This window comes from Ylistrum balloti, unplaced genomic scaffold (assembly GCF_031769215.1).
Source record: "Ylistrum balloti isolate Yb309-2 unplaced genomic scaffold, AGI_CSIRO_Ybal_v1 Utg370082, whole genome shotgun sequence".
Classification (NCBI taxonomy): Eukaryota; Metazoa; Mollusca; class Bivalvia; order Pectinida; family Pectinidae; genus Ylistrum; species Ylistrum balloti.
In genome coordinates, this window is record NW_026782118.1 from 68,669 (window position 1) to 190,697 (window position 122,029).

At 34.2% G+C, this 122,029-nt stretch overlaps 4 protein-coding genes across 4 annotated transcripts; 3 read left to right on the forward strand and 1 right to left on the reverse strand.

The window, feature by feature from the left end:
- Nucleotides 1-11,804: 11,804 nt before the first annotated feature.
- On the forward strand, nucleotides 11,805-39,000 carry LOC132549869 (cationic amino acid transporter 2-like). The gene is made up of 7 exons (XM_060213836.1): nucleotides 11,805-11,922; nucleotides 18,475-18,594; nucleotides 20,712-20,907; nucleotides 25,302-25,416; nucleotides 25,780-25,917; nucleotides 35,516-36,680; nucleotides 38,897-39,000. Exons 1-7 carry the CDS (start codon nucleotides 11,805-11,807, stop codon nucleotides 38,998-39,000), a joined length of 1,956 nt encoding a protein of 651 aa, XP_060069819.1.
- Nucleotides 39,001-55,307: 16,307 nt separating this feature from the next.
- On the forward strand, nucleotides 55,308-65,112 carry LOC132549873 (protein SCO1 homolog, mitochondrial-like). The gene is made up of 7 exons (XM_060213841.1): nucleotides 55,308-55,499; nucleotides 56,917-57,042; nucleotides 57,610-57,703; nucleotides 59,770-59,967; nucleotides 62,485-62,577; nucleotides 63,228-63,343; nucleotides 64,404-65,112. Exons 1-7 carry the CDS (start codon nucleotides 55,410-55,412, stop codon nucleotides 64,536-64,538), a joined length of 852 nt encoding a protein of 283 aa, XP_060069824.1. The 5' UTR covers nucleotides 55,308-55,409; the 3' UTR covers nucleotides 64,539-65,112.
- A 19,220-nt stretch (nucleotides 65,113-84,332) lies between these two features.
- On the forward strand, nucleotides 84,333-84,794 carry LOC132549871 (uncharacterized). Its single transcript, XM_060213838.1, has one exon. The coding sequence runs from the start codon at nucleotides 84,333-84,335 to the stop codon at nucleotides 84,792-84,794; it is 462 nt and encodes a 153-aa protein (XP_060069821.1).
- A 516-nt stretch (nucleotides 84,795-85,310) lies between these two features.
- LOC132549872 (uncharacterized) lies at nucleotides 85,311-121,632 on the reverse strand (the record flags this gene model as incomplete). Its single annotated transcript, XM_060213840.1, has 41 exons — nucleotides 85,311-85,474; nucleotides 86,822-86,940; nucleotides 87,534-87,637; nucleotides 88,057-88,242; nucleotides 88,730-88,822; nucleotides 89,875-90,144; nucleotides 91,908-92,072; nucleotides 92,772-92,882; nucleotides 93,543-93,614; nucleotides 94,782-94,958; nucleotides 95,370-95,462; nucleotides 96,369-96,530; nucleotides 97,064-97,130; nucleotides 97,678-97,879; nucleotides 98,430-98,547; nucleotides 98,978-99,125; nucleotides 99,606-99,700; nucleotides 100,702-100,800; nucleotides 101,155-101,319; nucleotides 101,669-101,815; nucleotides 101,949-102,036; nucleotides 103,063-103,169; nucleotides 103,771-103,860; nucleotides 104,186-104,332; nucleotides 104,906-105,080; nucleotides 105,494-105,659; nucleotides 107,023-107,205; nucleotides 107,847-107,982; nucleotides 108,200-108,931; nucleotides 109,353-109,463; nucleotides 110,132-110,197; nucleotides 110,905-111,029; nucleotides 112,662-112,847; nucleotides 113,701-113,821; nucleotides 114,281-114,360; nucleotides 115,273-115,443; nucleotides 116,269-116,356; nucleotides 117,305-117,617; nucleotides 118,830-119,050; nucleotides 120,989-121,121; nucleotides 121,598-121,632. Coding segments are annotated over 41 exons (6,231 nt in total), but the record flags the coding sequence as incomplete, so codon positions are not given.
- Nucleotides 121,633-122,029: the final 397 nt, after the last annotated feature.

Consider the following 122,029-nt stretch of genomic DNA (forward strand, 5'->3'; position numbering starts at 1 on the left):
AACTATGGTATAAATATGAGAAGTATGAAATTCTCAAGAGATGACATGTATTCTAAACTGCCCGCGACATAAAGAGACGAACGGAATTGAGTTAGAATTTAATCTTAAATGACTTAAGTTACTGATCAGAAATAAAGTCCAAGCAATTATCACATCCGATGTAGCGCCGATTTTCCCTTCATAATGTATATGCTGAAAAAAAGTCAACGTAAACATAATAAAAACTCAAATTCAATAACACAAGGGCAAAACATTAACAAAAGAAAAATGCAAACGGAAATCCCTGAAAAGGTACAAAGAGAATAAGAGTACGCATCTTTTACTTAATCGATGATAACAGCAATGTAATGGCTTGGTCAATCAAAGTAAGTAATGTCACGTTCTTAAACGAGAATAAGGTATACAACAACGGCACCAACAGGCAAATAGCGAGCATCAGTCAGGCCCCGCTCCAAATCGTACAAAGAAATATCTCTCAATGAGATCAATATTCCAACCGTAAAACTTCCCTTTAAATTCCATCAACCTGCATCTTTTGAAACCTTGTGTTACAAGTTTGTCCCTCAGCTGACAACTTGCTACAAAAAAAATGTGACAATGGGAACAGGCCCTTATATATCGATTCAACTGCACAAAGTCAATACAATCGACTTGAGACGCCGTGTTGTTGCTATTCAGAAAGTGAAAATTCACGATAGGGAAATTGAAATTATCACGGTCACACCTATCATATAGCTTAGTGGAAAGCTGCCATGTTGATGATGTTTTAGGAGAAAATCGAGATAACCGGCTATGTAGAAGCTCCTTCCGTGTCTTTGATTTCAAATGATGATAGGTTTATAGGACGGACGTGGTCAATAATTTGTTCTTGCTATTCTAAGACAAGACGTCATCAATACACCTGAAAGTGAAATTAAACCACTTTACAAGATCATTGTGGACTGTTTTGATAAGCTCTTTGAGAAATACCGCCTCGAAGGAAAACAAAACCAAGCCAATTAAAAGATGGGCACAGTTAGTCCCCGTAGGTATGTCAATAGCCTGCTGGAAGACTTCACACCAAACTCCAGCATTTGTATGCTTTCGTCCTACGTATATTTTTTTAACGTACATCTTTAATGAAATCCGCTTCAGTAAAGTCCAAATATTTGTCCCGCCGCTCGTCTTCTTGGAAATTACTTTTTTCATAAGAAGGCAACAGATGCGTTCTTCCAAATTAGAATGGCGAACGGTGGTGTGCAGAAGGGCAAATCAGATTTCCTTATAGAAATTCTTTCTATAATATGATGATTTTGATTTGTCAAAAGCTCCATAAAGTTCTTTAAAATCCACATACTATTGATTTAATATCGCAATAAGACTGTAACCAAGATTTGATTATGTTTAGAACGGTCTGAAGTAGTTTTGACAAAGGTTTTATTGAACAGCCAGACAAACAAGCAATATGTTTAAGAATCCAAAAGAAATGGGGGAGGTCCGTGTCCTTATCATCAAAAGGCAATCTAAATAGTTGTAATACGAAACATTTATGAGCCTGTGTTTCCTCTTTGGAGAGATTACATAATGTATAGGTGGGGTTTCCTTCGTTATCAAGCAAGCCTTGTATTACGTCTGTATACAGGAAATGTAATAATGCTACAGACAAGGAATACTATATGTTGAGCGGAACAAATACAAAGGTGCCAATCAAAAGGTCGGAAACTACCACTGTTACGACACAACCCAAACAAGATTAAAAAAAACTTATTAAAAACTCATGGAAAGCATTTGCTACTCTTGCCTCTCCCATGATACTACAAAATCATTATATGTATAAGGTAAATAACTACAGTGCTAACTAAGAAAAAGTCAGCAATATATTCTAATCAAACGTTTTGACTGTCTATTTAATGGGAAATTAAAAACTTTGCTAAACCTGTTCCCCAATCTATTTAACCAAAATCGCGATCATTTAGACTTCTAAATGTAATTAACTGGGAAATAAAATACCGTCTTGGTCGTATGTGTTACAAAGGTTATAATCAAGCTGTCTTTTAAAGATATATTTAGGATTTCAACCGGAAATACAGAAAAGGAAACAATTAACCAAAATAGCCCGCTGCATGATCACGTTTTCTATTTCAGCTCTTCGAGGAAATGGCTTCACAGAAATTGATGAGCTTAAGGTTGAATATTTTTAATTTTGATTGTAATTTACAGTTTACAAAAAAGAAAGAGTTTCATCAGTTGTGCCGCCAATGCCATTAGTTGCATTTGTTTTTTATCCAGAAAATTTTAACGCCAATTCTAGCTGAAAAGGTCCAAAACACAATACATAAGCAGCAATGCTATCGGCTATAAGCGCATGGTGATACGATAAAAATTAGGTAATATATTAAATGCTTGTGAAGAAAATACTATACAAGTCAGCATAACTTCTTAAACATTACTATACATTATGGTTGCTTATGGATTTACACCTTATTACTGCTCTACGCCTTCTTGCTATTGTAAAACTAAAAAATATTGAGCAGCAAGTAGATTATTTTTATCGGGAAGTATTTTGCTCGAAAATGTGCCGATGGAGTTTGTAATCGCTTCTTATATGAGCAGTATTACGCAAAATCAATAACAGTAATCGTATAATCTTTGTGCTGTTGCCGAGCTTTTTCATGCAATATCCATTTTATAATTGTTCAATTGTGCAAATTATTGATTGCATAATAATAAATCCAAAATATCTTGAATTAAATGTTTAAAGTTATAAATATTCTTAATGATTGAGCTGAAGCGTCTTATATCCGAGTGATTAAGTTGGTCATAAGCCTTCAATAGCTCTCGAAAAGATTAAAAATTCAATCATGATACGGAAGTAATGGAGACTCTTTCATGTGTGCCTATTCTACCAAATTAGAATTTAGTGGCAATAATTCTGCGTGGAAAATATAACAATACAACTTCAAATCATTTAAAAATATAACTTACATAACTCAATTAGAATTAATCTCGCATCTCGACATTTTTTGTACAGTATTAATCGCAACAGAATATTGGATATCGTTCAAAAACTTACTTTATGAAATATACACTTTTCGCAGTAAAACTGTTTAACAACATCTATCACTAAGAAATTAATTATTAATACAAAAAAGAAGCAAACAACCTTATTAGTTTTTCTCACGAGGCCTTCTTACGAACGTAAACTGAGAATGTAACAAGTGATTTAAGTGTTTATTCATTCTCTCGAACACGCTCCGAGAAGCAGCAGGTGTTAGTACTATGGTAATAGTTGACATACCAGTAATTGAAGCCAATGTTTATGGTCAATGAGCGGTTCTTATTTTTGTAATCGCAGAAAGAAAGGACCGCTGGGTACATAAAATTAAATTGCACTGAGCTTATAAATTCACTCTTGAAACTAATTATTACAAATGGAGTAGTTCTCTTTACTTTTGTGCTCAGCTTTAGCCTTATTTCAATATTCATTGTTCTGCCAAGTAATTGATCTGTCGATTTTAGAAATGATAACATGCAACCCATTAGAATATGTTTACATTTCTCCATCCAGACTTTTTTTCTCTTTATATGGCTTAAGAGCCACAAGTAATATGCTGATGTCATTGGAATTGTGCTGATGTTGGGAATTATACGTCCTTCAAAATTTGAACAATTACAGAGACAACTTTTTCAAATTCAATACAACTTAATGAACTCAATTTCAATAAAAATTGCTTTCTTTATTTCGGTTTGGTCTCTCTCATCATCCAAATTGATCAGGTGCAAAAAGAAGAAATAACCGTCTGCTTCATTAGGCATATCATTTTCGGCTGGACGGCTCATTATGCAATTGCAAGCAATCAAAAATTGGAAAAAATATGCTAATGTTCCAAATACGGTAAATATGCAAAAGGAAAATTAAAGCTTGGTAAAATTTTCATAATGAGTATCTCCTAGATCTGATTATAGTAGTACTGACATAAAAGGTATGACAAATGATGCTTATTTAATTTATCATTAAAATAATGTTGAGCAAATTTTGCTGAAGGATTAAGATATCGTCTTAATCTATATGGTTTTGCAGCAAAAGATGTTTGCAGGAATTAAGAAATTCAAACGCATCAGACTGTTATGTGGATAATACTATATAACTCGTGTATTTGCTAACACATATATCCTCGTCTGAAGTAATTGAAATTTAAAATTTCATAACTGCTGTTGGAATGGATGTAAGTTAATTTGATGTAAACTGTAATTTTGGTAGCGAGAGAAATGTAAACTTTAGCTGTTTTACGCAATGGTGTTTAAACATGGTTATGAAAAATACAATTACCACGTGTAAGTATACTTAATAAATATAATAACTCTTCGTGGCTAAAGATGCACGGTGAACATTGAAACGCTGTAGGATCAAAATGCTATTTGAATTGCATTACATGTTGTACCTGTAACAGTTTTTATACTAATATATAAGTATGTTTTCACTTTACACGTAGTGTCAACTATAATGTCAACACCTGCACTTAGTATATAGATAAAAATTGCCAAATTGTACTTGTTAACACCAGAAATGATGGATTATCTCATGCAAAATTCATAACAAACACAGATCAAAACAAGAGCAATTTACTAATATAATTCCGGGATAGATTTGTTAAAACGATATTGATCAAAACTAACCATATTAATTAAGTGTAAACATACTCGTTGACTTGCTGATTAATACGAACAAAGGAACCCTAAAGGCATAAATCAATGGAGATGTTCATTTATTTATAACGTGTAAGAACACAGTACGATGTTCACGTATATACCAGGTAGTCTCGTGTATCAACATCTACAACCCAGACCGTGTGATTGAGAACTAATGTTTGCAGTATGCCAGCGAACACAGATGTCAATATAACCCCTACTGACAGAAAGTCGTCGTGTCCCGAAACCAATATCACAGTATGTATTAACCAATAAGGACCACACGATTTGTTACATGAAATAATATTATCAAATCACGTGCCCTATAAGATATGTATCAGCACAGTATAATCAATCGTGTGACCCATTTATGTATAAACCAGTACAGCATAGACAACAGTGTGCCTGATTCATTTTTTAACCAGTACAGCAGGGTAAAACCATGTGTCCCAGACATACTGAAATGAGTATGACATTGTCAAACTATTTGTTCCAGCTATAAATGAAACAGTATGAAAAGACCTTATGTCCCAGAGATCCATGAACCAGTGCGATGTGATATAACAGCGTATCCCAGTACAGTACAGCCAAATGTGAACAACACAGTACGTTATGACAGAATCGGGTGTTCGAGACACGTGATACAAAGACATTTTCACGGAACCTTTTTCTTCTTAACAACCTTACATCAGTATTGTATAAACAATTCACTTTTCGCGGACAAACATGAACGATTGCAGTGCAGTCAGACCGTGCGTCATAGACATGCATGAACCAACGCCGTATACTTTTTACCGACATACACTTAGTATACTTCGGAAATTGGTATGCTATGGTAGACGGGTGACAATTACTATAGACACATGAAGTTATACTGCTTGAAAAAAACTGGTATTTTCAGTATCCAATTATCGGATATATATATAGAATGATATATCATTAAAAATTACAATAGAAGACACACAATGTTAATAAAAAGGTTTAAAGTTATAGAATCTATACATTTTAAGAATGTCAAAAATGATTATAAGTGGCAATGAAATTTATTGTAGATATCCAGGTGATGACGTTAATTTCTACTTTTCTTTAAACAGAAATGTAATTTTAAGTGCCTGCGGGAAATCTGTAACCAAACATCTGCAGTATTTCGTTCCTACAATAGAATTGCTAGATCTGGATCCGTTTATAATTGAAATACTCTTACTTTAACAACCTGTTTCTTCTTTGACTTAGTGCGCCAACACAATTTTTAAGCTATCACACGTATTTCTTAAACTATTGCACTAGCTAATTTCTTTAATTGAACAACAGTACGAGCATGCTTCATTAACATACCATCAACACCATTGTTTCTTAAAATGCTGCAGAAAGTAGTTTCCAACTTCTATTATATAACTACAACTCTAATACATTTCTTTAACTAATCTTCAACACCACCAGCAACCTATTGCGCACCTTCTGTAAATCAGGCGCTGCAGCAACTTCTAGTAGTTTCCATAACCGCACAATATTGCAAACTTATTTCTAAAGCCAAACTTAAACATCGGCTTGTTTCTGTTTCTAATACTGAACCACTGCACTAATTAGACCGTCATTAGGATGCGTTGCTGATTTCTGCGTGAAATCGATTCTATTGACTTAATGTCACGACATAAAATATATGGCTTATGTAGATGGAATACATGCATGTGCATGTCGAAGTCCTGTATCAAAACATGCATCCAGCATGTATACCTTTTGGGGATAATTAGGTGGTGAATGAAATATCACGTGATCACGTAGCTGAAAGACAAACACGCAACAGCCAACGGAGAATATTGTTATTCTATCTACCTTTCAGTACAGTGGTCACTCTGATATACCATGATCTCCATACAAAGATATGAGATTGTAAACTACTGGTGCTGGAAGCAAAGGTAAGTCATTTTTGCAATGTTGTCATGGCGCGTCGTAAAGAGTCGTCTTCGTGTCATACTGCGCATAAAAATACGCTTGTATCGAAAGTGTGAGATTGTAAAATTTCAAAATACAATATTTTATTATAATATAGCATAGATTCAACATTCTTGTGACGTCATAACTACTTAATGGCACAATGATTTTGGCGTTCATTTTATACCATAGATGCATCACAGAAGTACATTCAGAAAATCACTTCCTTATTTTCTGCTTACGCGCTTCTATATTTCATGACATACCTTCAGTTAAGTACACTGATAATGTCGCGCTTAGTGCTTCCTTTTTTACAGACAGTAACGTGTTCTTTTGTTTGTTTTGAAAAATGTACAATACATACTTCGCCACAAGTAAGAGACCACCATGATCTTAAATTAGTCTTGGTTTCGTTTGCTCTATTTTAGAAAACAATATTCAATGGCAATCCAAAAGGATATGTAGGAAATTATTTTAGGCATATAACGAAACTTTGCACAGTCAATAGTAAAAGAAATTGACAGAACTTGAAGTTTATCATTTTAAAAATCTAGAAAAAAAGGTTTTACTTCAATTGTCTTTTGTTAAAAGATTTGTCATCAAACCACCAAAACTTGTTATTTGGTCAAGAAGATAAGCTAGTACACGAGGTCTATTGACTATGATATATATCAATATCGGGTACAGCCATCCCACTTGTACATTTTATGTTTCCGCTGTCTCATTGACCAAATGATGAATACTGTTCAGAGGAAACCTCTGCTACTCATGCACTAATATAGTCCGTAACTCTTCAGTAATTTAGCATTTACACCGACGTTTTGTCCGAAGTTGTCCCACACATGCTCAGTTGGGTTGTCAACTGATAGGCATCGAAATGTGGCACAACTAAAGGACGAAGGATCTGGCATCGGTTCTTCTGTCAATGTTAAATGAAAGTTGCACGAGAAAGGCATTCTGAAGGTATGCCATATTTCTTAGTGTCCAAACACGGACCCTGCCGTCTGACTAAGGAACAAGCGTCTTTATCAGACCAGTGGACTCTACGCCAAGATCCTATAACACATGTCCATTGCAGTCTTGCTTATTTGTGCCTTACAGTCAACAGAAGACGTTTTACTGGTCTTCGAGAATAAAGCCGCCTACTGTTCAACGTCTTTTGACGTTATGCTGACTTACGCGAACATTGACTTTCTACTGTCCTCTTACCATTTTGACAGTGGTGAATGGGGTTCTCCCTAATGTCTACACAAAAGTCAATATTCTCTCCCTGTAGTGTTTCGGAGTCTGTCATATCTACGACGCTCGCCAATGTGCCCGGTTTAGTTCAGAAGCTGCATTAACCGCGAAATAACAGAATGGCTGACATAAACATGTGCAGTTTATTGCCTGTATGTCATGAAACCTTGAAAGGTGGTATAATTCACAATGTGATATTTTTTAATGTGCCTTTTTCAAATACTGTATGAGAACATGTATGATTTACAAGTAAAAGCTGATTTAGGAGGCAAAGTGTATCTCATGGTTGCATACAGCACCAAACACAGACGGCGACACTGCAAGGAGCACACAATCTTTATTTTTATAAAAAGGAAAACTCAGTTTTGTTAAAAACCATTCATACTAATATTGATGGTCACTAGCTTGTTACAAAGTATATACTGTGGTGTCCTTAGTGATATTGACCATTCCTTATATTGAATCAAAATTCCGTTAAAACATTGCTCGACTTAAATGAAAATAAAGGCATTCTACATGTCCCCGACAAAATGTTACGCCAATTAATCTTATACACGAAATAAATGGTCTGTGTCCTGAATGTTCATCATCTGATTTGATTGTGTATTTAATTCTTACCCCGTCGTGTATTTTCTTAATTCTCATGCAATATATTGAAATTTCGTTAGGTTTTCGTTTTTTGGTCTGTTCAGATAGATGCTTATTTCGTCTTGTTTTTTTTAGATTATAATTAGGTGATACTACTGTCCCTCTCCCAAGTTTATATATATGTACGTGAAACGGTCTTTCACTATTTTCCTTTCGCAGCGTAATTGACTTTAAATTTTGTTTGTTCAATCGTAGCCGTTCCGCACAGTTGAAAATTGATTGCATGCTCTTTTCGTTTGACCTCACAATTGCTACAAAGCCAGTACAAAGATAAAGCCCCCAGCGTTACTTTTATATATGGTACACACTTGAAAACCTTTAATGTCGAACCTAATTTAATGTGTTCGTCCATGTTGTCTACGGTTGATAATGGTTATTTTTTTATCGTGGCTACAATTTTTCGTTCCATTTCAGTTTTTTGTTGTCGCCGTATCTTGGTTGCGAGTGATATTGATTTTGTAACCCGTTATCATTTCCTGCTGTCATAGTTCCTTGTTTGTAATACAAGATATATGTTAGATCGTATTCATTCAACGGTCGGTACATTGTATGTATATAATAGATAGATATCAGTCTGGATTTTCTTATTGCGCGTGGACATTGAATTGAATTATCTCTTGTTTACGCGGGCATCGCACCATCAACAACGATAACATGAAAGGCGGTTGACGGGTCACTTATTAATCTTTAATATAATGTATATACTTGTTTTGAATAAATGCCAATTTATATTAAATCAAAATGTTAAGTACATATCAAGTTTGTTTGCATTATTTCGCTGCTATCGTTTTTTGAGCCCGGTGCTTTGCTTACGATATAGCTAAGAAAGGATTATTTTTTCGGTCTATGGAAAAGTACATTCCTGTAAACCAAGTCACAAAAGAGCATCCGTAAGAATGGGAAAAATATTGGCTGACGCTACGTAGTTCAAATGAATCAGATATTTGGATGGTATGCGTATAAACGTGGTCTCGCGACCAATATCGGCTTTCACTGCGTATGCATTTGTTATATAAAAGTACAGACGATCTTTAAACCTACTTCTTGAAATCGTGATGGGTAGAACTTAACATAACCTGACGTTTAAATTATTCTATTAAAAAATCGGATATTGGTGTAAAATCTCATTGCAGGAGTAAAGCCATTGCACCTTAAAATAAGTTCATCATTAGTTGAAGAATTAATTTATACTGACATAATTGCACATTGTGTTGTAGTGATGACTGACTAGGACAAATAACATTTTAGTTCGCACCGATTTAATATCAGTTTGTGTTTAGGAATACATCAGAGGTAAAAATCGAGTTAAAATCATAATTGTTCTTTGGACAAAAATCGGGAAAGTGTTCAGCACAGAATGGAAGGGACCTATAACAAGGTTGTTCACAAAAGTAGATTAGGAAGGTGACCGTATTTCTGCTTGGCGACACAAACACCTTCAATACGAACATTAGGGAGAATTTTAACAAAATAAAGAAATAAACAAAAAAAACCCAGTCAAACGTTTCAGTCATTGGTTTTCTTGCTACGAAAGGCAATAGAGCTTGCCCACATAAAAACCCTAAATGTCAGCGATCTTACTATTTATTACCTGCAAGTGTATTCCAAATAAGTCCTCACCTGTAGAAAACCGGCACGGGCTTTACTTCAAAGACCAGACAAATTAACAATATTCATCAAAACGTCTGTTATATTTACAAAATCAATTGCCCCTGCACGTAATGTGCTATAATTGAAAAGTTCACATTCCTGTTTACTAAAAATTCACAAAAAGAACATCTATTCCCTCGCTGTAAACGCTATTACCTCACGTGAAAATTATATTGCTCGAGAAAAATAAATAATTAACAGTATATTGATTGGTGATGACACAAGACTAGGCTTTTCTACCTTACGACATATATCATCACGTGTTTTTCTCTCTGCAACATTCCGCAAAATGTCATAATGATACGAATCAGATTTGATAACGACGAATCTAGCTGAGTCGGCTGAATTCAGACAGACCAATCAATGTAGGTTATGTAACCCTTGTCCCAGGTGAATGAATCGACATTAATGTCTGCGTCACGTGACTACAGTCAATGATTTATCACGTGATGCAAAATGATAGAGGATTCTGTAAGGTAAGCAATTATTGTGATTTCATTACCCGCAGGGGATTGTTGCGGGGGTCATCGCTGTGCGACTTGTCATTAAGAGTGAAATCTTCGATATGTCAGGTCAATTCGTCACATCTTCATCTATACCAATACTTTGGAACAGAATTTTCTTGGATTGATATTACGTTCGTCTGATAATGCAATCAAGATTAGTGTAAATCGAAATTTGAGGCGTATCGTCAAATGAAAACGCGATGTTCGAATATTATTCACACATCAGTAAGGATTATAGTTAATGTTTTGGCAACGTATAAATCAACCTTGACTAAATGAATAAATTAATCAATTACCAATACAGATTGTATTACAAAGTTGTAGATAGTGAGCCAACATCACCAGTCTTTATTAGATCACTTTCGGTTGTTGTCTCTATTTCCCCCTAGCTACTCATTAACCCATTTATGGAATGCAAGGTTGTTGCATGTTACGTGTGAGCGAGCCGTATTCTGGGACCTGTGTTCCACTAATCATTAATATTAAGGGCTTGTGTCGGCTCACTTTGTCTACCGCACGCATTAATAATTTTTTTGCGTTGAGTTGCATATCTGCAACGCAACGACTTTGATACAAATGTAGTTTTTGCCTGTTAACTTTGGATTCACAAATTGATCACAAAAAGGTGATCGGTTGTACATGATCGATACCTGTGTCTGTTTGTATGGTCTTTCCGTCAGTCTTGTGCTGTCTTTGTAACCGTACTATTGTATTAGAAGGTCGTAGTCATACCAACATCATTTCATAATTTTATACGCTTTTTATTACGACGACATAGCATATGCATTTCCCAAAAAACACGTTGAAGTTCTGTATGTTTAACTCGGCACTATGAGGATTTCATAGTTGATAAACCGCCTATGGTCATCATACGTTGAAACTTCATTTCTAGACTGTGTTAATTGCCAAACAAGACAATAATGACATTGGCTATAGAGGTAATTCACAACTGGATACATAATCTAACGAAACACATCCAAGATGTCGTATGTTTTCAATGCAGCGATGCATCACTTTACCATCATAAATCTCGTATAAATGCAATTTATGCATACCGTAGTTTTAAGAACATTTGTTCCTTTTTTTCTGAGTGGCATTATCTCAACTACAGCGAGACTTTAAATATTAACTAGAAATACTGTTTTTGTCTTCACAGGTAACATGGAGACGCTAGGCCGGTTTTGTCGTGCTATTGCAAGGAAGAAAACAATTGATAACAAGACATTAAAGGACTCCCAACTCAAAAGGGGACTCAACATCTTTGATCTGGTCGGAATAGGTCAGTATTGCATTCTTTAAATCTAGTTTTAGAGTTACCATGACAAACTACGAAAATAGATTTTCTTTCATGGGTAAAACGGTTGGTGACTTTCGCCCAACTTGCCTTTCTTATATCATATGGATCAGTCCTGAAGCAAGACTATGAATTGTAGAATATTATTATTACTGTTATTACAGTCTTAATGGCTCGTTAACACATAAAAAGGTCGTAAGGGCCATCAACTGGTAAAAACATACAGCGATCCAAAAACGAAACAACATAAAAAAAGGCAAACAACAAATGCTAAACATTTTAAAAAGTTTGTATTATCACGAAAGATTAAAATTGTAGAAAAGTTGGTTAAACGATTTTATGCATTGGATACAACGTCAAACGATTGGTGACGTCAGGTTGACATTTACCATACACTAACTGGCAATAGTGTTAATATCCCGAATAACGATTTGGTGCCGTGTTAATGGTGAATTCAATATGTCCCGTGCAGCGACTTTAGTAGTGTAAAAGGCCATGTTGGCATATACCGCTTGATATACTGTGAATGGTGAGGTCGGCATGTCCCGTATCACGAATTGTACAGTGCGTTGAAGTTGGTATATTCTGCACAGCGACTTGGTGTGCAACGGGTTGATGTTATGTTAATTATAAGGTTGTCGTGACCCATACAACGTTTTGTTAGTGCTGTGCTTGTCGGAATGACCCGCACAGCAACTTTATTCATTGTTAATTGTAATGTAGTCATGCACCGTATAATGCAATTCTACAATGCCGTGAGACCGGAATGTTCCACACAGCGACTTGTGGTGTTTGCGGTGAGGTCGACATATACAGTAAAACAACAGTTTTGTCAGTTTGACATATCGGGTACAACGTACAACTTGCAAAAGTGCAAGTCAAGTGAAAATGCATTAAGTTGTGAACAATCAAATCAACATGTCACGTGTTCTACAGTTTATGGTCAGACTTGTATTATTACTCTAACTATTCGTCAACATTAGCACGTGAACGGCGTGTTCTGTAAATACTTTTTTTGTTTTTTAAACAAACGTCAAATACCAAAGTAACTGTCACTAATCCAAACACTGTCATCTCATATTAACCTTTCTGGCCAAGTTTGAATTAATAGAAATTACGCTCAGAACAATAGTTTTTCCCGTAACGATTGGTACTTTTCTCCCTGCCATGGAAGAGATCCGAGTCCCCGATGTCATTAAATGAATACTCTTAGTGACGCAATACAAATACTTCAATGTGGAGTATTTAATTTTACCATAAATGGATCTTGAGAAGATTTTTGAAATCTGTAATTTGAGTTAATCCGATCTCTTTTGGGTCAGGATGTGCATACCACCAACCGATATAATATGCTAATTCCAAATGAGTTTGTCATATTTCTATTAGAAATCAAATGCAAATTTTCTTGTATATACCTTGATAAACTAAACACTCCCCACGACAAAAAGGGGTACCCGCGGTTCATGAATTTCATAGCTGCGATAAAGCATTTGATACTACCATACCTAGGTGTTAATAAAGTTTTATTTTGAAATTCAAATCATCAGCCCTGGTATCAACAAATATTGGATGCATACCATCACTTCACTATCGTATACTTATTATTCTTATCAAATTTGAAAGGAAACAGATTTTAAACAAAATATAATCGACATCAAATATTCACCTCTCATGGAATACTGCGATCCTGAAATTCACACTTCGTTGAACTACTGAGTGACCCTTACATTTATTCAAATAATATTTGATTCTACCACATCCGGGTATTGAAAATATTTTGTTCAATTCTACCTTGTTTGGTTCCACCCTTTAGCCCCAGTGGCTCACTCTGAATTATTTTGTGCATAACATTGCGCTGACATCCCATTTACACAACCAGAGCCATGTTTGAAATATTTACAATTGTAATTGAACAAGTAATTATTAAGAATTAAATTTCCAATATTAACTATAGTAACTTTTCCCTCTCGGGGTAATGTTAGACCTTTGGTCCATGAAATTTACAATTTGTATGAAGGATGTCAATACTCTTCCTTCCTTTTGTGATTTTGTGTTGCAACCATACATGGATGTTGAGAGAAACATTGGTTAAGTTTGATCTCCTACCCTTATCAAATTATTCACAAATTTGTTTTACGTTTGTCAAAGAAAGGTTTCTGAAAGTTGCATTGACATTGGTCCATGAGACAAAGTCTCAGGTGACCTACAATGATCAAATAATCACGGACACTTTACGCGATAAATGCCCTGGCACATAACACAAAACCAAACTCGGATGACAATATCGAATAATTACACCCCGCGAAAGTGCTTTTGATCACGAATTTTATTAAAAAGATAATATGCCCGCCATCGAAAGTCATACTCAAAATTTCTAGACAAAAAAAAAAAAATATAAATCTTGCAAAGAACGAGCCTAGAATGGCTCCTTAAAATCTACTTTAAGTTGTAGGTCAGCTGATATATACAGACGATAAACTAACTTAATGTAACCTTAATGGTCTTGCGGATGTGAAACAACTATTCCTAACGCACTAAAGGTCCCGCACTAATTGAGTTACGAGTTTTCCGTAAGCTGAAGGCACAAAACGAAGACTAAAGCTCGGTCAGTATAACAAATGAACATAATCATTGCTAACACGACATATGTCTTTTGATAATCGTCTCTGGCCAGGGACTAGGTATATATAACACTTACCAAACTGAAACACAATTTTCAGAATGGCTGGAAATGCGTCTATGACAACAGGTTTCAAAGTAAGGCTTTTGTGTAAAGGGTAGTAGATATTTTAAAACAATGTTCGGCAGGTTTACCGACAAATGACATTGCAAGAGTGGCTATATTTTCCCATATATCTCGTTAGCGCAGGTCAAGGTCGTGAAAGAGAACACGTTATGATCGGAATCATGTCTCCTCTGAGACGTAAGGCAAACACATAAAGGACAGCAGTTCATGTATGAAGTTAATGAAACTGCTGATACCTGCAAATGGAGCAACGTCTAGATCTCGATTTGATGTTCATACAACACAGACCTGTCCATGTAATTGTTTTAGTGATGGTATTCCACACTGCATGTGATTATCATGTGACTTTTGCTGCACGTGCTGGGTGACGTTAGCTAATTAGGTAGTGATAATGTAATTACATGTGCCATGCCGCACGATTGTTGTAATTTGAAATTCACAATAATCAAATTTAGATTTTGCTCCCTTGGGTAATTTAATTAAACGACCGAATTGCAGAGATGCTTGTAATTAGTTTTAGATGTTTGTTTTCGGTCTATTATGTGTTTGTCGAAGTAATATATATAGCGGATATTTATCACTGTCTGGTAACACATCCTGTCAGCACAACTCCCAGGGGCTTAACGATAACATGTTTCTATGATTGTCAAGAAAGGTCTCTCATGTTGACAGATGAGGGCTATTCCACAAAAAATGAAGACTGTTTGCTTTAGAGCTTCAACGTCGTTTGTTCTACATACTATTATTTTTTTCGCTTAATTCCGCTTCATTAGTTTGTTCACCAATTTATTCGTGTTGTTTTAACACATAGTTTCATATTATTAATCACCCTATTGTCATGTAACGCCTCATTATGTTTGTAAGGTTAGGGCATATGTCAAGTGCATATGTTTATGGCAGGATGCAATGCTGAAGTAAGTCTCCTTGTGATAGTCTTAACTGAAGCCTTCTTTGTAGTGCTATCATACTGAAGTACACTGCCGAAGGTCCCCGGTAAGACAATCCGCTCGATCACATAATACGGACACTCAGTTGGCATACCATTACAAATTCACCCTATTGTCACGTAAGGCCTCACCATGTTTGTAATGTTTGGTCATATGTCAAGTGAATGTGTTTATGGCAGAATGCAATGTTTGAGTAAGCCTCCTTGAATTGAAGCCTGCTCTACATTGTTTTAACTAGGAGGAGTGGCTACTTATTCAATTCGTTTCACACATTTCATTCATAATACATTAACACTATATCATGAATTTCCTGGGCACATGGGTATACGAGGCAATGAAACAGCAGATCGCGCTGCAATGGCAGCTTTATCGCTACCACCTGTTGTTTTTAAACTTCATTTTACTGATATTAAACCATTTATCAAACAATTTTTAACATCTCAGTGGCAGTAGGAATGGAATCAATATACCGATGTAAATTTCATTGCGTAAAACCTATCATCGGTGAATAGTATCCATGCTACAAAGCCAACCATCGCGACGAACTTGTCCTTGCCCGTTTTCAGATAGGCCATACATACCTTACACATTAATATATGTTGAAAGGCGAAGATAACCCTCGGTGCATGGGATATGATGCGCCATTCAAAGTTAAACATTTCATTGGACTGCATAGACCTTGTCTTTTTTTATTGTAATGTTACAAGTCTAAAGACCCTTTTTGAAACTGTTGAGATTTATAGAATTCAAGGTCATTTGAAAGATGTTGGTCTATATTAAAGAATATGACTTACCATTTTAGAGTATGGCTTCCCAGTTTAATCTTTTGTGATAATAACCATTTAGATAACCCTATAGATTTTTAGCATTTGCATTTTACCTTTTCCTTCGTTTTATGTTTTCGGCTCGCTGTGGCTTCTACCGGTTGAAAGCCCTAGTGACCTTTTGACGGGCCATTATAATGATAATGATAAATTCAGGATTTCTCCTGTTAACGATTCAATATTTTGTTCCTCATCGTTTATATTTTATTCAACTTATGATGGTGGGCTCTTCATGGCTGCCGTCCGTCTCGCCATACGACCGGACACAACTAGTGGCGTGCACTTTCGTTCATTCAACTTGTAGGTTTAATGATAAACTTTTAGGTATACAAGAAATTTCAACTACACTTCGTTGCTTACAAGAGATTTCTGTAAAAACAAACCCATTTAATGCAATCCACACGCACGCTAAGTACGGAATAAACGGGGAATACAAGACCCAAACACACTTGAACGAGTCTGTCCGTCTGTAAACCATTCTTTTCATCACTTACCTTCGAGAAGTACAGGGAGAATCTTTCACATTTGCATATAGATGTTCCTATTGATCGATAAGTTTGATTGTCGAAATAGATAAGGACAACTGTTGCCAGGCGCCAATCTTGAATTTTGACATGTACCTTTGTAATCGCTTTATCTTGTAGGCTCTAGATTATGTCCTTGATGTTGGGCCTGATCAGAAATATGCTGACAAACAATCAAATATCAAAAATATTATTTCCTTATTTGGAAAGGATTTTTTTATATCTCAAATAATAAAGAGTGAAAAAAGTAAAAAGGGGATGTATCGAACTTTAAGAACAAACGAAGACTAAACAATGGTTTGTGTTAATATCCCTCTAGGATATATTGTCATGTAAGAATTGTCTGTGATTAATGAATAAACTTCTGATCAATAGTTATTGCCGAATGTTAATCCTCATTCATTTCTTTCGTCATCCGAGCAACTGTTATATATGTAAACCGCTTACTGTTTCAGTATTATATTTGGTAGCAAGGTATTCCTTGATAAATCAACGGGAAAAAACATGTAAAGCTAGAGGTAATTGGTTTATTCCATTCCATAAATTCACGTTTTCGTCTCTTGCCAACTGATTGTCTGGGTCCATTTCGTCTCGCCGCTCCAAAATGCGATTGCTTAGTGACAACATCGTGTGATTTGACGTATCCAATAAGAATTGCGATTATCATTTTTTTTTTTTTTTTTTTTCATTTTTTTTATGAAATATTCTCATGCCACGAAACGTAAAAGTTGGAATGAAAAAATGGTCAAGAATTAATTACCTGATCAACTTTGCGTTCATGATATCATATGTTCCATACTGCATTGATTAAACCAGACGAGAAATACTCCTTTTAACGAGGTCACGTTGAACCAATATACTCATTTCTGAACGAGTTTCAACAAGCTCATGTGGAATCAGGAACGCTTTTATCATATAACAAAAGTTTTTTACCTTTCCATAAGAAAGCTGTTTTCGCAGAATCTTCATTTTAGCTGTTGCACTGTTACTTCGGTTATTGATCGATTTTGACAAAGCGTTTTATGACTAAGGATTTGATAAATTGCTAGTCTATGGAGATTTGCACTTACTCCAACGTGTACACAATAAACATTTCAGAAAGGTGGTGTAAATCAATACTAAGTAAATCGAGTAAGACATGAAAAGAGGTGTAATTTTTGTTACCCATAATTAATCTGAATAGATATACAAAATACAAATTGATTTGTATAACATGGAGCCTGATATCGATATACATTAACATAAATGCTTATGTATTTGTGCATTCAATGCATTGACTGAACGACTTCAAAATTTTATTTAAATTTAGACACTGAGCTAGCCATCTGTGTTTTTCGTCTGCACATGGCAACCAAAATGAATTTTTATTCGGCCAAAGATTAAAACAAAGATACAACAAATATAATAATGTGGTTGAAGAAAAGTGTCGTTCGTAAACGCACTTAATTGACTGATGACGCTACCATTTTAATCCGGTACATTCTTATTGGTTGAAGGTGTTGGTGGATCTCTAGGCATTGGTGTTTATGTGATCATCACCCACGTGGTTAAGCATCAGACTGGTCCTTCTACTGTGCTGTCCGTCTTGTTTTCTGGTGTAGCAGCTCTGTTATCAGGTAATGATACGTCTTAAGTCCAGTCCTACGTGATTCAACCATATCAATTATATACCCCACGCAAAATAAGCAGCGACGTCATTGCTACGATTCTGTGATAAGCTTGTCTATTTATTTAAGAATACACAAAAGAAAAAGTTTGTTAATCAAAGTTTTAAAAACTTTGTTGATTGTAAGCAATATTAAACTATACCATGTTATAACGTGTCGAACTACACGGAAATAAGTGTACTGCCTGTCAGCCACGACCACAGAATGGTCTATATGAAAAGTAATTATTGCTTTTGCATAAAACGAACACGAAGTGTTCGTCCTTAAATAGCACAACGTATCAAAGGAGATGCAGGTACAGGATCATTTTTATTATATTGCCATCTTTCTCTATTCTATTATATCACTCAAGGTATAAGCTCATCAAAACAGAAATAACATAAAAATACCAACATGTCAACATAATTATAATACGAAATCAAATTAATCTACGTAAAAATAGGAACGAAAGAAAGATTTAAATGCCTACTTCTGCCAAATTACAAGGAGAATAAGACCATATGTTCTGGGAAAGTTAGCGTTTTCTGCTTTATTGCCGACATTAGCCTTGTATACAACAATATTATTGAAGCCACAGTAGGCGCACAAATGGGTAAAACATCGAGCAAATTAAATGACGAGAAAACTCCCACATGTAAAGCTTCAAAACGTTTAAGGTGAAAACGTGAATAAAAGCCTAATATTTTATGATATGAGAGAACTTTCGTTCACTTCAATAGTGTTCATATACAGATTGTATTTGACACTGCCGCTTCAGTTTGCTTCGGTTTGTCAATAATTGTTTTATGAGTAATGGTCATGTTATCATCATACAATAATACCGCGATTAAAACTATTAATGTGTATTTTATTGTCCAATAATACGAGATTTTCTTCATAAACAGCTTCATAGGACATAAATCAGGCATCATATGTACAAATGGATTCATTCAGCTGAAACACTACCGTTTGTAATGCTGTTAATGTGTGAGCCATTTGTTTAATTGAAATATCGGAAGTCTTAGCTTTTGGTGATGAAGCTGAGGTGTAATCATTTTCCTGACTATACACTCGTGTATTTTGTTGTATCAGAGACATAGATTTATTCGTTTTGAATTACTCAAATATTCTATATTGTTGTAACATTTTTTTGAGGAACGAAACATTCTCTCATTCAGGAAATATTGGATTTTGCTGAGGGAAACTACATCAGGTCAGAACTACAACTTATATAGTTCTTCTTCGCAAATAAAAACAAAGGATATTTTAGGAAAGTTTCAGTATTATACAATATAACGAGTTAATGTGTGTGCTGTTAACATTCGATTAAAAGTATAGACGCTAGAGATCTCATCATCCATCGCCCGGAACCTACCAATCTGCTTCTAAACATTATGTCTTGCGGACCAAGTTTACCATATTGTAGTGGATAAGATATACAAAATGCAAACTGAAAAAAAGTTTCTATATAAATCAGCGGGAGAGCCATGGCTCAAAGAGCAATACAACTGCTGTAGATATATATGGTCGCAATATGGTGTCTTAAGTCAATTCAGTAAACGCAGCGAAGGAATGGAGAGGGAGGGGCAATAACGACAGAAAATAATTTGGTGCCACTGCAGATAATGTAAAAACCTGTACTTATCCTTCGGTTGTGATGCCGTAATAATCGGCCAGCGAAAAGTTACCTAACATATACATTTACATATGCATTTCTCATCAAAAGAGAAAAAAGAATGCAACGCGGTGCTTAGAACTGGAATTCGATGAACTGCATTGTACTGTGTACATATCTAACATGTTAATTGTCGAATATTCGAGAGAGGTTTATCCAGCGAGCAGATAAATATGTCTGGCATTCGATGTGATTTTCAATGAAGGAAGTATTGAAAACCATATTTTAAATCGCATCAGAAAAAAAATAAATAAAAATAAAAAGGGATATGTTAAAAAACGATATGGAAAACAACCTTTCCAATGTACTCCAAAATGGCGGAAATCATTTCATATTTGAAAAAAGAGTATATATATCGTATCATAGACATCTTTGAAAATATAAACATTTTTTGCTTCTTTAAACATTTCAGCCATATGTTATGCCGAGTTCGCCATGCGTCTTCCACGTGCAGGCGGGTCTTACCTATATACCTACGCCGTGCTCGGAGAATTGTGTGCCTTCACTGTAGGATGGACAATGGTACTAGAGCACATCATAGGAGCAGCAGCAGCGGCCAAGGCGTGGAGCCAATACTTAAACGTACTGATGAACGGGACGGTCGATAGGTAGGCAAAAACACGAATTAATAGGTATATGGACTTATTTACTTATTACGATACATTAACACGGCATTGAAATATGGTCCTGATTATTTTAGTGAAATGTTCAAAATCTCATCATAAAGCCATATATGATGTTATCGACCATGCTATTGGCTTACAGAAGAGGTGCTCGTTTAAAGTCGGGAAACCCGAATGTTAAGTTTGACCGCGGACTTGAATGGAAATGTAAGGACATAAATGTTGGCTTCTGCGTTAGAAACAAAATTGGAACTTTTTTTTTTAATATGAATTACAATCGCAAATAAATCACACACAACAAAATTATTATAGAAGCTAGTAACATAGTAACTCCTTTTGTAAATATCAGTATTTTTGTAGGATCTTTTCAGGCGAGTCCGGAACACATTTTACTATACTAAGATATATAGGTGGTCCTTAAAATTTGGGTGAATCTCATGAGTTCAGGACTCAAATATCTGAGTCTCAAAAATAATTGGGTATTGCAATGTACATGTAAGTAATCGTCATATCATTGTATTTTCATTTCATTAAAACAGACGTCGGCATCTTATAATGTAAAGTATCTGGCGAACTAACCTAAAAATGAAAATGAAAGCGACTCTTCACATATGATGTAATAAGGGTGAACTATGAACTAAAGAAAGGTTTACACGAAGAAGAAAGACATTGTTAGTGGTCTGTGTTACAGTGCCATGGGATTCTTCTATATGAAATTACCTAACATTCATCTCTTGAAACGCATGATCGCTTCGACGTCACAATCCGCGGAATGATATGCGTGACAATGTCACATAAGCCATAGAAGACCCAAAGATTAACCACGAACGTCAAATTACACATAACTGTTTAACCTTTGTGTAACATGCGTATCGTTATTGGTGTCCATTCCAGCAAATCCCAATAGGCACATCAAAACGTGTTGTGTCAGCGTTTGTAACGACAAGACTGACAAATTTGTCTCTGGACCTATAACACATGATCAAAGGTTATCCACAACTTTGTGGTTCACGCAAGGGACGAAATTTTCTGTGAAATCCAACTTATGTCAATCGCGAATCTGAATACAGGTCATTAACGATGTATGAAACCTAAGTTTTTAAATACTATGTTATTTATAGTTTTGCTTAAAAGCTTTAAAGGGAACTTGATATGTGACTTTTTGTAGAAATGTGTGTAAAATAAATAACAGCGTGGTTGACGTCATGATTCGAATGATAACTTTGTTAGTCTGGTTTCCCAATAAAAACACAAAGTCTTTTAAGGTTTAATTGAAAATTATCGTCAAATAAAAACTTAAATTTCATATCTGAAAAAAAAACTCAGTTTTGGTTTGCATTTTTGAACTCGTAAATACGAATGCATTTTACATTACATATTTCTAATCAGTCAATCAAAACTGTACAAATGAATGATATACAGAGGCAGTCATACTTCAGTCCGTGGTATACGTAAATTCAAATGGAAATCCGAGGTACGTGGCAGTTTGTTTGTCGGGAAGGTGAGAAAAGGATCTGTCTCTGTAGTCTAATTGCACTAGTTGGCATGAAACGGCTTCTTGTATGTGGTTCAGTGAGGTACGTTTAGCCAGGGGCCATAACATGGAAACATTCGCACACAAAATGACCAAGGTCGCTCATGTGGCGATGAACGCAGCAATCATGTTAATGAAATGGATTGTTTGTTAAAGAAGGCATCGAATTCCCGATAAAGTCATAAATATTACATTTGATCAGTGGTCTGAAACTTGCATCGAAAAAAATGCATCAACGTATCATTTGATCGTTTTCAATTACCCTCTATAAATTAACATTTCTTGAAATCGATTGAATTAACCGAACATTTTCCGAAATTTTTGCAATGTACATCATCAAAATAAAGTGCTTTGTTAGATAAATTATCTCAAATTGCATTTTAAAATCAAGAGTTTCACTCAGTTTTGTCTCTCAGTAATAATATACGACGAATAATTCATCGTTCATCAATTTTCTTTTGCCATTTCCTTATATACAATTCAATCAGAATAATTCATTTCTTAATGTAATTGTCACATGTTGCAAGGAAAATTTGTTTAATTGGAATTTATAAAATTAATTATTTAAATAAGCGTGTTTCAAGACAAAGAACGTAGTTTCAACATTGTTTTAATTATAATTGAAATACGCATATTCGAGAGATGAATCATGAAAATGCGCATGTTTACCAAACATTTAAAATTAAAAAACAAAGAACAAATGGTCTGATACTGTTCTTAAGACACATAAATGAAAAAAAACAGCTCTTTACACAAGATATTTAAAAATGCACATTTAAAAGCAAATTTAGATACAGTTAAGCCAAACAAAGAGGCTTCAACACAGCTGATTCGTTGACAGTGTTAGAGGTCTAAATATAAAACTACAGAGGGTAAATGGAAAATCCAATCCGATCGAAAGAAATAATACTTAGATGGAGAGGTGTACTAGTCACATCATGCAAAAAATGCATAAGTTATATCTAAAAGATTGTCAGGTGTATATATGTATCTCTATATCATATGTACATCAAATGATGGCACAAAACCTATAGAAAAATCCATTTTCTTATTGCTATTAGAACAGCTTTACAAATATGCAAGAAGGAAATTACATCCGTTGGAAACTAGAGTCATGTTATTCCGAACAGACAAGACTGTGATGATGGAAACTGCCGCCCGTTGTAACAATGTAGACGGTAATAATTCTTTTTCCGGTGATTTAAGATACAAGAAACGTGATAATTTGACTTACGATGGATTCACAGCTAAGACCTTTAATAATTGAAAACAATTGGGGTTTTGTCTGGTGTTACTCTGCCATTGATCTATCCCGAGCTTTTCCGTATACAAGTATCTTAACGTTGTTTCCTTCACATAATCTGAATCAAACGCAGCAACAGGGAATCAAGACATAATTCGAGACAACTTCTACAATCATGGAAGTTCATACTGAATTAAATGTCAAGTACGCTGATTACACTGTCGCATTTCCATATTCTATTGTCTTTATTCGCAGCCGAATCAATTCCACTTGAATTATTTCGTGCTATCACATAAGTACCAGTGTATTCTTTTTAAACTTGATTTTGTGGCGATTGAGGAACATCTAAATTGATTGGAAAGAAATGTCAAAATCTAAAATTGGGGTTGAGGGTTACACTTGATCCGATATCAATACTTTTTCGGAATGTCAATACATATGATTATTTGAAAGGACATAACGCACGTGTATATTATGACCCGCGCCCCTATTCGAATAAATTGAAACGCGGTATGTGGGTTTCGACAAACCTCGCGGACAGCAAGTTTGATGACAAAAAAGACATAAAGATTTACAATTATCCCTTAGATTATAAGTAAGTTCTTTTAACTTCCATGTTGCTATGGAAGTTCAGCGGTTACACGTACATTTAGCATTACGCAAGGCTTCATGGCCAATATAGATGTAACAGCTGCTGCACTGAACTTTCATAACACCATGAACGTTTTACAAAAAGTTTAATCTATAATGTTATATCACTTTTTTCACTTAGAAATTCTAAGCAAGCGACAAGCAGTACAGAAAAATAAAGCTTTCAGCAATAACAAGCTTGATGTCATTTGGTGTTTGTCAACAATAAAAAAAATATAGACCGGTTGAGAAAATTTAGATTTATAGTTTTTTTAATTGTTTCTTTTGGATAGTTTGTACTTTCTTATTGGGTACAATAACAGATAAACATATTTGTAATAAAAACGTTAAAAATAATCCCCGATCATCAGTTTCATTCACACTGTTCAATGGCACGGTTGATACTGCTATGATACGGCTCCGCCAGCCGGCTGTAACCTGTTTGAACGTGTGTGTCAACTGCGATCTGAAGTCAAAGCTACATCCATGAACTCGTTATTTGTCAGAATTCCAACGTTTGTGTTAATTGCCCAACAATATATCATCATCTGAAATTATTTCACCCTCACCGAGTCCATTCTAAACCAAGACAGGTGTGAGGGATCCTCAAAGTACCGTTTTCTGTTATTGGCTTGTCTGCTTTGTCCGTCACGATCTATGTTCAGGCCAAAGACAGACGTGACGATATTTTGTTGTTCTTATAAATAAAGACAGAAAAACTTTTTTCTGTAACTTCATACACTTTCTTTTTTTAGCATTTTGAAAACATTTAATTTTTGTATTATTTCTCGGTTAGGCGAATGACATTTTTTCTGTCATGCATTATTTATGGGGTGACAGCGCAAATGTAAATATATGTGTATGAACATCATTTCTATGAAATTTCTAAAAATTGATTTTCGCTCCGATTATGTGTTTCAGAAATTGTTATTGGAAAGTTATTAATTACTCCATTTTTGTCTGTCTCTATAGATACTTCGAAGAACAGCTTCACTGGTCGTTAGGTCCCGGTGCGTCAGACAGCCCAGATATTGTCGCTTGTGCTCTCGTAATTGTTGCCTTGGGTATTGTCATTCTTGATGTCAAGGTAAACACATTCATATTTCTGCTAATTGGATAGACATATTAGAATACGCCATAACATAAACAGCCTCGTTTCACAACAGCATTTCCGTTTCTTGTAACAGTTAACATGATGGTTTCATTGATATGATTGAAGCAACCCGAATAAACTCATACTGGAGGGAAAGTAAGAAATAGAGAAAAAAAACTTTCATAAGAAGAGAGAAATGAGTTTTTCGTGTTAAACCATTGTACTGAAGTACTGAACAGTAAGATCGAATATTATTTTAGTTACTAGAATCAAGATATTTAAAAATGTTGCTGTGGGTTTTAACAATTGCGTGGTACTTCATGCTTATTCAGAGTATTTTATCTGTTTGATGTGCAGGTTTCTGCAGTAATAAGCTGTATATTTACCTTTATCAACGGACTCGTGATCCTATGTTTGATGTGTGTTGGCTTTTTCCACGTTCGACACGAGAACTGGACGGACCCGCCGGGTTTCTTTCCCTATGGCTTTACAGGGGTAAGTAAATGTTATCATTGTCCTGCATGTGTTTGAGAAGGACCAGTGTTTCCAATATTCCCCAGCACAGCAATATACAAATAGTATATCATGGTAACTGTATCTTATATAAACCATTAACGTCACATGATAATTCATTATCTACGTTGAAATACATACTTCACCATTATGTGCACTTGATATGGTTTAATAGGGGTCAATCATACAGTTTTAACATTTATATAATAAGTATACCAAATCACATATTGTAGAGTCAACATCTTATAAATAACTAATTAAGTTTCAATCTCTTTAGTCCTTGAAAATCATAAACTAACTTTCGTGTCCTTAATTTCGAAACTGAAATCGATGAAGCCAATTGCATCAGAAAGAAACCGACATCTTGTGATCTCTTATGTATTACAGACTAGGTAGGGACAAATTAGGTGTTGCTACAGTTATATAGTCGAATCAATAAATTACAACAAAGCTTAATTTTAAGCGACGACAAATATAACTCTTCGATAATTTCCTACTACAGAGTCACTGGTTTACGATGGAATAACTAGCTCTCAAAATCATCGCAGACTCTTTGATACAACACTATAATCAAGTATAATCAAGCTTGCGCAATCAGCGATGTATTATAATAATATATCGTTTTCTTTCTGCAATTATATCTAAATCAATGACTAATAGATTACGTACCTTTTCAAAAAAACAGCTGAGAAAGATAAATCTAATTTACGATATTTTCGATAGAACCGAGAATAAATCGTGATATGAATGGTAATTTTTATGCAAATTATCCCCATACCGACGACAATGCGGTAGGGGCAAGTACGGATGTACAGCACCAAAGGCAATGAGGTGCGGCTGGTTATTCTACCTACGCCGTCTCTCACAATGACTTCATTTAAATCAGGATTGATCGATCTTCCATTCGATCGCAAAGACTGGTTTATCTGATTGATGCCAGACACGTTTTATTCTGTAGAACTAACGAAACGCACTAATGAAAGTTCAATGAAACTAACGAAAATAATGAAAAGACAAATTGATAGAACTAATGAAAATCATGTTATCATGGAGAGAAAGGGAAACCCGACGAAACTCCGGAAGGGTTTTCCGGGCCCGGGCTTAATGTAATGTAACAGTTGTCAAGTCTTCCGCTTAATAAATAAATAAATATGCATGATCTTCTTATATAGTTATATATATTACGTGTCTGTTAACAGCTTTGTTCAAGTTTACAAGGGGACTAAAACTTCAAGAAATACACTAAAACCGCTTATGTCTTGAATAGAACTTACCAAGAGATTTCAAATACTTCCAAATTATAAATAAGTATGATGACACGTATTGTACTTGTATCTAGTCTTTCTTGGCCATTGCATATTATTGTATACAACGACGATATTTAACGAGAGGTTCGGAGCGTCAAAAATAACTGATGCATATTTAAGTGGTAATCTTATTCTATTCTTCTTTTTAATTATGTCTATATATTGATGTAATACTTTGTGTTAAAGCATTGTTGTGACACTTGTGTAGTAAAATACATTTTGATAAACTGTCACGCTTACGTCAAAAAAAGTTACAGAATCCATCTATGTTAACAAAACTATGAGGGCAGTAATTATAATACTTAAACGTCGAGTAATTCCAAAGTTTGTCGGGTTTAACGTATGTTTGAAAGTAAATTGAGCTCGTAAGAAACACGTGATTTTCAAGAAATATGCTACTATCCCCTTAATGTATATTTATTATGGATATTCTGCCAAGCACGCAATATTGTCTCTCTGATCATCCAGGTTGTGAAATAAAACTGTTTAATCCAACAATTAACTCAGATTAAAACAATTTATCATATGTTATTGAATTTTATTTTATTTAAGAGCCCTAAAAGCGATAAGCGGTCTCGAGACCTGATTTTAACATATATCGAGGGTTATATATTTATATGCAGCGCTAGAATTGGTAAGTCCTAAAATTGTTTTATTGAATTTTGAATTTCTTCAGGCACAGAAGAATTACACAATATGCACCTGAGCGAATGCCTTTCTTGCAACCATTGTTGACAAATCTGGTTCTGTACTGTCAGAGTTGTACATGGACCAATATTATATAGATTTTCCCATAACGAAATAAATCTCATTTCCTCTTGGATGTGCTTTAACTAATTGAAAGCAGTTTAAAATCGAGAAGTGAATGCAATGACGCTCAATTTCGCTCTTAAATTATTCTAATAGATCCCATCACTTTCCAGTCAGAATTTAAAGTATTAACTGCATTCCTTACAATATATCTGTTGTCAAATGACCGACACGTCCCAAGCTATATTCGCGATAAATAGCTACTCTATAAACCTTAAAAGATATATTTTATTTTGTTGTTTAATTAGATACAGTAATATTCCAAATAAAGAAATCATGCATTAGGCATGCTTGATGGTATTGTTTGATTAATGAAATTTTCAAATGTTCGATCTTGGATGAGATCCGCTTTCAAACTGCGCTGGATTTTAAGTACAAATAAACCCAATGAGTCGGTATTATGCGTGTGCATTCAATAGTGGTGGTACAGCTTTATGTCTCTTGATGCTAGCTGACAATGCTGACCAACCTACAATAATGAAAAGAGTTGTCGATCTCTGTCAAATCCTACAATGAATGGCGCCACGGTGGACTGTTTGATGATGAAAACAGCTATAGAAATGTCCCTAACCTCCACTACATCCTGGCAATAAACTTGATCGAGCTAACATTTGCTGTTAATTAAAGAAATTGAAATAGATCAATTCAAAATAGAAGTTGTCCACTAGACTTTGTTGAAGGTGCACTCCAACCGTTACTTGAAACTGGCGAACAAGACAAATAGTAGGTCAGCAACACGGGTTACGATAGCACAACCAAATCAATGCAATTTTCTGGTATATTCGGCTAACTTATTTAGGATTTAGGGGAGGGGTTCCATTGAGTGTAATAGCGGTGACGCATGTGGATGTGTAATTAGTGACAATTTATTGAAACAAACCCAAGGTTTATGTGCCATGTGCTACGACATTTAAAAGAGTTGACAAGTGTAATGCTATTTTAATGATGATTAAGTAATCACTAAGGGCTATTTATAATGATAAATCAGAGTTGCATTGACCCCAGAGCAGTGGAGTAAGGCGGGACACAGGCCTGAGAGTATTAGCACAAGTATATGTTAAACAAAAACTTCTTTCTTTAGTGGTAAATGACACTTAACTAGAATGGTAAGCTGATAAACAAACTGATATCAATTACAACGACGCAGTTATTTTGTTCTTGGGAGATCTGAAACGACAAAATTTAATCAAAACCATCGTAACTACAACAAAATCCAACAAAAGACGTCAGTACTGACAAAGCAGCCCGATATCCTATAAAATCCATAACTATAAAATAAAAGTCAACACCGTCCAATAGTAGCTAAAGAAACAACAATTTCGTCCAATGAAATCCGTAATAACAACACAATCCTATAAAATCTATGGTAAAAAGACACCATGCTGTTAAATCAATCGTAACAAAACCATCCTTTAAAAGCCTAAATCACAACGCCATAGTCCTTCAAATGGCGTAGTAACAGCGACAAAATTCTATAAAAATCAATAGTAAAAACGATTTTATCAGAAAGTAGCCAGATAAGCAACGACATAAACACTTGATAACAATGACATAAAATAATCCCATAAAATCCCTGATTACAATGACAAAATCCAAAAATGCCATAGTAAAAACGACCAATCCTGATGAAAACCATGCTAACATCGTCATAATACAATAATGGATATACCCAAGGCTGCAAAAATAGTGGTTACTTCTCTGCTTAACATTCAGAAAGACTGGTTCGCATGTTGAGAAGATGACAGCATTCGGTAGTATACTTAAGTGAAGTAGCACTTAATAAAGTTGGCTTCGTTTCTTCACTATCACAGGAGGCTGATATGAACACATCGCAGTGTGTCGAAGTCATGCAGTTGCCAGAGTCGCAGGCGTAAGAAATGTACCAACAGCACCATTTCTTCACCGTTAAAGACGACTTAACTTGGAATCTGTATTTTTTTTTCTTTTTTTCCAAAGATCCTTATCCTCCCTATTATCTCCCTTCACATGTTTAGAAATGAGTTGAGTATTTTCCCCTGTGATGAAGACTCTTTCCACAAAGACGTAGTGCTTAACGTTCAGCATAATGTTAGTGTAACGACAGGTTCATCCGTTGTCAGTATAACGTGACCTGGTGGGCTGTCTTGATCAAGGCCTACGGTAGTATACTGTACCTTAGAGTGGTAGCATTATCAATATCCAAATATGACCAAAGGTTATTATTATTTATATCATTATTATCATCATTATTATTACATTCTTAACGGCATGTCAACACATAAAAGGTCATTAGGGCCATCAAACGGTAAAAGACACAACGATCTAAAAGGAAACATTAAACAAGCCAAAAGGTAAAAGACAAATGTTAAAATTCTTTAATCGGTATGTATACACAAAAGATTAAAATGCTACGTCATTGTCTATTATATAGAACAACATCTTTCAGGAAATGTAGAATTTAACAAATCTCAAAAGTTTGAAAAAGGGATTTTAGACATTTAATGTTAGGATCAAAATAATCTCGAGTAGAAAGAAGGTTAATGCAGTCCAATAAAAATGTTTAAGGGTGAATGGCTCATCACATCCTATTCACCAAGGATTATTTTCGCCTTTCAACATATATGAATGTGTAAGGTATTTATGACCCATCCGAAGACGGGCAAGGACAACTTAGTCATGGTGGTTGTCTCTCTGACCATTCACCGATAACAGGTTTAACGGAGTGCAATTTGTTTGATATAGGTATTCCAATCCTCTTGCCACTGAGCTTTTGAAATTTGTTTAATAAATGGTTTAAAATCAGTAGGTGGTAGCGATAAAACTTCCGTTGCGGCACGATCTGTTTTTTCATTGCCTGGTATTATCATGTGCCAAGGAACCCAGCAAAAAGCAAAATGAAAGTTAAAAGCAAGTTCATGATATAGCATTAAGGTATTACGAATGAAAATATTTTAGATATTTCTATTGCTAAGACTGTGCAGTACAGAAAGAGAGTCTGAATGGACAACTCTCAGCACTTTGTTTCTTTGAGTATATTTAAGAGCGAGGTAGATAGCTCTCGCTCCTGCCGAGAATATTGAGGCGTTGTTCGGTAGCCGGCACCATAAGTTTCATCTTGTGTAACCATGGCCGCAGCAACCTTATTATCTTTTGAACCATGAGTATATGAATGTAAAAATGTTTCATATTTTAACTGCGATTTCGAGAAGGATGAACGAAAAGTGTAACTGTCTGTGTATGATTCATTAAGTGAAAAGTCAACTTCTGATGAATTCATAAGCCAGAGTGGAATTTCTATCGTTCCAAATGACTGGAATTGGATTAACATCAATATTTGTGTTTTGTAAAAGAGCAGAAATTCGATTACCAAATGATGGAATAGTTTTTGGTTTGCCTTGAAACAAGGTTTTGTATTTTAGGTCAAATACAGGGAAAAAGCAGGATTTGAAGGATTTGACCTTAGCTGAATGGTGTATTACAAAGCCATTTTATTTCGACGGCTATATAGTAATGATTCTTTAGCCTCTACAGAGAGGCTTGCTGTAGGTGTGGTATTTAAAGCTCCGAGAGCGAGCCTGAGACCTTGGTAATGAACAGATTCCAATAATTTTAAATATGAAAGTCTAGCAGATCCATGCACGATGGAACCAAAGTCCAATTTTGGTCTAATAAGGGCTCTATAGAGTCTTAGCAAAACTTTTCTATCAGCTCCCCAATCAGTGTGGGACACAAACTTTAGAATATTCAGTGCCTTAAGATATTTGGCTTTAAGGTATTTTATGTGTGAAAGGAACGATAATTTCCTGTCGAATATTACACCTAAGACCAAAGGTGTTGAAAGGACATTAGATATAAGACCAAACCAGTTCAACCCAAACCAGTAATAACAGATAGTGATATGACCGTGACATTTACGCGTCAATGCAATATAAGCATAACAACGGTACAAGTGTTCTGATTCCATATGGAAATATAATTTAAATTAACTAGCGATTCCGTATTCGAATATATGCAAATAAAGACACAGAATATCGTTGCTACAAGAACGCTTTCAAAAGCTGTGACAATTTTTTCACTAAAATCCCAATGACATCATCATGTCCAAGGACTATTGTATGCGATCAAAGTAAAACCGAGTCCAAAGTAAAAAAAATAAAGTGGAGGCTGTACAGATATGGTGCATCGAAAATAAAACTAAGCTTTTATTATTATTAGTCTTAACGGCCCGTCAACACATGAAAGGTCAATAGGGCTATCAACCGCTGAAACACACTGTGATCCAAAAAGAAAAAAAAAACATCAAACAAACTACAAAAGGTAAAAGACAAATGCTAAAAATCTTAAATGGTTATATTATCACAAAAGATTAAAATGGTAAGTCATAGTATATTATATAGACCAACATCTTTCAGGTTATGTAGAATTTTATCAATCTCAACAGTTTCAAAAAGGGTCTTAAGACTTGTAACGTTATGATAAAAAGTTCTCGAGTTGACAGAAGGTTAATGCAGTCAACTAAAAAATGTTTTACGGTGAATGGTTTATCACATCCTGAATTATCCTGGATCGTGGATTGTCTTCTCCTTTAACACATAAGAATGTGTAAAGTATGTATGGCCTATCCGAAGACGAGCATGGACAACTTCGTATCGGTGGTTGTCTCTTTAGCAAGGAGACCATTCACCGATGATAGGTTTTACGGAGTTTATTGATTCCATTCCTCCTGCCACTGAGCAGCTAAATCAGTAAAATAAAGTTTAAAACAATAGGTGGTAGCGATAAAGATTCCTGTGCGGCACGATCTGCTTCTTCATTGCCTGATATTCCCATGTGCCCAGATCTTAATAAAAATGGAACTACATTTAAACAAAAGATAATAACGTTAAGCAAATATTATACTGAAGAGATTATGAAAAATATTACAAGAAGTGTGAATACGACATGATTATTTCAACTCAACATTTTGTTTTTGCTACACATTGTTCCAACAAAAGGAGAAAAATAACCTTTCGATACGTTTAATGATATATAAAATCAAAGGGTTTCCTAAGTGTACATTGTATATTCATCAACTAGATGTATCTTTTTGTGTCAGCAATCTTGTATCGTCAAAAAGGAAGTTTCATATCAATTTAAAAATATAAAACCATACCCTCGCGTGACTTGTTATGGCAGTGTCCGGTTGTGTTTCGACAACTGTCATATTGAAAGCAAATCATAATCACTGATCAACATTTATTAGGCCGCATGTCGTTATTCAGTCATAACTACACGAGTTTTCCGTTTAATTTTCCATCTGTAATATTGTAATGTGCGATCCTATCGCAGTTGTGCGCTAGATAGTGTATCGTGCGTGTGTGCGGATAAAGTATGCACGATGTGCGGACGATACACGATTTGCACAAGAATGTTTGTTGTGTGCTGTGTGATAACAACATGATATATAATAAAAAGGAAAAGCAAACACTTATCAATCATTGAAGTTTGATAAATCCAAACAGGTATTCCCTTGTAGCATTTACAAATAAAGATGCAAATTGTATTCATGCATCATACCAAACACTTCAATGATGAAAAAGAACCGAAACATGTTTAAATGGGAAACGGTGTTAGTTAGAAAGGAACATTACCTTTAATGTAATATGCCATCGGGGAATTAGTATTGGTTCGTGATTTTTTGTCAGCTGTAACACAGTCCATTAGAAGACATAATAATGTAATTCTAGTTACTCCAAGGAACGGATGACAGGGGTAGTTCCGTTGATGCGTTCAAGTGAAACAAGAGCAAAACGTTTCTGGATGCATCGATCGAAATCGATCAAAATCTTAATTATGATTTTTATGGTGTGACACAACGTCACTAACCTGACGTTCAACTCGATCCAAATCTTAATAAGAAGATTAATTTGAAAAGAATCATTTCCATTAGTCTTTAGATTACAGGAAACATGTTGATCCCTTTTCTACTTCGTTAAAACTTCAAAGCAATTTTCTGACAGGAAATACAGAAATATTCGAGACTCGTTAATACATCCACACGTACTTTTTGATTTTATAAAGATTTTACATGATAAACATAAAAGAAAAAGCAACATCTATTCACATTAGAAAGTTATTAAACCATCATCATCCATAACTGTCATTTACATGTATCCTCGTTATCCTAGTGTCTAACCACAATAACAAATCTGGTTACATCATAATTAAGATATCGCGTACTTGGATATCTCAATGTGTAGCCACAACTAACTTGATTTGTAGACAATCTAAACACATTTAACTTGATTATCAGACAATGTTAGCCAAGTTATCAACTAAGCAGGTTAACCCATGAGTTAGAGTATGTTGGTCATATGATAAGGCTAAGTTATCATTAACATGATGTCTCACATTATCTACACATGCATTTACCGTTTACCCATTATTACCACTATCTAGCTATCACAAATGCTATTACCACACAATAGTTCATCTAACGATCCATTTTATAATTGTTCATCCAACCTGCTACCACTTGCCTGGTAAGTGATTAAAAGGACAGGTTAAATAACTGAATTGTCTTTCTTTAAATCCCAGGTTATTTTCAAGGAAGGAAAACACTAAAACAAAATATAACTGGGGAATTTAAATGTCATAAATATCTGAAGAACTAACGATAAATACGCCGACATGTACCTATACATCAAAGGGAGTCTATAAAAGACGATGTCACTACACATTAAGAAATGCTCTTACAGCTGTGTAATATGTTATTCATTTACGCCAGCAAAAAACTTCCACCTGCGAATTTACTATCCTGATAAAGCAGGATCTAATATTCTAAAAATAAACAACACAAACATTAACTCGGGAGAAAGATACGTTGTTACTGCCGTGAGGACACTCAATTTCTGCCATATATCTGGCGCGGTGACGCTAACACGTAAGGTTATTTTTTAAATTGAATTTATTCATGTCTATATGACACTATCGAGACAAGAAGAGTAACTGATCTCGTGCTTTACAAACAGACAACGGCACAGAACAGCGGCTCACTAAAGCATCGATAACAAAACTTACAGAAACAAGTTTTTCCTGTGTTGGCATCTGCGCGTGCACGGTCTAATTTGAGCAAAACTGCGTTTTGATTATTTAGCCTTTCTATATCTGACTGCTCCAGTACATTGTGATTTGTCTGATAAATTGTTTAGAAAAATGAGTTTGATGTGAAAAGAGTGCAATTTGTACTAGCATATACATTTACTTTTTCTAACTACATTTGACAATACATGTATCTATATGGTGTATGTATAATTCTGCAATTGGGTATATAACATCATTAAAAGATGCACCATCGGCCTAGCTATCTCTACTGTCATGATTACGACGCCACACTTATTTTTCGAGTTCAATCGCTCTCATATTGTTTTGGAAGCATGCTGTGATCGTGAAAAATAAGTGTTTCTAGCATATTAAAGTGCTTCAATGTGACATTTCTATTCCAGGTTGTTAGTGGTGCTGGTACGCTTTTCGTGGCCTTTTCGGGTGTCGAAGTGGTGGCAAGCAGTACAGAAGACACAAAGGAACCTCTGAAGGTCACGGTCAGCGCCATATTTACCACAATGGCAGTCTGTTTCGCCACTTACTTTGGCGTAACTTGCGCCCTAACTCTGGCCTACCCATGGAGCAAACTCACGGACGAAGTTGCTCTACCATTAGCTTTTGAGGCAAGGAACATTGACGGATCGAAATACGTGATTGGGATAGGAGGAATATGTGGATTGATTGCGTCTACACTCGGATGTATATTTGCCGTTCCTAGAATATTATATGCAATGTCAAACGACAAAGTTATATCCAAATGCCTTGGCCATAATCCTGTTTGTAAAAATAAATCGGGCATATCGTGTTTTGGTGTGGTGTTTGGAGGAATTGTGTCGGCAGCGTTTGCTATGTGTTTCTGTCTAGAAGTTCTGATCGAAATGATGGCTATCGGAACCCTTTTATCATTCTCGATGGTGTCTCTGTGTGTGTTGTGTCAGCGGTATCAGCCAACCCATATCGGCTTGTACCAGGAGTATGATTCAATGGACGATAGTCGGTATATGCAATGTACAGAATTTGTTTATGATTTACCATACAGTTCCGGAAGTTATTCCACAGATATACCACCTAGGCTTAAAAGTCGTTCGCACCAAAACATGTGTGATGGAACGGAATCTCAGCCACTCACTAGTGGTGTGCAAAGAGGTATGACGTATCAGAAAATGGACAGCGTTGTCAAGACAACATCTTCCGGAAGTATCAGCAGTCTATTTCAAGTTCCCAATGACATTCCACTAGAACCTACAAGTAGAACGTTACGTACAGCTTCCATAGCTCTTGTTGTGTATATAGTCTCGTGTCTAGTGCTAGCCTTGTTTGTCAAGCTTGCCGGATGTTACGTCACAAACGTGTCGTGGTGGGCTTTAGTTGTAATACTTTGTTGTGCGGTATCCTTGGTTACAACGACAATATTAATAACCAAACAGCCACAAAATCAGACCCGACTGATATATCGTGCTCCTTATGTTCCTTTTGTGCCATTGACATCCTTACTGCTGAATATTTTCATGATGACGTCATTATCTTATACCGTGTGGCTGCGGTTTTCCCTATGGTTACTTGTAGGTAAGTAAAACAAGTCAGTTTTAATCGTTACATTCCATTTTCGTTTATCCAGATACCACTGATCCACATAGGAATAGCATTGTATGTAAACTCTTACAGTCGTCTTTGCTTTGAACGACTTGGATTTTCTTCTTTAGTATGGGATAAATCGTCCTAGTTGCGACCAGTCATTTGTAAAGGGGGTCTAGAGGGACACAAGCCCAATACGGAAAGGAATATTAAAGACGATTTATTTAATTTTTTTGATAAATTAATGTTATGAGCAATTATAAATCCACACATTTTGCAAATAATTGTATGCAAAAATATTGGTGACCTCAGTGTTATCATCAAACAGCTTTTAAATATTTTGCAATTCCATCAAATGTAAAACATCATTTGAATAGCCATTAGCAGTCTCTCCAAAGTACAGTAAAGTAACAACTGTATGTAACCGTGGGTCATGTACCAGTTTGTTACGAGTCCAAACCTATGAAAGGTTGTAAAAACATTTTGGAAGAATGTACACACATCACATTTTTGATTATTTTATGATTGAACTAAACATATTTAGTTCCGTCCCGCTTACGGACCATAGTAGCTTTAATGTTTTAATAACATTTGCAGGTGAGTTTAGATTGAATATACACATATTTTAACTAATTTAACAAAAGGGTTACATGTCGTTTTCCTTTTGTTCTTCATTCAGCTGAGACACAATGGGCTATTTTGGGCATGTCTGATATCTCATTATTCAGTCTCTTTCATATGAATTTCAATGACATGTACATTAGTGCGAGTACATTTATTTTTAACGGTCATCATATTGATTTCCTATTTAGGTCGAGTTACCGCTGCAGCTAAGACAACAGGCTTACGTATGTCTAGAAGTACTCGTAACATATCTCTTCAACTGCCTAACGTCATAAAACCACGATCAATAACTGCTTGAAAGACAGCTTAATTGCACATATCACAAGTCACATATCACAAGTCGCAACTTAAAACTGACGTTAATTCGATCTGCTTTGGAATGCGCAGGCTGTTACTCATTATCGTTACTAGTTGATGTAAGGCTTTCTTCGAGGGTTTTATTTTTGAGCATGAAATAAAGTTGAGAAAAACTTTTTTAAAAAGTGTCATAAAGACAACAATAGTCCATATCATGTTTTCTGTTAAAAACACATTCCTTTTACGTCAAGCGTTTGGTATAATCGTTAAACATGTAAAAAAAATATTACACCACGTGAAGATTATCATTATATCAAGTACAAGTATCGTCAATGTGTGTTATTAGCATTAACGTGTTATTTGGCATCACATAACATTTTAAATATCAAATGACTTGTGTATTACACCTTCCATTAAAGCATTGTTATGGACGTATAATTTTTATCTGTCTGATACACATATTGCACTGACCGCATTTTCGATCATTTGCGATCGTTGCAAAATGGGGGGGATATTTTAAAAAGAAATAAATCCAAGACATTAGTGATCATTTTTTTCCTAACTTCGGAAAAGGGAAATTACCCTCCCCGAAATAAATCCATAAATGAATATCACAGCTTACAACTTATAATTGAATCTAATCTTAGTAATGTAGGAAATAGTTAAAATTTGTTAGGTCTGACATGTGGTAATTGCTGTGGTTTTGCATTTATTCCGCAATATCTGAAATGAAAATCGTAAATGTATCGGCGACTCATGTATTCCAAAATGGTCGTCTAACAGTGAACAGATACTCAGGAGACACTTGTATATGAGAATTGCGTTTGTTACTACAGCTATATCAAAATGGTTAATTGATACGCATTTACTGATCAGAATAAGCAGCGCAATATATACTGCACAGCTGTTTAGGTGGATATGTATATATACACCATTTCGATATTCATCAAATACGTGTAATCATAACAACTGGTTTCATTAGCCCGAGAAGATTGTACAAAAGACAAACAAGAGAATTGCACCTTTTGATAATTTGGAATTAAATGCAGTAGAGCCAAACGATGAATTAAACTGCATCATACTGCTATTTCGTCCAAGGATTCGCCAGGGACGTTGAGGGCCTAAATTTGAAGCCTAGGAAGCGACTAAGGAAAATCTAAAGAGATCAAAAGAAAAGTCAAAATCGAGACAGGGAGGTGCAGCAGCCCAATAATTAAATAAATAAGATAATTAATTTATATATACAGTGTGGTTGATATATATATATATATATTTATATATTTCAGGTTTGCTTCTGTACTTTGTTCATGGAATTCACTCCAGCGCGGAAAGCAACGTTGACGAACAAGAAGTGGTGTTATATGCAATAGGAGAACAAGATGAAAATTAAAACATGGGATCAACCACAGACTACAAGTGACTTTTGCCAACTAGACTTCATGTTAAAAAAACCAATGGTTTTCTCTCTGTATACGTATCCATATCCATTAGAAGTATCGTCACGTAATGTGTAATCTCTGAAAGAAAATCAATAACTGTTCCCGTGTCTGGATTCAGTGTAATAGCCGATTTCTTTGAATCTTCAGGTTTTTTATATGAAATATTTAAAAGGCATACGATATAATATAGCGAGAGCTGAATCATGAATTTGAAAAAGACAACTTTTTATGTCAGTCATACCAATTACATAATATACAACACTGGGGTGTTCAAACATATTTCTATTCAAGATTGCAATTACGCATGTCTGCTTTTCATAAATAAGTGCTGGATTTTGTTTGAAGAAATTATTTTCCTAATTAAGATACTTCCATAACATTCTTTGTGCTGTGCTGAAATCGTTTCCTATCGATTTTACAGTTAAGTTTGTATATTTATGTATAATTTGTTACTTAATAAGTGGTGATAAAATTAACACAAGTTAACTTCTTTGTGCCAAATAAGAATATGATCTAATCAATAGTATGTCTCCAACGTATCCGACTCCCTAGCCTATGCTTGCTAGTTCGAGAATGATCATATACTACATTTTAAATAAACTGGTGAATACAATTTCAACATTTTCACAACCTTTAACTTAAGAGATATCAAAATTAAACGTGCATTTTAAACGAGCAGTATGTAATGTGATATAACTGATTCATTCTTAAATTCATATCTTAACCCGTACGTTAAATAGAAACCGTTTCCATCTACAGTGATCAGAAAGGGTTATGATGTCAATATTGCGAGCTTTTGTTTAGGTGCGAGTCAATTAATGCCGATTTCACTCGCAAATATTTATATTTAAATTCAGTTTTACAACTTCTTATTAACCATCCGGATTAAAAAGGTTTCATTTCATGCTAAAATTGTGCGTTGTATGACAAATGTTTTATTTATCGGTCGTTTGACAGCTTTTCAATCCTTAAGAAACAAAATACTTGCAGAGGCAACAGACATATATGTATAGATTTTTTTCTCGTACATTTGTTAGATACCACTGGATGTTTTGAATTTGTGGTATAAAAATTTGTATATACAAAGATATATTTTTGTATGTAAAGAAACCATTCATTGTCGCAAAGGTAATACATTTTTCCCCATTATTCATATCGAATTAATGTTGAACAAAACAGACAATCTGTTTTAAATATTCATTTCCCGACAATTTTGATAAGATAAACTGTTTGCGATATTTGGATCTTGGATATTTAATAAATTTTTAATTGAACACGTTATTACTTTTGTGACATTGATTTTTACACATGTAAATAGCTATGTACTTGTAATTAACATTCGTATACTGTCTGTAATCTACATGCATGTTAGACTCTACATCAGCCGCTTATCTCAATCTTTTCCTACAACGAAACCTCCAAAGTGCAAGATAAATGTGATGTCCTACCCATTTCTGGATAGCAACATACCTGCATCCCGAGCCTATGGTGTCTACATTCCGCAGTTGATTCAAGAGTCTTATCTTACAACATCTTTCAGATAATTTAGAATTCTATAAATCTGATGAATTTTAAAAGGGGTCTTTAGGCTTGTAACATTACGGTGAAATACGTTTCGAGTAGACAGAAGGTCAAAAAAAATATTAAGCGGTGAATGGCTAATCCGCATCCGCTGGATGTGTTTAATGACGATTGACAGTCTTTATCACTCACTATCAATCTACCTCTGGGCTGCGTGTTCGGGGCACACGTGAGACATTCACCGGCTACTGGTGTTTTTTTCTCAGAGAATTCAGGCTTTCCTCCACCTTTCCAACCAGGCATGTCCTTAAATCACATTAGCTGTTTACAGGTCAAAAAAGACAATGAAGTAAATCAAACCGCATAATAATAAGCCACATCTAAAACAAAGCTACCCTTATTTCATTAATCATAATCAGACCATATTTATTTCACGAGTGATTGAACATAATATACAGCTGATTACAATTCAATGTATCAATGTAACATTTTCTTTGATCGGATGTTTATATGGCCTAGTGGAGTAATTAGATCACGATTCCAATTTTTTCCGTTGTGACGTCAAAATTTAAAGGCTTCATATTCATGAGAACGTCATCAAAGAAAGAATAAGCTACTTTACACTTTACAGCTCTTCCGCAACTTTTAATCTAAGTAATGAAGTAAACATACTGCTTTCGATGAAAAAATAGATTGTATTCATTTCCCAACAATTGCGAATCAAGTTTGTCTAACATATTAATCACTCTTATTCCATTTTATCATATTAAAATCTTATTTTTTCCTTCTACTATAGTAGAAGATGTATGAAGGGAGATCACTCCGATTCAATGTCGTCCTCGTGTCGCAGGTGGTGGCATTCGCTATTTCTTATTGAGTATTCGTGCTAGTGTAAAAGGGGACAAGGGTTAAAAACAAAGTACAGAAAGGAAAGGCCGACAGCATGCATGTATTTTTCGGGTTAATTCAATTCATTATAATCAAGGTAATCATGTATTAACTTGACACTTCAAAATGCCTTCCATAGCCTTATCCTGCAACAATCAGGAAACAAATTACACCAACGTGATAATAACTGTTACTGACCCAATTGGACGCGCGTGCCGAGATTTATTATGGGAGAAAAACGTAATATTTTGAGAAAATAAGGTGGTCAAAATTGTGAAGAAAGAGGTGACGTCACTAATTTATTTGATGTAAATGTTTTAATAGAAATGGAATCACATATATTTAATTATTAACTTTATTTTGAACGCATTGTAATTCCGGTTGTTTTTCAATAGATCTTTATGGTGTAAGGAAGACACACTAGAAATTAACACATTTCCTAGCAGATTTTGAGTTAGTAAATAGGGTTGAATAATAAATTACGCTGAAACATAAAAGTCCTTCATGGGCACGTCAGTGATGCTAAGGGCCTAAATTGTTGAAATGATATCCAGGATAATTTAGCTAATACTAATTGTTTTACCTTGAATAGCGTTCGAGTTGATACTAATGGTGTTGGATTAACTATGGAGATGTCCCAGTCCTGCTTTACACATTGTTTATATGTTCATTCCAATTGTCCATTACTATTGAATAAAACCATTATCTGATGATAGCAATAATATGGTGTTTCGTGTTTGTCTTAAATTCCGTAAAACACATGCAAAACACTGGAACCTGGATAATCCAAACAGGGCACTGAGGGAAGCGAACAAAGAGCACATGGAAGTAACTTAGGTCAACACATAAAAGGACATAAGGCCCATCAACCAGTGAAAGACACATTTATTCAAAAGGAAATAAAAACAAACTAAAAGGTAAAAGACAAATGCTAAAAATCTTAAATGGTTATATTATCACAAAATGGCAAGTCATTCGATGATTTTATTAAACGTGTTAAATGTGTAACGGTGAATGGCCCATCACATCCTATGCACCGAAGATTATCTTCACCTTTCCACATATATGTGTAAGGTATGTATGGCCCATCCGATGAGTGGCAAGGACAATTTCCTCTCTGTGAATATCTCTGATAGTTTAAAATCAGTAAGATGAAGTTTAAAAACAGCAGGTGGTAGCTATAAAGCTTCCTTTCCAGCATGATCTGTTTTTTCATTGCCTGGTATTCCCATGTGCCCATGAACCCAGAAAAAAAATTAGGAAAGTTTGAGGCAAGTTCATGACATAGAATTCATGTATTAAGAATAAAAATATTTTCGATATTTCTATTGCTAAGACTGTACAGTACAAAAAGAGAGTCTGAATGGATAACAACTCTCATTTCTTTGTTTGAATACATTCCAGAGCGAGGTAGATAGCTCGCGCTTCCGCCGAGAATATTGAGGCGTTGTTCGGTATCCGGAATCCATAGGCTTCACCTTGTGTAACCATGGCCGCGGCAACTTTATCATTATCTTTTGAACCATCAGCATATAGTCGTAGAAATGTTTTATATTTTAACTGCAATTTCGAGAAGGATGAACGAAAGGTGCAAACGTCAGTGTCTGATTTAACCATTTCATTAAGTGAAAAGTCAACTTCAGGTGAATTCAAGAGCCAGGGTGGAATTTCTATCGTTCCAAATGACTGAATTTGGCCAACATCAATATGTGTTGTGCTTTGCAAAAGAGCGGAAACCTGAATACCGAATGGTACAATGGTATTTGGTTTATATTGAAAGATGTTTTTTTTTATATATATATTTTGGATCAAATACAAGTGAAAAAGCAGGATTTGAAGGATTCGACTTTAGCTGAATGGTGTATTGCAAAGCCACTCTATATCGAATGCTATACACTGATGGTTCGTCAGCATCTATATAGAGGCTTGCTGTAGGTGTGGTCGTAATAGCTCCCAGAGCGAGCCTGAGGCCCTGGTGATGAACAGTGTCTATTAATTTTAGATATGAAGGTCTTGCAGATCCATACACAATGGAACCGTAGTGGAATTTTTATCTAATAAGAGCTCTATAATCTAAGCAAAACTTTTCTTTCAGCTCCCCAACCAGTATGGGACACAACCTTTAGAATATTTAGTGCATTAAGGCATTTGGCTTTAAGGTATTTTATATGTGGAAGAAACAATTTCCTGTCGAATATTACACCTCAGAATTTGGTTTGCTCAACAACCGGAATGGGTACACCACATCTTCTCAAGGTAATAATATGATCATGTAAGATTTAAATGTTGTGCTATTACGTATTTTGTATCATTTTTACCATTTTAAATCAATCTCAAAAGAGAAACGTTCTGAGCATTGCATCGTACAACAAAATCACATTTCATTTTTCAACAATATGGGGGATTATAGTTGGCGTAAGGGCTTGACTTTTGGTCCTGTACAACCTGGCCATTAACTGGGTATTTGAATTAAAGCAGGAAAATTTCATCAAACTTTGGGGAAATATTTTTGTACACGGCATTACAGATTATCAGGAAAATCGCAAAAAGAAAAATATATATATATATATATATATATATATATTACTAATACATGAATGAACAATAATATCGTCCTTGAAGGCATTTCACATAAGCTTGTGTCGAGATAAAAAAAAAAAGTGGCAATTGTGCAATGAAAACATACAGAATTTTGTGATTATGTTTAGCAAAACTTGAAAGTTTTGAATGAATCTTAATAAATAATTCTGACAAATCCCCAAGCTGATGTCATAGAGATGCAGTTGACTGCTCCTGACCGATGATATTGATTTATTGAGTTTTATTAACTCAATAACTTGACGACCTTTATAGAAATGTATAGTAATTATAGTTTCAACTTGCTTTCGTCACATATACGGTATTGTCGAGATGCCGGCTGCCGAAGGAATAAAAAAACAGCAGAGGACTTTTACGAAATTCATTGTAGATAGTTTGGTAATGAAGATACACGGAAAGGAAAATAGCAGAATACAATGGTAAAACCGAAACCTTTTTTTGGAATTATGGAAACTCGGAAAGAAACAATTTTAGGAATTGTGGAAACTCGGAAAGAAAAATGAAAATTCCAGACGTAATAACCGGAGCACAGACTTGAGCACAAACACAAAAGCTGAGTTTGAGCATTAGAACGGCTTCGTGAATACTCCTCTTTGAATGACCGTTGAAAATACTCGCAGTGACGCGGCAAGATATTTGTTCTTTTGCGTTGAAGGTAGGCCGTAAAATTGTATCTCTTGTGGCACTGTTAAATGATAGTTTACCGTTAGAAGCGACTAAATTTGAGATCCTTGTGTTTATTTTCCTTTGCCCTGCAGATAGGGCATAAGAATTGTACCTGTTGTCCTCTTTGAATGATAGTTGACCGTTAGAGGCGACTAAATTTGAGATCCTCGTGTTTATTTTCCTTTGCCCTGCAGGTAGGGCATAAGAATTGTACCTGTTGCCCTCTTTGAATGAAAGTTGACTGTAAAAGGCGACTTAACATGGGGTCTTCATGTTTTCGGTGTTTTTTGTAAACAAAAGCAATTAAACTCGCAGTGACACGGTAAGATTTTTGTTCTTTTGCTTCGAAGGTAGGCGGTAAAATTGTGCCTCTTGCGGTACTGTTGCATGATAGTTGAGAGCGCCATGTTTGTTGTGTAACCCAGGAAAACAGTATTTGACTTATGGACAACGATAGACTGATGAATCATCAGAGAGTCCAGTGAAAGCAAATGGAAACACTATAGGATTTCACGACTCCTAGTATAAGATTTAGAGGTCATCAAGTTTTTGGCCAGTGCTTATATATATTGCATACTTATAACGGGGAATTGTCTTAAAAAACACAAAAATAATTGTGTGATGTGAAGGGATGAACCCCCGAAAGTAGAACATTTTTCATGCTAGTACATACACAACACGCTATTGCTAACGGTACTTCACAGGCAACACCACCAGCTCTCGAAAGTCGCGCTGAGTTACTATTTTAAGATATTTTGCGGCAAGGATTCTCTTTGGTTGGATGACATTAAATCTAATTTTTAAACCAAAAGCCGGAAAGGCGGAAGCATGAAATCTCGGACGCAAGAACAATATTTCGGACACCTTGGCACTAAATGGCGAACACTTAAAAACATGACGTCTGACACATCTTAGATGAAGTACAATACGTTCCTTAAAGACATTTAGATTGATTGGTCCAACTTATAACAGATATATATATATAGGATTTTACTTTACCTTTTTCGCTAAACATTGACGAATTTCTAAATTCACATGTCAAAAAAGGTAAGTTATACATGCGTCCCTGCTCAAAACAAAACAAACTTTTTAAAAATATCCCTTTTGTCATACGTTCAATTGCCCAGGCAAATATTGAAGGAACGGACACTTCCGCATAATATTTGAAGTCATTTTGATACATTATCTGCGGTGTTCATTGTTACGTCATAATGGAATTTTATATCTTATCCGATTTTAATTTGATAATAGGTCGTGATATATTTTTACTGCAATAACTTTTAATTGTAATAGCTGGCTATTATTTGTTTATCTTATACCTTTTGAAATATATAGGTAATCATTTTATGCTTTCATAATGCATGGACCATATCGAATATGATTGATATTGCAAATGCTTTAGGATCTGCTTTTTCCAAACATTCGTCTGCAAATAATCATTAAAAAAAAATTCAGAAATTTAAGACAACGCGTGAAAAAACTAAATTGAAATTCTTTTCCGAAAACAATGAAATTTACAATCAACTTTTTTCAATGTTAGAACTTGAAAAGGCACATGACTCTACAACAGGACCTGATGATATTCACTAAAAGTTCCTAAAACATCTACCAGAGACATCATAAGAAAAACTTCCTGATATTTTTATCTATAATTTTAAATCGGGAAATGTCCCAAAGTCATGGAAAATGGCAACTGTGACCCCTGTCCCCAAACAGGGTAAAGATACAGCAGATCCCTCCAGTTACCGCCCAATATCGTTCACGAGTTGTGTTTGTGAAACTCTAGCGCGGATGATAAATTCAAGATTAATTTGGTATCTGGAATCCAATCACATGATATCACCCCTACAAAGCAGTTTTAGATCTAAGCGAGGAACCAACGATCATTTGGTTAGACTTAAAATATTTATGCGTTAGTTTTTTTTTTAAGAAGGAGCACTGGGTTGCTGTTTTCTTCGATTTGGAAAAGGCTAACGACACAACGTGGAAAAACGGTAAAATTGTGTAAATATGGCGGGTGTTGGATAAATATTAGTGATATTCCACTCGTGGTATAGCCTTCCGGATACATGATTTGTGAACTTCTAGCCCAAAGTAATAAATTTCTTTAATTATTTCGGATGTCGGAATGGGGCATACATAGGCCTAGATTAAATTGCTTGTTATTTATGCAGTTCATATTCAGAGTTTAGATTTATGTCTGTTTTTTTTATATATATATAACCAGGTCTGATGAACAAGTCTGGGAGTAACAATAACGGAAAAAGACTGACAAACCATAGTGCCAGGTAGTACCTTGTACAAAAACTCAATGACAAAGGATTACCCCCAAATCAGATTATGCAGATACAAACTATTTTCACATTGAAATATTTCAACTTGATCATTAGGGCCTATAATCGTTACGAGTAAAGGAACACTTGTTTAAAGAAAATAAATTCCAAACAGTTAAACATTAATATAAATTTATAAAAATAACTAGATCTCTACTTCCATTGGTCCTATAAAACGTTGCCTAATTATGTAATTATCTGCATCCTCCAGATTTCCGGGCACAAGGATATCCAGAGCATCAACAGTTACTCAACTTTAAACAGAAACCAGCACCGGACGATTTCAAGAGCGATATCGTCATGCTTGGATCATGTTGGTGACAGACCTTTCACATATACTTTCTGCTAGTCGTCGTCTCGACCTAGAATTTCCGTTCGGTGAGGCTATCTCGGTTGAAGTCTTTTTTTGTAACTCTTCATATCTTCTTTGTACTGTTTACAGACCCAATGAATGTGTAAATCCTTTTTGGGACCAGTTTAAAAACTCCGTAGAAAAAGCACTAGATGAAAATCCTCATGTAATCATTGTTGGTCATTTAAACGTTGACTTACTTGTCGAAACTCGACATAGACTGAATGACCTTATTAGCTCGTATCAACTTCTAATGTGATCCACGAACCTACACGTGTAAGTCATATCCGAGCCTCGCTCTTGGATATTGTATTAGTGAGCGAGATCAGTATGGTTAGCTTCTCAGATGTCATTAAACTGGACAGAGCCATTTCCGACCATGACGCTACTGTAGTTGAAATTAAGAATGCATATCTAACTAAAAAATTTAAAAGAATGATTTGGCGTTATAACAATGCAGATTTTCCGAAAGTTAACAGATTATTAGAACAGACGGACTGGCAGGACCTATTCAATAACGCTACTTCATGTGATGAGATGTGCTTGATATTTACCAAAAAATACATTGAATTTGCCCCAACTGTATCCCCACTAAATATATTACTATTAGACCTAGTGACAAACCATGGTTTACAACTGAACTCAGACGGGAAATAAGAATTAGGGACAGGCTGCACAAAAAAAATGAAAAGATTTTTTTCTGTAGGTAATTTAGATAATTTTTTTTAAAAAAGCCAGAGAAACCATGTAAATAATCTTAAACGCAGGACTAAGGAACTTTTCTATGCTGACATAAATGGACTTCTTGACAAGTATGTAAAAACTAATCAGACGAATTTTTGGAAACTAATACGTAGACTTCTTAAAACCGCAGACACGTCTAACATCATTCCGCCCCTATTAAATCCTATTTCTAACTCGGTTGAGGTAGACGACGAGCAGAAAGCCAATATTTTAAACGATTATTTTGCATCCATTTCTTCCATAGATGATACCGGTGTACCTCTCCCTCAAGTTAATCTTAGAACTCAAAGTCGTTTAGATGATATACCATTTACACAGTCCGATATCGTAGATATACTTAAAGCATTAAATGTAGGTAAAGCAGTAGGACACGATAAGATTAGCCATCGAATGCTTAAAAATACTGCTCTTACTGTCGCATCCCCCTTATATCTTCTATTCAGAAAATCTCTTGACCTAGGTAAATATCCAAGTTCATGGAAAAAGGCGCTGGTTATGCCCATTTTTAAAAAAGGGGATACAAATTTACCCTGTAACTATAGACCCATAGCCTTGTTGAGCACTGTGGGCAAAGTTTTTGAAAAAATTATAACCAAGTTTCTTCATAATTATTTAGTTGACAATTCACTGTTGTATGAATACCAGTCTGGTTTTCAACCAGGACACTCTACTGTACACCAGCTTATTGAAATTTATCATAACGTGTGCAAAAATCTTGAAAGTCGTAAACATACATGTCTTGTTTTCTGCGATATTTCTAAAGCTTTCGACCGAGTATGGCATATTGGTCTGGTACATAAATTAAAAGGCTATGGCATTTCTGGAAATATCTTGAATTGGCTGTCAGATTATTGTCATCAACAAGTCTTTATTCATAATGTAATGTCTTCTGTTAAATCAACAAATGCTGGTGTACCCCAAGGGTCTGTCCTAGGTCCAGTACTTTTTTTTATTATATATAAATGATATAACTGATAACCTTGCAAGACTTCCCTTTCTATATCAGCTTCCTCTGCCATTGAACTTGAAACCACGACCAACAGTGATTTAGAAAAAATCCAAACATGGGCAAATGACTGGCTTGTAAATTTTAATCCTACGAAAACAGAAGCACTCCTCATTTCAAATACTAATACCGAACTCGATATAGAACTAATTTTTAATAATGTCAGAATAGATTTTACTGAACATCATAGACATCTTGGCATATTTTTAGATGCAAATTGTAAATGGACATACCACATTGATAACATTTGTAAAAATGCTATAAAACAAATAGGTATCCTTCGGAAATTAAAGTATATTCTTAATCGCAAAACTTTAATTAGAATTTATCTCGCTTTTATACTCTCTCTGCTTGAATACTGCTGCGAAGTTTGGGATGGTTGTACTATTGGCGATGCAAATAAACTTGAAAAAAATCAGCTCAGCTTGAAGCAGCCCGTATTGTAACAGGTTTGCCAGTTTTTGCTAGTAGAGAGTCTCTTTATTTTGAAACTGGATGGGAATCATTGTCCCAACGACGTACCCGTCGCAAACTGCAACTGTTCTACAAAATCCACAATAATATAGCCCCATCTTATCTAAATGACATTCTCCCGCCTCTAGTTTCCACCATTACTCCATATAATTTAAGAAATAATGATGAATACTCCATTCCACATACTCGTCTACAAACTTTTAAAAATTCTTTTATACCCTCTACTATAAGACTATGGAACGAACTTGATCCTAACATTCGAAGTAAACCCACTTTCAACAGCTTTAGAGAACGTCTTCGTATAAAAAATGAGCCAATCAGAGCACCTGATTTTTATTTGTCTGGTGATCGAAAAACAAATATCTTGTTAACTAGACTCCGTCATAATTGTAGTGCATTAAATGCCGATCTATTTAATGCCAACCTAATTGATTCTCCAAACTGTGCATGCGGCTTTGGTTATGAAAACTCTCATCATTTCTTTTTCATCTGCAATAGATTTACTCAACAACGATTACGAATGTTCAGCAACCTCCGTACATTTTTATCACTTAGTTTAGATAAATTATTATTTGGTAACGAGGATTATTCGTACAATGAACATGAAGAATTATTCCTTAATGCTCAGTCAAAGCCCTTGTGTCTCATCTTCATCAGTAAGTCTGGTCCCTTCTGCCAAAGCTGTTAAATTACACCATTATGTTTGTTATATTGCTACTTTATGTTTTAGTAGAGTGAGTCTGAGTAGAGTGTCGTCTGCTGGAATGGTTTTGTATGAGAGCGAATTTGTATGTATGATCCCTTCGTAAATAGTTATTAAATTATGTGTTGCATACAGTCTCAGTCGGCACGGTGGAAACGGAAATTCTAAGAATGCAAGGAAACAAAAGCAGAACGCCACTTTAGTGATGAACATTTGAACAGCTGAGGGAATTGAATAGCGTACAGTGTATCACTGTGCTGACTGTACTGTATGCAACTAGTCACATACATGTATATAGATCTAGTGGTGTTAGTGTGTGTATGCAAATCATTTCAACTATTTATTATTATTATTAGTAGTAGTATTACTATTCAAAGAGATGAAGCTCTCTCTCTCTCTCTCTCTCTCTCTCTCTCTCTCTCTCTCTCTCTCTCTCTCTCTCTCAATATAAATTATCATGTTATCTTGTAATTTTATCTGCCATCTTATGATGTCGTGTACATATGTATGTGTTTAATAATTAGGAGCGGGCGATTATAAGTTCTTGGAACTTGTGCCCAATCCTCTTGCAATATTTTGGCAATAAAATATGTTTAAACAAACAAACAAGACCTTTCACTAGAGCTAATAGCACATCTAGTGCAAGCGAAGTCATCGTCAGAACTCCAAATCCTGAATCAAATGTGTCTGCCCATCCCACCGGTGCCCTTATTTCAGTATTTGCAGGTCCTTTTCACAGTGGTTCACAATAATCATTAACAATATAAACGCCCCAGACAAAGGGTGCTGTACTCTGATTCTGACAGTGATTGAGTTTGAAGTTTCCGGCGGGAACCAGATGACACCACTATATGTGTCTGTATAAAAGCGCGCCTGATATAATCCGCGATTTTCTACGATTATATAGACAGTTCAAGTTTATAAGACAACTAATCGTCATTGTGTTATTATGTGTAAACTTTAAAATTTTGAAAATAATAAAGAAATAAATTATTTATCACCATATATATTTTTGAATATTAATTGGAGCCTTTCCACTCCGAGTGATATCTCTACACCACATTTGCATATGTCAGCAAATTTCAAATCCTGCTTTTTCACTTGTATTTGATCCAAAATATAAAACCTTGTTTCAAAACAAACCAAAACCCATTCCAACATTCGGTATTCGAACTTCCACACTTTTACAAAACACAAACATTGATATTGACCCAATTCAGTCATTTGGAATGATAGAAATTCCACCCTGGTTCTTGAATTCACCTGAAGTTGACTTTTAACTTCATGAAATGGTCAAATCAGACACAGACAGTTACACCTTTCGTTCATCCTCCTCGAAATTGCAGTTAAAATATAAAACATTTCTACGACTATATACTGATGGTTCAAAAAATAATGATAAGAGTGCCGTGGTCATGGTTACAAATGATGAAGCGTATGCATGCCGGCTACCGAGCAACGCCACAATATCCTCAGCGGAAGCGCGAGCTATCTACCTCGCCCTTGAATATATTCAGAGAAACAAAGTAATTAAAGCTGTTATCCATTCAGACTCTCTCTCTCTCTCTCTCTCTCTCTGTTCTACAAAGTCTTAGCAATAGAAATATCGAAAAGATTTTCATTCGTAATACCTTAATACTATAATATGAACTTGCCTTGAAATTTCGTGTTGCTTTTTGCTGGGTTCCTGAGCACATGGGAATACCAGGCGACGAAAAAGAATATCGTGCCGCAAAGGAAGCTTTATCGCTACCACCTGTTGTTTTTAACTTCATTTTACCGATTTTAAACCATTTGTTAAACAATTTTTAACATCTCAGTGGCAGTAGGAATGGAATACATATACCAATAATGAATTGCATTCCGTTAAACCTGTTATCGGTGAATGGTCTCCAGGCTATAGAGACAACCACCCAGCCGACGTTGTCCATGCCCGTCTTCGGATGGGTCATACTTACCTTACACATTCATATATGTTAAAAGGCGAAGATAATCCTCGAAGCATAGGATGTGATGAGCCATTCGCCGTTAAACATTTTTTATTTGACTGCATTGGCCTCCTGTCTACTCGAGAACGTTTTTATAGTAGCATTACATGTCTAAAAACCTCTTTTGAAACTTATGAGATTTGTAAAATTCTACATTACCTGAAAGATGTTGGTCTATATAATATACTATGACGTACCATCTTAATTTTTAGTGTTAACATACCCAATTAAGATTTTTAGCATTTGTCCTTTACCTTTTAGTATGTTTAATGTTTTTTCCTTTTGGATCGTTGTGTGTTTTACCGGTTATTGGCCCTTGTGGCCTTTTTTGTGATGACGGGCCTTTAAGAATGTCATAATAATAATGATAATAATAATGATAATAATAATAAAACTGACATTGTAACATATTATGCTGAAATTCGTACACATCATGGTAACTGTAACCCGAGATTGTGAAGCACTAAATCAGTATATTTCAGCATAACTCTTACACCTACCCAACGTTTTACCTATAATTACCTTGCTTACTTTGAATAACTACTACCGGCGGCTGTAGTAACTGTTGGCTTCTGTTGAGGGACATCGAGACATTGAAAAGGTCGGTAAATGGATGGTGATCCCTTATAAAACGCCTGGTGACATTCTGTAAAGAGACAATGTCTTTTTATTTCAAGAAATTAACAATTTTCTTATCGTTTCATAACTGATGTGCCTATTATATAATCAAATGAATAGGATACATAGAGGTTACACAGCAAGTGGTCGTTGGATATGATATTTATTTCTCTCGAGTTAGTTATATTTGAAAAGTTACAAAAGACACTAGCTTTACCAAGTAAAAGCTCTTGTCTTGTAACTTTTAAAAAAATAACTAACGATGATGATGATGATGATGATGGTGGTGGTGGTGGTGGTGGTGGGGTAGTGGTTAAGAAGATGGTGATGATGATGATGGTGGTGGTGGTGGTGGTGATGGTGGTGGTGATGATGATGATGATGAGGATGATGATGATGATGATGGCAAAGAAGAAAAATTAGAAAAGTAATGTGAATGTTTGAGTATGGATGATGTGTGATGGTGTGAGTGGGTGTGTATGAATAATGTATATGTATATATGTCCTAAAATCTTAATAATAAAACAATTACAAAAAAAATAATAACTAACAATAATGAAATAAATACCATCGCCAACGGTCAAGAATGGTGTGATCTGTTTCTTCCATAATGATAAACAGCAGTGAAATTACGGACTTTGTTCCTGCATTATCACATACAGCTAGTGCGACAACAATGTCATCTTCTTCCCGCCAGTTAAATATGCCATTACATTTGTGTTGTAGAAAAGCATGATTCGATATCACGAGTAGTGCGTTTCTTTGAAATATTCCCAGGTTAGGGTTATTCTTTTCTACACAAATATAATGCCATATTTAACTTGTCAATTATTGACATGATATCACATGCTAAAGTTTATTTCCCCAATTATTAGAAGTTGTCGGACGGGGTATGCACTGCAAAAAAAGGAACAGGATGCTTCGAAGGTTTCAGTTGTAATGCACTTTTCAGATATCAATAAAATGATTTTATGAACATTTCATTGTTACTTGTCTTATTTCTTCATAATTTACGACAATATAAATTAAAATGTTTCGTTGATAATAATCAGGAACAAGAGTAATTAGTGATACAAATTAATTAAGAAGTTATCGTTTGTAACTTTTCAATGTCGATATTTCAGCATATACTGGATGGATTAGGGCTATTTTTCCGCCTAGGATATCTTAAAACGCCGCCATCTACTGTAACTTGAATATAAATAAATTCGATATCGGAGAGCGAAAAAAAATCGATTTTTTTTTTTTACCCCGAAAAGTAGTAAAAAGTCATATAATTTGTAAGTGATGTAACTTGTTTTATCCTGCAACTGACACCTGCCACATATATTTTGCTGTATTCGGCAGTGACAGAAAATGGCTGTATTTTTGCACGTGCGGTAATTCGACAGATTTACTCTCTGAATTTAATTAGATATTACGTTTAGAATACAAATAGTTGTTGAAATAAGTGATTTCACATATTGCAATGAACAAGTTGCTTTATGAAAATCCATAAAATCGCTGTTATATCAGATGACGTTTGAAACTATATTTCCGTTCGGCGTCCTTCATAAGGCAAAATTCAGTGTAAAGTCAACATTTGGTGAACACATGTACAGATTTGAACATCAAAACTGTTTAAGTTTCAATAGTCAGATTTTCAATCAGTTTTGCGGGATGAATGAAATACATGGTCACTGTCTTAAAATATTAGCCGTTTTTTGTCGGTGGCAGGATAAAGCTACATATTGCATACATTTTTACATTATTATTAATTCAAGGCCGTGTTAATGTGAAGAATTCTGCTGCTTTTTAATGAGATTATTTTTCTTATAAAAAGGTATAATGTAGATTTAAAGATATTTTCTGTTACGTTTTTACTTCTGTTTTCGTTTCAAATGTCAATGATTGTTGGGAGATTTGAAACAGTTGAAATGCACGTTCCATCATGTTTTGTTCTGATAAGGAAAGGGACAAAATTATAACTCATAGATAATTAGTATAAAAAGCATGCATCTGTGAGAAACTTAAAAGAGTGCAATAACATAAACTAATATAAGCTATTTGTATAGGTAATGATCTACTGATAATTGTACATTTCAAGTGTTTTGACGGAAAACGCAACTTTAGTTAATATATTTTATTTTTTCAATGAGACTGATATATCACCAATGCACTGGCGGAGGTCACAAGAACGCTTGTCGTCAAGTCAAATTCTCGTGTCTAGCTTGACGAATCATATTTCAAGAGATGAATTATTTTGAATGTGTAAGGTATATGGTTTCAAATACATCATTAATACTTTGTGTTTTTAGCTTATAATCAACCGACCTAAAGTGTATTCGTCGCTTACTTGAGAGTGACGTCCCCTGATTAAAGATGGCTGCGCCCGGACGAAATGCATAGCCTCCTTGACCTGTTAAGTAATTGTGTCAGTGTAGAACCTTGGTTTTGTTGACACGTGCTACAACATAAAAAAATATCAACATGGAAAGGATTTTAGCGCGTAAAGCATGCAAACTATGGAGTCCATGTGTGCTTTCATGCAGCAGAAACATGTCCAGTGTTCATGGTTGCGTAAGTTTCATCAGCATGAGAGCTGTTCTTACATTTCTTCAGTGTTTATACTTTACTCGGTTTAGAACCATGAAAATAGGCAATGAACGGTAAAAACATAAATATAATAGCTGATAACTGTGTCGCTTCTGAAATAGGATTTATATACTGAAAATTATGAACCCTGTCTCTCCAGTGTTTATCCAGACTGTATATGGCACTGACCAAAGAGCACCGGCAAATCTGACTATATAAATGCAGAGAAGGTTACCTGTATCGGGTACTGACAATGGAGCACCGGCAAATCTGACTATATAGACAAGTTTTGCTATATATTAACAAATGCATGACTTAGTTACTGTCGGTCAAATGCAGGACCAATACACATACTCTATTCAGGAACGTGCATGCCTTGAGAAGTAATCTCGAAGGCAGAAATTATATTTCAAAGTAAACACTAGCCACAAAATATCACTAGGCTAGAGTGAACTTCTCTTTAGCTCGATCAGTTGAGCATCAGACTAATAAGCCAGAGGTCTTTGGTTGAATTTATAGCAGAAACATTGAATTGAATAATGACCTCTGTTACATTGACGCCCATGTATGAACTCGGGGAATAATACTTAGCACTACACTTTCACAAGTATGCTTGTAACTCCTGGACACTCGAGGACGAGTTATTTCCTAGATGGGGAGTATGTAACCCTTGTGAAACACTAGCCGCAAAATATTGCTCGGCTCAAGAGCTCTGTTACATACTCATTAACTTTTAAGTTATAGAGACATCAAAAAGATCTAGGTATGTTGTGAATATGACTGAAATGAATTGATATAACAAGTCTCAATTTGATATATGGAAAGAATAGAGTTATTATGAGTGTATGTTGTATACAAATAGCATAGGATATTGAGAATTGTCTTCAGACACTATTTCCACAAACATTCAATATACCAGTGTAATTGCAATAAGTATTTTTATTGTGGATATTACCCCACAAGCTTAATTGCCGATGTGATATGATAAAGTAACATCTTGTTTATGTTGATAAGTGTTAATATAGATGTGTATAGAAATTTAGTTAAAGTGATGATGCTCTGAAATGACAAACAGCCCAAATAATTCTGATATTCTATCAACATTTTCATATCTGTGTGGAGTTCATCCACTCCAGACCTATATTAAAAAGTGGATAGAATGTCAGAATTATTAGAATAAATCCAGTAGTTGATGTAGATGAATTACAATCATTGTTAAAGGTTTTTGATCTTTCTTAACTATGATATATACATTATATGTATTCAAATATGTATACATCTATTATATAAAGTTTAAACATAGCTCAGGCTGTCGATGTGTGCTGCAGATATATTACATATATAAACAGTCCTCGGAGATCTTTCTAAGCTTATCATATATTGGTATGATCTGATTTTGTAGATTCGCTACAAGCCGTCACAACCGCAACAAACAATATACCCTCAGAATTCTGGCTTGCTTCAGAGGAATCTCCAGAAAAACTCCACTATGATCTTGAGATGTTTCGAACAAGAGAAGAAGAAGGAGGTAAATTAATTAAAAATGTATTGGAAGTGAAAAATAGAATTAGAATAAATTAATCTGAAATAACACATTCATGTGCCTTAGTGTAAGTTGTTTTTATTAGATTTTAATTGTTGAAATTCTGTTATTAAATATCAACCTGCAAAGACCTAGCATAATTATCAAACAATCACAAGATGTTTTCATTTTGTGATGATGAAGTCGGCCATAGCTTTTGTAATCATTATTGTTACATTGCACTTATTTGGATCATGACTAAATTTATCTCTGCAGAAAACACTGAGTTGGAAAGCCTTGAAGGACTTGTAATCATTATTGTTACATTGCATTTGTACAGGGAAGAATTATTTTGATGATGACTAAATTTATCTCTGCAGAAAACACTGAGTTGGAAAGCCTTGAAAGACTTGTAATCATTATTGTTACATTGCATTTGTACAGGGAAAACTTACTTGGATCATGACTAAATTTATCTCTGCAGAAAACACTGAGTTGGAAAGCCTTGAAGGACTTGTAATCATTATTGTTACATTGCACTTATTTGGATGATGACTAAATTTCTCTCTGCAGAAAACAATGAGTTGGAAAGCCTTCGGCGTGATGACACTGTGTTGTTGTGGATTGTATGCTATATATGAATATTTTGAACAAGAACGGAAGAAAGGTGAGCACAAAACTTTTAAACAAATCAACAAGAAATTCCTCAGAGAATAAATGTAAAACTGACATACGATCATCCTATGATCAATAATAAGCCCACCTTCCTCTTTGTCACTCACCCACCGCCCCCTCACCCGCCCCTTCCAAACAAAAACACAAAAGAAAAAGATTGATAATGTAGTTAGCTGTCTACTCTCATCATAATATTAGATATAATAAAATAGATACAAATTTCCGAAACCGTTCATTAACCATGAGGTAAACGGGGAATGGAAACTTACCTACCTTCTTTACTGTAATTTAAGGTTTCTTACCTTATGTATTTAACAGGTTTTGTGTCTTTTGTTATGGCAATCTTGCCTTTCAATTGAAAAGCTTATCTTTTGTGTAGGATATTTTTACCTTATACATGAGTCGTTTTCCATTAAATGTTTCCCAGTCTCCTTCACAACATTTTACACTATCAGATAATATAGATTTGAGCTTGACATTCTTTGGGGATTCGTGAATGATTGAAATTGTGAATTTAGAATTTTTTATCTAAACTATTTTTATGCTTGTATTGAATTATAAGTAAACTCCACAAATACGATTATTAATGTTTTATTTCTTTTTTCAAAAATGGAGCATATAATGGTATTGTTTTAACTGCCTATTGAAAACATTTAATGTCCTGAGATCTTTTCCCTCAGTTTTCAACCAATCACTTCCACACTTGGTAGGTTTTTATCACCATGACTTGAAGTTTTGTTTTTTTCTTTATTGGCAGTTTTTTATACCATATTTGAAAGAGTTATTGTCCCTTGTTGTTTTCATCATGTTCATCTTGTCTGGTGATTTCATCTTTTAGTTTCAACACATGTCTTACAAACTTGGTAGGTATATAACAGTGTCAGGTAGTAGTGTTTTCTATAATGGTAGTTTGATTGGACCAAAATAGGAAGAGTTACTGCCCCTTTCTTCTCAGTTTTTTATTTATTTCTTTCTAACATGATATTGTTTTCTTGACCGGCAGTTAATTCAAAAAATTTTGGAAAGAGTTATTTCTTTTTGATTTTTTAAGTAACCTGAGATGAAATCTCAAGTGACCTATAGCAATTGCCTTTTTTCTGGCATCATCCATAATGCATTGTAAACAGTTGACATTTTTTACTTCTTCTTAATAACAAAAAGGCCCAAGAGTGCTGATATTGAGCTTGTAGGATGCTGGGATGAAAGAATATTATGTTTGTTTAAAAAAATGACATTGGTCATTTAAAGTCACCGGGATCAGATATGCTAAACTACAACAACAGAGTGTTATCATTTCTGTTTAATTGATAAGCCTTTAAACTTAGAAACAATAAAAACTTTGTAAGTATGCATATACCAGTTCTTTTCTGTCTGCCCCAATGCTGGGACTGATGGACAAAGTCTAACAAGGTCTAAAACTGTCCAAAGACCTGAAGAACTCGGGTGATTGTTAAGGTCCATGGGCCTCTCGTTATATCTTGCATGAGAATCTCACTCAGTTATTCAACTGGTTTCAGTGAATCATGTTTTTCAATATTGTGGTTTTACATTTTTTTAAGAGTTTTTAAACCTTCAATTTTTTCAGTATTTTAATCTTTTTGACTGTCTCCTCCCTCAATTTCTGACTATCATCTTTGAAATTTTCCTTGGCTTTTACACCACAGCATAACCATGAAACAATATTTTTGTGAGATTCTGCCATTTTTGTCAGTATATAATTTCTTTTTAAAACTTGACATACTTTGATTAATCTTCAAACCATATAGCAGTGTTTTCTATTTTGGGATATTCACAGAATATTGCCATTGTTTTCATTTTACCTAAATCAGCCATGATACCCTTTCTATATTTGTACTCATTTTAAATGAGTCATGAATAATTCTGTGGTATAAATTGTTTACTCCTTCTTCATTCCAGTGATAATATGATTTATGACGCTATATGATATTTACATAATATGTTTTGAATACAAAAATATAAAAAAAAAACTTTTCTTTAATTCACTATTGCAGGATTAAAGCCTTAAGAGACATAATTTTTGCCCATACTGTTTTGTAGAGAAGATGAAGGCTGCCTATAAAAATGTGGGATCTCCCCAGATTGGTGGATCATGGATATTAACAGACCATAATGGAATTCAAAGATCAAGCAAAGAATTCAAAGGGACCTGGTTACTCATTTATTTTGGCTTCACCCACTGTCCAGATGTATGTCCGGACGAATTAGAAAAAATAGCTGCAGTAGTGAAACATTTTAGTAAGTATAAAGAAATGGAACTCTTTGTACATGTGTAGATAAATTGCTGGAAAATTGCTGAAATATTTTATCTAGCAATAAATCCATACTGGATCAGAAGCCACATTACCAATGTATTTACCAGTCATTATTTTGCCTTTGGTACATATCTGTTTGATACTATTTCGTGAAATATCTTACACCGATTTCCATTTCAAACGAGAGTTATGAAACATATACTTGTATTGAATGTGTGTTTTACAGGGATTCTTTCATTTGTAACAGAGTACATATATGTAATCGTGATGGTCTTGTTTTTTAAATGACTACAAGGTCACGGGGGTTGAGTACGATATTTATTTCCAACATGATCAGGACATCTTAAAAAGCTCTGTAACAAATAATATAAAACGGACTTAACTACACATTCAAGCTAACCATACTTTCTTAACTTTCACACACAAAGGGAAATAACTCTCACAGCACTAATAAAATCATTATTTATCAATCATATACTATTACGATTTACAAATGAGACGTTTACATTTATTATTATAACTTTTATATCGATACTATTTATATTGATCAAATAAATATATATAGTAACAATGCAAAGATGCTTTTATCTTTACAAGTTATATTTAGTTAAAAGTTACAATATAATCATACATATGCAGAAATACAGATATACATATATACCTGAATGATGGCTCAAAGCCCATGTCCTAAAATTGACCATGGAGCTGCAACAAATCCACTAGAGGTCTAGTTCAAGATATATATATATATGTTCAGGCTTCTTGAACACGTCCTGTCTGGTCAAAGGAACGCCTCAGTCTGACAAGACAAAAGCCTAAACAAAGAAATATCCCGCCAAATCGCCCAATAAAAACAACCAATGAAACAACAGGAACTATATGACATAACACCACAAAGACTGACCACTTGGACATTACAATAACTGGTACAATACAGACGAAACGAAATGGTACTAAATACAGATACATAACTATATGATACACACGATACTGTGTTACGGACGCGACAATACAATACTCTAGACGATTGGAGAATAATATTAAAATAATGCCAAAAATACAATAATACATATTTAATGAAACAACTTAAAAATACACGAAATAATGTCCCTGCTACATATATATGTGAAATTTGTATGTTAATGTAACACATTCTCTCCCGTACAACTAATATTTAATCCAATCTTGTAGTTGTGCCTCATCGTCATGATCACTTTTCATAGTTTTATTGCTGACAATGTAACTTGTAGATGATGTTATGATGAATGGGCTGTAATACCTCAGTCAAAAGATTTAACAACTTCTGGTGAATATCTTGGGTGTGTGGTTCCATCCCTATCAGGGTATTGTTTTTAACAAACTGATGAGATCATGAAATTATAAATTAAATATTGTTTGTTTTTATGGTAACATTGTACAGCTATCAAGCTGGTGTTCTAGTAGTGCTTTTGCTTTGGTGACATTTTCCATTTGAATACTTTTCTGTTACCGTGGAAACAGAAAGGCCAAATTACAAATTTTCGTTTTTTAAAGACTGGAGCTCTGAAACCTTTTAAGATCAATCTAATCAAAATTTCAATTTTTATATATAGTGAATCTTCTATTTGTCCATGGGACCTAACAGGGAAATTATTTAAGAAATAACCTGTCATATTGAAATTCTTTGTTAAGTGACATTGAATAGCTGAATTAGTCGGGTAAGTGATGCAGACCCCATGGACCTCTTGTTTATAATTGTTTTGGTACCATGGAAATAATCAAAACTACAAATTTTGCTTTTTCCAGAGTAAAATGTCAAAATTCTTTAATTTGTTTGCATTTACACAAGGATCGAATGAAACTTGCTGCAAACATTGATCATACTAAGACAGTGTGTCGTGTACCAATGTCACATAATTACAGTTATTGCCATTTGTTCAAATTTTCATGCCCAGACCTTAACTTTGATAACATTTAATTTAGGATAATGAAAGTTGATTTTATACATCAGTAAAACTTTGTCGGCTCATGTACCACTGTCCACAATATGAAATCTGTCAGCTAACATACTACTGTCCACAATATGTAAACATTTGTCAGTTAACATCCTGCTGCCATCAATATATAAAACTTTGTCAACTCACATAGGGCTGTCCACAATATGTAAAACTTTGTCAGTTTACGTAATTAATTGTCCCTAATATGCCAAACATTTTTTAGCCCACATATTTAATTGTCTCTGATATGTAATACTTTGTCAGCTAATGTAATATATTGTCCTTGATATATGAAAAGTAGGCTCATATACTACTCTCCACAATATGATTGTGTTAATGGCAATGTTGGGAAAGTCGGGGGAGGGGAGTGTTCTGGTTACCTCCCTTGGTGAAAGGACTTGTTTTCAAGTGAATTTTGATATATAAGATCTAAACTTCAACAAACTGTCATGAAAATAATAATGATGTATAAATGTTCATATTTTCTGTTTCATAATTAGAATTTTCTTTTCTTTTTTTTCCAGATTCAAAACCCGCAGGTCCCAAAATCAAGCCATTATTTGTAACAATAGACCCTGAACGAGACACTAAAGAAATTATGAAGAAATATTGCGAAGGTGTGTTCTGAAATCTGACATGTTTTTCATATAAATATTATTATATATCCTGTGACCTCTCATTGCTTAACACTTACTGTGTTTTTAATTTGTAGACTGTGTATTTAAGTCAGTTGTTTGGTCTATATTTCTTCCTTAGAAGTATTTTTTCATGCTTGATAAGGGAAAGAGTCTTCTAGAAAATTCTTTTACTGGTCGAGATTTTGTGTTGTTAACATAAACCGCCCTTGAGAACTGTAATGATAAATAATTACATTGTATAAAGTATAGGCCCTCTTATGTCTGAAATATGGGCTGCGTTATTTAAGTTGGTAGAGTGTTAAGTGGCGTTACCTCAGGTGAAGATCCAGTTGGTTTTGACGTTCCTGACCTATGAGAGTTTGTGATTCTCTGGAAGCTGAGAAACAGGCCTATCTAGGCTGTCAGTGTTGTGAACTTGGACAAGACACATTACCATAATTGCTCTGGATGTCATGTTAGGGGCCTTCCATATGTTGTTCAGTGTGGTAGCCACCAGCTACATGAAGGAGACCACATCACAAGATGCTGTTTATTGATTGATAAACCCAGCAAACAAACAAACAAAAATTTGTATTAGATGCACCTTAACCTGCCTTTTGTCTCATAAAATACACAATTTTTTGTTGTAGAATTTACACCGGAACTCTTGGGACTAACAGGAACCAAAGAAGAGTTACAAGATATATATAGTAAATTCCGTGTCTACTTCAGATATGGAGAGCCTGATAATACAGGAGACTACTTAGTAAGTACTTAGTCATGCGAATCGAACTTTCCCTATATATATTTACTAAATGAATAAAGTTCAGACAAAAAGGAAAATTTATTATGAAAATTGTAGAGGGGTACATGAGTATTCAAATGATCTGTCTGAACAAATTTATATATTCATAAGATCACTCAATTTGGTCCTTACGTAAAGCAGAGTTATCTGCTCTTGTGAGCAGGTATTGGTTGTTACATCACCATTATGGCTAGTTTGCATGAGAAAAATATGCCATTTTTTTCACATTTATGATGTGATTCTCACAAATGAAGGATATAACAATCAAATACTCCTGCTTTACTTAAAGACAGAAAACTGTGGCTGATGAGGTGTTTCTGTGGAACCCTTACTAAAATAAGATAGATTTATAATCCAATTTTTTTTTAATCACTAGAATCAAATAAATGAAAAGGATTATATATTTATAGGTGATATAAACTCTGTTACATTTATTTTGGTGAAGTCCTGTGGTCGTATAATAGGTTCCAGACTAGGCTATTTATAGCTCCACTGGCTCTACTATTCCCTCTTTATTTCATGACATTTTCTAAGGGAGATAACTACAGTGTCCTTCAGGTAGACTATGTCTGGTAATTAACCCATCTGTAGAATGGTTATAAGCTGAAAATTTACCATAAAAGTGATTATAAACTTTTTAGGTTAATGGTACACTAGCACAAGGGTAAAATTTGATTATTTTAACAGGTGGATCATACGCTTGTGACTTTTGATTCATTTTTGTACAGCTGGATCATACCCTTGTGTCTTTTGATTGTATTTTTGTACAGCTGGATCATATGCTTGTGTCTTTTGATTGTATTTTTTGTACAGCTGGATCATACCCTTGTGTCTTTTGATTGTATTTTTGTACAGCTGGATCATATGCTTGTGTCTTTTGATTGTATTTTTGTACAGCTGGATCATATGCTTGTGTCTTTTGATTGTGTTTTTTGTACAGCTGGATCATACCCTTGTGTCTTTTGATTGTATTTTTTGTACAGCTGGATCATACCTTATGACTTTTGATTATTTTTAACAGGTGGATCATACACTTGTGACTTACCTCATGACACCTGATGGAATCTACTCTGACCATTTTGGTAAAAAGTCAACATTAGATCTCATTAAAGAAAACATTACCTTGAGAATGGAAAAATATTCCTCTAAATCTTAATGGATGCGTTCATGACTAAAACATCTTACCAGAGACATTGGAACTAGTACCATGAGAGAGGGAGGCATACAACACTTAAGTTAGTACTATAAGTGTTGATTGTTTGGTGGCAGAAATAATCATGACAACTATTCCGATTCATTCAAGCATGGATTTAACTGAAAATGGAATATTCATTATATTTCTAAATTTACCGTTCTTGCTATTTGCTGACTTCATGTAAATTGTTATCAGTGACTTTCAACAACTGACTCAGAATTATTATATTTTAAGTTGGTAAGAAATAATAATATTTCTGGAAAATGATACAGAAGTTATTTTATTTGCTGTATTCTTTTCTGATGCCTCACATTCCCGTGGACCAATGCTTTTGGCTTGAAACATTGAATCCAAGGTTTTTCTTGCTGTGACTGTCTCATGTCCAAAGTGGAGGTCAGCATCAGCTGCGGGCAGTGTTGCCTTTATTTCACCACAAATCGTTTCAGCTGTTTGTTTTATAGTATTGCTTGAATATTTTTGCAAGTTGTGATTTCTTATTTATAAAATAAATTACATTCATTTTGATACAAAACAGCCTCCAATGTCTTAGTTATTTCTGAGATTTTTATCCCTCTGGTCTAGACCTGTTAATAAGCATTTCATATATGTTATTGGTCCCCTGTATAACTAACAAATGGAATATCATAAAACATAATGAATTTTTCATTTGATCACTGTTACCAACCTCTAGCTATCTTATATATGGATATTACCTCTTCAATATCAAGACTGAAGGGTTGTATTAAAGTGTCATCAAGGAAAAGTTCTTTATAATAAGTTCTACTGTGTAACATAAAATGTTTCATATATCAGAGGTAAAGCCAACGCCACTGCTCCTATATAGGTAGTGAATCAATCGGTCCTACGCCTTTCTCTTAGATACCTGAGGGTATGCAGGGGATTGATTACAAGGGGTGAGCTTAAATGAGGAAGGATCAATCTCAACAGGCTAGAGGCGGGTCCCCAATCTTGAATTAGGTAGTATATTTACTGGTTTTGCCCATTATGTCCAGCTTCTTCAGGAAGAACAACCCTGTTTGCTACTCCATACTTTATTAAACTACAGTAAATTAATCGTGGCAAAAGCAGAAGAAAAGTCTTTATAACTATAGTTTGCCAGGTAGAAGACAAACATGCTTTTATCCACATGGCACGAATTCCAAACCTACAGTCTATATATATGTTTTATAATGACTATAATACATAGATTTATATATATGAGTTCGTGCCAAGTACCTGTGCTTTTAATGGCGTTTCTAAAAACACAGTATTGCAGCTGGTTGGAAAGAAATTTTACAAATTCAAAATCAGCCAGGAGTTTTAAGCAATGTCATGTGATGCTAATAAACATATTCACAATTAAGAAGAAAATGAGGATTGAAAATCCATCTGAAAAGAGAAATATAACTTAATTGAAGTATTAAAAAATGTGTCCTTTTACTTTATGCAATACCAATGTCTCCAAACATGTGGTTATCATTGGTTGAGCAGTATCCTAGTATAGAGGCAGGTTTGAACAATGACATCCAGTTAGCATATATTTTCAATGCTTCGGGTTAATAACAAGATCAATCCACGTTAACATCAGTACTAAACTATGTCAGAGGTGGGACTGAACGAAATCGTTTAACTTCTGTTGATACACAAACATAAGGTGCTAAAACAAAATGGTACTAATGGATGTTACTCCATTGAAATTCACTATCCAAAGATATAGAAGAAGCTACCTGGGACAATGATCCTAAAATGTCTTTTTTGTACTTTTATGTCTTGACAAAACTATGTAGCAATAATATGTTCAGTAAGACAATTGTGAGATGGCCTTAGGCCAATTTAGGTCACCAATTAACTTCACAAAATAACTTTTACACTTCTATCATCAATTCTCCGTGTTTTTGCATGGATAGCAATTATCTAAATGCTATGTCTAAAAACTCGGTACATGATCAGAATACAAATACCCGCAAGCTTATATCTGCTTTAACAAAATAGGTCTTGAATTTTTACATTTGTATAATACTCTCAACTTGATATATTATCTAACTCTAGAAGAGTACGCGTTACATTTAAACCGAATCTAATATCGCTTGATATATATGTGAATGTCTTTATCGAACATTATACTTACAACATCATAAAAATCAGACATCCCCTCCACCCAAAAAAAAGTTTATATAAGATATGTTATTTAATGATTAATGATATATTAAAGGAAAAATAAAGAAGAAACGATGTGTTCGTGTAGATTTTTCTCAACTTAAAAGTGTTGAAAATGATACGTGGCGAAACATCCCACATCCCACATCCATAGAGGATATATTTTCTGGCCAGTCTTCTCATGCAAAATGCATACTATGTATGAATAGTTTCAATCAAAATTCGACCATACTGTCCAGGACCGCAAAACACCAACTCTTTTTAATCACAAGTTGTGATGTCTTCGTCCTCACGTAATTGTTCACATCATCTCGTAGGGAAAGATCTTGACGTTGAAATCAGTTCAGATCAAAGGGCTAACTTCTCAGCCAGATCACAGAAAATCATCGATGCACAAAACTCCTTATAAGTATTTTAGGGCAATTTATTTGATACTGTTTGAAGATGTTATAGCACATAATTGCGAATGAACTCCAATAGGAAGTTGTATTATTGACCTTCAGAAAATTTCGCTGAATGTACAAAAAAAGCATGTTCTTTCTTAAAATCCATCACATTTTTATCTCCTCTTCAAAATGTATTCAAATTGTGATTTCTTGCTTTGCATATATAATATTTAACATGTTATTATCAGCATGTTGATGTTTAGTTTTCTGCAAAAAATGAGGAAACGATATGTAGAATTTTCCGTAAAAAACAAACTTTTTTTCCATTTTGGGCCCAAAAAGGGCGCTATATTCTTCCGTATGTTTGGACATAAATGCCTGTTTGTAAACGGACGAACACAGAGGTTACCGATAGCACATACGAGCTGTTGTATTTCGAAATCCCTCCTTTACTACGTATGTGATCCCTTGGTTGCTAAGGATGGGATAACTCTATCTCACGCATAGTGGGAAAAGACAGCTAGCTCGAGTCATCCATTTCGATGTTCATTTCATGGGACATTGATGATAGCGGGATGAGAACGTATTGCAACAAACCTGTTGACAATTTGTCACTTTTTAAGGTATGTTAGAAAAATTATCAAACACATGTCTATTTCTTTAAAATTGATATCTCGACCTTCGAGTAAGAGTGGCTGGCAAGCCTCGTGATAACCAGCGAATCTCTCACATTCAGGTTGAGATATCCTTATCTACGGAACAAACCCATGTAAGATGTTATTAGGTGCAATCGGTTTGTCGATGGGACATCAAAATGGCCGTCACAAATGTTTAAACTTTGAAACTTAAATATTTTCAATAGTGTACGTTAAGGAGTTTCCAACCCTCCTTGCCTACGTTTATGATTACTGAATAAGGTGTACCATCACACACATAAATACCAGGTGATTTGTACTAGCGAAAGTAGGCTTACCAATGGAGTATAATTATTTCGTCTTTCAAAAAGCATCATCTACAACAGCAGGGATAGATTGAGAGTTCATTTTCCGTCAATGAGGGCATCTTATTGGTCGAAAGTTATAGTTTTCCCAATGGTAATAAATAAGACTTATGCGTAGGTGTTTTCTGACATCAGGAACACAATATGATGTTCGTTTTTTCTGATTGGTGTAAAAAGCCACCCTAAAGATGCAAGAAATGTTGGGAGATTAGAAAAAGGTTTTTACTGAAATCAAACTTGGGATACATGTCAAATGTAACACTAAACAGATTTCTGTTCCTGATTGGACAAAATGGCGTCTTCAGTGAGGAGACATAAAACTTTGATTTTTCAGTTTAGATTAAATTTCCTAACGACTTTAGGGGTTTTGGGGGGATATTTATGTTACTATTAATAATTTAGAATACTAGGTTGTATTAATGATTGGAGATTTTTTAAAAATTCCTTATGAAAACAGATCACGTGACCTGAACCGTTACATTTGACTTTTATTTGAAAAAAAATAGCATTGGCCATACACGGTGAAGTTTTGATGTCCTGCTACAGAATTTTGTTTCAACCGTGGGCATAGTGTTTTATAAGATATCCAGCAGGACACTCCATCCGGCCACATTATACTGGGAACGGCCATTCAAGAAACATTATCTTTATGTCATGGTGATTAAGCATATAAGGCTTGATAGGTATCGGTTGAAGAAAACAACAAGGGACAGTTACTCTTCCAAAATACAGTTGAACCAATCTCCAGAAATGTCTGTTTTTCTGTAAATTATAAAACTGAGTAAAACCGACTACCAAGGACACACAAGGGAATACGACTTCATATTGCTTTCTACAACAACATACGTCCGTGAAATAGTTACAACTGCACAGCATCATACCATCCGCTGACTTGTGACAAACAGCCGACATATATATAGACAAGGTAAATATGTGCACACATTTGCATTCGAGAGTGGTGAACGATTTTATTTTCCAAGTTTATTTCCAATAAATAACGTAACATTGTCCTATATCAAGTGATACTGGCTTGTCATATCAGGTATATGATATCATTAAACATGCTATGGTCAACTAGTGCCCTATGTGATATCAATTCACTGTACATTCCAATGTCGAAAAAAGGTAAACCTGAAATATAGATGATTCTTGATACAGCTCGAGATACATTAAATGACTTTCCGTATTATACCACTTCCCTGCGACAAGGAATATCGTCAGCAAAACAATTAAGACATATATTAAAACTCTACCGCTGAACAAAGTCATGTCTTTTGACACTAACCTATTAAACAGTCGTCTCAAAAACGACAAAAACGCGCAAAGGCGCCTCCATTCTTACACTTGCCGGAGGAGAAACTGAAAAATTACAACCGGTACGTGTATGCTAACGGAACCCGGACGGAACACGTGGTACGAAAGAGTTAATACTACAGTATAAAAATCGCGGGATACATATTGTGTATGATATATACACAACTTTAAATTACCTTGATATTGGACAAGCGAGCTGTTAGCAAAACAGGTGACAAACGAAAGACAAAGTACATAAAATATGCATGGTGGAATTGAATGCCACCTGAGGGAAAAGAGATCGTCGGTATTTTTTTTTAATATTTTAAAGATGTTTCTGATAACTAACAGCCTAGAAAGAACACAAATAACCTAGGATGAAAATTAATGTTAAAGTCATTGTTGAATCGTTTATAAAAAGACTTTATCGACCCGGACCAGCAGTGTAAATTGGAGGGTGTCAATTATCATTCTGGAAAATAGTAAACATCACAGGTAAGTCATACACTTTCCTTAAAATCTATATAACACCGACCAGGTGAAGTAAACAAGATAATAAAGACATTTCTGTGAACGAAAGAGCGAATACTCAACCTTTTCAGACAACAATGTGAAACGAACCTCGCTATCACTGAAAATTCTTTTCCTATTTGGCGGGTTAACACTGCTTGTTATCACATGAATATCACATACATTTTTTTTAGGAAATAATGTTTAAGTGTCTCAATGCAACTTTTAAGGAAGTCCGCTGTATATATGACGTCATCATCTGACCGAAAGAGGGTACCAGAAAAAGGACTTTTTTCAATTTAGGAAATAGATGAAAGTTTGATTGAGAGAGATCAGGAGAGTAAGGCGGATTCTCAATCAGTTCAAACCCACAATCGTCAACGGCAGCCATGGCAACGCCAGTCTTGTGAACGGGGGATTGTCCTGGTGGAACAACACACCTGTACCTGTTTTCCACGGCGCTTGAGTTTAGTATTTTCCCTGTCTACGATGCATAATGTGTCATTGATTGTTTGTCCCATTTGCAGATCACCAGAATAACATCAGCATCTCAGAAAACTGGGGCCATAACCTTTCCAGCTGATGGAACAGTCTTTGACTTCTTTGGTGGGGGTGAACCAGGGTGCTCTTCTTGTTTATACTGTTGTTTGGCCTCTGGTGTGAAATAATAGACCGACGTTTCATTCATAGTCACAAACCTTTGCAGTAAGAGTTAGCAGGATCTGCCCATAAAAGGTTCACATCAGCATTCGACAAAGTCCACCTGGTATGCCTCTGATCAACAGTCAGAAGTCGTGGTATCCACTGAGAACCGAGAACTTTCTCATTGTAGGATCTTCCGTAAGAATGGAATGTACTCTTTCCTGTGAAATCCCAACTGCGCTGGCTATATCGCTCTCTGAAAATTGCCATAACAATATCATGGAAGTTTTGGACTATTTCAGGCCTACCTCGAGGGTCTGCCTGCCACGCTTACATTCTGCCACCCACCTTTTCACTGTAGCATATGAAGGGGTGCCATTCTTTAGTGTTGCTACCCTATCTGTATGGTACATAGCCTTTCTTGTACAAATATTGAATCACTGCTCTTTCAACGATTTTGTCAACTTTGCAAATGTAACTTGCCGTTTTTACTTTAGAGTGCTACTTCTTCGACATAAACAGACCAAATGACAGCATTCTTCTGGTACACAGCCATGTATAAGCGGGGAATAATGGAGCTGAAAAAGAACATCCTGGCTTAACTTCTTCAATGCAAGTCTCACAACTTATCAATCAGCACTCGTATGTATAACAGAACATTTTTTCTAATAATTAATGTTTGCACACAATCTTTGTAACGGGCCTCTCTGTTTTATTATGTGGCAATATCTTGTGTCTTTTGTCCATTTTGATATATTTTCACATTATTGTTAGTTTTATGTGCTTTCTCAAATTTTGCAGTCATAATATGTTTTATATCAACATATTTTTGAAGGTTACTGCATGTTTTTCTTATGGCATTCCAACTTCACTTCTATCAGAAGAGCAAAACTTTCTATATTTATATAGATAGATAGCTTATGGAATATTATATGCTAGATATGCTTTCATTATATAGAAAACTCTATTTTCCACATCTTTAGAGGATACATAACTTTCTTCGTGGTCTTCGATTCAATAAGCCTAAGGAAATGATGTGTTGAAAATCAGTCTCACATCTGTTGTGATTTTCGTATATTTGTTATGTTCACATTTGGAGTTTTAGTATGATTTGTGTTGATAAAAGGATACATTGCCTTGAACATCTCACTTTGTTAGGTATTTTGTCCACATATCGGTAATACTCCTCTCTCTATGGGATTCCGTAAATAGTATTTACAATATCTCATATGATACATGAGACATCTTTTAATTGATAAACTAAAAATGCAGGCATTGCTCATTCCATAAATAAGTTACCCATTACCTTTCGTTAAAGTACGTTTCTATTAGTTTCTTTGTCTTATGCTTGTGAAAGAGAAATAGAAGAAAAAAATATATAAGAAGTAAAATGAGGAATCAGTAAAAAGTTACGAATATCTGTAGTGCAGGATTCTCCGTACATTTTCTTTCAGTAGTTAATATATTTGTATAGTGTAATATTTGTTAGTGTTTTCTTGTTGTTTTTATGGTTTACATTTTGCATTTAAAAACAATGTTTTTCAGGACTTCGCCATTATGAAACGCAGATTTTGGCGGCGATTTTTGCCATCTTTTGGAGTATTTTTGTACTTTTGGGTACTCCATCTGATATTGTGGCAACTGGAAATTGGGAGTAAAACAAATCAAGGCTTATCTGTGTATCTCCCTTGTTATTCCTCTGCATATTTTCAAAATACATTGCAAGACAACGGTACTATGAAAGAAGGATTTCGCAAAAGTAAACAGATAGCACCAAAACACAAGATAGCGTTGTTAATCCCATTTCGTGATTGTCAAGAAGAGCTGCAGCAGTTTGCGCCACACATCATTCAATATCTTACTTCTAAAGGAATTCAACATCGGCTATATGTAATCAATCAAATAGACGATTACAGGTAAGAGGATTGTGCAGATGTATCTGGTACGTGTGATGTTTCTGAAATAACAATAATGGTGACATTTGGAGAGGTCATATATGGCAGATAGAGCACCTTTTACTCTAAACATATTACATATTAGTCCTGTTTGTTCATTCAATGGGAGAATATACTTGTTTTCATACCCTAGGACCTCAGTGCGAATCCGTCAAATATTTCTGGTCAATAAGGGCTTTATGCTTTCCGAAATCACAATTTTATAGTGTCCTTATGTATACGTTGCTGTTGATCTATTCTGATAAAGTATTCTAAGGTGATGATAAAGTATCGCTGCCTTCATTTGTGTTCTGAGTAGAACGTTTTCCCCTGCATTGAGCTCATTACCTTTAGACTGACTTATTCTTGAACCCTTCTTATTTTCCTTAATTTTGATATTCTCCATACTTTATTTTGACAACATTGAATTATTGATTACAACATTAATGTAACGGCAATTATTAGTAATATTAACTTTGTATAATAACAAAAGTTTTTGATGTAGCAGAAAAATAGCAAATAGAGACTTTGTTGAGCTAGTAATATAAATTGGAAATTCTGCATTAACAAAACAATCTATGAACTTCATATCATGTTTATAATAGGTCGATAATGAGGTATATTATATGCTTTAAGGTTTAATCGAGCAGCCCTAATCAACGTCGGGTTTCTAGAAATGCATTCGGATTGCGATTATCTAGCTATGCACGACGTGGATCATATTCCTATCAATCCGGATTTGAATTACGGCTATCCGAATAAAGGACCGTTCCATGTATCAATACTGAAATATGATGGCTATGTTGGCGGTGTATTATTGATGACAAATAAACACTTTAGAAAGGTGGGTACGTACTAACGATGTAGATACTCAAGTAGGAGTTTTGCTATAGTTTTATCAGTTTCAGTTAGCAGCTGTGTGCTGACATTGTAACAGTTGTTTGTGATTTTTTTTACTTTGGTAGGAGACATTTGTATAGAGGACTGCATATAGCAGTGGACTATTTGCTACTAGTAGTATAAGTAGTGGTGGTGGTGGTGGTAGTAGCGTAAGTAGTACTAGTACTAGTAGTAGTAGTAGTAGTAGTAGTAGTAGTAGTAGTAGTAGTAGTAGTAGTAGTAGTAGTAGTAGTAGTGTAGTAGTAGTAGTAGTAGTAGTAGTAGTAGTGGTGGTGGTGGTGGTGGTGGTAGTAGTAGTAGTAGTAGTAGTAGTAGTAGTAGTAGTAGTGGTGGTGGTGGTAGTGGTAGTAGTAGTAGTAGTAGTAACAGTTGTGGTACTACTACCAGTGGTAAAGTGGCTAGCCCAAAGTCACAATTACACCATCAGGAATGCTCCACTTCACAGCTTTCTGAGAAACACATACCGCTATGGGCAGGAAGCGTCGAACCCTACACCGGATCTTAACCGACATTTGCATAGGGTTTACTAACTAACTGATGTATCTCGGCCCTCGGCAGTAGTAGTTATCAAAGTAGTATTATAGTGCTATTATTGTTGTTGTTAAAGGCTGCTGTTAGTGAAGTGGCAGACTGGCAGTAGTGTAGAATAAGTAATAGCAACAGTTGATCACAGGCTGGTAGATCAGTGGAACAGTCGTAGCTTAGTTACAGTGAGTAACAAGTAAACGACTGAGCATTTTTCAAGATTTAAATTTTCTCTTCCTTTGTTGTTTGTGTCTTTTTGGATAACTTAAAATCGCTATATGTGCTTGTAACATTCTATATTTTTAAACATTAGTTACTGAGAAGTAGTAAAGTGTATTCCCTGGAAATATTACCTGGAGTATAAGTGTTTGTAGATTTACATGTTTTTCGCCTGTAGTCGTAAGTCGAAGAAGCCATAATTAGAAGTGTGTTTTCAAGATCAAAGTAAACATTTTTTCATATCATAGCAAAGTCACTATTTGGTTTGATTGGTTGTGCAAAAAGAGATTTACCTCTGATTCCTTTTAGCAGTGTTCGTACGTTATTACATTACACTTAGGTACTAATAAACCATGTTTGGGAACCTTGTTTATCTCACACTAAATATATTCGCACTTGTACAAATAGGTATAAACAAGTTTAAAGTAAATACAACTGGTCAACTGGAAGTCTTACCCTAGCTTACAGGGTAAAATTAAGCAGTTATTGTGTTGAATATATAAAGCTTTTTCATATATCTGTCCTGTGTATACTTGGGCGAAGAGAATTGAAATATCACACGACTGGCGCGACTACAATAAAAACCCCATCAAAGGCAGTCATAACAAATATCCCGAAACAATAGTAAAATTACAATCCCCGTTAAGTTTATCAAAGTTGAGTCTATACATGAACAAAGAATAGTTAAATACACTGTCTTAGGTCCATGTGATCAAACACACTCATCTATAACTATGTATGAACGTGTGTTTGGTATACATTGTATCTCGTATCAGATTAGTTTTAAAAGGACATGATACTGCGTGTTTATCACGTAAGGTGTGTCTTCATGCAAACATAATTATATTTTCCTGGCAAAATACAAGTAAACAGTCTCCAAGGGAATATTCGGACATTGTAAAAATAATTATATTCTACCTAAATTCATTTTTGTTCTTCCCTTGGCCTCATCATGTTATCTACATTGATCTTAGATTTTGATCTAGATTTTTTTGGGGGGTATTAAAGTAAAAATATCGTGCATATTTTCAACAACGCTTAAAACTATATTATGTCTTTGCACATTTTTACTCTGACTCTTTAATTATGTTAAGAGAACGTTGAATGCCCGACCCGACCACTAAATGTGGCCTTAGACTAGGGTACTAAGTATGTTTAAAGGAAAAAAAACTTAGCAGAATGTTTTTGTGTAACATTTTTAATCATTTATAATATGTTCTTAATGTAGATAAGTATGAATGTGTCATTCACGATGGTAAAATATGGTCAGAAGAAAATTTGTGTTCAAAATTAATTCATAACAGACATGTTCACGTTCACAAGAGGATGTACTTTTTGTGCTATAACGACTATCTTTGAAACTTTTCAAACTCGCTTCTAGGTGTACACAGGTATCAATTCTGTAAGACGAAATGGTGTGTGTCGAGTAATATGTGAATGTTAACTCTTCAGTGTCATACCATTGGTAAAGTTATATTAGAACTACACGTGTGAAGAAGGGTCATATTCCACGGAATGTGATGAAGTTTGAATTACTAGCATAACGGGAAGTGATCATGTTTCGAATCATGTGTGGTCTGGTCCACAGACAGGGATATCTCAGCCCGAGTGTAACAGTTTCACTGGCAAGAACGAGACTTGTTTTTCATCAATAGTAAGGACAAGCATTAACAACAGCAAATCATTGTGATACTTATTCATCGCGACAGCATCAATATTTCTTCAAACTGAATGACAGTATCAATTTCCGACATATGTACGCTACATAAAAAATAGCAACCACGGGATCACCATGTGGGAAAAATACGTTTGAAGCATTTTGTCTAAATTAAGTACGATTAATACATGCACAACGTAAGTCAGACTTAAACAAATCAACGTATCTGTCTATTGATAGGTAAATGGTATGTCCAACGACTTTTGGGGATGGGGCAAAGAAGACGATGACCTTTACAAACGGATAAGAACCAGCGGTCTAGAGGTAACGTAATCCAAATACTAATCACTCGCTACATGTGTCAATCCATGAACCTTTTATAAATGTCATTATATAGCGCCTTTTTGTATTAATTGTTTTGAGAACTACCTCAATGAAACGGAAGATCCTTACTCTTCCGTAATTTTTATATTATGTTCTTAATTATCAGCATATAAGTTCTTCTTCCATACATGCATGTATTATCCTTCCTTAAAGTGTTATAGTCGGTGATTTCTTTGTTGGCGAAAATTATGGGAAAGTACGGCCGTGGTAGTGCTCTTATTGAAAAAAAGCTCTTTTTGTGATATGTTTTCCTGTTGAGTCCATTTTGTAAACATGGTTTTTATTCGGGAACATGACATTAATTTCCTGGATTGGCAAAGGTTTACAGAGGTGTCGTCGTTGAAGCAAAAGACGCTTACTCGTCTGAAACACCTGACTTTATTCTCCTTGTACTTTTTCAGGGGTTTCCGTGGAAATCTTTTTGTTTGTTTGTTTTGCTCTATTGTTTTATTGAATATGAGTTTGGATTGTGTTATGTTGACATTTCTTGTTGTTTCTTGTTATTAGGACCATATGAATATGGTTACAAACCGATAATATCATTTTTCTTTTATTTAGAATGGTGACAGTGGTGGCGTATTTCATACAAAACACTCCGTTTTCTCAGAGTTACCGACAGCAAAATTGTTGTTTTGTCTCTATAGTTATGATTGACAGTAAAGGAAATGCATCAAAATCGTTTTAATCGAAAACAAAAGAGGTAGAGATACACATGTGATATGTAAGGGAAAGGTACTTAAATAAGATCAGAATACGGAAATGAATACAAGATTCTCTTTATCGTGAATATCATTACAGGTTCAACAACCACTATACACTAATTCAAGTTTGCCGTATCGTTTGATTCACAGTGAAAAGAGATTAAGGGATAAAGCGATTTATTTTAATCAGAAAAAGGTAAGAGTGAGTTTGTCAAATGAAATTAAACACTAAGGATTTCAAAGATTAAAACAGTATTGCATGCATCATATGTAAGACATTCCAACACGAAGGAATAATTTCGAAAATGGTATTTTGTATCGATTGCATTTATTTTTAATGTTAACGTGTATCAATTTAACTCCGTTACCTAATTCCTTAGTGATGACACAAAAGACGCTACATAATCTAGTAAATATATTTCACCTTTATACTTAATTTTTCCTTTGTTCATTTTTTCTCTTGTGTGTTTTTTATTATTCGAACTTTGTCGGTATTCTCTTATTTTGATATTTTGATTTATTTATTTGAGCAAAGCGTTGTATTTATTACATTTTGTACATATTATTTTTATAAATATTTGCCAAAACGATGATTTACTGTCTTTCCAGATGAGATATATCCTGGATATGGAGATTGGTTTAAACACTACGCGCTATATATTACAGAGTCGAAATATAACCGTTGTGAATGGAGCACCTGTGTGGTTTATAAATGTTAGGTTACATTGTAACTTAAGAAAGACACCTTTTTGCCGTAAAAAAATACATAAAATCGGGTATAAGATAAATCTAGATCTTAATTAGCTGAATGAATGATAACAAAGAACACAAAAACCCTCCAAAAATGATGAGTTTACATGCCCTACTTAAACCGTGTTTACACAGCCTCCTTGTTTATTACATTAATATATTAAAGGAATGTGGTCTAGTGTCATTTGCGATTTTTGTAGAATACCACGAATCACTTCAACCGTTTAAAAGTAAAACCTGATGTGATCAGCTTATTCATTCTAAAAGTCATTTAAACGGCTGGCCGTTTTCGTTATGACACTGATACAGGATTGTTTGCCACATCTGCAGCTAAAACGCGTTTCTGGTGTCAAGTGATTTACATCCTGTCACATCCAATCAAGAATCCAGACAGTTCGATATTGTCTGTTTGCAGTAACAACGACGAAAATACCGTCATGTTAACAGAATCATTATAAAAAAAAAACACTCAATAAAACAAGTGTAAAAAACAAACAAAAGAAAGATATACACAAACTCTTTAAAATGTACAAGGTTAATTAATGTGTTCTCGAAGGATAAGTGTCTTTTCCTTCATCTACAACTCCCGCCTTATAAATCTTAGTCGATAATTGGTTTCACTGAAGGAGCTAATTTTGCTTCATTCGATTTTAACGAAAATGTTTGAAAATCTGCATCCTTCTCACCTTGATGATTTTCTGTACTAAAGATTCGGAGTTATCTCTGGAAACCTATTAACAAGTTTGTGATTTCCAATGCCGTGTAACGCCCTTCTTACATCTTACAGCTGTATTTAAGAGACTAGCATTGATTTGTCTACGAGAGTTGGAAGATATTGTTGCCTCAATTGGGCGGTTTGTTTTATCTGTTTCTATAGACTCCTCATCATTATTTGGGAACATTTCTTTACAGATAAGTGAGGCGGCTCTATTACTTTTGCCTACAATTTTGTTTCCAAATATTGCTGCCAATGGGTTCCAAATGGACAAATTTCATCTATGCTGGCGCTTGCAGATGTTCAGATGGTGTTTGAGATGGTGTTGGTTGAGCTATTAAATGCGTTAATGTTGGTGTCCACGATGGGTTAGATTGTGGGTTAAATTGGAGATGCTAGAGATGAATCTTGGTATATCTGTCAACACTGTTGGGTCATCTGCTATGTCCTTGCACATATCCTGATTCAGATCCTCAAATTCATTTTTGCTGAGTAAACTATGTAGCCTCCTCAAACTTGAATTTTTGGGATATGCAGGCGTTCAAATTTTCTGTTGGAATCGTCTTGGATTTTCTGGTAAAAGCGAGAGTGTTCGCTTTTTAGGACGGCTTGCTCTTAACGTTTGAGAAGCTTGTTCGGTGGGTTGCTGATCACTACAAGGATATCTACATAGGACATGTCTGTATTGATTGACTTTAGTGAAATTGCTGGTACAAAAATTATGTGATGTCAAAAACTGCATTTTATTCCAGTTTCTTTACATTGTGTAAACTTTGCCTTTATTTAAACTTGAATGGTCTATTTGAAAAAAAAATCTTTGGAGTGCAATTAGTTATGACAGAAATCAATAATACTTTAAGATCTTCATAGCTTATCTTATTCGTGGTCAAAATAGTTTAATAAAATTTTGGAGTGTTTGAAACAATATTTATGACACAATAAAATATTTCTTTAAATATGACACTCCAGTTGTTGTATAGTGTATATATATCTTTGTTTCAATGGATACAAACTTCTCAATAACAGACGTATATATAACACCATTAATGAGCCCCAGTCCAAGTTATCATGTTAAGTAATTCAATCAATACTACTGACCTAGTGTATACTACATAAAAGTAAAATATTCTATGACATCTGGCAGATATTGGGTGTATTAAACATAAGAAAATGATGTTTATGGAAGTAGATAGTGGATATACTTTGTATGTATATCTTTACAGTGATTTCTTACCATTTTGAATTGTGATAGTCCATGCAAAATTAAAAACTTTCGCCATTGGCTAAACACTGATTTACTGATGTTCTCATAACGAGTAGGGTACCACTTATCATAAACTTAAAAGAACAAGCAACATGTTTCCTCTGTCCCCTTTTCACAAATACTGAATGGTTATTGTCTACAAACTAGACTCGTTTACCACGAACCGTGATTATTGACCATATGATTTCCATTAATATTTGTCACGTTATTTATGAGAATTTTGCGCATTCTTATCTTTAATTAAAATATTTTTTACTCCTTCATCAGATAACAAGAGGCCCAAGGGGCCTTAACGGTCACCTGAAGAATATATGTCAATAATCTGGGGATTTTAAAATGTTGCAAAAATGTCACAACACGTGTGCAGGACCATGTGTAAAACATCTGTACCAAGTTTGAACATGACCCACCCAATGGTTCTTGAGAGGAAGTCCATAATATCTTAGCCAAACAGAGGCCAGGGTGGCCATTTTGGATTTTGAATCGCCCCAAAAAAGTTAAAACACTTGCCAGGACCTTGTGTAGAACATTCGTATCAAGTTTCCCCTTTTCCCCCTCCTGCGGCCCCTATTGAGGCCACACCCTTTTTCTTCCCTTGCGGATGCTTTGTGCCAAGTTTGGTCAAAATCCATCCAATGGTTCTTGAGAAGAAGTCATTTAATGAAGGTTTTTACATATGGCCCCTTTAACCCCCCTTATGGGCTCCAAAGGGGACATAATCACTTTTTCAACATAATTTCATATGCAATCGGTCAAAGTTGAATTTTTGACCATTTTGAGCGCCCCCTAGTGGGGCCGTTTTTGACCCGATTTTTTTTCATTCGCAAACTTTGTAGACCTTGCCATAAGGACCCTAAATATCAAATATGAACTTAATCTGACTGTTGGTTCATGAGAAGAAGATTTTTAAAGATTTACCCAATTTTACCCCCCTTTTCCCCCTCCTGCGGCCCCTATTTGGGCCACACCCTTTTTCTTCCCAAACTTGAAGCGGTTTTCCATGGGGATGCTTTGTGCCGAGTTTGGTGAAAATCCATTCAGTGGTTCTTGAGAAGAAGTCGAATATGTGAAAAGTTAATGACGCCTGGTGCACGACGCAAGACGACATACAAATCAAGATGGCGACCTAAAAATGTAGTAGCCAAGCTGCCAAACTTGTTGGATCATTGAATATGATAAACTTTACAAAACAAAACTAAAATAGTTCAGAAAAAAGAGTTTTTATTCTACGAATCAGTAAAAGAATGAAAACAATGAAAAAAAAACCTAATACATATTTTATATGTCAGTAAAATTTCCTTTCAGCATGAACAATGCCTTAATAAACTAAATGATATCCTTACCACATACAACAAGGCGTTAGAGACATGGTCAGAACTAACTTGATGCCAATATTTACACAAAATGTATTGCATATATGAAGCGCATATGCACAGGAATCAAGACTATTTCTCCTCATGTTTATTATGACAAAACAAAGAATCACAGTCTTTATACGTGAAAAAATTGATTGTAGTACAGCATAAGTGATGATCTCAAAGATAAAATGCCAAACTAGAATGAACATAAGCATTGCTTCATGGAATAATTATCAGTAGTGTCAAAACTGGATAAAAGTATCTGAGGGACCATTTGGATCCTCATTCATCTTGTTGTCCATGCATCTTTGGACGGACAGAAAACATTTTTTTGTTTTTTTGCATACAGTGCTAAAACCATATTAACACATATTTTAGTGCAAATTTGGCAAAGTTAGGTTTAGATTTATTAATTAAATTAAGATACTGGCGTGTTGTAATACACGTACCATGTTAAAATTGTATAAATATCTATTTTATAAACACTAAAGTCTGCCAATATAATATTGCTTTATGGAACCTTTTCTGCTCCATTTCAGAAATCTCGTCTTTAAGTACAGTTTGAAATTAATCCATTTAGCCCTGTACATACTGTCATATACCAGTCCTATAAACATTATCATTCATTCAATACTTCAAATAATCAAGAGGGTTAATTTTCTAATCTATTTTCGAAATGTTAATCTTACAACAAAACAGAATTTCAAAGTTTTATAGTACAAGTTTCAAATTAACTCACAACAGCGATCATTATGCAAATTGATTGCATTTGATAGAGAGTCCATGACCAAATATTTGCAAATTCTAACGTACAAATTTTATAAATGAAGGAATCGATAGATATATGATATATACTCATGCTCATTTAATAGGAATGTCTTCAAAAAATGTCTCTTAAATATTTGATTTTTGTCTAGGTGCTTCAAATACTAACAACAACATCACGTGGATTTGGATAAAATGATACGATACTTGAATTACATCAACATCGACTATTCTCTAACAATAAATAAGTATCAATCAAATTGGTTTTATGAACCTAGAATTATCTCGGGCAAGATGTGAAAAGGGTTTGAATAGCTTATATAGACTTTCTTTATCTTTATCAAATAATTCTAACAAGAACATATTCATTACATGTGAAACAGTAATCAATAAAAGGAATTTCCATCAATAAGCAAGCTCAATCAACAACCAAGCCCTGAAAGTTTAACGAGGACGATACAGATTCCGGGTTCAGTTATATTCAATCTAAATTGATAAGGAAAGGTGTTATTTACTTGGCCTTTAAAATATAAACATAATTCATAAAATTCATCAGCTATATTAAGATGTTAATCAAACAATTGCTATTCACAGTTTGGATAAATAAAATGGATTCCTAGTTAAAAAATTTACAAATGCATATTGTATATATATATATATATATATATATAGAAAAAACTTGATTTGACGAGATGCGAGTAAATTATAAATAAAAATGATTTTTGACAAAACTCTTTTTTATTTATATATATATATATATATAATAGTGTTAATCAACACCATGTCATAAGATATGTATACATTATATATGGCATAAAAATTGAGCAAAATAAAGAGTATCACGTGTGTGTATATAGAATATTAATCACATTCAATTTCGTAACTTAAAAAGATTATGTATATCAGATATGTATAAATAGAAATAAATCACATAAAATAAATACAATTGATAAAGTCAGGAGTACCTGCCTCACAGATACCTTCAAATTTATTCAAATTTTACCGTCAATAAAAATCAGTCCAAGAATTTCTGATACAGAGATATGTCGTTATGTCTGGAGAATTGGAAACGTACATGAAATGATATTTGTCTTCGTAATGTGTAGTTGGTATTATTCGCAGTCATCAAAGATAAGGTGAAATTTATTACCAAGCAAAATATTTAAAATCGAGCAAAAATGCCTATATATCAATAAATAGACATGTATTAACTTTCGTCCACATAAACTATCACAAACTTGGACAATCATAAAATATTTGCCTCAATAAATTAAGTGTCTATCATTACATTCAAAATTTGACAAAATGCAATTCTTTGATTGAAAGCCAATCTCAGGCAGTTGGAGGTAGTGTCATGCATGTTTGGAAAATTCAGATGCTTTCTATGATAAATCACAGTCAGTTTATCACATCCAACTTTGGCCTGAATGGTTTCCTCCTACTTTTGTACCATCAAGTACAAATTATAACAATTATACATCAAATAAGATAGATTACAGAAGTGTTGTGGTAACAATAGTAAAGTCAACCCAAAAATGGCTTAGATCATGGCCATCAGTAGAAATTATATCAAAATTAGGCTTATGGTATTTATAAATTATATGTTACGTAATTTTCAGGAGATACATGTTAAGGAGGCACTTTGTTACATTGGCCAAAACAGATATCATTTTCTGTCATCAAAACAGATTATATATACTACAAATACGCTAGTCTCTCAAAATTTTTTTTAAAAAATTTGGTGTAAAATAGCCTTCTTTCATAGAATTTGGTTGAATACTTCCCTATATCATAAACAAGAGAAGGGGAATTCTATAGGGATCAAGTTGAATACATCTATCTAATCAATGAACAACTTACCCGAGATTGTTGCGATTGATATCTGTCTTTGAAAAAATACAATGTACAAATACATGCAATTGAAATGCAAAATCTCCTATGTGAGGAACATAGTATGCATTTTACAGCAGTCACAACTTTCCACTTTAATTATCTACGTGTTACTAGATATGATGAACTGTTGGTGCCCACTCAGATACCCTTAACAAAAACTGTAATATACTTCTACACACATATTCTCTGTGAACCACATTTTTTATTTATTTACTCATCAATGACTCAAATATAATGTAAACATAACAAAGAAAATAACTTAGTATACAACTCCTTAAATGTGTAAAAAGGTGGGGACGGATTCTCTTTATCAACAATTACAGACAAAATATATAAAAATAGATATCATTTTCATGTCAGACAAATTGTCCCAATCACTTTAATCATTCTTTCCAATCACGGTAATTATAAATCTTTAAATGTCTACTTCATATTTTTCTTGTTTAATTTACACCAAATCCTTTTTAAACAGTACAATAATTGTATATTAAAAGTATATATCAGTAATTATTGATTGTTGTATATAGATGTTGTACATTGCCACTTCCTTATTCATTGTCTACAAAGTCAAAATGATATAACTGCAATTTAAAAAATCAAGTTTCTTAAAAAATCTGGTCATGATGTATAAAACTGTCGAACTATCGAAAAGTTTAGATATAATTTGTGTATCTTTGTTGATTGTTGACAAATGAATTCATGATGACACAGCTGAAAACAACAACAGCCTTGGTGTGCCCCTATATAGAATATGCCAGTTCAGTATGGTCACCTCATAAAAAGAAAGATATGGCAGCACTGGAGAATGTTCAAAGAAGAGCGACAAGGATGTTACCGCAGATGAAGAATATTGAATATGAACAACGACTGAATCTTCTCAAGTTGCCAACTTTAAAATTTAGAAGAATGAGAGGGGACATGATTGAAGTATTCAAAATACTAAAAGGAATATATGACCCAACAGTTACCACACAACTACTGGAACTAAACAACACCAGCACTACAAGGGGGAACTCCTTAAAGTTAGCCAAAAAGCAGTGCACTAAAGATATAAAGAAATACAGTTTTTCATACAGAATAGTGGACACATGGAATAGCCTACCTGAACAAGTTATCACTGCCGCTACAATCAACCAGTTCAAAAACAGACTAGATAAATATTAGGAACATCACCCGCTTAGATTTGACTACACAGCTAACTATGGACCCTAGAGAGACACCGGAATGACAACAAACTCACAAAATGACATCTCTGAGCTGCCTATAGAGGACCAATAGGTCCTGCGGGCAGAATCTACATAAGGTAACATAAGGTAAGGTAAAACACAAAATTATTTCCATCCAACATTTTGGCATGTCACTTCTTAAGGTGAATCATCAGGGTGAGTGTTTTTTAACCAATCACAAAGTTATTACAATTAAGTGTGTATCAGCATCCCTTCTGAGAAATAGTACTGATATCAATTTGTGCAAAAATAGTAAGATTTAATAATCTTATTTTTTATTTGTAATTATAAAGTTGAAATCTGCCATTACAAATAAAATGTAACAGCAAGTTTAGGGACGATATTCATAAACTGAATTAAGAGAAGGCCAGTCAGCATAGTACATACAAGCTAAGAAACACCTTCACAAGAACAGGCAGCAGTATTCACAAATATTTCCACACAAATTTTGATTTCACATCACACTGCATGCTTGACTGGTTTGCCTCTTCAACTTTGCTGACTTGGAACCACCCGTTTCTCTCATGCGGAACAATTTTGATTTTGGTGGCTCCTTTGTCTCTTTCCGACTGGTGGCTTGACTCTGTGTCTGCTCAGTTTCTTGTTGGCCCAAAACGGCTGTGGAGATCAAAATTATTGTATGTTAGGTCAGCAGCATAGCATATGAGGTTTCTAGAAAAAGATTTTTAAACAATAGTAAAATTGCGAAACATGTCAAAGATCGTTTCCATTGAAGTGAATTTTTGGCCATTTTATATCAATGAAAATTTCATGACGGATTCAACAGAATACAAATAGCAACTAGGGTAAATGTTTCTTTCTTCTAATTCAAAACTATATTGTTAAGTTATTAGAAAACATTTAAGAAATATTATGGTCGAAATCAAGAGGAGTCTTAAAATCTGAAGGCTTCTTTTTTGAAACAGGAACTTGAATGTAGGAACTGTGCTGATCAAGGGGATGGTTCCAAATTAGCTCTACACGATGTAATAAATGATAATTGGCTAGATAAGTAAATGAGATGAACCAGGAAACTGACAGTTTTCTCACGTTCTGGTCTACTGAACAATGGATTTAAAAGAAGTAACAAAAAGACCAGTTTACTGTAGATATTGTTAAGGAAAGCGGTCAGAAAGGAAATCTACTGTAAATCATTTAATTTTCTGAATTCTTAATTTCGCGAACTTACCTGTTCAGGCATATATTCCTGAATAAATAATTTCGTGAATGCTGATCAAGAAATGACTTTAAATTCATAAATGATGAACTATAAGAGACCAGGTCTATTCAAGACTATGCATTCAAAGCAACATGGATTCCATCCAGAGTTATTTTTGTACAAATAATCACAAAGGGTTTGAATTCACGACTGCACTCTTCTCAAGTATTAAAGCGAAAATATAGAAAATATCAATAAAAGATATATCAGACAGGAACAAGAGAATTAACTCACCTTTGCCTGGATCTTCATGTAACATCAGAAGATATATCAGACCAGAACAAGAGAATTAACTCACCTTTGCCTGGATCTTCATGTAACATTAGAAGATATATCAGACCAGAACAAGAGAATTAACTCACCTTTGCCTGGATCTTCATGTAACATCAGAAGATATATCAAACCAGAACAAGAGAATTAACTCACCTTTGCCTGGATCTTCATGTAACATTAGAAGATATATCAGACCAGAACAAGAGAATTAACTCACTTTTGCCTAGATCTTCAAGTAACATCAGAAGATATATCAGACCAGAACAAGAGAATTAACTCATCTTTGCCTGGATCTTCATGTGGCATCAGAAGATATATCAGACCAGAACAAGAGAATTTACTTACCTTAGCCTGGATCTTCATGAGGCATCAGAAGATATATCAGACCAGAACAAGAGAATTAACTTACCTTTGCCTGGATCTTCATGTGGCATCAGCAGATATATCAGACCAGAACAAGAGAATTAACTTACCTTTGCCTGGATCTTCATGTGGCATCAGAAGTTGTTGGTATAACTTCTCTGTCTTGCTGCCACTTTGGCCACGATGTTTGTCACAAAGCCACAAGGTCTTTCCATTCAGCATGTGGCATCTTTAAACAAATAGAATAGAACATTACAATAAATCTGTCATATCTGGCAGTGAGACATTCCATTCTGTATACCTTTTGTCTGAATGGCATCTGCACCTTAATTACAGTTTTATGCTCAATATTGTACCACATATTTATGATATACACCTTAACAAACGCTTTTCATAATGAAATGTGCAAAACAGAAAAAAAGCTTTATCAATTGCATGGAATCAGAGCTATTTTCAAAAACCATTTTTAGAAATATTTTGACTTGGAATGACATGTTTTTAAAATCATAAAATGATAAATAAAAGTTTTTGAATCTGATGAAGAAAACTTTTTTTCTAATCCAGATACATTAAATTTCAGACAGCAGTCTGTCCTTGTCTTGTTGGTTGAGAAAGAAAACTCCAGTTATCACCTGCATGATCAGGGATTTTTACCGACATCATACAAATTATACAAGTTAAAAGCACAGATTTTGCATGCATTAATTGAGTTACAGGGAAGAGAACTAAACTACCTCAAGTTGATATCTTAGATTCCATAACTGTTTAAAACATGCTTGTAACATGTGGAGTTTACCGGTAATGGTGTACTCCCACACTAACCTTTTCAAGCCTCCTGCTGTCTTTGCCTTATCAATGTCCATCACACTCGCCCTAATCTCTGTGTATTCTTCCTGGAATTCATTCTTATTCAGATCTGTGGCAATCTACAATCAAATAGAAGTTTGATTTTACATAATTCAAATTATTTGCCAATGTGTATCCTAAATAATGTTGATTAATTATGCAAAAGTTCTAGGAAATAAGATCTTAGAATTACTAGTAACTAGGTGTTCAGAGAAGAACAGTCTTGTATAAAAAGGACAATAACCATGTAAAAAGTTTATTTAAGGAAGTTTGATTAATCCTGAAGACAGGATTGCAGGAATGGATGTATAATATACTAACAGACAAGTCTGATTAAAAAAAGAACCCCACTCTCTCCCCACAAACTTGGTTGTAATCATGTATAACATTCATATTTGTCTTGTCACACACAGCTCAAAACAGAAATTCTGGCTCAATGTTAGAGGGTTGGCTTTTTATTGGACAATACAGCAGCAGAGTAACAAATTTTTCTGCCTACCGTCTGTAGTTTTGTTTGTAGTGTTTGACCTTCAGGAGTGTTCAGACTAGCCATATTAAGGCTCGAGTATTTGAGGATGGCAAACATTCGTGCCATGTAGGGAGCCATAGAATTCAGCCATTGTTCCTCTTCCTCCTTGCCCTCATGTTCTGGTGATGGGATAGTTGAGTCCACTGTATGCCAACCCTGTCATGCGGAACGAAATTAATATGATTTAAAACTCAAACCCATCAAAAACCTATTTCAAGTTCTCTATCACCTGAATAATATTTCATCAATCTTTTCAGAGCAGAAAAACTAAAAATGGCTGAAACATGCTGTGGGGTTTTTAGTATAATTCCTTTTTGCTTGTGCTAAAATTCAGAAAAATGGGTGAAATCATTATCATAATCAATTTCAAGAATTCTGTGAAAGTACATCAAAATGATTTACTTCATAGGTTCTGTAGGTAAATCACTTAGTTTGTTCCAAAAGATAAATCTCTTGTGAAATGTAAGTGATTAAAAGTAGTCAATATTAAAAGCATTGCCATTTTGTTGACATGTTAAATAATTTCTGAACAGCAATATTATTGGACATAACGATGAAAATCTGTAAAGTTAGTTTAGCGATAATGTAATGATATTAAGATAGAATTTACAGCAGATACAGCTATCAAAAATTGAATACCTACCTCCTCATGTTCACAAAGAAGTCTATAGCAATATTTTGATTTCCATTTTGTACTTTCGTCCTCCTCTTCTTCCTCATCCTCCTCTTCTTTTTTCTAAAATGGAAGACAGATAAAAATTTTCCACCTGATCACATACCTGGTAATTAATTGATATTGACAAACAAATTTTCATTGATTTCTTACTAACCCAAAAACACTGCATTTCTTTCGGAAGTAAAACTTGACCAAGAGGCCCATGGGGTCTGTATTGCTGACCTGGATATGTCAGCTTTCACTTCCAAAAATTGCATTCACTATCATATCACTGTATTTTACCAAAATTTTGAGAAATTTCCAAGCCTGAGCTAAATTTTGACAAAAAAACTTTCATTCTGACAGAAAAAACAAGAGTATGCATGCATGATTCCGTTTTGTTTCTACAGTGCAGCATACGACTGCCAATATGTGTCACCGATAATCTGTTGGAATATTTCCACCAATTAAAAAGCTAGAATTGGTCGTTACAGTTAGTTCCAAAGGCTGTGACAATAGGCTAAAACCATACTGTGTTACATTTTGCTTAAAATGGTTTTAAATGGTGGTTGCCCATCCCTAATGATGCCTTAGATCAAAGTTGGTTGAGATATGCTCAGGAGTTAAGAAAGAGCAGTGTTTGACACCAACATTTCGTTAGGCCCCATTCACGGCCCTGCCCCAAGTCCCCAGAATTTAATAGAGTTTCTAAATATAAGAAATGGTTGCCCACCTCTAATGTTGTTATTTGAAAAAAATATAACACACAAAAAACATCGCATAAGATCACCTGTTATTCAGATATGGTGAACTAAAAATCAAGTCCCCAGAACAAAGCTTATAAGAAAACCTCTAATGTTGTTATTTGAAAAAAAAATAACACAAAAAATATCGTATATGGTGAACTAAAAATCAAAACAAAACTTTCAAATTCACTTAAATAACAAACAAATATGATTCTTACAAAATATTGGTACGTACAACATATTTGACCTTTATCATCATTTCCCTGCTTTTTCAATAGATATCAATTTAAAACTACAGTTGCCTGGAAGATCAGCCAAAATTAGTAAAAACTGCTTCACACGTAGAATATACATTTATATATTGGACAAGTCTACAATATAACAAACCTCAGCTTCAGATTTTTCCTTTCCATCTTTCAGATTCTTCGCAGCCTCTTTCACTTTAGCCAAGTTGGCGTGTTTTTCCTTATCTCTAGCCTCAGCTTCCTTCCTCTGTTCATCTGTCAACACTTCTTCCACTTTTTTCTCTTCCTCTGGTGGTGCTTCTTCCTCTACTAAGTCCAGAACAATAAGACGTGGGTAATGGCCGCTGAACATGGCATCAGCGTAGCCTACTAGATGTCTCAGGAACTGACGCTGCGATAACTCCAGTACTTCCTGTGGTTAAGAAATACAACAAAAAATTTTGAACCCATTCCTGTTGGTTTTTTCTTTGATAAATGATGAATAAGGTTGGGTTCTCTCCTCTTGAACCATTTATGTGTCAGCTTGTATGAATATATATACATTTTTATTTAACCCTTTCGGCGCCATAGGCGACTAAAGTTGACATGCAGACAGGCTGCCATAGGCGACCAAATTCGACATGCAGACAGGCTGCCATAGGCGACCAAATTCGACATGCAGACAGGCTGCCATAGGTGACTTTTGTCGACAATTTTTATATCTTTATTACTAGCCAAGATATGCTTGTTTCAGTAATGCTGCCATTGTTTTCGGATATTTTCCGGAAAATATTTGGTGCTGAGATGTACATTGTAAGAGATATTTGGCGCTGAGCTGTACATTGTAAGAGATATTTGGAGCTGAGATGTACATTGTCAGAGATAATTGGCGCTGAGCTGTACATTGTAAGAGATAATTGGCGCTGAGCTGTACATTGTAAGAGATATTTGGCGCTGAGCTGTACATTGTAAGAGATATTTGGCGCTGAGCTGTACATTGTAAGAGATATTTGGCGCTGAGCTGTACATTGTAAGAGATAATTGGCGCTGAGATGTACATTGTAAGAGATAATTGGCACTGAGATGTACATTGTAAGAGATAATTGGCGCTGAGCTGTACATTGTAAGAGATAATTGGCGCTGAGCTGTACATTGTAAGAGATATTTGGCGCTGAGCTGTACATTGTCAGAGATATTTGGCGCTGAGCTGTACATTGTAAGAGATAATTGGCGCTGAGCTATACATTGTAAGAGATATTTGGCGCTGAGCTGTACATTGTCAGAGATATTTGGCGCTGAGCTGTACATTGTAAGAGATAATTGGCGCTGAGCTGTACATTGTAAGAGATATTTGGCACTGAGATGTACATTGTAAGAGATATTTGGCACTGAGATGTACATTGTAAGAGATAATTGGCACTGAGCTGTACATTGTAAGAGATAATTGGCGCTGAGCTGTACATTGTAAGAGATAATTGGCGCTGAGCTGTACATTGTAAGAGATAACTGGCGCTGAGCTGTACATTGTAAGAGATATTTGGCACTGAGATGTACATTGTAAGAGATAATTGGCGCTGAGCTGTACATTGTAAGAGATTACTGGTGCTGAGCTGTTCATTGTAAGAGATAATTGGCGCTGAGCTGTACATTGTAAGAGATATTTGGTGCTGAGCTGTACATTGTAAGAGATATTTGGTGCTGAGATGTACATTGTAAGAGATAATTGGCGCTGAGCTGTACATTGTAAGAGATAATTGGCGCTGAGCTGTACATTGTAAGAGATAATTGGCGCTGAGCTGTACATTGTAAGAGATAATTGGCGCTGAGCTGTACATTGTAAAAGATAATTGGCGCCGAAAGGGTTAAATAAAATAAAGCCCACATTGGGGACAACACATCACTTCAAAGTCAGAGGATTGGCTTATCACAGCTTAGTACACAGTATCTTGGTCAGACCTTGGGTGATATTTTGTTCATTAGATTACCCCTATTTGAAAACTTTTTATTGAAATTCAAAACAATGAGCTGGAGATTACTATCGGGAAAGTTTAGTATCATTCTATGTATACACACCAAAAGCTAATTTTACAGAAAATGAAATTTCCTAAGAGGCAACACAGGTTCATGTTGCAAAGCTGTTGATGGTTGAACATAACTGGTAGTGTACAATGTGTTAAAACACATTTTTACTCGTACCTGGAATGCAACTTTCTGTATATCTTCTCCTTTCTTCGCCTCATCTTGATTTGTATTGACCTTGACCCTTGATTTGACCTCATTTAACAGCTGATCATATGCGCTATTGTTTTCATTCTGAAAGTTCAATTTTACACTCTGGTGTCCAACGGCAAGCATACCAATCTGATAAAACAAAAAGAAAAAAGTAAAAAAATGAATAGATAAAAAAAATGAAAAATACCAATTTTAATGAAATTATTCATAAAGTAGAGGTTTTATTGGTCTTTCAATTCAATACACATACGTGGTACATGGTATAATACAAATTTCACCCCTGCTTCTATGTAACATTTATTCAATGACATCTAACGTTAACCAACAAAGACATTTTCAATGACCTCTGATCATCCTTAACTCCATAAGCACAATCTCTGCATCTCCACTAACTCAGAGTTAACTCAATGACAGATCTTCAATAACACTGAGGTGATTCAATGAACTCTGACCTGACCTTTACCAACAAAAACAATTTATTCAAAGACCTCCAGCTCATAGTTAATGTAGTGACCTTTGACCTTCACTAACTCACAAGTAATTTGTTGACAGACTTCCACTACTACAGACTGAAGTTATTCAATGACCTCTGACCCTCAATGATTTTGTCTTCATTGTCATAGAAATTAAAACAATTTATTCAAAGACCTTTAACCTTCAATGACATAAATTTAATGTACTGTGACCCTCACTAATTAAACTTTCATTATCACAGAGTCATCAATGGCCTTTAACCTTCAATGACATAAATTAATATCTATGAACTCTGACCTGAACTGACATACAATGTATTTCATAACATTCAGTACAATGTATTTCATCACTGACCTCTGACCTCTCCCATTGATAACCTGTGCCAACCACTGCAAGTATGATGGGCAAACGGAGCTGGCAGAGAGCAAAACGGAACTCCATCTGGCAGTTGGTGGAATTGGCATACTGAAAATTAATGTCAATATATATTAAACTCTGTAGAAAAAAAAAGGAAAAAAATATAAATTATGTGTACAACCGTTCCACTCCCATACAAATCAGAATGTGACCAGGTGTAGAACTTTTTGATATTACAGGGTAATTCTGAACCAAATCTGTTGAGAGGTTTTGAAAATATGACATCACATTGTGAAAGGGTGTGACACAACAGACATATGGATAACACTTTAGTCCCCTCCATACACATAAAATGGCCTGGGTACGAAAATCTATCAATATTATAACTCTTTTATGCCTAAAATATGTATAATAAATTACTATCAAGTATCTATGCTTCTTAATATTTCTCGGTTAAATCATAATCAATTGGGTTATTAAGTATCAGATAGAGAAAATTGAAATTTGTATCAATTTTTATAATAGTGACCATGACCTTTGATTCAGAAAACAGAAACTTAATCTTGAAGATAAGCCCTTGTAATGTCCATATCAAAATAATTAATTTTAAGTATAAAACAATGATAATGATGTCTGATTGTATGATTCATGTAATGATGCCTTGTTAAACTTAAGGCTTAAATATTGTACTTATGATATTACTGGAATGAAAACAAGGTGCAATATCACTTTTAAGTCATGTGATAGTGGTGTGTAGTTTTTACTTACCTCGTCTGACACACAGGCCACAACAACTTGAGCTTTCCTCAAACCACCAGCAATATCCTCGAACAAGCCACCCTGTCAAATAAATAAAAAAAATGTCACAAGTCAAATTCATATTGACTTAACAAATAATACAAGGTAGGTTCCTCTGAGTAAAAGGGGCAGCTGTCTTGCTGAACACAAAGGCATTATATATACTGATAGATGCAATGTTGTACAATGATATAAGTTCAAGCCAGGGCTTTCAATTTGCCAGATTTGGGGCCGATATTCGACCCCATTCCCAATGCAAAATAGTATCTTTTTTCCCAATTTAGACCCCAAGTTTTCCCAATTCTAAGGAAAACACCGTTATTTTTCCCAATTCTAAGGGCCCCGGGCCCCAAGTCCCAAAATGGGGTGTGAGAGCACTGCAAGCTATATGAAAATGTAAAGAGAAAAAAAGAACATGCAGCTTCATTAAATAATCCATTTGTTATAAAAACAATGTCATGTATAATATACAAAGTTTTTTTTATCTTGCTGTCAATTTGAACAATATTAAATAGACTGTGTGTTACTTGTATCAATAATCTATATTCACATTCCAGGTGTGTATTCCCTTACTTACAAAACTGATGTTTTTACTTCAGTTAATGTCAGGTCTGGTTTGTAGTAAGCCAGACCACTGTACACTTGTTGTAAAAATTATCATTTTGTATAAACTAAAAGACTTGAAGCAATTGTAAATATTTAAAATATCTCACAAAAACATACTAAAAAAGACAGTGTTATTTTGGAACTATCATCTGTCTACTTCCTGTAGTTGACAAACTCTCCTTGGAATTAGAATCAGCTGTTTTGCTATTCCATATCAGTTGGACGACTGTTTCGTCAGTGGGTATAACGTCCAATGAACAATAATTATTGGTTTTTGATGAACGTAAGTACCAGTGAATAAAAGTAATGTTTTCAAAATGTAAATAACAGAAATATTTTTTATTTTTGCTTTTTAAAAAAAATTATATAATCATCATTTATTGGATGTTATACTGACCGATGGAACAGAACAAAATACTAACGGAATAGAAAAAATATCTTATTTCAATTTTGCTGGAAAGGTTGTCAGACTTGACATTAACCAAAGATTAAAAATTAATTATGTTGGTAAAGCCAAGTAGAGAATGCATAACGGACATTATCAGAAAATGTTATTACAATGTTTTTTCAGCTAGCTGATTAAAAATTTATATTTTTTCTCACCCCTCCGACACGTTCAATGTCTAGCCAACAGGAAATGCCTTTACTCTCTAGGAAATTTTTTATTTTCCGCGGGTCACCCCAACCAAGTGCACCTTCCTTCTTGCGACTGCCCTTGGCAATTGCATCATGGGAGTTTGACCAACAGTAGCTGACAAAACACCCTGGATTATCCTCAACCTACATAGCAGCAGAACATACAATCATCTGATGAATATACGTAAAGCTGTAGTGATGTTTTCTTCATCTAAAGTTTCGAAATTAAAATCTTGCAAATTTATTATGAAATATTTAATTTGAAACAATTATTAAGTAAATATGATATCATAATGAAAAATAAACTTTAATTTGAATCATAATGTGTTTTCCAAGAATTAACGTCAAATTATTATGGACCTGAAATTCCGTCGATTACAGAAATGAAGATAAATGTGAAGTCTGTTTCTTTTATGCACAAATGAAAATAAAACTCCCACCATTAATGTGACAGCATCATAATTATGTCATGTATTGGGAATTGTAAATATTTCAAGATTTACTGTTGATCTGTGGCACGAGGAAATATATATATATATATGTATGTATGTTTACCACTGTTTTTTTGGAGGCCTTTCGCTGTATGGCTTCTTTCAGCTCGACAAACTTGTTCTTGTAGTGTTTCGGATCTTGCATTTTCACATACACCTGTCAAATTAAAAGTCAGTCATATACATTTCAAACACCCCATGGTTATCTATAACTAAACAAATTTAAATATTTATTTGAATTCTAAATCCTTTAAACATTTATTTAAGTAATAAAATTGTTTCACTCTTTTTTTGGTATTTGTTGTGTTATGTAGATTTGATGAAATTGAATTACCTCGACAGCGATATATATTTAAGCTGTGTAGTCATATTGTAAAGAGTTTTAAGTTATTGATGTGTTCTGCCTGTTCAAATTAAAACAGATGTATTTTTCTAGGCAGCCCTTAAACCAAATATTAATTTCTTTATCTATCTTAATAATGATACAGTATCTTCTATATAGCCAGTCATTTTCAAAAATCTTGCTGTTTTGTGAGGAATTAATGTGGTCTCAAACATATTTTAATCCATGAAAATACCAAACATTTAAATTTCATGTATCATAGAAAGTTCTTAACTTAAAGAAGCTGACACAGCCGTCTCAAATTCTCCAAGGGTATTTCAACAGTTACAATCATTGGGAACAGATTTAATAGCATGAGATGTATATTATATGCAAAAATTGGATATCATATTAAATTCAGATCACAAATATCTATGTGTCAAAACAAAGTTACTCATTTTTGTGGTGGATTATTTTTTGTTGATTTTGATGATAATCTTACTTTTTTGTGAAGATGTTTGTCCACCAATAAGTTGATAAGAATAATTATAAACAAAATATCAAGTCCGAATATTGAAAAAAAAAAAAAAAATAATATTTCAGCCTCCATATAAGTATATGATTTAAAATTGTGGTAGTTCTAATGCTAACACAACTATATCAGATCTCCATAAAATGGAGCACACCAAGATATCAGTTCATAGTGTGATTAAACCAAGTAATTACAGAAAATCATGCTACCTCATCATTCAAGGTGATGTAGATGTTGGATTCTTTCCACTTGAGCCCTTTGCCGAGAGCTACCAGAACGATAGGTTTCCGTAGAGTTTCCTTCACGAAAATAATGATGTTACGACAAGCCTCAGTTTCACAAAGCTCATCAGACATTCCAATCAACACAACCTGTGTAATAAGAGATAGATAAACTGTATGAAACCCATTGTAATGTCTTTTCATCAACATTAATCTTCAGGTACAAGAGCCATACAAGTGGAGAAAATTCTTGGCTGAAGGTATGAGAAGTCCCCATCAAGTACATGGCTAAAGGAAAAGTGTAGACTTCCGTATCTCATGATACAGAGTCTCTAGCTTTCATTATAAAGAGAAAATCTCTCATTCACCACCTTGTGTAAAATCTCCAGCCTTTGAATATAAAGGCAATATTTCTCTTATTCACTGTGTACAGATGCTTGAAAGTGTGACTTGGGTCTTAATTTAATCATTAAATCATTTTATGTTTTGAGGTTTTTTTTTCACTCACTATAGCCTAAATAGGTAGTTTTGTTTGCAGAGAAATATGATATTACACAAACCTTGGCTGTCTTCATGGTGAGGGTCAGTGCGGACATATCATTTTATGTTTTGAGGTTTTTTTTTCACTCACTATAGCCTAAATAGGTAGATTTGTTTGCAGAGAAATATGATATTACACAAACCTTGGCTGTCTTCATGGTGAGGGTCAGTGCGGACATATCTGCTGTCTCTGGATTATCACAGAACGCCCTGAAAAATGCAAACACACCTTCTATTGTACAATAAGATATAATAGTTTGATATTTCTTAGTTTTAAGGTAACATAGGCTTATATCCATCGAATTGTTTACATTTGTCTTGCACTAACAAATAAACAAAGCAGAGTATTGGCAGTAATTTACAACCTTAATTTAAATTTTCATACTGAGAACAAAAAAAGGATCAAACTCTGTATATTGTGGGTCTGTGTGAAAACTACTTACAAAATGTACAACAACAAAAATTGGGATCAAAGGCTGTATTACTTTGGTCACGATTTTGATAAATATAAAAGATACAAAAATTACAATACTTCTTCTCCAATAAAATGAATGGGACAACGTGTAAGCTCTAGCACTTAATAGGCCTCCTAATTACACAGCATCAATACATCACATTTGACAGCACTTGTACTGAAACTGCTGCAGCATTAGATGTAGGTGGGCTTATCAGAAGGCTCTAGTTTACTGCACTTCAGCAATGACATTAGTTTCAAAGATATAAAATTTTATGTTAATGTGTAATATATCAAACTTACACATTGAATCCAGAATTTCTCAAGTCCTCCATGATGGTACCAGGATGGACCATTTTTCCCTCATCTTGCAGTGAAGGGATATTTTTCTTACTGTAAACAAACACCATATTGACCTTGACCCCTTCTCCAAGGTCATGGAGCTCTTGGACACTTCGTCGTAAGTGGTTATCAAGATCAACATTTCTGTCTGGGGGAAGAGCATCTGTTTAAAAAAATAAAAAGATGAAATGAAAAAATCAAGCAGAGTGAATTCAGACACAGCTAGTACAATTATTATTGAATAGAAAATATCTATGCTGAGATAGGTCCAACATACTATGCATGACCATTAACTTACATTATACTGTCAACAAGGTGAAAAGTGTGAGAAAAGTCAGAATTATAGGCATAATGTAGCCTATTACTTTACATAGACCTTGTGAATCTTCCAATTAAAAAGATAAACAGAAAAAGCAAAACCATTCAGTACATGAAGACCTTGGTTGGGTGAAACTATGGTGGGAATTTGCATTGAATCTGTCCAATGGTTCCTAAAAGATCTTGTACACAGTCATAGTTTTCCTTTAAAAACTGGTAAAGTGTGAACTTTGACCTTTAATCCTGACCAATGACTACCGACACCTACCCAACCTTGGTGGATGGTGTGAATTAAGCATGAGAATGGTTTCAGTAATAAAAGTCCCAGGTGTTCTGAAAGAGTAAGCTTCTTCTGCATCATCACAAAACCCACCATACACTGATGTTCTACTTACTCTGGAGTTCTGAGATGGACAAAACATGGAAAAGATTGTCACACTGTAAGAATGGAGCCTTCAGTTCGGCAGCCCTGTGTATCTTGGTAGCAGAAAACATACTTGGCTCACTAAGATGCTGTAAAGACAAAACCATTCATAAAAGTTTTCATTTAAAAGTTCAAGGTCAAATCTATTTTTTTAGTTCCCCTTCATGGATAACACCGGAGGTCATGGAAAACCTTATCAGATTATGAAAGTTTCTCTACTTTTTTTTTAAATGCTTTCCTCTTGACAAAATTTACACTATTTTTTCCCTTTTATTAAAATACTCTTATTGATATTCTAAAATATAAGCCTTATTCAAACAATCAGATTTGAATAGAAATTACATGTAGAATACACAAATGTATGATATTCTCTGATATTTAACATTGAATTTTTTAAAAGTTAGTTTCAATTTGTCTTCAAATAAAGTTAGAAAAAATCCTGAGAGCAAATGTTTAATAACTTCATGTATGAGAATTTTAGTTTTTTCATTAAGTTTCAGCTTCAGCTTTTCACCTCACCATGTTCAAACACTCCATGCAGGGGATCTGAAAGTCATACTGCACACCGCTGTAGGCGTCTGTGATCAAAGTCTCAAACACCTCGTGGACAAGGAAGATCATATTCTCGGGACGGAATCCTTGGGCCTTCACCAGAACTTTTCCAGAACTGAGAAAAAAAGATCATGTGAAAAGAAAAAGAAAAAATGAAAGAATCGTAATTGTAATTATTTACATCAAAATGAAATTACAAAAAATTTTATCTAATAATAGGTCAGTTTATCTGACTAGTCATCCTAACCACCATTTAAAGAGTCAAAAAGGCAATTACAGTCTCCTAATGTCTTCACATATGAACCTTTTATCAGTAAGCTATAAGTGACCAGTCTTCCTACGGGTTTTAAAACAAACTTATTGATACAAATTGACAGGTCATCCTGCAGTCTCCTTATGAACTATAATAAAAATTTCTTTCGAACTTCGAAGTTCTACAGTTTTACCAAAATCTTCAAAGTAAAATGGACGTCTTTTTCTCAAAGAATTTCATTTTTGTGTTTTTTAGTTTTTCTATAATTTCAATCCATCCTCAGAAAAAAAAATGAAAAAACCCTAAAAAATAATCAGATTTACAGTAAACGTGATGACTTACGAATCCTGAAGGACCACAGCAATATGGTTGTTCTTCTTCAGAAACATGCCTTTCTTCCAGAGGATTCCTTTCTCAGCAAACTGATGCAGTCTCACCTTTGGTTAATTACAATCTGGTTAATAAGTCTATAACCACATACTAACTGGCTTACCAGGTTAGAATCCCATAATATTTTATACTAATTTTAGACATAGGAGGGTGACTTCTGATATTTTGTTTTCATTTTAAAACATGAACGGTGACACTCCACATTTCATCTTGAATTAGGATACACAAGTTCATTAATACCAAATCACAATGACCTTTATTTCTGTTTAGTCCAATAGAAAGAGTAGAATAGAAAATATTGTTATGGGCATATCTTCAATTATATTTTTCTAGGTTTGAAATCTGAAACATGTCGTTGTTTCCTCCATAACAAAATCAATCAAATTAGCAATAACGATGATCTGAAAATTTTGTTCCTTTTAGGGTTTTGCCTCGTGAACAATGTGGGTCAAGTATAATAAAGTAAACCAGAGGTCAGCGACAGACTGTTGGAATATTTCCACCAATCAGAAAGCTAGGATTGGTAGTAAGAGCTAGTTCCAAAGGCTGTGACTATAGGCTTATACCATAACTGTGATATGTTTGAAATTTGAAATTTTGAAATTTTTTCCATTTATGTTTTAAGTCTCTCTCAGGTTTAAATACTGTATAATTGTTAATTTTTGTTTGAAATTCATTTTGCTTAATTCAAATGTCTACAATTAAAAAGAAAAATTAAATATTGGACATGAGATATTAGCATTAGCAGATCCAGAAATAAATATTTATCCACCAAATCAGATACCCTATGGAATAATGGAAAGGTTAATTGATATATTGAAAAAAACAAAGATTGAATCCAATGAAAATATATGATTTCACATATGATATTTCAATATTTTCACAAAGTTCAATAGTTTTTTTTTTTTTTTTTTTTTTCAATTCTGATCAAAGCAGAGTTAAGAGAATGGATGAATTTGATTATAATGTTGAATTTGATAATATTTTTATCTGCTATCAGTATACAATATAGAGATTATATAAATCCAATCAGCAACGCAATTCTTACCTGGGCTCTGTTGAAAAGACCAGCTGGCAGATATTCAAAACTATAAATCATTTTGCCTTCCTGGATACCAGAACCATCTTCAATCGCAGGCCAATTGTACTGAAATTATAGTAAGATGAAAATAAGAATTTTTTTCAAAGATTTTTCAAAATTACTGTAAATTCCTTTATTTTTGAGAGAGTTTTATTTTCGCTGACTCCATACATAATCTTAATCCCCAATTCATCTGTCCATGAAATTTATAGTTCAGATGGATTTAGACAGTACTGTAACAGTTTATTAAAGAAATCAAATCCAATAAACTAATATTATTATTTTTTTTAAAAATCATAAAATTTGAGTCCCACAAAAATATGTAATTTCACAGTTTCTATTTTTTTTATCTAAAAACAATCATAATGAAATATTTTCGTTCCGTGAAACTTCATTTTTTTTAAATTTGAATCAAAAAACCTTTTGTTCTGTGTTTGGCAGTAAACAGGGAACAAGGTTGGCTGGCTCGTCTACAAGAGGAAATGTCAGGTCAAACTCCTCTGTAAGTCGCAGTAGCCAGGGGTGGAACTCTTTTGGGTATGCCTTCCACACTTCCGCCATGTCTTTGTGATATAGTTTTCCTTCCTGAAACGAGCAAGATAATTAAATAATAGTTATATACTCTGTTCGTCTAAGAAATTTAAACCTCAAATATGGACTCAATTAAAGACTTTAAATTAGTCCCTACATTAGAACTGTCATCAGAGGTCCAATGACCTTTGACCTTTAACTTTGATAAATGACCATCTTATTCTTTAAGGTGTAAAACACAATACTTGAATAATATTGGGTAACCATAAACTAAATCAAGATGGACGGACATAGGTAAGAAAATAGCTGCACCACTCCTCCTATAAAATGGGTTTATAAGAAAATATTCTAAACATTCCAGGATCAGTTTTACATGGATTTGATTTCAGCAGGTCAAACATACTTGTGTGGGTCCTGCGTGGACAGTCACAATACACGCCATGACATCGACAATCCATTGTGGATAAATGACGACATGGCCACGTAGAAACTCAGTGTTGAAGAACTGAAGTGAGCCGAGGTCATGAAGGAACTGCACAGCTTGAACAAGCTACAAAAACAAAAATCAGGAATCAGGTTTTAAAAATCATAAGAAAAACTCAATTAAAATAACATATTAAAAAAATGTAATCTAAAGACGAAATTTGAAAAAAACAATTATGAAACTTTTTAACTTTCCCTACCTCCTGGCCATCCACAATACCACACATCGAAGCTATTTCCTCTACTTCTTTCCATTTGATCAAATCCAGTTTTTCTTCATTCCTTTTTCTACAAACAATAAAGTTTTATGTTATACTGGCTAAAAGTATTTGAAAATATCAGAAGATTTTCCCAATATAACATGAGACAAAAGTCATCTCATATTATGATCAAGTAACTTGATGTTTACTAGATGCATGTGCTGTGAGGCAAATATGAATAAAATATTTTAAATAGCTCTCAAGATACAACATTGATTTGGAATAGAATGGGATGTGATGTTATTGGATGGAATGGCTGGAAATGAACCATGCTATATGCTCCCATGTAATGGTAGGAGCAGTAATATCAAAGAAATTCATTTTCAAGAAATCCTTAATTGATAAAAATCACTTAAAGTCATGAGTTAGCAAAGTCAGGATTCAAGAGATACACATACATGTTACAAGCAGATAATTCAGTCAAGTGTACAATAATGTAGGTTTCAATGTGAAGAAAAGAATTCCTAGGTAAGTTGTGTGTCAGATAATGTAGGTTTCAAATTAAACATAAATGACACAATCCTGTGTACATTACATGTAGAGAAAATGTAAGTTTCAAATTAAATGTCAATTACATAGTTCTGTGTAAGTTACATATCAGAAAATGTAGGTTTCAAATTAACTGTCAATTACATAGTTCTGTGTAAGTTACATATCAGAAAATGTAGGTTTTAAATTAACTGTCAATTACATAGCTCTGTGTAAGTTACATGTCAGAAAATGTAGGTTTCAAATTAACTGTCAATTACATAATTCTGTGAAAGTTACATGTCAGAAAATGTAGTTTTCAAATTAAATGTAAATTACTTAGTCCTGAATAAGCCAGGTGAGAGAAAATTCAGTATTCAGCATATATTACAGGATTAAGTATGTATCAATAGTTATTTAAATACCAGTAAGTTTAACTACAACAATTAATTTTTTCTAAATACTGGAAAATTTTTATCACTTTGAGGTGACTTCCATAATGGTGAATATTGAACAAACTACAAATCATAAATCCCCTATTACAATGTACCATTTTTCCAGCATGCATCAGACTGAATATACATACTGGATCACTCTTTCCTCCAATGTGAGCCATGCCTCTGGAATCCTTTCACCCATATACTTTTGTTGTAGAGTCAAGTTTACCAGAAATTCCTTCAAAGCAGCAATACCCTGAAACCAATGACAAAATGATTAATATAAGGAAATCTGATCAAAAAAATCATCATATACTCTGGTACAGTTGTTTTACTACATAAGTTAATATTCTTTTTAAACTTTATTAATGTAGGAAATATTTAGTACATGAAAAAACAAGATATTACCAGTATATCAATTGTAATAGTTGGAACTACAGTTACTGTAACAGGCAGTTCATATACATATATATATGTACTGCCTGTTACAGGAGTCAAATATAGGCCCTCTTTGTAAAAGATAAGTATATATATATTTTACAAAGAGGGCCTATATCTGACTCCTTAAAGAGTTCCTAACATGCATAGTGGTAATCAATAACAAACTTTTGTAAGATTTTTTTTTTATATCAATACACACAGAAACAATTGATCTCCCATTGAAATATCTCCCTATTTATATACAACTAAAATAAGCAGTTAACCTGTTAAAAGTAGGAGAGTCACAATTTATCTCCCTTTGAATTATCCGCCTTGTCTTCCTTTATTTATTTTAAGAGCAGTAAAAAGTGTAAGAGCAATGATTTATCTCCCTTTGAATTATCTCCCTTCCTATCTTTTCATATTGTTTTTCTTACCTCTCCAGTGTAAGAGCTGACAAAGAAGAAGTCAGCAATCTGAGGATATTTCCGTTTCAGTTCATCTTGTGGAATCTTGGATTTTTCAACCTTTGAAATTTGATAAGATTAAAAAATGAAAAAAACAAAAAATTACCATAAGATATTTATCCCTCTAAAGCCCAAAAGGCCAACATTTCACTAGTTTCTTAAAGTCAACAGGTGAAATCATTACAGTAAAATGAACAACATCTGTGAATGAATGTATTGATTAAAATAAAGCATTAAATATGTTTGAGATGATAGTCAAGCATTTGTATATTGGTCAACTTTATATGAACTTTTATATCCCAGAAATAATTATTGGAATAATACCATTATGATGTAATTTACATATTTTTCAATGAATACATATTAATTAAAAAGAAGAATTCACCTTGTCACAGTGTGTTCCTACAATGATAATGGGAGCCTTAGGAGCGTGGCACACTACTGAGTTGAGCCAGAAATCCAATCCTGCATGCTCATATCCAAGTCGGATGTTCCACAGGAGTAGATACACTGCTCGGTTTGACAGGAAAAACTGTATTAAAAAAACACGGCATGGTTAGATGAGCACCCAAAGCAAAGTCAACTGTTAACACTGGCAGTTACAAACATTTCTTCATTTAGCTGTACTTTAGCCCCTCCTACCAGTTACTAGCTGTTTCTTAAACATTCTATAACAGTTCAACAACAAAAACCACTGCTTCTTAGCATTCACAAAACTGCTTGTGAATGCTTGAAGCCTGATAGAAGGACTGCTTACAAAAATTCAAAAACTGCAAAGAAATGACTTGAAAGTTTACCAGCAGTCTTTAGCCTTCAACTGGTACAAAATTTTCAGCACACATGTTTTCTGTGCAATAAAAGTAGAGTTTGGGATGTTATTGCTAGCTGGTTTAAAGTGTATCAGTATTAGGCAGATTTAAGGTTAATTGTGACATCTAAGATGATTCTATAACATTTACATGTGTGCCCATGAAATGAAGAAAGGGGAAATAACTGTTCTTTCTTTCGCACGGTTTTTAAAAAGAAATTTCACGGAAATGTCATTCTCCTGACACAAATTATTTTGAGCCCACCAACATTATTAATATCTAAATATAGATCTTACCTGGTGAGTGTTATAATAGACAGTTTGCCCTGCAAAGTCCCACACATTGAATGTCACCGACTCGTCCTTGTTTTTTGTCTTCACTGTCCAATCTGTTATGCTGATGCCATCCGTGATTTGTTCTCCGTAGTCGTGATAATACACTGCCCGAGAGGCAGTCAAGGACCGTACGAGACTGGAGGAAAAAATAAAATAAAAATTTCATAAACAAATAACATGATGCCAATTGGAACTGAAATACTGTATATAAAACAACCACGAAAAATAAAACCCCTAAAATCTATCTCCAGTCTCAAGCAAAAATTTCATGAAAAATCAACATTATCAAAACAATACACTCAACAAGACATAATTAATGTTAATATCTTAAGTATAGTATAGTAATCCTGTCTGGATGGCATTCATGTTGATTTGATTACCACAATATCATAGTCTTGAAGAATCCTGGTTATTAATAGCTCACCATTTGCAAATTTAAAGTCATATATTTTTGTATCATTTTCATGAAATAAGGTATTCAAGTATATGACTGAACAATTTGACAAAATAAACTATTTGCAAAATCAAAGTGATTAACAGTATGTTTACCTAGTTTTTCCTGCACCACCAAGCCCCACCATCATCAGCTTGGTACGTCTACATTGGACAGAACCAGACAAAAGACGTTTTAGGTATCCAAACACAGCATTGAAGCCCCGAGCCACCACCTCTTTCGGAGGAGTCTTCAGAGTTGGACAGTATTTGAGGTTGATTTCTGTAAATTAGATAACAAGACGACCAAGGACCTTAATAATCATCTGATTTACATTGTTGTTGTTCCTGTAACATGCCTTAGAAATATTCTTGTTAATAAAGTAGAATAATTTGAACTACATTGTACATGAAATGCAGATGTAAAATGTGCATAACATTAACTGCCATGCAATGCTATAGGTCTAACCATATTGGATTTAGAAGAAATGACGCTTGGAAACATAATTTTCCTACATAAACTTTTTCATTCATCAGGAGTTTTTAATAGATTCGCTCATATCTAGGTATGTATACTGAGAAGGTTTTTGAAATTTTAATTGAATATGGCCGCTTTTGGCACACCCATCTGCCCCTGGGAATTAGCCAGTATCAATATGTGTATATCAAATTGTTGTCCTATACTAAAATTTCTAACCAAGTTATATTTATTTCCAACAGAAAATTAACAAAGAGCACTCACAATGTTATTTTCTTATATAAACTAAAGTAAATTTGCCCCCTCCCCAAGGAGAAATGCGAGACCCTGGGGTCATGAAATATACACCTTAAATCCCTCCCATCCAGGAAGAGTACTTGCTTAACCAAACATGAATATTGAAAAGAACATCTTGAAATTTCAACAGTAGGACCCATTATTGGCCATGCCTAGCCCTCAGGCCCCTGTTGGGTGGAGACCACACACTTTTGATTTACCTTAAGCCACAGAATCAAAGTTTCTCCAAAATCCAATGAAATTGGTTCAGGGGTTTTCAAAAGAAGTTGACAAGACCAAAAGGGATCACAATAAGTCACCTTATAATTGTCTCAAGTGAACTAAAAAGTTTTCTGGTCTTTTTCATTCTTCAGAAAAAGGGTTTCTAAATATAAATGACTAAGTATTTACCAACTATTCTATTCATTCAAATCCTCTATCCCCTGACTTTATTTTACAGTGTTTTTGCCATTATGCATTAATTACCAGGTGGTGAAATAAACCTCCAGGAATGTGTAGTTGAATTCTTTGATATATAAAACTTATATACCCAAAACAAAAATAATCTTCAAAGGGATCACAAAATAAACACCATTTACAAAAGTTTTGGGTAAATGTGAGCCCAAAAGCCAAAAAAGGACAGACCCCCCCTGACCACTTGGAACACTGACCAGTTTCCATTGCTGATTTCAAGCATTAAGAAGCTGTGGCACTAAATAAACAAATATAAATTTTTTTTTTTTTTTTTTTAAAATAATATAATCACTTGGGAATGTTTAGGAATTTCAAAATCTACTTCATCATATTAAAATCAAAGGAGCTCGGAAATATCAGGAAAATCAAGTTTATTTCAAAAAGAAGCAAAAGACTTATAACTGATGTGAAATATCACCTTTCATAGGTAGTTCTCCCACACGGCTGCTGATGCTTTCTAAGTAAGGGTTGTTGGACACATCCAGACTGGTCAGTGCTTTCAAGTCCTCTATCTCATCCGGAATCTGTTTCAGGCCGTGGAAAGATAACTCCAATCTCTCCAGGCTGGTTAACTTGAAAATGACGCCTGGAACTCCTCCAGCTGTGATTTAATACAATTTAAGACCATATATTGAATTTATTACAAATAAATGAACAGCTATAAGTGGTCTTGTGGGTTTTCCCTGGGTATTCCTCCAACAGAAAGACTCGTCATGATCATACACTTTCATCCATGCCAACAAGAGAGACATTACAACATTTTATAAGATTTTTAAAAACTTGTACAATCTAAAAAAAAGAAATTATTTCTACATTATATAACCAACTTTACGGACAGAGAGAAAAACTTTTGTCACCCACAGGTTTCAGCTGTAGGGGATTTAAAGCAAGTGTAACCTGGTAATCTAAAATTAAATAACTGATACTATTACCAAGATATGATGTAATTGTCATTAATGTGTGTTTAACATTCATGGATAAAGGAAACATTTTTAATATTTGACAGATGCTTCATATTCTGAAAGAGCTAAGCTGACATTACTGCAACATTCTGACATCTGGAAAAATTTTTTTTAAAAAACCAGGAAACTGGTATAACATCACACATATATATAAATTTGTATGTGTGTCAAATACAAGTTGTTAAAGGGCCATAACTCTGTATATAAATCAAGACATAATTTAAGTTTGTAACATTCCTTGGTGCAATGTAAGTGTACACAACACATGATATAGACTTACTTGCAGTATAAGCTAGATCCTTGATTCCAAACCTTGGATACATGCCAAACAAGAGAGTATTCATTTCCAGCAGTTCTTCCTTCTCCAGTGTCCCAGATGCATCTTTGTCAACTTTATTGAACAACTCAAACTTTTCCTAAAATTGAAAAAAGTATTCTGAAGTGTGCTCAGTACAAATAGAAAAATGTATAGGGATAAGTATTTGATCACAGGTATTACACAGGTGATGACATAACACAGCAAAACAAAAATTGTCGACAAAAAAAACAAAACAAAAAACAAACAAACAAAAAAACAAAAAAAACCAAACAAACAAAAACAAAAATTATACGGAATATATATTTTCAACTTACTTTTTCATCCAAAAGGACACCAAACACAGTATACTGGTTCAGAATGGTCTTGAATGTTTTAAATGTTGGTCGAGATTTTCCCGACACAAGATCTGGAAACCAGGGAACTCCGGAAAGGTTTAGGTAAGTCAACGCTAGCTGGCCAAAGGATTCAGGAATAGTCGAAATCAGATTGGACGCCAAGGAGAGTTCTGTTAACTGCTTCATATTGACAATGGGTTCAAGGTCTCCGATTTTCCCAATGTTGTCGGCGTGGAGAGATTTGAGGGAGACAAGAGACCATACCACTTTGGGAATTTCCTTGAATGGATTATCTGAAATGTCCAGGAAAGTCAAAACATCTTTGAGAGTTGACAGATCACCTGGAAGCTCTGAAATTTTATTTTTACTTATGTTGAGATGGGACAACCATACTGTGCTACCAAAACCATTGGGTAGCCTTTGAAGCTGATTTTCACTCAAATCTAACTCCTCTAGTTTGACGAATTTCCCGAGAAAGTTATCTGAGAGTTCTTTGAGTCCATTCTTTCTGAAGTCAAGTTTCTGTAGGAATTGGTACATCATCTGGAACCTGTCCAAGCCGATCGTCTTCATATCTTGTCCAGCTGAGAGAGCCATGCTGTGTGCTAAACAGCTGTTGATACCCGTTGTTTTGAGGCCGTGTGACAGGTCGAACACTTTATTAAGCTCTGAACAAGCTTCCTTGTCTCCCTGAATATGGGTGAGTATTGTCTGCGAAAAATCATAACAAGTCCAATATAGAATACTATAACATACATTGTAATAAAAAGTTGAACAGAATGAAAATCATGAATTATTTTATACAAAATTGTGATGCAATAATGAGCAAATAAAATTGGCCTTAATGTTTAGTATGTGTTATGATTTTTCATATGTTTTACAGTGCCATGTATAAAAAGTACCTCTTATATCCCATCATCGTTGTCTCCAGTTAGAGAGTGAAGATCAAACTAACAATATACAGTTCTATCAATGGAAACCCTCAATAATATGAATTTATTTCTTTTTGTTTTAGAGATCATGAAAAAAAAAATAAAAAGCTTATATATATATGTACTGACCTGTTTGGTCAGTTGGCATTAGTATATGAATGAGAGAGGTCAGTCTGGAGCTTATGATCAGTATGACTTACCATGTGGATGTCCACAGTCATTCCCTGTTCTTTGTTAAGATGTTCAATTTGGCTGAGCCACAACAGATAGAGATAAAAAACACGACGCAGTCTTGTCTCCATAATGTCAATCTGTGAACACAAATTATCATCAAACCATTTAATATTCTGAGCAAGTCTATACATGCAGTTCTTCAGAACATGCAGCTGGTGCTAAAACAACTGATCTAATCCTTCCCCTTAATGTACATCTATTTGTTGAACTCTGAATAACTGTAACATTTCCAGAATAGTTATAATCAGAATATAGCTATCAAAGCTAAACAGCAATTGAATTTAAGAAAAAGCAAGAATGAAACAAATGATACAAAAAAAGCTAAAGCAGGAATGTTTATGATATATGACTGTATACTAGATGTTATTAATTGAGTTAGATTTGCAAGGTGTAAGTTTTGTAAAAAATCTTCATATTTTATTGCAATTATTTGGTATTTATTTATTTTTTTTATTTTGGGTTCTAGAAAAATAGTTCAAATGCCTGACATGATATTCAAACAATATCAACTCATTTGTTTCATATATTATCTACAATAAATTTTTTTTTAATTATCATTATTATATATTATGAGTAAGAGATATTTATTTAAACATTTATATTATACAAGCCTATAAAACAGTTTTAAAATGAACAGAAAACAGATCTTTTATCATCAAGAGATTTTGTTTTTGTTATAAAGGAGGTAGTATTGGGGGTTGAGGGGGAGATTCATGTCATGATTCTGGTATACATGGGTACTTACCGCCTCTGGTGTAAGAGCTCCTGTAATCCCTTTGATTATGTTCATGGGAGGGTTGGGTAAAATATCCTTCAAAATAAAACAGAAAAACATCTTTTTATACTTCATTAAAACAGGAACTAGTAAATAATAGTAAAATCACTCATATCTGTATCATTGTAGTGAAGAACTTTTAAAGATATAGTAACTGTAACCTATATTTAGCTCAAATCACAAAATCATTTGAGATGTACTCATAGTGTTGTTTGACTTTTTTTGTAAAAGTGTGATAAAATTTCTCTTGAGAAATATATATAGTACTGTTGCTTGATTGGTTATTGATTTTCAATAAATTATCATTGTAATTCAAAACGGTGACCTTGACCTTGAAACTCTTCTACATGACCTCTTTGGAGGTTAATTATCATTGTCGAACCTGAACATTGTGTAAAATTCTAGAATCAAAGTTTGTTTATTCTATATTGATAAATGAAGTCACACTATAGCGATGTCGGGTAGTTCAAACACATGATTTTTTAAAATTAAAAACAAAAATATTCTTTCTGGTGATAATACAAACTCTTTCTATCTTTCTATTCGTGTTTCACTTACAATGGAAATTATTTTAACACATTGTCCAAATGTACAAATGCCTGACTATTTACAAGGGTATTGTCATCACTATAGCAGGTCCATGTCTACATGATGATAGCTCAAACTTGCAAGCATAATTTTGTATGATTCGAACAGGTTCAATAATTGTACTTATTTAATTTTGGACTGGAGACATACTGTACCTTCTGTATGAGGAGTCCAATGTAACAATTAGCTAGATAGGAGACCATTTGGTTTAACTGGGTGTCCTTGTTGTGCTTGGTTAGGCTTAGCCCTGGGTGATCAACAAAGTGAAGCAGCTCCATTCCTGAAAAATCAGGTTTCCTTGTACATTTCTTATGGTACAAAACCACAATATATTGCTTCAATACACAGATATTAGAGTGCGAAAATATGAAATTTTCAAAATATTTGTCAAATGAATGAAATTTTAAAAAACTGTGTGGGGAACAAGAAGCAATATCTGCAATTATTATGAGCTTTCATGTTCACATATGTATGCAGGGCTATCGTTGTTTGACCTTACACACTGTGACTATACTGACTCATGATCATTAACTCCTAAAAGTATTGGTTACACACTTTGAACATTAATGTTCACCTGTCATTGAGATCTATAAAAGCTGTCGTTTTTGTTGATGAAATATGTAATAAAGAATTACCATAAGGACATGATAAGTTTAATGCATGAAATAGGCATAAGATGAATGTTTCATTCAAAGTTAATAATTCTGACCAAATTTGATTTCTTTCCAATGCAAATATAACAATTATGCATAAAAATGTCACTTTCTTCACAATACACATTACGTTAATAGTAAACTTTATTTTCTCTTCTTGGAAAAATTAATAGAGCCTGGGATTGTAGAACATACCACTTGGCAAGCCTTTTGAGATTCTTGGTTAATTACCAAGTTTGATGTATTTCCATTGACAATCAAGTTATACTTAAAAGTGGTATTTTTCTGAATCAAATAGTAAATTCCTTCCCCTCCCTTTGGGAAAAAGTGAGACCCTGACGTCAAGAAAAATTCAGTTTTTAGTTACACATCTTAGACCTTTCCATGAAGAGTATTGGAAACTACCCTCTCTGTATGGTGAAAAGATTTTTGAAAAGTTAGTCAATCTGATCTCTTCTGGCCCCAGCTCCTGGGAGTTAGATGAGGTCAATAGGTGCATTCATGTTCTATCAAACTGCTATCCTATACAAATTATTCTAAGTTTGGAATGGAAATTAAACAATTATGCTGAAAAATGTAAATTTACCAGGCACATAAACTATCAACTAATTAAACTTTACCTCCCCCCCCCCACTCCTCCCTTGGGGGTTATGTAAGACCCTATGGTCATGAAATCTACAATGGTAAAGCATCTTAAGATTCTTATATTCCTGAAGAATATTTGATTCTACAATATCTGGGTTGTGAGAAGAAGATTTTTGAAATGTTAATCAGTTCGATCCCTTTTGGCTCCTCCCACCAGTCCCTGGAGGTCAGCCAAGATGGCAATTTGCATACCATGAAACTAATCCCATACTAATAAAGTATGAGTTATTTCCGAATGGAAATTAGATCAACTATGTTCCAAAGTAACATTCTCTGACAAAAGCTATTAGATTAGAACAGGTCACCTGAGAGAAAGCCTTAAAAACTTTCAAATTTCACCGTATACATTATAATTAGAAATTTAAACCAAAGAAAATTACAGATTTCTTTATCAAGCAGTTTCTAAACAAGGCAAGTGTATACGGTTAGTTAAATTCAAGGTACATGGTTAATTTCCCCTCCTGGTTGACACTTGAATTTCCTCATCAACTTACTGTTAATGTCACATTTCAGTTAATATCATAATTTCCTCTGACAAATGAGCCATGATATTAAGCAGTATAAACAGTATAAATCACTTTTTTTCTGTTAGTTTTTCACTTTTCACTACTTACTGTTGCCAGGACACAGAAGATGGATCATTTGGTCTGCCTGGTTGATAATCTGCTGTAATGAAGGATACTTCAACATGTCCTCACTGAGACTAGCAGGCAACAGGCAGAAAAACTTGAATTTGTTGTTGAAGAAGTCAACCACAGCAGGTGTTAATGTACATTTCTTCATAGCAACAAACTCCAAGCCTGTTATGTGAAAAAAAAATTCTGAAATCTGCATATCCAAACATTTTCTGATGAGTACATGTATCTTTAAATCATGTCAGTTGAAAAATTATTTGCATTTTTACTCTTATTTTCATAACTATATCAATCAAGTAGTGGACTCCTTACATAGAGTCTACTAATATATATAATAGCAAATATATCAAATATTTTCAATAAATAAACTGAGCAGCAATTTTTTCTTTACATACTTTTGACAATAATCACAATTCTAACAAAAAAAATCACCAAATGTTTCTTGTATATTGACATCAAGCAACAGTTTTCTGCATAAAGCATCGTTTTCTGTTTGCCTATGGTTGACAGCCTTAAAACATTGTCATTTAAAGAGCATATATAAAGACACTTCCTTTTTGCATATGTCTCACAGTTATTTAGAAAAAGAAAAAGTATGTGACATCACTTCCTGTTTGCATACTTACGTCTCACAGTGTCATAGAAAAAAGTATGTGACATCACTTTCTGTTTGCATACTTACATCCCACAGTGTCATGGGAAAAAGTATGTGACATCACTTCCTGTTTGCATACTTATGACTCACAGTGTCATGGAAAAAAGTATGTGACATCACTTCCTGTTTGCATACTTACATCTCACAGTGTCATGGAAAAGATTATGTGACATCACTTCCTGTTTGCATACTTACGTCTCACAGTGTCATGGAAAAAAGTATGTGACATCACTTCCTGTTTGCATACTTACATCTCACAGTGTCATGGAAAAGATTATGTGACATCACTTCCTGTTTGCATACTTATGTCTCATAGTGTCATGGAAAAAATTATGTGATATCACTTCCTTTTTGCATACTTACGTCTCACAGTGTCTTTGGAAGAAGAACATGACATCACTTGCTGGTTGCTAACATCAGAGGCGTAACCAAGCTTCTGCAGGACTTCATTCTCGAGATCAGGCTGTGTTCCCTCACACTGAGCCTTTAAAAGCACAACAGAAATCAAGAAACCAGAAATGATTCCTAATCTTTATATTTAGCCTGAAAATGAGCTATTACATCCTCTTTCTCTATAAGTGGGCTAATTTATTGTCACATGGCAACACAAAAATATGTAACAGCTATGCTTAATGCTTCAAAGATCTGATGTCTGAGTCTGGATGGTTACCTCCCTGTAGAAAATACATATTTTCCCTTAAAGTTTATTTCTATAAACTAAAACAGTTTCAACAAAGGTTAATTTCCTTTTATTTATAGAAGCATCAAAGCAGTTGAATCATCTCTGAAGAACAGAAAACTGAGCTCTATCACCTTCTTTCAGAAGCTTATAACACAGGAAACTTCTACGACCAGTGATGCCCACTTAAAATAATTTCTAACATCTATAGGTATACATATTGATACAGTTGTACATATAATTACCACGTCATAGTTCATTTACCTCATTAAAGAATTCATATGGAATAGGAAGTTGTTCGATTTCCTGGAGATAGTCATACCAATCAAATTCCTGGGGCCTACCTATGTAAACAAACAAACAAAAACAAGGTGTGAACATTGAATATAGTCAGAAGAATTTAAAATTCAGAATAAACAAAAGTATCAGGGTAAATGATGAATGCTTCCTGCAAATCACCTAATTATCCAGAATATGGATTTTGTCAGATTAATGACATGTGTCTATAAAATATATTAAAATGGAGAGATTGAATGAGGAAAGAATAATGTTTGTACATATTACAAACGTGTTTTTGTGTCCGACACATACTCATGCTTGAGCTACAAAAGCAAGGGCATATTTTAATCTGCTATTTAGTGTAAATGTCAGTGGTAACACTGTTTTTTTATTTCTAATACTAGTAAGAGAGTTTATGAATATTTTCTATACTGTAAATCAAACAATATACTGAGATTTGAAAACTCTATTCACAAATGCACTTACTTATATGATACACTGAAAGTTTTATCAGCATTAATTCAAGATATAGTTATGCTCAGGACAAAAAAAAATTAACAAAGAGCAATAACTATTAAAATTACAAGATGTGGGCCCTGACTTTGGCAGACTGCACTGTATCTTAGTATGAACAATGTGTATATCAAATTCCATGTCCTAGTTTAAATTTAAATAAAATTATGCTTCTGGCATGAACTTTTAACCAAGGGCAATAACTCTGTAAATAAGGGGTTGTGAGCCTTGAATCTTATACTGCATGCACATCATCTAATTGTAACTGCTGTACTAAAAGTTTCATGATTCTTGCTTAACTGTTGGCAAAGCTATACTTCAGACACATCACATGGAACGGCTGACAAACAAACAAAATGCCAAGTCAAAAATTTTCTGAAAGCATAAAAGATTTGAAATCCAAATTGGAGAATTCCAGAATCAACACCTATATGCACTTGATTTCATTACTTATGCTCACCCACCTTTGGGTCTCTGCAGTTCAGGTGTGTAGTTATGGTTGGTTGAATGAGCGTTTAAAGCCATGTAGCCAATAGGGTGGAGATCTTTGGACTCTGGCTCACTCCAGTAGTCATATCTCTTTGTCCAACCATCAAAGTGTATCAACAGACGACCATCTGTTTCATTAATCTGTGCTACAAAATATAAAATATACACATAGTTTTCAAAACAGGATAAAAAAATAGATACTTGTAATTATCTAATAAATTTACTGTTTTATGATAAACGTAAAAAAAAAAAAATTTTAAAAGTTGTAATAGCATGGTGCACATACATTTTTATGTGATTTAAACATTTATAGTTTAAACCTAAAAACTTCAAAATCTGTGAATAACAGTCTTGTACTATACACAATTCTTTTGTCTGATTTTTTTTTTTTATTTATTTATCATTGGTTTGCCAATCATTAATAGTCATTTTTTACAACAAAAAGTATCTTTAAATTATCTACCTTTATAAGGGAAAAACTATGGATAGTGATATTCACCAAGGCTGCAGGATGTGAGAAAAATCACCTTTTGAACGTCAATAAATCCTCATATTATCACAAAATGGCTGATAACTACAGATTCTGTTATAATACATGGCCTTTAAAAAGTTCATATAAAATGAAAAATAGTTTATTCTTAGTCTGAGTTGTCAATTTGCGATGATAACCTGGCACCATGCACACTTCCTTTTACTATTAAATATTTTTAGTCTACATTATCAATTTCCAAAGATAACCTCCTGTGCAGGAATTTTGCAAGTTTCATGTTAACATTGTAATTTGTTGAGAGCTGTTGGAAACCTCGTGGCCAATCAGAGAAGAGGGATTTATTAGTTATCTAACTATGATATATGGTATGAAGCTGTGGCGTGTGGAAATGTCACCAGAACACTGACGTACGTTGATGAGACCACACCTAGAAGACAGAAAACCTGTCACCAACGAACCAGGTGGTGCAGGGTATACTTACAAACTGTTGCAACACAAACAAGTGAAGGGTTAAGACGGTCCAACGCCTCAAGTCGCATTCCTTCAACAACTGCAGTGGATTTTGAAGGCTGCAAGAATAGCACACAAGTCGTATAAATAGGAAATATGAACGCACTGGCTTTTAAAAATGGTAATTTGAGGTGAAAAATTTTGGAAAGGCCTCACATGAAAGAGTCAATGTCAAAGTAGACAGCGAATGACACTAAACACAAAGTACATTTTGTATATCACTTAATTAATAGACCAGACACTGGCAAGAGTCAATGCATCTTTATTCTGAGTAGGTTTACTCACATTTTTGAGTCAATTGTACTATTATTCAGAGTAGAAAGATTTGCATCCAGGAGACAATGCATCATTATTCCGAGTAGGTTTACTCACATTTTTGAGTCAATTGTACTATTATTCAGAGTAGAAAGATTTGCATCCAGGGGTCAATGTAGATTTGCAGGTTTACTCACATTTTTGAGTCAATTGGGCATCCAGGGGTCAATGTATCATTATTCCGAGTAGGTTTACTCACATTTTTGAGTCAATTGTACAATTATTCAGAGTAGAAAGACTTGCATCCAGGAGTCAATGTATACTTTTTTATATCATAGACAGAATCATCACAAGCTAGTACAGACTCACATCTAGGAGTCAAAGCATCCTTATTTGGATTAAATTGACTCACTACAGACAAAAGTCAATATATCAATATGTAGAATATTTATCTGATGAACTCATAGCAGTAATGAGTCAATTTATTGTACTTTGAAGGAGTCATTAGAATATGCATTTGACATATGTTGGCAAGACAACACTTAAAAATAGAAAACCTGTAACCCACCAACCAAGTACCGGTACTTTGGAGTTGATAGCTAGTGTCTGCAGAGAAAACTCAATGTAACTGTCTGGAGTAAATTGACTCACAACAAGCAAATTGACTCACAACAAGCAGGAGTTCAGTGTATCATTATTTGCAATAGATAGACTTAACATTTGGCATTGCGATTTTGAGTGGACAAACTCACCACAGGCAGGAGTCCATGCATCATCACTGTGGTTGTTGAATCTGCCATATGTTTTCCAGTAAGTCTCAGGTTTATTTTTCTTGCTATAATTCGGACTGATGCTACAAGCTGTTCCCCTATCAAGACACTTATAGAGTAGAAACACGTTCCTTCAAGAACAGATCCTGGAGTCAGTTGGAGGGTCAATGTATCCCCCATCTGAACAGATGGGAGGGTCGCCGCCACCTTTTTGTGGGAGGTATCCAAACTACCAGCACTCAGCTCTTTTGTCTTCAAATCTATGTTATGATATAGGTTGCCATCTCCTCCAGCTCTATTAGTAAGAAAACATCTATTATTTGGTTTCATTGTGAAATTGACCACAATGTACTTAATTATAGATGTATATTTGTGGTAGATGATCCATCTTAAACCCATTTTCAGAACCTTATTTTTCTTCTTTTTTTTTTGTATAGATTTTCAACTTTGCTTTATTTGCCATATAAGGCCTTGCCCCTCCTGTCCCCAGGAGCCAATTCCTACAATCTACACAAAACAATTCCCTTTAATCAAAAGATATTTCAGACCATATTTGGACACAAGTCAGTCATCCCTACAATAGGACATGTCCCAGAAGATCTAAAATTGAGTGCTCTTCCCCATCAAATGCTTCCAACCAAATTTGCTCAAAATCTGCAGTCATTCATGACTAATATCAATTTGTAGAAAAGTGGACATATGGACACTTTGTCCTGTTATTTGCTCACTTGGCCCATAGGACCATGTGAGGTAAATTAAAGTACTGAAATTACTAAGAGACTACACATGTTGATGATATATAATCCATCACATACACAACAACCAATGACTATCAATGGCTAAATTTGAAATTTTGGAATACATTTTCCATTAAATCAGTGAAATTTGTGCAAAATGTACAATTCATGAAAACATTTTCAAAATCAAGAGATTGCCACTTACAATGATAGGATGCATGAGGTGTACAATTGCTATGATGTGTGAGGTGTGCAAGGTTGTTTATCTGTATGTTTAAAATGCTTTGAAAAATAAAATAAAAAAAAAAAAAAAAAGGGGGGGGGGGATTGCCACTGGCATTGGTATTTGATATTGAACCCGGAACGACACTTTGCAAAAGTATTATAAATGGAATATTTAAATGACCACCAAGTCTGTTTTTAAAATAATAGTACATGATTATCTCATAGGGACATTATACATGAATGACAATGTTTTGAAGGCTGGCGGCATTGTTTACTGCATATGACTGGCTGATGAGGATGCTGGTAAATCATTGAAATATTTCACCCAATCAGAAGCTAGCATTGGTTTTAACTGCTAGTTCCAAAGGCTGTCACAATAAGCCGAAACCTAACTGTGTTATGTTAAGTCTAAAAATATAAAAAGAAAGACTGTTGTTGTAAAATCTTTATGTCCCTGTGTGAAGTCCCCAAAAGTTATTTGAGGACATAACACAGGACAGTAATGGTCACACTGTCAAAAGATATAATTTCAAAACTTTGCTTACAGTAAGAAAATGGAGATATTGGATGGTGACCCTTCAACAAAAGTCATCTTCCACAAGTTCTGTTCGTAAGGGTCCATGCCAAGTCTAAAGTTTACATCTGATGTTTCACTGCCAGGAAGAAAGCTGACACAGTTACCAGTGAGTCTGACTTTTGAGGAATCCTTTGGTAACACGACTTGATTCTCCATCAGAAAACTAGTGGTAACTTCTCTCTGTACTCTCTGTAAAAGTAAATATATTGCATTCCTTTCTGATTAAAAAAATATTTTAGATGGAAATGCAATTGTACTTTTTTTTTTAATGAGATTTAAATTTTATCAAAGTTTGTTGAAGAGCAAAATAATCACTTGATTTTTTGCATGAAGTTATCAGTTGCAAAGAAGAATTTAGAAAAATAGTTATGCCTGCCTTGTGCATTTAAATAAGCAAATATATTGTGATTACTTGATAGAAACTTGGAGAAACTAAGAAATGATTCATGTGACTAAACCAGATATATAAAAGCGCAGAATGCTTTTGAAAAGCATTTGTTCAGAAACCCCTGGAATTCTATATACAACATCCTATCAATCTTTCAAAGTTCAGAATGACAAATAAACTATTTTTAGGTCAGACATGCAGACCTGTTGACTCAATTGACGAAGAAATCTGAAATTCTTAACATTGTTCAGGTTGCTAAAAATTGAAATATAATTCAAACAATCCTGACATTCAAAATGCTTGACTGCAATTACGTGTAAATTACCTAAAAATATTAATAAATAACTTAACCAAAAACAACTTGGGAATTCACCAGTGAAAACCTACTCACTCACTTAAATCACACTTAAAACACTGTTTCCATTCAAATACAATACAGTTTTTAAATAATTGGAAATGAACAGTTTCAAACTGCCAGTTATTTTACAATTTTATTCTGAAGTAATTATTTTTAAATACCCATTTATGATTATACATATTATCGAAAGGTAGTAAGTTAAGTATGAAACACATGTCTGACATATGTTTGTACAGTCAATGTATAATCGTACATCTGTAAAATGCTTTACAGAAATTCAAGTTTGTTGCAAATCTGTTGCAAAACTGTTCTGTTTGCAAGAAGTTTACATGCTAGTTGCTAGCATTTTGTGACATTTTGGAAACTAATTTTTGTTTGCAACAACTTTGTAGCAATTTGCCACAAAGTTACAAGATGGGCTATTATTGTCAAGAAATTACTATACTTAGACCAGATTAATTTGCAGCGAATGTTCAGTTAATTTGGTTGAAATTTCATCTTGTTTACAAAATATCAGAAGCACACATCTATTCAAATCAAAGTGATTTTGTAATCGTACAATTTCCACAGGAGAGATTTCTAACATTAAGATATAATATATATGTAGCTCTGGTTAGAAGTGTTACTATACTAAATGTCTGTACATTTTATGTTAATAAAAAGCAACTACTTGTTTATTTACTTTACTTTTTTTTATTATTATTATTTTTTAATTCATGAAACTAAAACCAGAAAAGTTATTGTGAATGACTTGAATGAGTATTTTTTTATGATTTTCCATCTTTGCAGCTGCAAATTGCATTATGTACCATTATAAAAATCAAATCAACAAAAACATAACTAATATCATCCACACACTAATTAACATACTTAATATCAGTCTATATCTTATCTACTTAACTGAGGTCAATTGGAGTTTTACTACATATACTCAAGAGTTACTTACTTATCAAATAAATCAATTACTTAAAAAATTACTTATGCAGAGTAAAAGCATATTATTTACTTTAAGTAATTTCAAGTATGGTTTTATTTATTTATTCATTTTTTTGTGCAAGAAGCAATACTTCAAAGGATGAAACAAGACAGATAGGTCACAATATATTCCCCTCCCTTTCAAATGGAGGCGAATTAAAAAAGGGACCAAAATCAATCCTGGTAAACTACCATAGAGCAAATTTATGTGAGAAAAAGTCAGTTGCCTAAGGCATTAAAATTCATATTCCTCCAAAGTATAAGGCTGTTGAGTATTTTCATAGACATTTCATTGCTCTGTAATAAGTACACACCCTGACTTTGGAATCAGAAGAATGCATGGTCTTCACACTCTTACAGAACAAGACTAAAAGTATAAATATGTAAAAACAGGTTCAGTATTTACCGTTTGTAAGAGGTATTGGCTAACAGTGACACCACAATTTTCACATGTGAGAGATGGTAATGGCGCCGTTATTTTCTCTGCCTCTAATGTCATTGGAACAGGGATCTTGTGATTTGCGATACAGGCAAAGACGCTCTCTGTGGAAAAGAAATACATGAAACACAATGATAATATATGCACAAACAAAAGTCAATGATGGTAAAAGGAGAATGCACTCAGAACAATTAAGGGACATATTTTTAAAAAAAAAAAAGTATAAGGAGAAAAATGTTGTTCAAGTCACGTTAATCTGTTATTAAAGACACCTAGCTACTATGCTATTATGAGAAAATCCTATATATATCAATGTCATGTTCTCAAAGTAAGAACAGAGGTCACATTTAAGTACCTCATATAGACCAATGAAATTGCTTTACTACACATATTTATTCAATACATGACAGTAAAAAATAAATGTTATATTCTAAATTAAAAAAATATAGTTATTCTACTTTCAATAGTTCTGGGTGACATTTAGAGCAGAATTGAATTGTATTTTATAATGAAACTTATTTTTTTCACAAAATAGGATTTATTTTGTGGCTGTTAGTATCGTACTTTGTATATGACTTACGTGGTTTGGGATTGGTGCTTTTTTGTTCAATCTGAAAGGTACCAAGAAGCAAGCATAAACAATTACATATATTTTTTTTATATATATAATCATTGCTCTTCTCTACATTTAAATATAACAAAACAATTGTTTGTATTACCAACAAAACACAAAATGCCTTATAACAGATGTGTGACATTTCCTGTTATGAAGCTTACCAACAAAACACAAAATGCCTTATAACAGATGTGTGACATTTCCTGTTATGAAGCAATATTGACAAAATATTTCTCGGATAATTCCGAGTGTTATCCCATGATTGTTAAGGATAGAAAAAACTACACCAAGGTTAGGGAAAGACAGTAGGCATGTGCTGTAATGCATCCTTATATTAGGATAGCAACATCATTTTATGTAACAAAACCATGTCGCAAATTGTAAGTGTCATC

Excerpts from the sequence above, each read along its gene's own strand:
- LOC132549869 (XM_060213836.1), top strand. The coding sequence starts at position 11,805 with ATGGAGACGCTAGGCCGGTTTTGTCGTGCTATTGCAAGGAAGAAAACA. Across the intron at positions 11,923-18,474 it reads CTTTGATCTGGTCGGAATAG|GTGTTGGTGGATCTCTAGGC; the intron begins GTCAGTATTGCA and ends TATTGGTTGAAG. Across the intron at positions 25,918-35,515 it reads TTCCCTATGGCTTTACAGGG|GTTGTTAGTGGTGCTGGTAC; the intron begins GTAAGTAAATGT and ends TTTCTATTCCAG.
- LOC132549873 (XM_060213841.1), top strand. The coding sequence starts at position 55,410 with ATGGAAAGGATTTTAGCGCGTAAAGCATGCAAACTATGGAGTCCATGT. Across the intron at positions 57,704-59,769 it reads TGAACAAGAACGGAAGAAAG|AGAAGATGAAGGCTGCCTAT; the intron begins GTGAGCACAAAA and ends ACTGTTTTGTAG. Across the intron at positions 63,344-64,403 it reads ATAATACAGGAGACTACTTA|GTGGATCATACACTTGTGAC; the intron begins GTAAGTACTTAG and ends TATTTTTAACAG.
- LOC132549871 (XM_060213838.1), top strand. The coding sequence starts at position 84,333 with ATGACACAGCTGAAAACAACAACAGCCTTGGTGTGCCCCTATATAGAA.